The following is a 144,179-nucleotide window of genomic DNA, read 5'->3' on the forward strand; positions in this document are numbered from 1 at the left end:
CATTAACCTCCTTCCCCAGCTTACTTCACCTGTGATTATACGCCCTAACGCTATACATGGGGGGGGGAGGGTTAGGTTAGTTTTTGTTTTTGTGTGTTTTTTTTCAACGTTAGGTTAGGTTAGGTTAGGTTAGGTTAGGCCATCATCAATAGTTTGTGTTTTAATATACCTATTTCTATATTAATTCCATATGGCATACTGGAGAGTTAACATCGGAATATCACCCATGTACTGTACACCGTCCCTCCACTTTAACACGCTCCGGATTTATATGAAAGTGTTGGGTGCTGGGTCCTGGGTGCTGGTCTGTGTGCTGGGTCCCATGTGCTGTGTGCCCTGTGTGCTGGGTCCTGTGCACTGTGGGCCCTGTGTGCTGGGTCCTGTGTGCTGGGTCCTGTGTGCTGTGCTGGGTCCTGTGTGCTGGGTCCCTGTGTGCTGTGTGCTGGGTCCTGTGTGCTGTGCTGGGTCCTGTGTGCTGGGTCCATGTGTGCCAGGTGCTGGGTCCTGGGTCCTGTGTGCTGGGTCCTGTGTGCTGGGTGCTGGGTCCTGTGTCCTGGGTGCTGTGTGCTGGAGTGCACTGGGTCCTGGAGTGCTGGGTACTGGGTCCTGTGTCCTGGGTGCTGGAGTGCTGGGTCTGTGTGCTGGGTACTGGGTCCTGTGTCCTGGGTGCTGTGTGCTGGGTGCTGGAGTCCTGGGTGCTGGTACTGGGTCCTGTCCTGGGTGCTGTGTGTGGTGCTGGGTCCTGGGTGCTGGGTACTGGGTCCTGTGTCCTGGGTGGCTGTGTGCTGGGTGCTGGGTCCTGGGTGCTGGGCTGGGTCCTGTGTCCTGGGTGCTGGGTGCTGCAGCCACCAAGCTATTGTGTTATACGGCCTGGAGTTGTGCCTCCAACATGTGCTTGTAGATTGGGCTCAAGTCTTCAGAGAACTTCATTAAAGATGCATAATCCTGTCCTACGATAAGTTAAGTATGTGAAAGTACTGTCGGAGAAAAGTGATTTAGTAAGACAGGGAGAGGAGAGGGAGAGAGGGGGAGGAGGGGGGGAGGGAGGAGGGGGAGGGGAGGGGAGGGAGGGGAGGGGGATGGGGGGGGAGGGAGGGGGAGGGAGGGGGATGGGGAGGGAGGAATGGGGGAGGGAAGGGGAGGAGGAGGGGGATGGGGAGGGAGGGAGGAGGGGAGGATGAGGTAAGGCTCCAATTTTCAAGTTATCAAAGTATATTATTTGTGTTCGTAAAAAAATTACCACAAGGATGCCAGGATCAACACAGTAAAGTAACGTTGAATTTAGTTAGTACCTGTATGGGGCCACCACTTCTACCCAGATAATGAGGCCAGTTGATGGAACACTAGCCAATCAGGTGAGCCGTACTGAGATTACCTTACCTTACCTTACTTTAACCTAACCTAACCTAACCTAACCTAGCCTAACCTAACCTAAACCTATACTTAACCTCCGTGTGATGTCTACAGTGGTATAAGCACACGATTCACATCTCCATATAGGGTGTTTGTACTGTAAACCCTCCAACATCAATATTTCATTCAGATAAATCACATAATTATTTAAGTGTCCTGATGCACACATACAAACACATATGTGTCTTCACACTGTAACTAACACACATATGCCCCATGTTCCTCTTCTCCACACGACCAACCTAACTACACTGTAAGTGTCTTCAAAAACCAGGTCTTCCAGCATCTTTGTGGTGTAGATTAATATAATCTTTTTCTTTTATATTTTTAATTTATTTTTACTCTTATTTTTTCGCTCCGTTGTGGGTAGATGACCTGTGCCCAGGTGGGCTATTCCCCTTAAAACATGAAGATATAAATACACTTACACATAAACATAAAAATACACACACACACACACACACACACACACACACACACACACGTGCAACACCAAATATTCGACCAAAAATATTTACTTCATTTCCATTTCAAATTCGTGGAGGTGTGTCTTGCGTGCTTCAGGATCTGCTGCTCCTCTATTTTTGCCCAGACCAGGAGGCGGCCTTTACTGCCCCTCGCTACACCCGCCAACACTCACCCACACAAAATGTTACTTTTAGTTTTCTTTTATTTATCAATTTGTTCAATAGTGTTTCTTCGGAAATATTTGGCTGCGTAGAGGAGAGAGAGAGAGAGAGAGACATGCTACAAAGATAGTAGCAGTTCAGTTCTGGTCACCGTACTACAGAATGGATATAGAATCCCGAGAAAGGACTCAGAGGAGAATGACAAGACTAATCCCAGGCATTAGGAACCTTGAGTACAGAGACAGATTAAAGCATCTATTGCACTCCCTCGAGAGACGTAGAGTGAGGGGCGATATGATAGAGGTGTATAAATGGAAGTCAGGATTAAACACAGGTGATATAACAAAGGTACTCAAACTATCCAACCAGGAGCGAACTCATAGCAATGGTTTTAAATTAGACATATTTAGATTTAGGCGCGAGATAGGTAAACATTGGTTTGGAAATAGAGTAGTGGATGAGTGGAACAAGTTACCAAACATCATCATTAACTCGAATACGCTGGATAGCTTCAAACATACTGTAGGTTGGATGGATATGTGAGCGATAGGAGTTGGGTGTAAACGGGACTGCCCAGTGTGGGCCATAGGGTCAATAGGCCCACTGTAGTTTCCTCCATTCTTATGTCCTTATGTTCTCCATATAAGGGATACTGTAAGTGGTAGTCACGCTGAAGGAGCACTTTACAAAATTACACAAATTGGCGTTCGGGAAGGTCAGCCAGGATTTACGAACGCTCTGAGGCGGGTAATACGTAATCATACCACGATAATAGTAGTTGTTATGAGCATGTGACGGAGAGTAAGTACCATGGAAATAAGGTAAGGAATACATCATGCCGACCATGAAACACTATGCCTCCCCTACCAGGTCTACAAACTCAGGTTAACTAATATATAAATACATTTGTCTTTTTTTTTCAAACTCCGCCTCTACCATACTCACACACACACACACATAGAGGGAATTACTGAACCTGTATTTTATATCTAAATCTCTACCGGTGATGATATGTATGAATAAACTTTATGACTTGTGAATATATACGAGGCAACTGCCAGTGGGTAGATGGCAATAATATGTCCCCTGACCACACGATAGCGAGAACAATATTAACACTTTACAGTTCAGTACATTATAACCACATATGTGTTGTATTTTGTTATATTATTTTTATTTTCAAAACACCACAGCCATGTTGATCATTAAAATGGGTACAATACAATATATAAAAAAGTATTGGTGGGTGAAAGTTTTGAATAGCTGCTCGAGGGCTATCTCCGCCCACTTTTTGACGTCCTTAGCAACTGATACCATTTGTGGAAGTTGATTGTTTGCTGATTGCTATGGTGAGTTACGAAGTGAAGCTACAGTGAAGCAATAGTAAAGTTATAGTAAAGCAAGGGTAAAGCAAGATAAAACAAGGGTGAATCAAGAAAAAAAGACAGGATGAAGTAAGAATGAAGCCAGGGTGAAACAATATAAAGCCAGGATGAAGCAAGAATAAAACCAGGGTGAAGAAAGAATAAAACCAGGGTGAAGCAAGAATGAAGCCAGAGTGAAGCTAAGGGGATAAAACCATCTAGAGGTCGAACAGTCAATTTGAGTTGTGGTTAAAATTGGTAATATTCTTAATGGGGCATTTAATGGGGGTAGTTAAGGGTGGGGACGCATTAATGGGGATGGGAGATGGGTGGGCAAATGGGGAGGAAAAGGACGTGATAATGGGGAGAAAAATTGACTGATAAGGAACATAATGAAATGAAAATACTGTTTTCTGATATTGCTCCCCGTATCCACTCCCCCCCCTCCCCATTATACCTCTCCCCCCTCTCCCCTCTCCCTTCACATCACCCCCCTCTCCTTCCTTCTTCTCTCCATCAATCCTTTGTCCTCTTTTCCACCATTTTCCCATCTCTTCCCCATTCTCTCCTCCCCTCCCCTCCCCCCACCACATGTCTATAGTGTATACTTATTAAGGTAGACATAAGTCATGACTCACTTAGCAAACATCTTGACAAGTTTCCTGTGCCATCTCGTTTAATTTGCCTTGATGGGGAGAGGGTGATGGGGGAGTGATGGGGAGGGGGATGGGGGTGATGGGGAGGGGTGATGGGTGGGGATGGGGAGAGGGTGATGGGGGAGTGATGGGAGAGGGTGGGGAGGGTGATGGGGAGAGGTGATGGGGAGAGGGTGATGGGGGGTGATGGGAGGGTGGGGATGGGGAGAGGGTGATGGGGGAGGGGGTGATGGGAGAGGGTGATGGGGAGGGGGTGATGGGGAGGGAGTGATGGGGGGTGATGGGGATGGGGATGATGGGGGAGGTGATGGGGAAGGGTGATGATAGTGCCCACCATGACACAGGTGGGTGGACTAGGGACATTGGATGTAAATAGAGGCCGCCACACACACACACACACACACACACACACACACACACACACACACACACACACACACACATTCGAGAAAAAAATAAGTAAACTTTGAATATTCGAAAAGTTTTAAATTTATATTCTTTATCCAAGAAGTAGTTCTTTAAGATTCTTCAAGTCCGCTTCTAGTTGTTTATAGCAAGAAATGTCGACAATAATTGGGTGGAGGGAAGAGTCTCCCGCCGGCTATAGCTCAAGAAGAAGGACAGATCTGGGAGCCACACACTTAACCTCAGCATATTTCAGAGCCGCTGCCGAGTTACGAACACTGTTTCATGTAGTTATGAACAAACCATATCTGAGACGAAAATTTTGAATAGGGTTATGTAAGGCAGACTTTTGAACAGAACTATTCAATTCTGAGTTATGAACAGGGAGTAACTTATGAGATGGATTTTTACACAAAATATCAGAAACCAAAAATTTCCGACAACTAGTTTTAAGGGAAATTATTCAACCCAATCCAGGCCTATTGGGCCACATGTCTTCCTCATAACACCAATCATTTCCTCTGTCATCAGGTTATTTCCCTTATCCGTATACGAGATGTGAACGACCCTAATCATCCATATAAATGCAAATGTGCATTTTACACAACCTCTCGGGCTTGTGTGCTGCGGAGATCGATTTTTTATTACTATTACGTTTATTTTTGTTTATTTCGTCCACAATAATCATTTATATTAACTCATGTCACCATTAACATTAGTATCATATTTACTCTCATAAACCTCTTGCTAGTTATTGCAAAAGATGGTGGAAATATCTCGACGTTGCTATTAATTTTCTCTAAACAGCCGTGTTCTCTGCTGTCTTCCTTTTTCCTCCACAACAACAACACCAACACCCTCTCCGTTTACCATCTGGTTTTCCTCTGATGCATCAAACGCCTCACCCAGCAGCATCCATCATACCGTATCGATACATCACAACCCACACAGCCTTATCCTACCCCGTCATGTAGACACACCACTACCAACCCCAATAATCCCACTCCTCTCCTATCACCTTATTCTCTCATTTCCCTCTCGGTTTTCTCATCCGTCTCCTATCTCCCGTTTCTGAATCACTGTTTATTAATCACTTACTCTCCCCCCGACACAGACACCTGCTTCACTCTCTATATAAACACTAGACCAAGATTCTCAACTCTATAGGGTCGGTAAGCATTTTTCTTGGTGGTCGTGAAGTGATCATAATTTCTTCACTGATGACTAAAAAGATCATTCTAAGCTAAGGGGAATCTAAACCTTTCAATGTTTCAGTTGTTTACTCTACAGCCATTACAATGTTTACCGTGCGTCATATATTCGCACCATATGTGTTCAAGACCTCACATTGCCTGTCAAACACGAGAAGGAGACTTGGAAAATTTCTACAAGCACGAGAATCATGCCTACTCATCCTCCTTGTCTCACTTAGGGAAACTCCAACTTAGCTCAAAGGCTGATCTCACACACACTGCCTGGACAAGCTCTGTACATCCAGTGGAGATGCCTCAGTGGTCGATGTTATTCTACTGTATCGTCAATATGTTGAAGCCAATGGGTGCAAAGACCTTCCAGCACGTTGAGTAGACCGGACTAGGGGTCGGGCAAGTGATGTTTCATGTCCATGTGTACAATCACTTGCCCTACGAAGAAGTTAATATTTTGAGAGTAAAATACTGAGATGGGAACTTATCAGGTGCTGCGTGACCCCACTTGACAACATTTCCAAGGAGCCACTGAGCTGAGAAGTTGTAGACCTGAGGTGACAGGAGTTATGACCTCACATGACAAGTGTTGCCGCCGCTGACACCAGATTATAGAGACTATGGAGAGGAGTGGTAGTGAGGGTAAATGATTATAGACAGATGCCGTCTCCTGAGTTATAACATCACCGTAACTGCCACCATTTAGACGGACACAAGTGACCTGTGAGTTGATACACACAATAAATTGAATGATTATTTTAAAATGTTTCTTAGCTCTTCCAAAAATGTGTTTGGGCAAGCTGTTACTTCTACCACAATCCGATATTTTAGCTTTTACCACAATCCGATAAGTTAGCTTCTACCACAATCCGATATTTTAGATTCTACCACAATCCGATATTTTAGCTTCTACCACCATTCTTTTCCTCTACCTTCTTCCACCATCCCATATCTCTACCACCATTCTATAACACTACCACCATCGATGAAACAGAACAGAAAACAATATTGAAAAATGCAAAAAAATCATTATTGACAAACTCATTCACTTTAAGATTCAAATTTTAAAAACGAAAGTATCATTTTTTTCAGAGTCACACTTAGTATATTAAAAGTTAACCATCCACAATGACAAATGGGATCACCTGAAAAATTTCCACCCCAGCTTAGCTTAGGTTAGGTTAGGTTAGGTTAGGTTAGGTTAGGGTAATTAATCTTTAGGTGACCCCAGAAATGACTATTTGTATTCATTTCATTTCCCGACAGCAAACTGAATAATGTTTCGAAGTGAATTGGTTTAATAAATGGTTTATACTCCAATATATAGTCTCTCCCATGACCTGTGACCCAGCCTGACAGTCTTCCTATGGACTCTAGACCCAGGTCTTGACAGTCTCTCCCATGACCTAGAAACTTAGTGCCCCACAGTCTCTCCTGGCGACCCAGACCTGATGTCCTGACAGTCTCTCCCATGACTCCAGACCCAGTGTCCTGACAGTCTACCCCAGACCTGTGACTGCATTCCTGACAGGCCCCTCCCATGACCTGTGACCTCGTGTCCTGACAGCCTTTTCCCATGACCTGGGTGACCTCGTGTCCTTATTGCCCTCCCACAGACTCTGTGACCTGGTGTCCTGACAGTCTCTCCTATGACCCAGACCTGGTGGTCCTGACAGTCTCTCCCATGACCTGTGACCTCGTGTCCTGACAGTTCACCCCATGACCTGTGGACCTGATGTCCTGACAGTCTCCTCCCCAGACCTAGGACCTGTGCCCCTGACAGTCTCTCCTATGACCCAGACCTGGTGTCCTGACAGTTCCCATGACCTAGACCTGGGTGCCCCGATTAGCCCTCCCATGACCCAGACCTGTGTCCTGGACAGTCTCTCTCCCATGACCCGGTGGCTCTGTGCTTCACAGTCTCTCCTATGACCTGTGACCTGGTGTCCTGACAGTCTCTCCCATGACCTGTGACCTGGTGTCCTGACAGTCTCTCCCATGACCTGTGACCTGGTGCCCCGACAGTCTACCCCATGACCTGTGACCTGGTGCCCCGACAGTCTACCCCATGACCTTTGACCTGGTGCCTCTGTAGGTGTGTCAGGATCACTCCACTAACATGACGGCAGCTGTGCTATGTAAGACTCAGTTCACATCTACGGGAAAATGATCGAAACCAGAGTTGATATCTCCTGACTGACTGACTGACTGACTGACTGACTGACACACTGACACACGTTCACACTGATTTCCATACCCTCACACCTCTTCCCTCTCTCCCTCACTTCTTGGGGAGGTGGTAAAGGGTAACGTCTCCTTGTTAACAAAGTATCAATCAAAGAATCAATGCGAAGTGTAGGAAAAAATAAATTCGCAATGATGCTGTCAGAGGCTGGTGAGTGTATAGTAACAACACTCTAAATTATTATGTACTTTATATGTTAGAAGTACAGTATATGTACATTTGGCCACACATGCCTGTATAGATTTGTTATATCACCTGGCATACACCTGGTGATATTTAATCATGTCATTAGCGTTATTAATCGCAGGTATTTAGTAAATATTGAAAGAAAATGGAAGAGTTGCCAGTAGAGTCGTATCCCCCCCCTACCCCTCCCCCCAACATCACCCTTAGTATTTTTTGGCCCCTTTGCCGCACGATGCGTTCAGGGGTCCTCAACCGTTACTCTGTCTGTCTGTCTGTCTGTTTTCATGGGTCTAGGGTGATTTGTTTTGCTCGTCCGGTGGGATATCTGAGGCACTTGCAAAGGTATAGAAGACTTGAATACATTGACGAAAAATTTTAGTCTTTTCATTGTTGTCACACACACACACACACACACACACACACACACACACACACACACATCTAGACGACACAGTAAGCATCATCAATTTATCGTGAAACAAATATGGAGGTAAAAGGCCACTGGGAAAACCGATGCTAACCCGATTTAATGTTTACGAAGGAGTACTTACCTGAGGGAGGCGCAGACGGTGAGATACGTTCTGGGTCTTGTAACACCACCGCTGTCTGGAATAGAGAACACAGGGTGGTAAAACATGTGTGGATAGATAGATAGATAGATAGATAGATAGATAGATAGATCCATCACTCACACAAGTATTACACACAAGCTCAGAGCATTACACCATAACACATAAAAACGAGAGACTATAACTAATGGTATAACTCAGCCCTGTGTGTTGCTGCTGCCTCACTGTGTGTTGCTGTCAGCCCTGCCTCACTGTGTGTTGCTGTCAGCCCGGCCTCACTGTGTGTTGCTACCAGCCCTGCCTCACTGTGTGTTGCTGTCAGCCCTGCCTCACTGTGTGTTGCTGCCAGCCCTGCCTCACCGTGTGTTGCTGCCAGCCCTGCCTCACCGTGTGTTGCTGCCAGCCCTCACCCACCACCAGACACTGACAAGCTATACTCACGACCTGCTGAGGTGTGTGAGTCACGTAGAGTATTAAAGAGTACCTGTGTGTCTGTACAGGGTGAGGTATTCGGCGGGGTGTAGAGGTGTTATGAGGCTTTACAAGAAAAATAATAATAAAATACTTGTAAAAAAAAAAGACAATCAAGAACAGTTTTAAGTCCACACACACACACACACACACACACACACACACACACACACACACACACACACACACACCAGAGTTGGTATGATTTAAAACAGTGATATAAAGCGTGTTTATACAAGCACTATTTAACACATTAAGAGCGTCAACAATGTCATAAAGGTATATTTTCAGGCAATATACTTTTCAACTGTAACCAACCGAATGATTTAATAAATGACTAGTAATAGGAACTGTATTTAAACATTGGAAGATACTGTAAACTGATAACTGTAGCCTTGTTTTTTTACATTTTTACAATGGTATATGAAGAAAACTAACCTGTTGAAAAATTAAAGAAGAAAATTATTAAGTCTTAAGAAAAATTTGAGAACACAGAACTTTAAATTTAATAAACTAACTTTCTTCTTGTTTTTTTTTAAAGATTATCAGGAACATCAGGTATTTAATTTTATTTTATTATTCTATTCACATTATTTACAAAAAACAAATAAAAAATTAAGACAAACTTGACAGTACATTATATTAAGTAACTTTGTGGTCGTTTCCTCCTATAACGAGTCATCAGGAGTAAACAATATAGGAGTGACCTTTAAAAATTACTGAATCAAGTGACTTGTTCCTGTTAAATATATATATGTTAGTTATATTATATTAAATTCTAGTATAATTTAGTTTTTATTTGTCTTTATCTGACTTATATACAGTATACTTATTATATACTTGTGGTTTTATGTAGTTAGGACATAATTTAAATCAACGTCCTGTCTTTCACACACACACACACACACACACACACACACACACACACACACACACACACACACACACACATTATTACTTATATTCATATCATAAGACAAAGGCAAAATGTCTGTATCTTTTCAATGTCTATCTGTCTGTCTGTTTGTCTGTCTGTCTGTCTGTCTGTCTGTCTGTCTGTCTGTCTGTGTTCAATATATCCGTCTTACAGGGCACAGGAGGAACGAGGCTAAAAGTTAGTGAGTGACAAAAGATATATTAAATAAAATGGATAGACGAAGAAATATGATAAGAGGAAGTGAGGTTGAGAAAGAATCTAACAAAAGAAATTAAAAAAAAAAGGATTGTAGAGAGACCAAGGAAGATTAGAGGATAAACGAGGAGATAGAAGATGATGAGAGAAGACATAATTGGAGGGAAGTGTACAGAAACATTAAACAAACGAAGCAGAGAAATGGGGAGGGTCTATTAAGAGGAAAGACAATAAGAAAAGATGGGCAGAGGAATGTAGAAGAACTATACAATGATAAGAATAAAGTGGAAGTAAGAAAGGAAAAGGAAATAAAGATAAAACTGACAATAATGGAAAAAAAAAAGTTGAGGCAGTTGTGAGCAAAATGATAAATGATAAAGCTTGTGGGTTTGATCAGCTTCCAGCAGAATTTATAAAACAAATGGAGAAGAATAGGATCAAATGTTTGACTAAAATATTCTATACTGCATATTTCAAAGGAGACCTTCCCAGTGATTACCAAAAATATTAGTATTATTACCTAAATAGGAATAAAAGTTAATGGTAAAGGAATATAAAATATACACTATGCAGATGATTCTGCTCTTGTCACAGATAGTGAAGAGGCGTTGCAAAAACTGGAAACAGATTAATGGAAAAAGTTGAAGAATATGGGTTAAAAGTTAATGCTGTAAAGATGAAAGTAATGTTTGTTTCCAAACTGGAAACAAATCCTAAAATAAAAATTATGGTAAACAACAAGGAACTGAAACAAGTGGAAAATATTGTGTATTTGGGAAGAAACATTAGCTGTGATGGTAGAGGTACGGAAGAAATCATAACAGGAAAATAATTTACAAAATAATAAGATTAACAAAAACTTGAAGAGAAATACTTGATAGTTACAGAAAACGGAAAATGAGATACTTTGGTAAGGTAATACAGCATAATTAGAGATGAGAGGATAATAACACACAGTAATGGGCAAAGTTGAGGGCCAGGGGAAGGGAGAGCCTGAGAGGACGAATGAGATTAAAAACTGCTCCCCCAGAGAGACACAGAACCTTAGAGGCTTGCTAACAACAGTCTGAGAACGAGTAGAGAAGAGGACTGTGGTCGCCAACCCTCAGATATGAAGACGGTACTGTGATTGATTAAAAGATTGATTGATTGATTATGGTGATTTTAGTGGGTTATGATTGTCCTGCCAGTGTCTATGTTGGCTTCAAGTTGTGATGTCTTGATCTCGTAAGATTTTCTTCATATCGTTCACTACATGAGCCATTGATGTATATGAACGAGACAATTTATACATATATAAAATGGAATACTCCGCTGAAATAAGAGTAAACAAGAAACTCAGGTAATATAAACCTGCATGTAAACAAAGGAGTCAGCTGAGACAGGTGTATAAACAGAGAAGTGATATGACACAAGCGTAAAGAAACAAATCAGTTGAGACAAACGTAAAAACAGGTGATACACATATAAACAAACTTATACACATAAACAAAACAAACACAGGAATCAGCAGTCACAAGCACAACAAAACAACTGGCCACTATAGCTATACGATTCATGTGTTACCAAAACTATGCAAATTACTAACTATTTTTTTTTTATATGGGCTGTACACGACCTGATGTTTGGTCAGCATAAAAACAGGACTCAGTCGGCTACATGTACACTAGGTAATAGGATAGTATACTGTATGTCTGTAAAAGTGGTCAATACTATAATGGGTTTGAAGAGAAATATACTTTATCCTATTATGTATGTCCAATTGTGGTGAAATAGACAGAAAGAGAGACAGACAGACAGAGAGAAAGAGAGAGAGATCCAAAATTTCAACCCCCCATGTCATTTTCTGTCAGGATTCGTCACCAAGAACAGAAACATCAACATATCATCATCAGTATACACAATCTCTCTCTCTCTCTCTCTCTCTCTCTCTCTCTCTCTCTCATCTCTCCCTATATCCAGTTGACGAACACAATTCCCTCAACACTTGGCAATATCTACCATCTACTTCTGGGTCACATTATTGTTTTATATCTTGATAATGTTGTTGGTCATTACATCAGAGTCACAATATTGGAATAAAATACGCGTTTATATACAGAAAGTCTTGAGAAAATAGGTTTAGATTCTAATTCCCGTTAGCTAAGTGTCCAAGGTATTTTGTCCCAACTACAAACTACACGTTAATAACCATTACTACTCAAACCATCACTACCACAACCACCACAAGAACAATCATCATTACAACAACACTCTCCATCACAAAAACAGTCATTACCACGGCAACAATAAGCATTACTACCATCACAACAACAATTACCATCATCACCAGCAATCATTACCACACCAACAACAACCACAACGCACAACAACAACAACAACCATAACACACAACAACAACCACCACCACCACCACCACCACCACCATCACCACCACCACCACCACCACCACAACCCCATCGTGACATAATAAGAGTTGGTGGGGTAAACTCCAACACTCCCTCCCTTCTGATGACAATAAGAATAAGAATCCTTAGCAGTAACCATCCCACCACGCCCACAACTTTTGTTGTTTAACTTTTCCAAGTGAACTCAGAATTTGGAATATTAATTACCAAAGTTTATTTTTTTTTATTATTAGTTTAAGTTTATGTCGTTATAAAAGGTTTCTTTCACGGGGCAGTGATGACCTGGCAGTTTACATTTTTGGGGATTCCTGTTTTATTTTGTGTGTATGTAAATTTACAGGTGACATGATTGGTGCGCGCCACTTGTGACGTTCTGAATTGCTACACATGTTCTGCAGTCTGCTGTTCTCATTGGTCAGGTAAACGTGACGTCATTGCTCAGCACTCTGCGCGTGACCAATCATATTTGAGGTCGCACCAATCGCGGAACGGGACCTGGCTGGTGCGTTCTCCAGGCACCTGCTAACTTTATATTGAGTGTGTCTTGTTTCATTTAACTTGGTCAACAAAAAAATATATTTTATTCTATCTATGTACAAATTATCACGTTTGGAGTAAGAGAAGATCTTTTGAAAGTAAAATTATAAGTTAGATTACTTGTTATAGAAAAGTGTCTTCAAGCAAACACAAACTTAGGAGAGTTGTCAAGAGGCGGTGAACGAAAGATTCCGGATCTCTCATTGATTTTGGCAGCGCGGGGCGCGTAGGTGAGACTCCGAAGGGAACAGGTGAGTACAACCGTTTATAAGGCAACAGAGAATCCCGGACTAATCATATTTGGTCCAAGGTGTAGTGCGTGGAACACTCCCGCTAAAAACACACTCTTCCCGCTCCCCACCGTCACAGTCTACTGCAAAAAGAAATTCTCCCCGAAACTATCTCCAGCCCTGGTCCCGTCACCCACAACACAACATCAAACAGTGGCCAACGTTACGGGAAAAACAAACAAAAAATCTTGACGTTTCAAAGACCTGCAACAACAGGATCAAACGACGGAGCTTTTAGCGTTGGTCTGAAACTTGGTCCCACCACCGGCCCGCACCACAGCCGTCCTACCCACCGTCGCTCTCCGTCACAGTCGTCCCATCCGCGACTCCTCCAGCAGTCATGTCTCGCGGGATGATCAACGTGTTCCTGGTCGTGCTCGGCGTCGTTGCCCTCTCCTCCCGTTGCCCTCTCCTCCCAGGCCTGGGGTAAGTACCTACCTCTCTAATACTAGTTTTCATCACAGTTGTCTCATGTCCAGCAGTCTGTGTTGCGGGGGTCTTGGGGTAGCGTTAGCGGCCAGTAAATATGGTCACACGTGGCATCATTTTACCCGTCAGGTGGAATTAATTTTTCACGGCTTGTACTTTTACTAATACGCCCTGAATGTAGTTACAAAAAGTGGAAGAAACCAAGCAAAATATTTTCCCTGTTTTAAATGACTTGCTAAATTGAGTCATAAATCACCACACTAAACTTTACATACGATTCTCTTATTCACAAAAAAATTGGTGAATTTATCTAGGCGACCGTGTCCTGCCGAGCTACAAACTGCTTCCACAAAACACAATAACGTGAACAAAATCCCGGCAGTTGATGGTTTAGGGTGGCGGGATTTTTGTTCCCTGACTCGTTAAATGACTACTCGTGTGACGTAATGAGCGTTGCACTACCACAACTACCACAACTAACACACTACCACAACTAACACACTACCACAACTACCACACTACCACAACTACCACACTAACACACTACCACAACTACCACAACTAACACAACTAACACACTACCACAACTAACACAACTACCACACTACCACAACTACCACACTACCAATAAATCCAACACAATCCAACACACCAATTTCACACTAACACAACCAACACAACTAACAATAACTACCACACAACCAACACAACCAATACAACTAACACACTACCACAACTAACACACTACCACACTAACACAACTAATACTGAATAACCAACACACTACCATGACTACCAGCCAACCACTCACATCTACCACAACTAACACAAAACACACCACCACAACTACTACACCACCACAACTAACACACCACCACAACTAACACACTACCACCACTACCACAACTAACACAACTAACACACTACCACAACTAACACACTACCACACTACCACAACTAACACAACTACCACACTACCACAACTACCACACTACCACAACTAACACAACTAACACAACTAACACACTACCACACTACCACAACTAACACAACTACCACACTACCACACTACCACAACTAACACACTACCACAACTAACACACTGCCTGCACAACCAACACAACTACCACACTACCACAACCAACACACTACCACAACCACCACACTACCAACTAACACAACTACCACACTACCACAACTACCACACCACCACAACTAACACTACCACACCACCACAACTAACACAACTACTACACTACTACACTGCCACAACCAACACAACCAACACACTACCACACTACCAATAACTACCACAACTACCACAACTAACACACCACCACAACCAACACAACTAACACACTTACCACACTACCACAACCAACAATAACTTAACATAACTACAACACACTACCACAACTAACACAACTAACACACAACCAACATTACCAACACAACTACCACAACTAACACACTAACACACTACCACAACTAACACAACTAACACACTAACACACTACCACAACCAACACAACCAACACACTACCACACTACCACAAATAACACACTACCACAACTACCACAACTAACACACTACCACACTCACCAATAACCAACACACTACCACAACTACCACAAATAACACACCACCAACTACCACACCACCACACTGCCACAACCAATACACTACCACAACTAACACACTACCACAACTAACACACACTACCAATAACTAACACACACTACCAATAACCAACACACTACCACAACTAACACACACCACCACAACTACCACAAATAACACACACAACTACCACAACCAACACACTACCACACCTACCACAAATAACACACACACAAATAACACACTACCACACTACCACAACTAACAACACAACCAACACACTACCACAACTAACACACTACCACAACCAACACACTACCACAACAACACACTACCACAACCAACACACTACCACAACCACCACACCACCACAACCAACACACTACCACAACCAACACACCAACAATAACCAACACACTACCACAACTAACACACACTACCACAACTAACACACTACCAACTACCACAAATAACACACTACCACAACTACCACAACTAACACACAACAACCACCAAACTACCACAACTAAACACACTACTACAAACTAACACACTACCACAACTACCACAAATAACACACTACCACAACTACCACACTAACACACTACCACAACTACCACAAATAACACACTACCACAACTACCACAAACTACCACAACTACCACAACTAACACACTACCACAACTACCACACCACCACAACCAACCACCACCACAACTACCACACCACACAAATAACACACTACCACAACCACCACAAATAACACAACCAACACAACCACCACACTACCACAACTACCACACACTTACCACAACTACCACAATTAACACACTACCAACAACCAACACACTACCACAACTACCACAACTAACACAATTAACACACTACCACAACCAACACACACTACCACAACCAACACACTAACACACTACCACAACTAACACACTACCACAACTACCACACACCACAACTAACACAATTAACACACCACAACTAACACACTACCACAACTACCACAATTAACACACTACCACAACTAACACACTACCACAACTAACACACTACCACAACTAACACACTACCACAACTACCACAATTAACACACTACCACACTACCACAACTACCACACTACCACAACTAACACACTATAAGACTACGAAAAATACCATACTACCACAACTACCATACTACCACACATTCAGACTATAACACAACCACAACTACCACATTACTATGTTATACCACTATGCCATCTACCACACAATCCACACTATATCAAAACTACCACACCACCAAAACAACACCACCACCACTACAAGCACTTTATCATCACCACACGGCAGATAGAGTTTCAACTAACCCAGAGATTAGACTTACTACCAACTTCTTGATGCTTGACATAATCTTATAGGAAAAACAACATCAGACAATAACATCATTTACACCTGAACTACAAACGTATCCTTTAGCATTAGAGAGACCAACTTAAGGTACAGAATCTTTTGGAAAATATTCTTCACCTAAATCTCCTCTAAAAAGTCGTATATATAAAATCTTATACTTAAAAGTAGTGATATAGTGAAGGTATCTAGTTAATGTAGAGTTCAGGTTAGGTTAGGTTAGTGCTGGGTGAATCATTCCGACTACTGGCAGATTAAAAAAAATATTACGTTTTATTATTTCGTCTTCTCATTTATCTTCTTCTTACAACGATATGTCTTTCTGTTACATAATAAGAAGCGAAAAAATAAAAAATACATACTAACTCCGTCTAATAAAATCCAAATAATAGAGATGCCCATTTTCTATACGCTTACCAGTACAGGAGTAACTCTGCTAACTAACACCAGCTCACGCCAAGAGGAAAACGAGACTAACACGCCTCTGTTCCAATATATACAAGTGGTACGCAATCCTGGGAGTAAGGCAAATCGATACAGGGAAAAATAATGCAGAAAATGACATAAGGTTTTAAGTTAGTCATTATCATACTGTCCTTTCAGAAACAATCCCACCAAAAAACAAGTCCTGTGAATCCATGAACCCTGTGAATCATGTCTCTGTGAATCCGAGACATCATACATTATTGGACCCATAGATAGTGTGATGTTCCGGATTCACAGGGACCATAATAAACAGGGTTCATAGATGAGAGAGACGACTTACTGGATTCGTTTTGGTTGGTGGACATTTTGCTGTTCTAGAAAAAATGTGTCGTCATGACCGGTATGTTTACACTTCTCACGATCACTGTATTACGTCACATCATCTACTTCATAATAGAACGTAGGGGATTACACCACATTATCTTGTATAGAAAAAAGTGAAGGCATATCATTTTATATACAAAAGAAAGGTGTCAAGTTATTATGGCACATTATACACTAAAACTATAGTAAATGTGTTGTTTCATAATCGTTCAGGTCTGGTATAAAATGATGTCACCAACTCGAGAGAGAGAGAGAGAGATAATAAAAAGCTCTCACAACAAAAGATTACGTCTAGCCTTGTTCTTGAGTTCCTGTCAGCACACACGACCGCTTGGAGGGTGGAGAAGCAAGTGGGGAGAGAGGGAGGAAGGGAGGGAAAGAAGGAGGAAGAAAAACAGAGAGATGAAGGGAAGGAAGAAAGGAAGGAGGTTGGAAAGGAAGGAAGGAAGGAGGGAGGGAGGGAGGAACGTCTTCGTATTTCTCGTCACCTCAACATTCGACTGTTTTTTTATCTTCATGACACTACTGTTAGTGAGGCACAAGATCACGGTATGTATGTACAGTATGTACGTATGTATGTCTGTATGTATGTATGTAAGTATGTATGTATGTACGTCCCCCAAATACCTCAATAAACAGTGTACCCAGTGGACCTTAAGACGAACAATATTTATCTAAGTAACTAAAATAGGTTCCAAGTCTCATCTATTTATCATCTCGCCCCCCCACCCCGAAAACTTTCTTAAACCCTAAACAACAAAATAACCAGAGTGTCCAGCTGATGAGGTCAAAACCAGACATTAACACCGAACCTGCCGCCAATAACCAGACATTAACACCGAACCTGCCGCCAATAACCAGACATTAACACCGAACCTGCCGCCAATAACCAGACATTAACACCGAACCTGCCGCCAATAACCAGACATTAACACCGAACCTGCCGCCAATAACCAGACATTAACACCGAACCTGCCGCCAAACCAGACATTAACACCGAACCTGCCGCCAATAACCAGACATTAACACCGAACCCGCCAATAACCAGATACACCGAACCTGCCGCCAATAACCAGACATTAACACCGAACCTGCCGCCAATACCATGTAGATAATGGTTGCTAAATGCTTATACTTAACTCTTCACATCTCTTATCAATGTCACCCACAAGTTTCAAATCTGATGTTGATGCAGCAGAAAACATGAGTGATAAGAGCAGGTATTTGATGATGACTCGCCACTTGACGTCATATAGGAAGGTGTAGTTCTTTTCATTTATCTCTTTGAGCGGACACTTGTATGTTGACAGAGCTGAGAGGTGAAGGAGCACTTTATGGCGTTGTGTTATGGTGTCTTATGGCGTGGTTCCAGTTTTTGTTTTATTAATGTTATTGATATTATGATGGGAAGGGTTGAGAGTGAAATTTGTATTAGATTATTATTATTATTATTATTATTATTATTATTATTATTATTATTATGGCGGCTATTCAGTCTTCTACAACTATGACCATTGGTAATCTTTTAACTATGACTAGGAATTATTATGGATAAGATCATTAAAAATATTTGTAATCAATCTCTCTCTCTGGCTTCTTTTACCATCCTTCCTTTTCACTCTCCCAAACATCGTCTTCCTACCCTTCGGTCCATTATACGGGAAAAAATCGCCCCGTAATATAATATTTAAATTGAGCCGCCAGTGTAATTTTGTGAAGTATATTATAAAAAAAAATACTGAAAATTTCCTCGGTGGTAGAGAGACCTTGTCGACTGATCTGAGACACAGTGCACTCACCAACACCACCACCTTGTATACTCACCAACACCACCACCTTGTATACTCACCAACACCACCAGTCTTGTATACTCACCAACACCAAAGTCTTGTATACTCACCAACACCACCACCTTTGTATACTCACCAACACCACCAGTCTTGTACTCACCAACACCACCAGTCTTGTATACTCACCAACACCACCACCTTGTACTCACCAACACACCACCTTGTATACTACCTACCACCACCATCCTTGTATACTCACCAACACCACCAGTCTTGTACTCACCAACACCACCACCTTGTATACTCACCAACACCACCATCTTGTATACCACCAACACCACCAACCTTGTATACTCACCCAACACCACCAGTCTTGTATACCACCAACACCACCACCTTGTATACTCATTAATACCACCAGTCTTGTATACTCACCAACACCACCAGTCTTATACTCACCAACACCACCAGTCTTGTATACCTCACCAACACCACCACCTTGTATACTCCACCAACACCACCAGTCTTATACTCACCAACACCACCAGTCTTATATACTCCACCAACACCACCAGTCTTGTATACTCACCAACACCACCACCTTGTATACTCACCAACACCACCAGTCTTGTATACTCACCAACACCACCAACTTGTATAATCACCAACACCACCACCTTGTATACTCACCAACACCACCACCTTTGTATACCACCAACACACCAGTCTTGTATACTCACCAACACCAACAATCTTGTATACCACCAACACCACCACCTTGTATACTCACCAACACCACCACCTTGTATACTCACCAACACCACCAGTCTTGTATACTCACCAACACCACCACCTTGTATACTCACCAACACCACCAGTCTTGTATACTCACCAACACCACCAGTCTTGTATACTCACCAACACCACCACCTTGTATACTCACCAACACCACCACCTTGTATACTCACCAACACTACCACCTTGTATACTCACCAACACCACCACCTTGTATACTCACCAACACCACCACCTTGTATACTCACCAACACTACCACAATATTCCACACCTGGACACCTAACATTAGCGTAGGTAAATGATGACACCTGGCGCGTGTTGCCATCAGGTACTGGCTCTCGGGCTTGGAATAATTATTGTAAATATATAAAAAGTTAAATGTAAGTAATTATTATTTTAGCACGAATGTAATTGTCTATTTTAAACATAAAAGTTACTTTGTTCACATTCGGCATTTTTGTGTGAGAGATCGTCTTTATCATCAGAGCTTCACAAAATATAATCTATTGTTAGTTCGATTCAGAGGTGAACTCCCAAGAACACGGACTTCCCTTGCAGTCTTCACATATAACATGGCGGAACACACAGCTGAAGATGGTGAAATATGTTTTGAAAAACTCCGGAGGCGGCAATTTGTTGAGTGGTATGGAGAAGCAGAACGATTTATTGTGCTACATGGAGGCTGCAGCTCTGACAGAAGCTGTAAGATTTTTTGGTCTAATTTCTGAGTTGATGGAGAGATGAAGGTCACCGTCACTACCCTCAGACCTGCCAGTCTTGACCACCTAACAGTTGTTTCATTCTGGTCTGTACCGCTTTGAGACTTTAGCCAGGATCTTATTGGAGTCCGTCAAGAATGACTTATCCATTCCTGGAGAAGATTAACGTTACAGCAGCAGCCTTCTTTGACCCTTGTTTCAAGATGAATTGGCTGCCATGTCAAAAAAAAAGATGATCAGATCTTTCGAAATATCAAGGTGCTGTTTCTTGAACCTGGGATAGAAAAGGAAACAGTGAGGGAAGAGGGCGACTCTCCCTCCATCACCTGAAGTCCATCAAAGACGCCTCCCCCTTCTTCCCCTGCATGTCCCCGGCAGCCAAAATAGGTCAGGGATCAAGCCTAGATGAACCCCAGCAAGTGTTAGTAGTGTACACAGAGGGATCACCTGGCTTATTGGAGGGCCTCTCCTCCCAAGTTGCGCCCTCTGCAGCACCTGGCCAGGGACATGTTGACCTGCACTGCCACTTCCAACAACAAGTTTTTCACCCCAACGTGGCACAACTGGGAGCTACGTCCTTCCAGTGACTTTGCTGATAAAGTGTAACCGAGAAATATAGGATCAGCTCCCAAGCATAAATTGTAGTTTGTAATTAGTGAAACTGGAAATAGAAATTACTTATTGTTTGCCACATTCGCAATTAATAATAAAGTACTGGGTTTGAAGTAAGTTTTTTCTCTTGTTTTTTTCCCTGATCTACTGTACTGTACTGTACTGTACTGTACTGTACTGTACAAATGTTCAGTCTCCTGGTAAGTCTTGGAGTAATTATATCTGAAGCTGAATAACTAATTCCATAATTTTGGGTAATTGTAAGCTATATTTTAAAATAAAAATTAACTGTAATTGAAGTAATGGAAGGGTTAGGTTAGGTTAGGTGAGGAACTATACTTGTAAGCACTGAGACTCACATGACCCGCACCTCCCCGCTACCCAAACTGGGACTAACAACCACTCACACGTCACACACGAGTCTGCCCGCCTGACACACACACACACACACATGACTCTTGGTGGTGTCACGCAGCTGTGTGGCTTGATGTTCCGGGTTGTGTCATATTTCCCCAGGATTAAAAAAGAAAGTGCTCCACCAGTTGCCACAAGACATCATAAAACTTCCCTACCAGCCACAAGACATCGTAAAACTTCCCTACCAGCCACAAGACATCGTAAAACTTCCCTACTATCTACCATACGAAGTTGAAATTTGGATAAAACTTTTTTTTCTATAAATTTCTGACTCACACTGTACATATATTGCTCATGGCCTGGAGGGGCAGGGGGGGGGGGGTTGAACCGAGACTTGTTCACAATAGGATGTCAACATACAGTACAGGACAACATCTTATCTGAAATATAAAATGTGTAACCAAACCCGTATTAACATTATAGTCATATATCACTTCATAGAAAATTACCCTCATAAATAACTCTTTACGTGTGTGTGTATGTGTGTGTACGTGTGTGTGTATGTGTGTGTGTGTGTGTGTGTGTGTGTGTGTGTGTGTGTGTGTGTGTGTGTGTGTGTGTGTGTGTGTGTGTGTGTGTGTGTGTGTGTGTGTGTGTGTGTGTGTGTGTGTGTGTATGTGTGTGTGTGTGTGTGTGTATGTGTGTGTGTGTGTGTGTGTGTGTGTGTGTGTGTGTGTGTGTGTGTATGTGTGTGTGTGTGTGTATGTGTGTGTGTGTGTCCCTTGTCCTCTCCTGAGTTTTGACGTCCAGTCGCTAACCTAACCTAACCAAACACTGGTCCCATTCTATTAATATATTCTTCCATTTAATTTACCCCAGGTTCTCCCGGTCGCTTGGTCTCTCTTGAATATTAACTGATTCTTTATTAAGTGACATCAATGACCTTAAATCTGAATAATTCACTTGGTATTAAATTATTATTGGCCGCCACAGACTACTGCCATCTTGTCGACCTGTTGGACTTAACCTGTGGTCAACGTCTGGTTACATTCCTTCGTCCAGCTCCTGTAGTCGAAGGTATAACATATATTATCTATACTCATATATACCGGTATATTATGAAGGTAATACGCAATATAACGCACGTGGTCTGGTACACATGAGGATATGAAATAAAATGTAGAAAATTGTGTAGGAAGGAAAATTACATTTTTAAAATTTAATAACGAGAGAGAGAGAGAGAGTGGTGGTCAGTCAAGAGGAAAGTGAAGGAACCTGATATGTGTGTGTTCTACCTCCCAGGCACACACACACACACACACACACACACAAAGTGGATGAATTAAAACAAATGAAGCGTACAATATAAGCTGTCTCACCTCCCCGTGTTTGTCCCAGCCACCATAACCAGTCACCAGCCACCATAACCAGTCACCATAACCCCGCCATAACCAGTCACCAGCCACCATAACCAGTCACCATAACCCCGCCATAACCAGTCACCAGCCACCATAACCAGTCACCATAACCCCGCCATATTACCCTCTATATCCAAGTTACCATAGTGGAGAGCGGCGTATGTTAGGTTAGGTTAGGTTAGGTTAGGTCACCTACTAGCGGACTCCATCTGGTGTTAACATCACATACTGTACATTTCCAACAGCTGGTTTTATGTGAGGATAGCGCTTCATTATTCTTTATAGCTTATAACTAAACTTACACCATATAAATTGAAGGGAGTTTTACCATAGGTTTTATTGGAAGGTTTATTATTGTTTTAAACCAAAGTTCCATTAGTATGTTTAACTAACTTGAACAAAGAAACGTGGTTGTTAAAAATTATGAAACAAACAAATGGAATGTAGATATATTTATTGATCGCGTTGTTTTTATTCCATGTTTGTTTTGTATTATCAAGTGTTTGTTTTATTAGTGTGTGTCAATGTTTATTTTACCTATACGGACACTTTCCTGAACATTCTCACTCCAGGTGTGTGTGTGTGTGTGTTTGTGTGTGTATGTGTGTGTGTGTGTGTGTGTGTGTGTGTGAAGGGACGTACACTCTCTCATCTTCAAGTCTCTCGTGACCAGAGGATATTTTTCGTTGTAAGACTCAAAACCTCTTCAGGAGACACAGCTAAACCTTGTTGCATTTGTTGTGTTTCTTGTGCGGGGGCAGATTCAGAAGGGTGGGTCCTGGAGGTCCAGACCCCCCCCCCCTTTTCATCAGAAAATGCCAATACCTGTTTTTTTTAATGCAATATTGTACTCAAGCGTTTTTGTATAGTAAAAAGTAATTACTATTGACCTCAGAATATCTCTTAGTATCAAGCGCACATGGCTTCAAAATGTCCAGGATATTGATCAGATTTCAAATCCCACAACCCCCTCAGCTGGGTAGGCTCTCTGTGCCCGCCATGTTCCCCCATCCACAACTTCTTGGACTCTCCCCCTTTTGATATTCCTGGATCCGCCCCTGCTGTGCCATACCCCTAGAGGCTGGTCGTACACTACCTCCCGTCCCTCCACCAGCGGGAGGGGTATCGTTCCAATAACCCGGGTGTAGACGGGCAACTCCGGGGAGTGTTCTCCTACGCCTACGCGGGAACACTTTAACCTCTGACCGACAACTCTCTGGTTTCCGAGCCGTTACCTGAGTCCCCAGACACTGTTAAATATTACACTAGGTACTGTACAGCAGAAGGAGAGGAGATATCTTATTAATTTGGGGGTCACTGGGTGAAAGGTCAAGGCCATTACTGTTCCGCCAGACTACAAGTCCTCTGGGAATTTCGCAGATATTTCATCAGAGTAATAGTGACGACAACTAAGGCACTCCGTTATAAACACACTCCATTCTTTCCTATCATGTAATATTTTCTCAACGTATGGCAAAGATTACCCAGTAGCTACAAACACCACGGCAATGATGATAACAATGTGGTGGATCAGGATTACGACACAATACAGTACTTTAATGACCACGTTACTACAGTACACGTCTAGGGTCAGTTACAACCAACACACACACACACACACACACACCTAAATGATTAAATATTAATACACAAATACTTAATCACAGGAATAAAGAGACACGCAGGTGCTTACCATCCCAGACACACAGCTCAGCACACCCGCCGTCTCCACACACACAAACACTCGGGTAATTATACAACTTGGGTAACAAACTGAGAACAAAGTAAAAGATATTACAGAGAGAACAGCAGATTTATGAAGGAGTGTGAGGATGGGAAGGGTGGTTAGGTAACAGGTTAATGAGATAATGATGGAGTACACCCAGGAGAAAGTTCCATTGTGCACCAGCGTAATTTATCCTAGCCGGAACTAACAAGGTTAAATAGATCCGTAACCCAGGCCTCTTTTTTTTTTCATTCAACCATTAGATGTAGGAAATATATAAAGCACTGGGTATAGTAAGTGACACACAAACAGCGGCTGTCTCGGGATACGTGCCTAGTAGTAATTTGTCACTACACAATCTGAGATTCATAACGCGCGGTGTAATGGCCGTCTGTCGCCAAAAATATCACACAGTAAATAACATAAACAGAGCTTTAACAATAATAATACATTTTACGAGGGACAAAAGCACAAAGATTAAAACAACATGTTCCCTTGAAGAGGGTCGTCTTTCAACCACAGTTTTAAACTAAATGAGTCCTGAGGGACACCGCAGTACAGTACTTAACGGGGTGGTGTGGCGGTAAAATTAACTAATTCCAATAAAATTAATTTATAATATTGGAATAATAGTTAATTTTACCGTCGCACCACCCCGTTAAGTACTGTTAAGGACTCGTTTAGTTTAAATCTCGGGCTGAAACACTACGACCCTCTTCAAGGGAAGATGTTGTTTAATAATACGGGCGTCACGGGGAGTCTTTTGTCCAGGACGAATAAGACAGCTAGAAATGGTTATGAAATCTGACCTGACTATATTTTCTTTATGGTTAAAGTATTCATTATAAATTAAATCAACCAGTCTCTCAAGTGACCAAACACGTCGTCTTTCTTCAGTAATGATCTACGGTCACAAATACTTTACTTTTTGATGTTATAATGTATTACTACACTATAACAACTAAGGTCTTGTTGATGTTATAATGTATTACTACACTACAACAACTAAGGTCTTGTTGCTGTTATAATGTATTATTACACTATAACAACTAAGGTCTTGTTGATGTTATAATGTGTTATTACACTATAACAACTAAGGTCTTGTTGATGTTATAATGTATTACTACACTACAACAACTAAGGTCTTGTTGATGTTATAATGTATTACTACACTACAACAACTAAGGTCTTGTTGATGTTATAATGTATTATTAAACTATAACAACTAAGGTCTTGTTGATGTTATAATGTATTACTACACTACAACAACTAAGGTCTTGTTGATGTTATAATGTATTACTACACTATAACAACTAAGGTCTTGTTGATGTTATAATGTATTATTACACTATAACAACTAAGGTCTTGTTGATGTTATAATGTATTACTACACTATAACAACTAAGTTCTTGTTGATGTTATAATGTATTACTACACTATAACAACTAAGGTCTTGTTGATGTTATAATGTATTATTACACTATAACAACTATGTTCTTGTTGATGTTATAATGTATTACTACACTACAACAACTAAGGTCTTGTTGATGTTATAATGTATTATTACACTATAACAACTAAGGTCTTGTTGATGTTATAATGTATTATTACGCTATAACAACTAAGGTCTTGTTGATGTTATAATGTATTATTACACTATAACAACTAAGGTCTTGTTGATGTTACCAATACAAACCACTACTACTACAACAACTTCAGGATCTTTATTGATGTTATAATGTATTACTACACTATAACAGCTTCTTAAGGTCTTGTTGATGTTATGATGTATTACTACACTTCAATAACTAAGGTCTTGTTGATGTTATAATGTATTACTACACTTGAACAACTAAGGTCTTGTTAATGTTATAATGTATTACTGCACTTCAACAACTAAGGTCGTGTTGATGTTATAATGTATTACTACACTTGAACAACTAAGGTCTTGTTAATGTTATAATGTATTACTGCACTTCAACAACTAAGGTCTTGTTGATGTTATAATGTATAACTACATTTCAATAACTAAGGTCTTGTTGATGTTATAATGTATTACTACACTTGAACAACTAAGGTCTTGTTGATGTTATAATGTATTACTACACTTGAACAACTAAGGTCTTGTTGATGTTATAATGTAGTACTACACTTAAACAACTAAGGTCTTGTTGATGTTATGATGTATTACTACACTTCAATAACTAAGGTCTTGTTGATGTTATAATGTATTACTACACTTGAACAACTAAGGTCTTGTTAATGTTATAATGTTGTTGATGTTATAATGTATTACTACACTTCATCAACTGAGGTCTGTTGTTGATGTTATAATGTATTACTACACTTCAACAACTAAGGTCTGTTGTTGATGTTATAATGTATTACTACACTACAACAACTAAGGTCTGTTGTTGATGTTATAATGTATTACTACACTTCAACAACTAAGGTCTGTTGTTGATGTTATAATGTATTACTACACTACAACAACTACGGTCTGTTGTTGATGTTATAATGTATTACTATACTTCAACAACTAAGGTCTGTTGTTGATGTTATAATGTATTACTACACTACAACAACTAAGGTCTGTTGTTGATGTTATAATGTATTACTACACTTCAACAACTAAGGTCTGTTGTTGATGTTATAATGTATTACTACACTACAACAACTAAGGTCTGTTGTTGATGTTATAATGTATTACTACACTACAACAACTAAGGTCTGTTGTTGATGTTATAATGTATTACTACACTTCAACAACTAAGGTCTGTTGTTGATGTTATAATGTATTACTACACTTCAACAACTAAGGTCTGTTGTTGATGTTATAATGTATTACTACACTTCAACAACTAAGGTCTGTTGTTGATGTTATAATGTATTACTACACTTCAACAACTAAGGTCTGTTGTTGATGTTATAATGTATTACTACACTACAACAACTATCTTAAGATATATAATGTATTACTACACTACAACAACTAAGGTCTTGTTGATGTTATAATGTATTATTACACTATAACAACTAAGGTCTTAGTTGATGTTATAATGTATTATTACGCTATAACAATCAAGGTCTTGTTGATGTTATTATGTATTATTACACTATAACAACTAAGGTCTTGTTGCTGTTATAATGTATTATTACACTATAACAACCAAGGTCTTGTTGATGTTATAATGTATTATTACACTATAACAACTAAGGTCTTGTTGATGTTATAATGTATTATTACACTATAACAACTAAGGTCTTGTTGCTGTTATAATGTATTATTACACTATAACAACCAAGGTCTTGTTGATGTTATAATGTATTATTACACTATAACAACTAAGGTCTTGTTGATGTCATAATGTATTATTACACTATAACAACTGAGGTCTTGTTGATGTTATAATGTATTATTACACTATAACAACTAAGGTCTTGTTGATGTTATAATGTATTATTACACTATAACAACTAAGGTCTTGTTGATGTTATAATGTATTATTACACTATAACAACTAAGGTCTTGTTGATGTTATAATGTATTACTACACTACGACAACTAAGTTCTTGTTGATGTTATAATGTATTACTACACTACGACAACTTAGTACATAGTCGAGATAAGTACATACGAGTACACTAGTCATCACCAATGAAGCAATATATGGTACAGTATATCACTGTCGCACAAACTACTGTACATGTATACGTTCACTTTTTCCTGGTGTGTGTGTGTGTGACCAAAGACCGTGTACCTCTGTGTTTATCACTCGCGTGCATCAAAGTGCATTTAAGAATACTTAGAGCACACCTGACATATCTCACGCCTCCAGAGTTCTACTTGACTCACGCCTCTAGACGCCCACTTGATTTACGCCTCCAGACGTCCACTTGATTCACGCCTTCAGACGCCCACTTGATTCACGCCTGCAGACGCCCAATTGACTATAGCTTCGACCATACGAGTACGTCATGATTATAACAGTTCGATTGACTTATAGTTACACAAGTTAATGACAATCACCTGGTATCTCCCTCTCCCCCCTCCTTCTTCCTTCTCTGCCTTCCCCCTTCTTCCTTCACTTTCCTCCTCCCTCCTTCACCCCCCCTGGGCCTCTCCCTCTTGAGCGTTGATCTAGTGAATAATACAAGAGGGAACATACATGGAGGGGGTGGGGGGAGGGGGTGGTGTTAACAGGTAGGTAGTGACCAGGTGTTGCTCTCTCTCTCTCTCTCTCTCTCTGAATGGATATTTCTTTTTCAATCTGTTTATATACGTCTGTCTATGTATGTCTGTTTAACTGTCCAAATACCTTTCTCTCTCTTTCACACACACACACACACACACTATTCCACTGGGCCACGACGTTACACAAAGAGCAAAATATTTAACACGAGAGGAAACGTGGCAAAATAAAACAGTGGTAGTGTGTGTGTGTGTGTGTGGAGCAGCACCAGTCCCTTTACCTGTGTGGTGTACCGGTGGTTGGGTGTATTTTGGTACCCCTGTGAGATGGGTTATTGTTTTTTGTGTTTTTTATTATTATTATTATTATTATTATTATTATTATTATTATTATTATTTTATTTATTTTTTATTATTATTACGAGTACCAATGTAACTAATATCACTATTATTATCAACAAAGTCAGTAATCAAACTCATTCCTTATACAAATATTTAATACAAACCTGGACATTATTAATAAATATTTTTTCCTCATAAAAATCATACCACTATATCAAGTATACGCGTGTATATACAGTATGTATATTTTGGGAGGTAAAGTCAAGAGTGGTTGTTGGTCGACAATCAGACCACGTTAGGTCAGCCCGCAGGGAAATTCTTCGGTGCTACACTCTTATTACTGTGGGAAATTTTCTCCTAGTTTCCCTTGACCTCTGGTGTATTTCTTCCCCCAGACTTCCATCTCTTGCTTCCTCTCAGTTTATTTCTCCTAACTTTTGTTTTGAATTCTACTTATGTTGTCTCGTTTATTTTTTCTTCTCTCTTTCTCTTGTTTTATCATTTGTTTATTTATTTTTTTTGTAACGGGGATTAACCCATCGGGCACACGTCACTGACCCACATCGGGGTCTGGGGGCGAATATATAATAATAATAATAATAATAATAAAAGATATACATATATATATATATATATATATATATATATATATATATATATATATATATATATATATATATATATATATATATTGTGTTGTCAAAATAAGAGAAACAATAATTGAGGCCCTGCAATATCTTATTATGGTGAATAATGTCCAAGACGAGAACAGTGTACTGACAGAGTGACAGTGTCCAAGACGAAATTCGTGGACACCTGCTCTCCCGCAGCCCCCCCCAACAGCAGTTATTAACCATCAATTAGGACATATTTTATTCATACCCCCCCCCTCTCTCTCTCTCTCTCTATGTCCATTAGTGCCGGAGTATCTCAACCTGTCATCACCACACACCACCCCCAGCGTAATATAAACAACAGAAACACCATGAATAATGTATCTCCTACCAAACCATAAGGAAGTACAATCATAACAACAACAACAGATAAAAACAATTGTATTCCAGTCATCAACCGCTATTAACCCTCTGGCGGACCGAATTAAAAAAACATAACGACTAAATAAATAATAGCATGTCTATTTAATTTGTTTTGTTTTGTTTTTCATAAATTACAACAATATTTTGTTTTTGTCTTTTTCGTGTAAAGTGGAAATAAAGAAAAAAAGAATTGATTTGGTGGTGGAGGCGTTTTCGTTGTTTTCGTTACTCAGTTAGTGTGTGTCTGTCTGAATTTTCCAGCGCATTATTGGCTTTTTCTTTCTTTCTTTCTTTCTTTCTTATTTTCTTTCTCTGCCTTGGTATTCGTTTATCTCTTTCTATCTCTCTATTAATCGCTACCTTCTTCCTATTATTCTAACTCAATGTTTTAATTATCTATATCTTCCTCTGTTAATATGTATCTACTTCCGTCAGTCTTTTTCTCTCGGTAATTTGCGATAATATATCTATCTCTCTTTTTATTTCTCTTCCTGCCTCTCCTCTCTTGATCATTCGTCATACACAATAGGGAAGGGTCCAGCCACTGATAAACGAACAATGAATCAATCTAAACTTCCCTGCCCTACTTGGTCCGCCTCACAGCTGACTGACAGACACTTCCCACGTTTTCCTGATTTAAATCTCTAATTTCACGGCAATTTTTTCCCGCGCTCGAGCACACTCTGTTTACATTCCAGTGTTCATTAATTTCCACTGCATTTTATCTTTTTTTTCGTTTATTTTATTTCCATGTTGAACGATAACTTGATTTAATTGTACGAATATATTAAAAAATAGGGACAGTTCTGGAGATTCATTTTCTTAAATAAATCAATAATTCTCCAGTACTTCTTAGTTTAAATTAATTACGAGGAAAGTCAGAGTTTAGGAAACACCAGACCCTCACCATAGGTACTAGGATGTGTCTTCCTTCCACTTCAGAGAACTATTCAACAACATAAACCAAACTTCAGCGGTAAACTTCACTATGAGCACACAGTCGGTACAGTATATAACAATGGTAATATGAAAGTGAGTCATTCTCCTGCATATATAACACATATACCGTCTCCTTCCCTCACTTTCTGCTTCACCTTCCTTCTTTTCCCTCCTTCCCTTTCCCGCCTTCTCCGCCCCCTCTCTTCCTCTCTCTTCCCTCTTCCTCCCCTCCCCTCCCCCCACCCTTCAGTACAGCACATATAATACACAGTATACAATAAAGACATATCTAAACAAAGCTAATTCTCTCAGTTACACCAACAAGTGTATTTACCCTGGTGAGAAATATCCTGTAACACGCAACTCCATTACTCAAGATATACGGGCATGATGGGCATGACTCATCAAAATAGTTGGCGTGACGTCATCAGAGAACAGGCGTATTTATTGGAAATGAATTGCAATTTGTAATTCTAAAAGTTCATTTGTTAAAGATAATTATAATCCAGTAACATAAAAAAAATATTGATTATAGTAAAATAATCAAAATTTTTTATTTAGTATTAAAGTTTGGAATAAAATACGTCAGACATCTGCCAGCCTGGGAGTACAAGTGCTGGGTACAGGGTCTGACACGTCACCAATATACCTGAGGTGACCACAATGTTATTTAATGTTACAGAAACCCACAAGTGTTACAATATAATCAACATTGTCTCAGACTAAGAGGTGATCAGTCACAAGGTTATGCTTTAAATATTCTATTGTTCCGTTTGTGTTTTTCAACTTTGATTATAAAAAATATAAACATTAAAACTGAAAAAGTGGAACTGAAGTTGACCTTTACGTGTTATAATTACAATGAGGGCTGTTGACATTATGAAGTTATTATCACTGTGCTCCAACAACCAGAAGGTCGTAAAGATGAGTGATTACACCAGTCATCATTGATCATAAGAGAGTACTAGTGTCTTACTCAGGGTTCCTCAACACCTAAAACACCACAACACAAACAATTAAAACACCTGACCTGCTAAAACCACAACAGGTGACCCCACAAGAAAACACCAACATAACACACCAATAATATTAAACCTAAACGTACAAACATCTATAAACAATAAATAAATAAATAATAAATAATAATAAACAAAAGATGGTGAAGTGATCTTGGCGTCTACTGGAGCATCTGTCTCTGTGCCAGGGAGGAGGACGGCAGACGGTGGAGGGAGGGAGGGAAGGAGGTTTTAAGGAAGGGAGGGAGTGGTGATGGCAGGTAGGGGAGGTGTTTTCTGTGTTATAAAGGTAAGCTTAACGTGACATAACATCCACCTGTAGCCCTCACTTTCCTGCCAATAATAGCCACTCCACCTGCTCCCCTCCTCTCCCCTCCACCTGCTCCCCCCCCCCTCCATGCACTCCTTCAGCACATCACAGAAGGTAATCAGACAATAAGGATTTTAGGAAGACACATTTACATACCAGGAATCCATTACCTGTCCAATTTTCGAGAGCAAGATGGTAGAGTAGGATGGTAGGGTAGGGTGGTAGGTTAGGATGGTAGGGTAGGGTGGTAGGAGGGGTGGTAGTGTAGGATAATAGGGCAAGATATTAGGCACAGGATGGTAGTGTAGTGATGGTAGGGCAGGGTGGTAGATTAGGATGGTAGTGCAGGGTGGTAGGAGGGGTGGTAGTGAAGGATAATAGGGCAAGATATTAGGCACAGGATGGTAGGACAGGTTGGTAGAAGGGGTGGTAGGGCAGGATGGTAGGTCAGGATGGTAGGGTAGGGTGGTAGATCAGGATGGTAGTGCGGGGTGGTAGGAGGGGTGGTAGTGTAGGATAATAGGGCAAGATATTAGTCACAGGATGGTAGGACAGGTTGGTAGAAGGGGTGGTAGTGTAGGATGGTAGTGCAGGATGGTAGTGCAGGATGGTAGTATTATAGCTTCTAAGGTAAGGAATTTTTAACACCCTGGCTTCTGTATGGGGGGTTTACCTTCAAGCTTCACCAAAGAAAACAAAAATGAATGACTTCAACAGAAATTAAAATAAGAGTCACTTTTCGATAATAGCTTCAATATTTTTTTCGATTAGTTTTCTCGTCTCAGTTTGGATCTTCTGAACGAAATACGGGGATCTAATATTTTTGTTTTTATTACACCATATTTTCTTTCGTTTCGTTTGTGTTTCAATTCTTAGTGTTCAGTTAATGTCAACAATAATAAAAAGAGCAACAAATACCAATGTTTGTGTAGATGGGTGTTGGTGGTGTAGTATTGGAGAAAGGTTATGGAATTATGAGATGTAAGCGCTCTCTCTCTCTCTCTCTCCCCTTCATTTCCTCCCCTTCCCACCCCTTCACCCATCTCTCTTTCCCGTCTTTCTCCCTCACCCCCCCCCCCACCATCCCCTGTCTCAGTATAAGATTATCAGGTAAGATCAGGTAAGGAGGGAGGGAGGGAGGGAGGGAGGTGCGTGACACAAGGTCAGTGTTTGCCAGCAGTGATGGACGCTAGGGCCGGGACTGGTGACTGGTAATGACTGTTTGATGCAGTTTTAGTTACCAGTCAGGAGCAGCGTGGTGAGGATGACTGTATGACCTTGGATAGTTTTAATGAGTACTTTGACTGGTGAACTGGCATAAAAATTGGGGGTAAATTTGCTTTGTCACACCGTTCACTTTTAGCAAGTAAAAAATATATTTTTCTAGTGTATTTGTGTGTGTTTAGACCGAATATGACCTTCATTTTTGGCGGAAATTAGCCGGGGTTTTTTTAGCGATTTTTTTTTTCGTTTGACGTTTTCCGAAAAAAAAGTGGCTAAGCGACTAAAAAATACAAAAAAAAAACACTAGAAAAACCAAAACCTAACCTAACCTAACTTAACTGACTCTGACCATATGATGGAATCACCTATTTCTTACCTTATTGGCCTGGTTCTTGTTCGTCGTTGCATTCTGGGATTCTTACACAACGCCACATATGTTGGTCTTTGCGATATTTACATTCAGTCTTGCTCTTAGTACACTTTACTGAGGTTGGAAGAACACCATGAGATCGAAAAAATGCTATAGTTTCTACTTTTTTTTCCCCAAAAACTCGCAATCAGCTCCATATAATTTAAGTGACATCCATAGCAGACTTCCGTGGTCGGAACTTGAATTTCAAAATATGAGAGACCCAAAATAAAACTCGATTTTGATTGGGCCAAATATACCATGAATTAAACCCAAAATCATTTTAATTGGTTCCAAAAACAAAACGCTTTTGATTGGCCGCGTGACGTGTACGGGTACGCATGCGCTTCATGATTTATGAAGGAGAGGCGAGAGACACGCAGTGTTGGGTGAGAGGCAGACGATAATGGCGGGAGGTTAATGGAAGAAAATATAATTTTTTTTGGAAAATCTATCTCCGTTATTATACATTTCCGCCGGTAATGTAATAGATGAAAATTATCTTATAATTAGACGTCTTATTCGAATATGATAATAGATTAGTGGTAGGAATGAACGGTGTGTAAACGCAATAATACCGAATTGGGTGTCTTAACTGGTGAACTGGTATAAATAACTGGGATAAGGGGAGAAAGGGAGAAAGAGGAGTATAGGATAAGGGGAGAGGGAGGGGAGTATAGGATAAGGGGAGAAGGGGAAAGGGAGGGGAGTATAGGATAAGAAGGGGAGAGGGAGGGGAGTATAGGATAAGGGGAGAAGGGAGAGGGAGGGAGTATAGGATAAGGGGAGAGGGAGGGGAGTATAGGATAAGGGGAGAGGGATGAGGGGACTCGCAAGGCTCTAGGTAAATGGAGGTGTTTACATTTTACCTGTTGTTATTGTTGTTGTTGTGGTGGTGGTGGTGGTGGTGGTGGTTGTTGTTGTTGTTGTGGTGGTGGTGGTTGTTGTTATTGTTGTTGTGGTGTGGTTGTTGTTGGTGGTGGTGGTGGTTATTGTTATTGTGTTATTATTATTTTTGTTGTTCTCGAGCGCTGGTGAGGAGATTTTTTTGTAGCTTTTTAATGACAAACAACTTTTAAACAACTAAATAATAAGTGTGTTTGTTTGTGTTTGTTTTACCGCGCTGAGATGTTTCAACGGGTAAGGTCTGTAAGTACACTGAGTTAAGTCTTAATAGTGTTGCCGCTATTATTGTTATTATCACTTCTCTCTCTCTCTCTCTCTCTCTCTCTCTCTCTCTCTCTCTCTCTCTCTCTCTCTCTCTCTCTCTCTCTCTCTCACACACATACACACACAAACACATTCTCTCTCACTTTCTTTTACGGGAAGAATGCCAATTGCCCCACGTGTACTGAGGGCAAGAGGATCAATTGCCCCACGTGTACTGAGGGCAAGGGGATCAATTGCCCCACGTGTACTGAGGGCAAGAGGATCAATTGCCCCACCAGCATAAAAGAAAAAACACCTGGGGCACGTCTGTTGAGGGCAATAAGGACATCAGTAATGGTCACGGAATAGAAATAATGGAGGTGGTGGTGTTGTCTTCCGTGAGGTGAACGACCATTAAGTGAACGCCCTCTAGTACTCTACGTTCTCTTCCTGTCATTACAAGCGTTCTTCTTCTTTGTTGTCTCTATTACTAAATTATCGTTTCTTTTGTATGTGTGTTTTTCATACGTGGGGATTAAGAGGAGGGGAGGGGAGGGGAGGAAGGGGGGAAGGGGAGGGAAGGGAAGGGGGAAGGGGGGAGGAAGGGGAGGGAACGTACGGAAAGGCAACAAGTGATGGTGCCTTTGATAGCCGATACATTATCTATATGTCTAACAAAAAATGATTATCTATCTATCTACACTTTAAACATACTGAAGTCTAGGTGGCCCTATTCCTGGCCATCCACGAACACCAGGGCCAACCAATTATGTATGTACGCAGAGGGCCATTTGAATTCATATACTGGTAGGAATATCACACACACACACACACACACACACACACACACACACACACACACACACACACAACCTGTCACTAGTCAACAGCTGTTCCTGTCGTTTCATCTCCACAATATTAACTATATCTTAATACCCTATTATCCCTCCTCCTCTTCTTCTTCCCTCTCCCCCCTCCTCCTCTTCTTCTTCCCTCTCTTCCTCCTCTTTACCACATCCTCCTGCAGCACTGACAGGTAATAAAAAAAAAACAATGAATAAAGACGAGACTTGGAATAATACGATAAATTCTGAGACATTGTTGATACCTTCTTGATCTATACTATCAATTATCTATGTTTATCTTATAGTTATCTACTTTATCTATATCCTTCCTATCTCCCTACCTCTTCCCTCTACACTCCCCAGTTCTCTGTCTCTTTCTGTCTCCTTCCTTCTCCCTCCCCTCACCTCCCTACCCCCTACCTACCCCCTCCCTCCAGCCATCATGGTGTGTTTGTGAGTTTTTAAGTAATTATTCCTAGAACTCATTATGTTGTTCCGGACAGCGTTGATAGTACATGGGGCAGGGGGTCACGTAAAGAGTGGTGGGGGGTTAGTAATATCCTAGGATACATGTAAATATTACTACATACATACATACATACATACATACATACATACATACATAAGCTAATCACAAGTTTAGACGGAAGTTAGTATCATGGATTGGTAAACTCATTTATATTACGACACAATGAGAGAAACAGTCAGTGGACCACGAGTTACCATGACGGGTGGTTGTCGCTATACCTCAGCCCGTCTGTATAGCCAAGGAAACGACCCACCTCAGCAACACAGACTCGACCCATGGACACACTCCCACAATCCATCTAAAATTCACCTTTAAAACAAGAGTATCATTACGTATACTACTATCATCCCCCCGTCATATAAACCTGACTGTGTCGGGAGAAAAGGTTGAAACGTCAAATCACCTCAGTTGGCACGTCTGGTCAGGTCATTAGCTAGGGAGTTTGGTCTTAGATTCCCTTCGTTACTGTCGGCCGCGTGCACCGATTGATATTTTCAAGACCGTATTATTATATTCACCTTGTGGCTATTCGCGACGGTATATTTGAACGCTATTCCGTTTCTCGGGTAAATGTAAATACTATATAATGTAAAGTTTGGTCTCACGGGAACCAAGGAATATATATAATGAATTAGCTGAAATGAATTTGTATTGCCAGTAATATTTATCTGTTAGAAGCGTATTGCCAAGTCTGTTTTCTTTACATTGACATGATTGTTTGTTTCCGTTTTCATTAGCTGTACTTGACCGAACATCTTTATTCATTAAGACTAGAGTCACAGGTTAGGGCCCCACACACGCTCAGTTCAGTCTCTTAGTGGTTCCGTGAGGGCCCAGAAGAAAAAAAAAACAAGCCTATTTACTCACGGTGTTCTGTTGTGACTGAGCTGAGACTAAACTTATCTTCTGTCGTTGTTTACTATAACGACAGGAACAACAACACTTGACTGACAACAACACCAACATTGTTACCTACTGTTGCTGTAGTGTTTTTTACCTTCACATTTCTCAAACAAAAAATCAGACGCCGTTGATTTTTTGTTTTGTTTCGTCTCTCTCACAGTTTTCTTGACTCTTAACTTTCCATAAGGTTACATTTTTCTTTATAAACTTCAATAGATTCTGTCAACAACTGTCTATCTAATACAGACTCAGCCATTACTCTGTCCCTCCAAGTTTCCCCTGAGTGAAATTAACCAGCGGAATGAGCAAACCCTGTCGAGAACGTCCACGTACACACACACACACACACACACACACACACACACACACACACACATGATTTACAGCCATACACTGATGTGGGAACTTGAACACATGAACCAACACCACACAAACACCGACCAATGACTTCCTGGGAATAAAACAACTTTAATACGACGTGTGAATTAAGCTACTAAAATTTTCAGAACCTACACCTACATAAAAAACCGTGTGTGTGTGTGTGTGTGTGTGAGTATAAAGCGCTCAATAATGATAATTTCTATGTTATGTTATGTTATGTTATGTTATGTTATGTACTTAAATTAACAAAAAATAAATCACCATCAATTAATTCCTATGTAATGTTACAACAACAAAATGTAAACAATTATTACTATTTGGCAAAAAACGTCAGCTGTGTTTAAGGTTTAATTGAAAAAATATATATTCCTATTAACACACACACACACACACACACACACACACACACCACAACCGAGATTCTCATTCGTATTGTCATCAAAAACACCAATCAGCATTATAATTAATCCCCATAATCACCTGTAAAACTGGACAGGTGAGTAATGCTCGGAGAGTTATTACGGCCACAGGATAACAGGTGGGTGTGAGGGTGGTGTGAGGGTGGTGTGAGGGTGGTGTGAGGGAGGTGTGAGGGTGGTGTGAGGGAGGTGTGAGGGTGGTGTGAGGGTGGTGTGAGGGTGGTGTGAGGGAGGTGTGAGGGTGGTGTGAGTGGTGTGAGGGAGGGTGTGGGGTGGTGTGGGTGGGTGTGAGGGGGGTGTGAGGGGGTGTGGGGGTGTGGGGAGGTGTGGGGGGAGGGTGTGGGGAGGTGTGTGGTGTGGGTGGTGTGGGGTGGTGTGAGGGGGTGTGAGGGAGGGTGTGTGGGAGGTGTGAGGAGGTGTGGGGAGGTGTGGGGAGGTGTGAGGGGTGGTGTGGGGTGGTGGTGTTAGGGTGGTGTGAGGGTGTGGGGGTGGTGTGAGGTGGTGTGGGTGGTGTGAGGGTGGTGTGAGGGAGGTGTGAGGGGAGGTGTGAGGGAGGTTTGAGGGTGGTGGTGTGAGGGAGGTGTGGTGTGAGGGGTGAGGTGTGGGGTGAGTGTGAGGGTGGTGTGAGGAGGTTTGAGGTGGTGTGAGGGGAGGTGTGAGGGAGGGGTGAGGGGGTGGTGTGGGGTGGTGTGAGGGGTGTGTGTGAAGGTGGTGCAGCAGTCAGCACAATCTATGTAATTATCCTATTGGTTAACTATTTAATTACCGTTCTAATTATGCTGAGGAGAAGTGGGGGGGTGGGGAGTGAGAGAGGAGAGGGAGTGAGGGGAAAGGGGTGAGAGTGTGATCAACCAGAAGAGACAGACAGACAGACAGAGAGACAGACAAATACCTAAAAAAACTATAACCCCACATTAACATCTAACCTAACCTAACCACAAACACAAAATACCATCAAGGGACATTTTCTTTTGTTTTTGTTTATAAAATTAAACAATAAAAAGGAGTAACAGAATGGACGGAGGAGGGAGGGAGAGGGAGGAGGGAGGAGGGAGGGAGAGAGGGAGGGGAGGGAGAGGGAGGGAGGGAGGGAGGGAGGGGAGGGAGGGGGAGGAGGGAGGAGGGAGGAGGGAGGGAGAGGAAGGGAGAGGAGGGAGGGGAGAGGGAGGAGGGAGGGAGGGAGGGAGGGAGGGAGGGAGGAGGGAGGAGAGGGAGGGGGAGGGAGGGAGGGAGGGAGGAGGAGGGAGGGAGGGAGGGAGAGGAGGGAGGGAGGGAGGGAGAGGGAGGGAGAGGGAGGGAGGGAGGAGAGGGAGGGAGAGGAGGAGGGAGGGATAGAGAGGAGTGGTACAGCTTGGTTTCAATGCATAGATACATCCACCTCCCCCACACCCCACACCCTCCCACACCACCTCCCATTTCTGTCTCCCCATAAAGTTTCTCCTATTTCATCCCTATTGACAACCAGACAAAGAGACTCTCTCTCTCTCTCTCTCTCTCTCTCTCTCTCTCTCTCTCTCTCTCGCTCTCTCTCTCAGTGATCAAGTTTCTGGAAGGTGAATAAGGAGGTAAGAAGGAGGATAAGGAGGAGGATAAGGAGAATAAGCCTTACAGATATAAACAAAATTAACAAGTGAATCAATATGCATAGTACCCCCACACACACACTAACGTAAAAAAAGGTCAAAGGTCAAAGGTCGGTGGCTAATTACTTCCATGCATCTTTATATAACAAAACGAGAAAAAAAAACATAACACAAAAAAATAATGAATCTATGAATGTTTTAGAATCTGTGTTACTGTTATAAAGTGAATCATAGTTTGAATATTTCTTTACGCCTTGGGAATAATATTATGACGAGGTGTTTATTTACCATCTGGGGTCTTGGTACACTTTCAACATCGTTTTAGATCACTATGTTCTGTACCGATGTTGAAGTGAACCAATTTACTCACCTCATCGCCTCACCGGTCAGTGGGAGGGGTAGGGAGGGGAGAGGATGGGAGGAGAGGGAGGGGAGAGGGTGGGAGGAGAGGGAGGGGGTAGAGGGGGGAGATCATTTTAATTTCTGAGAGATGGAGTCCCTGCTGAGTCTGTGTTCTCAAAGGCTTAATTGATTCACCCCCATACTGTGTGAGTCTGTGTGTGTGTGTGTGTGTGTGTGTGTGAGTCTCTGTGAGTCTCTGTGTGTGGGAGTGTGTTCAGCTGTGTCCTGTGATCAAAAACACCTTCACAAAAGAGAATCGAAATTACACTGATTCATTATTGTAACTAGAGGTTTAAAGCAAGAGAATTAACATAGGTAGTCTTTGTGAATTCAGAGAGGGAGGGAGGGAGGGGAGTCACCTCTTACCTGCGGCGTCAACAGCTCTATGAACGCCTGTCTTCAATTTGTGACCATAAAAAAAGGTGTTCAGGATTATTAGTGTTCCAATGGCCGTTATTATGATTCTCGAACGTGAGGTAATTTATTTATGTATTTATTTTTTCATTCTTGACCATCCTCGTTCCACCCCCCCCCCCCAACACAACATCACCACTACCACCCTCCTCGCTAACGAAGATTGTGTGGTCGTTTCTTGGTCATGGTGGTGTGAGTTATATAGATCTGTGTTTATCCTGGAATTAAGCATTATTTAACCCTGCATTCTACGTCTTATGCTAGTACAACTTGAGAGCATCACTACAAGAGGGGGAGAGGGGGGGGGGCAGGTAAGAGGAGGAGGAGGAGGAGGAGACGATAACGTGGTTACTGTTGAGGGTAATGAACGTAGAGCACATTGACCACTGAGACGCCTGGCCGAGTTTTCTATGAATGACAATGGCTTAAGTTACACACCTCAGCTGATAGTAAGCAACCCAGCGGGATAATGTGGGAGGATGGGGGAGAGGGAGAGAGAAGAGGGGAGAAGGAAAGAGAGAAAAAGAGATGGGTGAGAAAAGAAAAGAGTAAGGGAGAGGGAGAGATTAGGTTAGGTTAGGTTAGGTTAAATAGTAAATTTCCACCTAATCACTGTCATTACTTAAACACACACACACACACACACACACACACACACACACACCCATCTTACACGACACACTGCATCAATTTCTACTAATACACATACCATTGTAATGATCTAGTCCATAACGTGTGATTAATTATCTGTCCTGATTTAGAAGTGCGGCAAAATCATCAATCTGTGCAGGATGAGGGAGTGTTGCACAGTTTGGTGTGTAGGGGAACTGCCGGGACTTTACGAGAGTTTGATGGTCTCTATGGCTGACGGGGTTGTGAGGGGAAACATACATAAACATACATAATTACCATATGTATGACCCCCCCCCCTCCTCCCCGCCTCGAACAAGGATATGTTATATACTAGTTCATTCATACCAAAGTATATATCAACGGGCATGTATAACCAATGTATAACATGATATGTACACGTGTATTCATTCTGGTAAACGATGTGTGTGTGTGTGTGTGTGTGTGTGTGTGTGTGTCGGTGATAAATAATGATGTATTCCAACGTTAAAGCTTTAGTTAGCAAGTCATGACACGGGCATACAGATGGCGCGATAATTGGCTTATTTGAGTGTGTGTGTGTGTGTGTGTGTGTGTGTGTGTGTGTGTGTGTGTGTGTGTGTGTGTGGTGCAGCATACATTAGCACAACATCATTAACAGCTGAACCAACACTCGTCATGTATACAAATCTTTCACCTGAACGTAACATCCTTCACCTGAACGTAACATCCTTCACCTGAACGTAACATCTTTCACCTGAACGTAACATCCTTCACCTGAACGTAACATCCTTCACCTGAACGTAACATCTTTCACCTGAACGTAACATCTTTCACCTGAACGTAACATCCTTCACCTGAACGTAACATCCTTCACCTGAACGTAACATCCTTCACCTGAACGTAACATCCTTCACCTGAACGTAACATCCTTCACCTGAACGTAACATCCTTCAACTGAACGTAACATCCTTCACCTGAACGTATCTAGTTAATGTACCTCCTTAAGCATAATGTTCCTGTTACCTCTGGGTTTTAACTTAAATCTAACAACCAAGTCTTAAGTTACGACAAAATCCCACCACGAGAAACTTTTATAAATGCTAACTATTAACATTTCTCTAAGTAAAAACATGACGACTAATTTGAAGGAAAATATTAAACAAATTACTGAGAATTTCTTTATAGAGTTAACCAGTAAATCATTATTATTGTAGTTTTGGGACTGAGTGACTTACCTCCCCCAAAAAAAAAGAAAATCCCTGTAATTTGAAGTAAATCGATTTCAATTTCCGCCATTGGGTAAATAACTTTCAATGTAATTATGTGAAATATTATTGTCACTATATATATATATATATAAATGATAAGTTAAGGTACAAAATATATTGGACAAACAAATTTCAATGTCATTACTGATGGAATATTTCCTGTGTAATCAATGATATACATACAAATAATGGCCAAATACTTCCATCATAATTTAATTCCTATCAGATCAAACTATTTCTTTTCGTCATATTGTTAAAGTTTTAAAAAGAATAAAAAAAAACTTTCCCGTCTATAGAAATCTTTTTTGAGTAGTTTCTGGTTAAACAAATGACTTAATACTCTTAATAGCTTTTAGTGAATAACAGAGAGAGCCGAGTAGAGGGGGGGAGGGGGAGGGGGCTGTTTGGGGCTTGTGAACCAGCCCGGCCACCGAGTAGTGAGCGCCGGTTACCACAGACTAATGTACGTATGTGGGTTAAAGCTGTACCATACTTGTAGTCACATATTAACACACAACTTAGGAAACTGAGACGCTATCCAAGGTACAATTGGAGTCCTATAGTTGGTTAGGGCGTCAACCGGATTACAATTGGGGAGAGAGTATACTGGAGCGTTAACCAAGATGTGTAGAATTCTTCCCTAACCCAAAGTTACTACAGTATGGAGGCAGCTTGTGACTGTCACGCGTCATATCAAGAGGGATGACAACTGGCTCAGTAGGGAGGGGGGGGGGGCACATAGTATAAAGGTTTTAGCTCCATTTAGCACCTTTAAACACTATCTAGTCTAATGGTGCTATATGGAGCTAAGACGTTCATGGGTGAAACATGCAAAGCTAAGACGTTCAAGAGTGAAATATTAGTAGCCAAACGTGTAGATGTGACATACCATCCAGGCGACGTATATACTAGTTGTTGTAATTGTGGTAGATGAAGGTAATTGACTGACACAGCGAGCGGTGGCGGGAGTAGGTAGGCGTAACTGCATTACCATACATGAATATAAATGACGACGAAAATCACTTGATTAATTAAGTTGGCTTGTCCTTATTAGCTCAAGCGACACATTATTTTTTCTCCCTCCCCCCACCAAGAGCCGAGAAGAGACGAGAAGACGGCTCGCTACACCACTTAGGTCTTAGTTGGGTTATAAAGGGAGCAATAAAGAGAGACAATTTAATTAGATTTCAATTAATTTAGGTTTAATGTAAGGAGTCATATCAAATAGTCCATTATCTATTTACATCAGATTCGCGAGATCAGATGCCGGGGAAACTCTTATCTTACAGAGTGAGTTATTTCCCGCCGGTTTGGTATAAAAGCGCGATAAAAGAACATCGGAGAGCGCACTGTAACACTACTCAACGAGATGGGTAATATATCATGTTCGAATTTATATCACGGTTAACTTATTTACCCTCGTAGACTTTTTTATTCATTAAGATTTTTTTTCACCTTTACGAGATGATGGTACAAAAAATAGTTGGGGGTCATCACAAAACAAAACCAAGTATAAACGTCAATATTTATCTTTTAAAAGTTAATTCATGGTAGAACTTTTGGGGAAATGAAAGAGTAATTAAGCTTTGTTTACGACCAAATTTGACCTCTTGATTAAACTAGGAGGTTGTGGGAGCTGGGCGGGGCAGGGCAGGGGGGTCGGGGGCGGGGTGGGGGTGAGGAAGGACGGGACGGGGAATGAAGCAATATATTCCCTGGAGACGTTGGTCGACACTCTAATTGACTTGTGGACGTTAATGGACCATATTAACAAGGCAACAACGAGGTTTTGGCTCCCGTACCTGTGATATTGGACTCTTACCTGTCACTAATATTGTGGCTCGTCTCTCTTCCTTTAACATTATACTGTCCCGTGTTACCTGTCTGTCCCGTCCTATACGCTGCGTCATTTAACCTGTCTGTTTCTTAGGTGATTTCTTCGTTATCTCCCTTAATGTTAATTGTTATCTCTGTCTGTGCTGTGAATTGGATTTTGGACATATACAGAAGACCTATTGACGCAGCCATCAGTTGTACAGGGTGTCTCAAAAATATGTATAACCACTGTTTATATAAAGGCTTTCGTTCAGATCGCGTGAATGATGAGCAGTGGAAGGAGGAGTAGGAGAAGTGGAAGGAGGTGAAGGAGGAGGAAGGCTAAGAAAGAGGAGAAGAGAGAGGAGTGGGAGAAGTGGGAGGAGGAGGAGAAAGATGAAGAGGGAATATACAAGGAAGACGAGGAGTAGGAGGAACAAGACCACAACTTCTAAGAGCCTGTGAAAGGGTCGGTCGGCAAGACTTACCATCCTTCTTCATGTCCAAGAAAGAAAGAAAGAAAAGAAAGAAAGAAAGAAAGAAAGAAAGAAAGAAAGAAAGAAAGAAAAGGAGACAAACAGACAGAGAGACAGAAACAAGAAAGGAGGAGGGGGGTGGGTAGTTGGGGGGGAGGGGGGGGGGGAAGGGTCTAAATACGTGAGAGCTGTAATGACCCCCAACAGCCCCCTAGGTGACGGAGGGCCTCAAGCGGTAAGACAATACACAAACTTCTCCTCCTCCGAGATTCTTTTGTTTTCTTTTTTGCTTTTCCAGATTTGTTTTATTTATTTATTTTTTATTTACAAATTGTCAAAAGCCTAAGTTGTTGGAGACTTGTTGATAACCTCCAGCAGGTCAAGGGAAGTTTAGAACATGTTGTTAACTTGTGCTGAATAACTTAAATAGTTGGATGTTGTTCTTCATGGTTTAAAGTGGCTTGTTCTTCAAAGTCTTGCTCAGGAGAGGAACATAAATTATTAGTTTGAAAAATGTTCTTCACGTTATTGGAGAGTAAACACGAACATTATTTTGAACTTGACCTTAACATTGTTCTTCACGTGTTAAAACGACGAAACAAAAACCATTAACTGATTTTGTTGTTTTCTCTGTAGATATGAGAACACTTCAGATAAAACTGTAATGTGTGACGGCTATATGGTGTTGCTCTCTCTTAAAAGAACAGGGAATAACTTATCTGATGTTCCTTGTGTCTAATGAACTAGCTGAGTTAGGTTAGGTTAGGTTAGCAAAGCACTGTACTCGACAGCCTTCACTTCCCTAAATGGTAAAGTTAGGGTGAACTGAGAGTGCCCCGGGATAGAATCAGTGACTCTTTGGACAGGTAGAGAACACTGTATCCACTACCTCGCCTCACCCAATGACTCATTACACTTCATTAAAAAATAATAATAAATAATAATAACAATAATAATAATAATAATAATAATAATAATAATAATAATAATAATAATAATAATAATAATAATAATAATAATAATAATAATAGTAATAATAATAGTAATAATAATAATAATAATAATAATAATAATAATAATAATAATAATAATAATAATAATAATAATAATAATAATAATAATAATAATAACAATAATAACAATTAATAAAGTTCTTTTCTATTACAGTAAATTTAACTCACTTTTAATTTCTGGATAAAAAAAAAATGGAGCCCAAACTATGGTTCATATTTACACAGATCACCAACTAAAGGATCAGTTAAGACAAATAAGAGATTTACTATACTGAGACTGTTTAGTGAATATTGAATACTGTGACATGTACTCTCTCTCTCTCTCTCTCTCTCTCTCTCTCTTCACACACACACACAGTTCTGGGACGTATGAGTGATAGATTTTTGATTAAGTGTGGTGAATGTGTCTCTATGTTGTCTCTTATGATGTATGAGTTTGATACGTGTGTGTGTGTGTGTGTGTGTGTGTGTGTGTGTGTGTGTGTGTTAGATCTAGAGTCATTGTACTCAAAGGTCAAGGTCATAGTACTCAAAGGATAAGATCATCGTACTCAAGGGGTTAAGCTACAGTACATAGTTGGAGCCTCAGAAGTTTGTCCATTAAGTTCTGTCTCTTCCGACCCTTACTAAGAGCTGTGAGAGGGTGGCGCTGTTGACATGGTAACAGTGATTTACTATACCTGTACAGTACATAGCCAGTGTTCGGATACAGTACATAGCCAGTGTTCGGATACAGTACATAGCCAGTGTTCGGATACAGTACATAGCCAGTGTTCGGATACAGTACATAGCCAGTGTTCGGATACAGTACATAGCCAGTGTTCGGATACAGTACATAGCCAGTGTTCGGATACAGTACATAGCCAGTGTTCGGATACAGTACATAGCCAGTGTTCGGATACAGTACAAACCCAGTGTTCGGATACAGCACAAACCCAGTGTTCGAATACAATGCAGATAGACAGTGCAGGTATAAAATAGTATATAGCTCAAGTATACAAACAGAGTAGGTAATATATAAACAATAAATACAAACAGTGCGGATATACAATGGTAAACACTAAGTTAATTCTACCCAACAAGTTACTGACTCATTCGGCCAACCACAACACAGCGTTCGTGACAGGATGACAATGTTAACTTTAGACCAGTGTCATGTAACCTGGTGATGACTAATGTTAAATTTATACCAGTGTCGTTATTTGGTGTTGATTAATGTTAAATTTATACCAGTGTCGTTATTTGGTGTTGATTAATGTTAAATTTATACCAGTGTCACGTATCTGGTGTTGACATAGTATTAATTTTTCTCCACCTGTTGTCTGGTTGTCGGTTTTATTACGTATATATGAAGGGGAAAAAACATATAGACTGTATCGTGTTGTTATATATTTTCTGTTTGATTTACCTGTTGTTGAAGGGGAATAAATGATGGTAGGGATGTAGTTGTTAATCTATGTGTTATACAGTATGCTCTCTCTCTCTCTCTCTAAATAAATAAATAAATAAATAAATAAATAAATACGGTACAAACAAACAAACAAACAAACTACGCCTACCAAACACCCACAATGCAACATAAAAAACAAAAACAAAGTCGATGTAATAAATCACAGCCAAAAAAAACCCTGACTGAAAAAAATGCCCTAATAAATAAACAACAACAACAACAACAACAACAACAATTGCCTATACATAAGTCAGCCACGAGTCAATGACAAACTCACTCCAACAGTTAGATAGATTTAGGGGGTGGGGGGGGGAGTGATAGGGTGGGGTGAGATGGGGGGATAGGGTGGGGGAGATGGGGTGGGGTGGGGGGTAGGATGGGGTCATAAATTACACCGTAAAATTAATGTAGTATAGGTCATATATATATATTTCGTGGAGGTGATAGAAGTGTGAGGGTTTCTCTCTCTCTGCTGATCCTCTTCTACACCATTACTCACGGATCACCTGAAGATTAGCCACCCTAGTGTTGTATCCACCCAACTATCGACCGCCCCCTTCATTCTCACACATTTACCATATATTATTTTGACGTCAGCACTTGGCACGGTGGCGGGCAAGTCACGGGTCGGCCCAGTGTGTGTGTGTGTGTCTGCCTGTCTGTTTGTCTTTGTGGTGTGTTTGCCTGTCTGTCTGTTTATTGTGCACCCCATACTCATCCTGTGAGCGGTAGTGTAAAAGGATTATAGAGTAGAGGTCACAAAGGGTTTGTTTAACAGACTCCAGTGGTGAGAATATTATGGCACTGAATGTTAGAGTATTTCAAATACTGGACATTGTTTGTTTAGTTCTGTACATAGAGGGTAACTTATTCACAACTGCGTGAGTACAGCAGTGTGAGGCAATGTGTCTGGCCGCACACTTTGTCATTCACATTTGCGTGAGAGGTATTCAAGCACATGGAAACTGATTTAGCTTCTGCGTGTAAAAAAAAGTGGATACATTCTTAGTATGCCAGCTATCTTGTCACTAGAGATAAAGTGTTGTGCCATTTCACACACAGTCGAGGACGTAGTGTTCAAGTGTGTGGCCATATGTCTGGCCACAACTTTACATTTAGTCTTGTTCACATCTGCTCTAGGAACATACTGCCAGAGGTACTTATTTCCTAACCTTAGTCTGGCAGTTTCAACATCTTGTAATCAAGTGATCTTGTTACTTGCTCAATATATATGTTTTACTTGATACATCTTATCATGGTAAACAATGAATCGACTAGTGCCTGCTTGCACTTGTCTGCTTGCGTCAAATTCATCCAAAAAAAATTCCTGATTACAGTTTTAAGGGTTCTTTTTGACAGATCCAGATTGTATTCAACAGTGTCTTTATTAGACTTTAGCGAGGACATCATCTCTGCCACGTTCTCTGAGGCCTATGTGAGAGGGGATTCACCCAGTCAACAGTTTATTGTAAGCATATTTGTATCTGGCTTCAGATACAAGCGCACGACAACTTAAGTTGAGGATATCAAAGACAAGTAGTGACGATAAAGTCAGTGATAGTAACAGTGGTCTCAACAAGTTTAATGGCTGTGAGTATGACAATTTATTCAGTTTGTAGAGTTGATACTCAGTTGTTTATTCCAACTCATTTCTCCATTGTATTACCGTTAGGTTGAGTCACGCTTGACACCGACAGTAAGGAACCACAGTGCGAGGCGAAGAAGAGAAGGGGGGGGGGGAGATGTGTTCACGTCTCCACCCCACCATCAATCAGGATTAAGATTCAGCCTATGCCAGTAATCCTGAGGGATAATCTGAATATTTGATTGGTCGAGCCTCTCTGCCAATCACAGACGAATCTAATGCCAGGAGAACTAATTGAGAAACCCGGGAGCTTATAACAGCCTCCGGAGCTTACTTTAAGAGCGCTTGGTGTGTGTGTGTGTGTGTGTGTGTGTGTGTGTGTGTGTGTGTGTGTGTGTGTGTGTGTGTGTGTGTTCCTAAAAGTGTGAGAATCTTTGATGCTAGGTTAGGTTAGGTTAGGTTAGGTTAGGTTAGGTTAGGTTAGGTTAGGATCATCCAGTCCTCGGATCCATCACTACTAGAATCATCTAGTCCTAGGACCCCTGAAGATGGAGGTAGGCTTACAGGCTGGGCTCCTCAACACAGATACGGACATTAACAAATACCGTAGATTCTTTTAATGACACCTACAGTAGGACTATGGGGGGGGAGGGTGGAGCGTCTGACGGAGGCGTGTGTGGTGCTGGAGGATAATTGCATTACCAGAACGGCCGGACGACACGTGAGGAACGGAGGAAGGAAGAGACGTCGTTGTGGGGGAGAGGGGAAGTGAGGTTGTGGGGAGAGGGGGGTGTTTAGTGGTGATGGAGAGGGGTGGTGTTGTAGTGGTGATGGAGAGGGGTAGGTTATAGTGGTGATGGAGAGGGGTGGTGTTGTAGTGGTGATGGAGAGGGTGGTGTTGTAGTGGTGATGGAGAGGTGGTGTTATAGTGGTGATGGAGAGGGGTGGTGTTGTAGTGGTGATGGGGAGGGGTGGTGTTATAGTGGTGATGGAGAGGGGTGGTGTTATAGTGGTGATGGAGAGGGGGTGGTGTTGTAGTGGTAATGGAGAGGGGTGGTGCTAGGTGGTAATGGAGAGGGGTGGTGTTGTAGTGGTGATGGAGAGGGTGTAGGGTTGTAGTGGTGATGGAGAGGGGGGGTGGTGTTGTAGGTGGTGATGGAGAGGGGTGGTGTTGTAGTGGTGATGGAGAGGGGTGGTGTTAGGTGGTAATGGAGAGGGTGGTGTTGTAGTGGTGATGGAGAGGGTGGTGTTGTAGTGGTGATGGAGAGGGGTGGTGTTGGTAGTGGTGATGGGAGAGGGGTGGAAGTGGTAGTGGTGATGGAGAGGGGTGTGTTGTAGGTGTAATGGAGAGGGGTGGTATTGTAGTGGTGATGGAGAGGGTGGTGTTATAGTGGTGATGGAGAGGGGGTGGTGTTGTAGTGGAGATGGAGAGGAGTGGTGTTGTAGTGGTGATGGAGAGGGGGTGGTGTTGTAGTGGTGATGGAGAGGTACTGTTAGGGGTACCGTCTTGGTGATGAGTGAGGAGGAGGGGGAAGAGGGGGGGGAGGGCATCACACGAGAGCCTTGGTTGGTGGCGCTGTGGTGCTTGGTTCAGTAGACAACATTATCAAGTGTCAGGTTGGTGATCGAGTTTAAATACCAACATTAACTGATCTTATGGGGGATACCGGGTAGTCAATCAAGGGCTGAGTAGAAACGTGTCCCTAATACTGTTGGAGGAGGTTAATTAATGGCTCATCAAGATAAACTTTTACTTATTCACATATACTATAGTGAGACCCGACGGTATCTCACACACACACACATACACATACACACACACACACACACACACACACACACATTGACACACACACACACTTTCACACACAGCACACGGGTACAATATGTGAGGGAGTGGTTTTACAAGTGTCACACAACCCCTATATATCCTTTATAATTGCATCAGTTTATAATTGTATAACTTTATAACATGAGAGAGAGGAGGTGTTGTGTGTGTGTGTGTGTGTGTGTGTGTGTGTGTGTGTGTGTGTGTGTGTGTGTGTGTGTGTGTGTGTGTGTGTGTGTGTGTGTGTGTTTGTGTGTGTGTGTGTGTATGTTTGTGTGTGTGTGTATGTTTGTGTGTGTGTGTGTGTGTGTGTGTGTATGTGTGTGTGTGTGTGTGTGTGTGTGTGTGTGTGTGTGTGTGTGTGTGTGTGTGTCTGTGTGTGTCTGTGTGTGGGTGTGTCTGTGTGTGAGTGTGACTTAATCGAGTGGATTCTGGTTGATAAGCAGTGAGAATAAGATCCTCAGTGTAGGTTGAGAGAGAGAGAGAGAGAGAGAGAGAGAGAGAGAGAGAGAGAGAGAGAGAGAGAGATTATTAACAGCCAGTGGAGAAAATAAGTAAATAAAGGAAGAAGAATACTGATCAAAATATAATGAAGATATATAAAAAGACTGTGACATCTTCTCACCTTCCTCCTCTTCCTCCTTCCCTCCTCCCTCCTCTACCCCCCTCCCTCCTTTAGTTCAATACGACTCCTGCATTCGAGTGGTTTTTGCACCCCCTCTACTCTCCCCCCACTCCCCAGTATCTGGGGGTAAGTCAGACGAATTCCTGCAGTCACCTCAGAAGCCTCACCCGGAGTCTCATTTACTTCCTATTATTATGAGAGAAAGATTTTTGATTAGCCTCCTGCTGATTATACCTGCTGCTGGCGTAAGAGGAGGAGGAGTGGGAAGAAGAGGAGGAGAGGAGGAGGAGGAGGAAGCAGAATGAAAGTAAGAAGAAGAAGAAGATGTGTATTTCGCCCTAAACCAAAAAATATAACAAAAAAATAACACGAAATACAACCCTCCCCCCACACTACAACACCAATCATTCATTAAATTTGATTCTTTTGGCTACAATCGGTATCTCAATCATATACCCCCCCCACCCCCGTCTCCCTCCTCTCTAGCGACCTACAGCAAAAGTCACTCACGTCACCACCTGTACCTCAAATACTACAGGTAACTTAGCGAGAGTTAAGACCTCAGGAATGGTTTAATGGTATTTAAACGATGTGTTAACCCTCCCCCCCTGCCTCTAGTGTCCTGGTGAGTGGCTGAACCTGTAACACCTTTCACTGAGGCGGGGGCGGAGGAAGGGGGGATACTTGACAATACATACATACATACATACAGATACATACAGATACATACATACATACATACATACATACATACATACATAAATACATACATACATACATACACGTTCGCACCTCTTTTATCATCTCTGCTTGTCCTGAGTCTACCACGTGGAAGAAGAAGAAGAAGAAGAAGAAAGTTGGATTCCTTCCTACTATTTAACATAAGTATAACCAGATGTCCAGCTCTCCATTCATGTGGTTTCAAGTCGACCAGCCCTGATATAGCTACTACCGCACATGTCAAAAATTTCAAGAGACTTCACAGAAAAGAATATATTATTAGTTATTACAGAGAGATGATTCTTTGCATTATTAATCAGATAAACCTCTACTCAAATAATGGTTCTGTCCAAGTAGCTAGCCTAATTTCTATCACGCTTCTTGCTGAACATAGTTTTACGTGATGGAATAGATAAACATGAATTTTAAAGAATGAAAATAAAAATAATCCAAATGAATAAACAAATAAATAAAATATTGTAATATGTGGAGGCCCCCAGATTGTGGAGGCCCCTGGGCAGCTGCCCACTTTGTCCACTCCTGAATCCGGCCCTGACACACACAGTCTTTATTACGTCACAACAATAACACACTCTCATTATGCTTCACCACCAGTAACACACCCTCTCTACACCACACCACACCCTCACCCTGTACACCCCGACACTGTCACCGTATACAGTAGCTATAACAGAGCACAAGAGAGAATATTTGCAACAGTTTGGTATTTCAGCGTCGGTGTGCAGCGATGACTCTGTTGTGCTGTGAGAGAAAAAAGAAATAAATGGGTTTGTATGTGTGTGTGTGTGTGTGTGTGTGTGTGTGTGTGAACTGTGCCGGTAGCTAGAGTGTGTCTGGGAATGGTGAGGGGGAAGGTAAGCTGTCCGGGCACTAGGGATGAGGGCGGTGATCTCTAGACACACCTGACGCTTGGCCATCATTATGGAGCTACAACACCTTGATATAAACAGATGGTGGACCTATACAGGGACCCTTATAACCACGTGTTCAGCTTTCATTCTCTGCAACTCGTTCGTACAACCAATGCCACCCCCTCCCCAGGCACTCCTCGCCCATTCAGGTAAGTCTGAGATGGTAAACGAGAACTTTCAGATTCCCTGTTATTGTTACGCCTGCGCTTCGTCTTGCACAGGAACCAAGGTGATGTCCACAAACTAGCCCCCGCGCCTCTGGGGGTGGCTGATCTGCAAAAATCCCATCCTATAATTCCTCCCTTTGTGTATGAGTCCACAGCGCCTTGTTTGCCTTGCGTCACAAGTGGGTTACGCTTCCCAGCCACTCTGCCTGTCCTGGGTGCTGGGAGGAAGGGGCCACATGTGGATTTGGACAGTATGTTTCGGTGTGGTGAGGCAGCCGCTGGTACGAGGTGATAAGTGTCATTTCTGTGCTGGTGGAGTGACAACTGACAGTAGTGATTATCTTGTGTGTAAAGTAATGAGGGAGATTGACTCTAACTTGACCTCTGATGTGACCTCACCTCGCACAGCTGCCGCGTTACTCCACCAGCAGGACACATCCGCCCCCTCACTCCATCAGTGGCAGTACAGGTCCCTGTATAAGGAGGAACAATGACTGATACAGATCATCTCACAGACACCTGTGGCCAGGAGGGTATTAAAGCAGTCCTGATAGGAGGGACACCTGCAGACCTGCAGTAGGTGTTGTAGCAGCAGCAACAACAACAGTAGCAACAAAATAACATCAATAACAGCAACAACAACAACAACAGCAGCAGCAACAACAAAAACAACAACAACAATTGTTATACAATAAAATCAAACCATCAAAAAACTAATTATTTTCTTAAAAAAATCCAAGTGGTTGAGAATAATGGTGACCAACAGCTGGTCCCACGATGATAATAAGAAGAATAAAGGAAAGACGAGAAGAGGTAGATAAAAATGGTCACAGAGGGAGAGGGGGTGATGGGTGAGAGGTGAGGAGGGGGGAGGAGGTGAGAGGTAAGGTGGGAGGGAGGAGGTGAGAGGTGAGGTGGGGGGAGGAGGTGAGGTGGGGAGGGAGGAAGAGGAGGTGAGGTGGAGGGGAGGAGGTGGAGAGGAGGTGGGAGGGAGGAGGTGAGAGGAGGTGGGAGGAGGAGGTGAGAGGTGAGGTGGGAGGGAGGAGGTGAGGGGAGGGGAGAAGGAGGAGTTAATGGGTGAGAGAGGAGAGAGAAGAGAAATCTACATGTTCATTATGATTAGTCCCAGTCTGTATCTCCCTGGCAAGAGAAGAGTGTGGTGTAGTGTGGTGTGGTGTGATAGTCTGATGTGGTGATGATGGTGGTGATAGTCTAGTATAGTAGTGGTGGTGATGATATTGATGGTGGTGATGCTTCAAGAGGTACCCAGCAGTTACAAATACGTGTAAATCAAAACAAAACAAAAATATCCAGAAGTAAACAGAGAGAGAGGCGGTAATAAGAGAAAAAGTGTTCCTCTCATGTAGCAACAACAACAATAGTAAAATGAACGAGACCCGCGACCAACAGTGTGCAGGTAAGTGAAGGAGGAGGGGGGGGGGGCAGTGTTTATTTACCTGTGCGTCTGGAATCTCTTGTTTATCTTGGCTGGGGCATCAGCTGTGTCTGTGTTGCTCCTTGTGTCACGCTTCTGTAACTTGTGAGCATTTTTGGTTTGTTAGTCTCAGAGCTATAATTGCACAACGCTTTGATGATCCTGTTGACGAGTTATTAGGGAAGGACGTGTGACCCTTAGTGCTCCCTCTCTCTCTCCCCCTTGAGCATGTTTTAGGGTCGAGGTTGATTAAATATGTCAAGGTGAGAGGGACGAGTAGTGAAGGGGTGTACTGTATTGCAGGGGCCTCTTGACTCATGAGCCATGAGTGTGTTAGAGGCAACTTCTCCCTTTGAGCGACTCGTACTGATACTGACAGAGACGTTAAGTGTGTGTGTGTGTGTGTGTGTGTACTCTATTCAGGGTGGAGAGGACCAGTGCTCTCCTCCCCACCCTGGGAGTCGATTACTCCATACCCTAACGCTTGGAGGAGCACCACACAAGAAGGTGTCAATACTTTCGAATTAGCCCGACTGCAAACCGAGGCAGACAAGCGCCAACGCCGGAAAGACGCTGCCACCGCTCCTCCTGCACTAGATGTAGCCCTCCACACGTGCAACATCTGTGAACGACCCTGCCGGTCCCGTATCGGCCTCTCGACTCACCTCAGAGCTCACCAACGAAGGTGACATACTTAATAACTCATATGATTTTATCATAGCTGGATGATCGTCATACTCGATTCCGAGTGACAGCAAAGTGTCGTAGTAGTAGTAGTACTCTATTCAGATATACTATGTTTATAATGTTTCACAACAACATTATCATCATCAGAAGCCTAACACACCTTGACACACTTCCCCTACACCAACACCTGTGAGTCTAATTTGCATTTCCTTCTCTTTCCAGGTAAGGATAAACAAGGGGTAAACCTAACCTAGCGGCGGAGCCTCTACCAGAAGCTAAGTGACTCGTTTTTCAGTAGTAGTGATGTGTTTTACAGCGGGTAGAGCCAAGGGAGCCAGATTCATAGACAACCTTGACTACGGTGTTGTAAAAATAGATAGACACCTGAAGATTAGACACCCGAGTGTTCCCGGGTTATGGTAGGTTAGGTTAGGTTAGCATTAGGGTGGTTAATCTTCAGGTGAAATAAGCTAGGGTGTCTTATGTTCTGGTGATCTCAAGACAATCTTGAGGATACAATAGAGTTTGTTTATAAATGGTCAACAATCCATAGATCATGAAATAGCAGAACATTTGTTGTGTAACTTTCGTCCACTGAATTAGTTTAAGTTCAAGTAATTTCTGTATATGGAAACCTGTTGTATTAAATTGCACTTTTACAACTTTCACTTAATTAGTTTTCGACATTGGAATTGTATGTTTTAGAGGTTTATGGCAACTACCGAGCTGACCTGACCCTGGCGGTGAGGATATAATGTTATTATTGATCTACAACAACTGAAGTTTTTAACAAATTAATATGGTTAGAGGTTACACTACTCCATCAACAAATACAAATTATGAGAGATTGAGTTGTAGAACTTCTCTTACTGGACCAGGACAGATGATGTCTATGAGCCGGGTACACGGGGGTCACGCCGCGCCGCCTCCAATAAAAACAAAAATTACACTCATATATTTGTACAGAAACAGTACTTGTTATATTTGTCTATAATTCAGGAAGGATAACAGTATATTGTATAATATACAGCAAATGTTTTATCTTACTTTAACCCATTGAGTAGCAGAGGTTTCTCTCAGCTGAATAAAACCGCCTGGTGTTATCTTCAATAAAACACCTAAGTGAGACACTACTGAACTAAAGGTTAACATTTGACCAAACTTGTCACGCCGCCACACTACATGACATAAAGAAGCAGTAAGTAATACATAAACTGTTTGAAGGTGTTTTACTGACCTTGTTTACCGCTCTTCTACGTAAGATTAAATTCGTAAACTACTGGAATATCAGATTAACACAAACTCAAGATTGTTTATGAACCAAACCCAGACTATAGCATGTGGGAGCCTTCAGCCACCGCTAAATGATACGTTATTAAAAACATTTTAATTGTACAGTAATGTTTAACAATGAATAGACCCATGTTAGCGTGCGTGCCTGACTCGTTTTAAAGAGATTACTTTAATCAATTAAGATAATTTAATCCTTCCTGTATATACCTTACCGCACAGTATAGTAGACTGCATCACCTGGGTACTATCATTAGGATTACTTCTGTGTCTGGCCAGCGATTGTCCAGTTAACAACAGAGCCAGAATGGGCGAGGCGTGAGTAATGACCTGAGACCTGTAGTGAACTCGAGGTATATAGCGATTGTCTATGGAATTTGTACCTTCCTTCTCCTCCCTCGCTCTCTCTCTTACACCCCCCCCCCCTCTCCTCTCTTTCCCTCTCTCCTCACCCCTCTATCCTCCCCCACCCATCTCCCCTCCCCTCTCCCACCACCACATAATCACATACCATAAAGTATTGGGAGTAAAATCATTTATTACAGGTGTGAATGTTCTGTTTCATTTTCTTCTCCCTCACCTCCTTATCTCCCCCTTATTCCTCCCTATCCTTACCTCCCTCACCTGCCCCCCAATAACCATTAGGGCTAACAAGAATTAATTGATGTGATTTAAGGTGTGACCATATGTGTGTGTGTGTGTGTGTGTGTGTGTGTGTGTGTGTGTGTGTGTGTGTGTGTAATAACAGTAAGGGCTGAGAAGATGGCAAGCTATTGGAGGATATGGAAAGACCAGAGGATGGGGGAGAGGGAAGGGAGAATGGGTAAAAGATGATAGGGTGATAGGAAGATGATGATATATATATATATATATATATATATATATATATATATATATATATATATATATATATATATATATATATATATATATATATAGAGAGAGAGAGGCAGAGAGAGAGAGAGAGAGAGAGAGAGAGAGAGAGAGAGAGAGAGAGAGAGAGAGAGAGAGAGAGAGAGAGAGAGAGAGAGAGAGAGAGAGAGACGTTAGGCTTCGAATTAGTCTCTCTCTCTCTCTCTCTCTCCTTCTCACCCAGGCAGCTTCCTCAACCTACACATTTACCTGTGGTCATCCATCACGATAACTGGCCGTTTCCCCTCACCTCCCCCCCTCCTCCTCTTCCTCATATATCACCTTCCACCTCCATGTTATACTTTAAACCTTCACTGTCAATAAAGTTGTCCACAGTGACATATTGTTTTCTTCTTCTTCTTCTTCTTATTATTATTATTAAGTGTTTCAGCTGATTGAGAAGTGAGTGAGAGAGAGAGAGAGAGAGAGAGAGTCATCACCTTGTCTACTGGTACACACAGTTCGGGACTAAGGTAGAGATAAGTGCTCATGTTGATGTGACCATTACCCCCCCTCCTCCTCCACACACACTAGTTGACCTTTTTTACCTCTGATTAAACCGACCTTGAACTACACTCCACTTTCACATTTGCCCTGGTGGATATTTTTGGGTAAAACGTAAACCTTGTCGACGGCCAGTGTGTGTGTGTGTGTATAAACTGCTCACTGCTAAAGGTAGTGGACACAAATGGTCACCGTCGCTGGTAAGGTCTACTACAACACGGACGGTACTGTAAGTATTAACAATGTAAAGGTAACGTTGGTTCCTACTCAACACACAACAACCTAACCTAACCTAACCTAACCTACCCTAACCTACCCTAACCTAACCTAACCTACCCTAACCTTCCCTAACCTAACCTAACCTAACCTACCCATTCATTTATACTACAATTTGCTCCTCCAAGATTCTTAAAAGCTACGGTATAGTATGGTGGTGGTGGTGAGGGGAAAGCAAGATGAAGATGAGGGGTGTGTTCTTGCTCTCTCTCTCTCTAACCCATCCCTCCCCCTCCCTCTCATCCCCCCTTCCCTCTTCTCACCTTCACCTTCCCCCATCACCACCCTCTCTCACTCTCTCCCTTACCCTTATTCACCCATTTACTCTCCTCACTTCTCTCCCCTACCCTTTATCTCCCCCCCCTCACCCTACACCCTCCTTTGGTCTCCTCTACTCTCATCTCTCTCCATATCTCCCCTCCCCTTGCCTCCTCCCCTTGCCTCCTCCCCTCCCCTCACTCTTCTTTCCTCCCACCTCCTTTTAGCTCCCCCACCAATCACAGCCTCCCCCCACTCCTTGCCTCCTCCTCCCTCCCTCGCCTGACCAGTAATCATCACCTTAGGGCCATTAGATACAGTGCAACGACCTAACTACCAATTGCTCCTACCCCTCCAGAGATCTCTCCCTACCAATTCCCAATCAATCCATTCTCTCAGCACCCCTCCTATCCTCTCCTAGCACTTCACCACCTAGCCTCTCCTCGCCCATCTTACTCCAAAACCCACCACCAATCTTTCATCCCTGGAATCCTAAAGTAATTTTTCCCCTAACCTTCATGATCTAGCACTTCGCTAACTTTTATCGTCTTGCAGTAACATAACACATTCTATCTCTATCAAGCACCCACAGAAATTCAGCACTTTTTCCTACATAATCTAGTAGCATTTTTCATTAACCTCGTCCCAGTAGACTAGCACTTCTGCCCTGCCGCTAATCTTGTTGTCTTACACTTTCCAGCTTTCAAACTTTCTGTCCCAGACTAGCATTTCCGCTAACTTTGGTAATCCAGCACTTTTTTTTTTCCGCCAACTATCGCGATCTGGAATTTTTTTTGTCCTTTGCCCTCGTAACCCAACGATTCATTTCTCCTGTCGATAGCCTCCAACATTTTCGCTTCAATCTCCAACATAGCACCATCTCCCCACACAGCACCATCTCCCACACAGCACCGTCTCCAACACAACACCATCCAAACACAGCACCATCTCCACCACAGCACCATCTCCAACACAGCACCATCTCCAACAAAGCACCATCTCCAACACAGCACCATCTCCAACACAGCACCATCTCCAACACAGCACCATCTCCAACACAGCACCATCTCCAACACAGCACCATCTCCAACACAACACTACCCCCCCTCTCAACCCACAATCATCTCACTAACCTCCACCATCAAGCAATTTTCCGCTAATATGCAGCAATTTTGTCATCACAAGTTTGTTTACAAAATGACGCGGTAATGGTAGGGATGGTGGGGAAAATAACACTCTTTAACATACTCTTACACCTGAAGGCTTATATCTTACTGGGTATGCTAAATATACTACTAAGAAGATCACAAGATATACTCAACGGGACAAATGAAGTATACTGAATGGGATGTATGAGGTATATTTATCGAGATATGTTAGTATGATAGTGAAGGAAAGATAACTAATAGATGGGGCTTTATTCCTTCCCTCCCTCCCTCCCTCTTTCTCTCTCTCTCTCTCTCTCTTCCCCTCCTTCCCTCCCTCCCTCTCTCCCTCCTCCCTCACATCCTCTCCCTCTCTCCCTCCCCCAGGTTTCCTCCCACACACCACCACTAGACGATGGGTAAGAAGGGGGGTCGCCTAAATTAACACGCAAACTCTTAATCAATTGACTTACCCCGGCGATAAAACTGTGGACACGGGGGCAATGGTTTCCTCACCAGTCACTTTCACCAGTCACTTTCACCAGTCGTCTTCACCCGTCATTTTCACCAGTCACTTTTATCAGTTACCTTCACCAGTCATCTTCATCAGTCATCTTCACCAGTCACTTTCACCAGTCATCTTCACCAGTCACTTTCTCCACTCACTTTCACCAGTCATCTTCACCAGTCACCTTTATCAGTCACATTCAGCAGTCACACCCACATATTCCCCCTCACACCCACACACTCCCTCCCTCTGCATCCCCCACCCTCAGCCCTCCCTCACCCCCCTCACACCCACACCTCCCTCTGCACCCCCACCCCCACACCCACACTCTCCCTCCCTGCACCCCCCACCTTCAGCCCCTCCTCACCCTCCCCCCACACCCACACACCTCTGCACCCTCCTCAGCCCCTCCCCACCCCCCCTCACACCCACACCTCCCTGCACCTCACCCCTGCCAACGGCTACACTCCCTGCACCCCCCCCCCACCCTCAGCCCCCCTCCCCACCCCCCCCCCCACACCCACACACACACCCTCCCTCTGCACCCCCACCCCCACACCCATACACTCCCTCCCTCTGCACCCCACCCCCACACCCACACTCCCTCCCTCTGCACTCCCCCACTCTTCTCAGCCCCCTCCTCACCCCCCCCTGCCACACCCATACACTCCCTCCCTCTGCACCCCCTACCCCCACCCCCTCCTCACCCCCCCTCACACCCACATATTCCCCCTCACACCCACACAACTTATATCTATTTTAAGTACATCGTGACGTCATCATTATCACCTTCGTCGACGGCATCATCTTTAATATTTTAATGAAGAGAAGTTAATTTTTTTTTACTCCCCGATACTAACAAATCTGAGTTACTGCTTCGATTTATTCACCATCTCTGAGGCTGTTAGTTGGAGGCGTCGTTCATACTGTGAGTTAAGTTTGTCTACAGGAAGAAATGTGCGTTTATATATTTAACCTAACCTGACCTGACCTGACCTGACCTGACCTGATCTATCCTAAACTAACCTAATGTAACCTAATCTATCCTAACCCGACCTGACCTATCCTAACCCGACCTAACCTATCCTAACGTAAACCAACTAACCTAACCTCACCTGACCTATCCTGACCTAACCTAACCTTTGATAGAGAGTCACGTATAAACATAACAGAGAGAGAGAGAGAGAGAGAGAGAGAGAGAGAGAGAGTATAAATCACCAACGGGTAAGACTTAACACGACTGACTGGCTGCTGTAGGATTGGTTATATTGGTCATTGATTATTCTGGCCGCTTACCCATGAGATAACATCAAAGAGAGTTTGCTCATTAGTGGTTGGCACACCTGTTTTTTTCTGTTTTTTATTACTGATCTTTTTTTTTTTTACCGCCGACTGACGTGTATGTATTTTACAACTGTCTTCTTTACTGACCAGGATTACCGAGTGTGTTTTAATTAGGTACGGTACCATGTGTGTGTGTGTGTATGTGTGTGTGTGTGTGTGTGTGTGTGTGTGTGTGTGTGACAGCAGTACAAAGCAAATTAACCTAAGTTAACTTGACATGATCTAATGTTACCGAATCTAACTTAAGGTAAAATATGGCTAAACTAAAAAGAGACATTTTAAACAACAGTCATATTATTTATCAATAGCAAACTTATAATTTCCATTAAGTTATTTCCATAAAAAAAAAGTTACGCTATGTCGTAAGAGTTTCTTGCATTTTAAAGGCTTAAAACACACACACACACACACACACACACACACACACACACACACACTACACTACACTACACTACACTACACACAATACACACTACACTACAACACTTCCTCCCTCTTTTCCGTGTCACCGTGACAACATAACAGCCAGTAAGAAAGACACAATAACACTCCGAGGTTCCACTAATGCTCTGGCCGTGTCGTGTAAAGGGGCCAGTTCTCGTCTCCCTCAGCCTGGTCCACCCTTTACCTTAACTCAAACCTCATTCTCTGTTTTCTTTCTCAAGTGAAGGAGTTAAGGGAAAAAAACGCGATTAATTCCTTTTTCTACGTTTTTTTGGGTTTAAGTCTATTTTTTTTTATCTAGGAGTAGTAGTAGTAGTAGTAGTGCCGACAACAGCTGCAGATATTGACTATGAGGCTACAGTCACTGAATGCCGCATAGGTCTGCGGCTCAATTATTCAACACAGATAGGATAGCTACTTATGTATTAGGATATTTAATATCAAGGTAATAAAATGGCGGCGAAGGTGTGGTTATTGGGGGAGGCTGGAGGCCACGTTTAAAAAAAAAAGTAGTAGTAGTAGTGAAATCCAAGCTCTGTCTGAGATTGCTAACACAGAGCCACATGCGGCCTTTGCAGCATTCACTCATGGAGTCAAGCATCGCTGGAACTACCTGATGCGTACTATCCCTGAGATCGGACCCCTCCTCCACCCTCTGGAAGAAGCTATCAGTGTCAAGTTCATTCCCAAACTAGTGAAACACCCTGACTTAACCCCAGCAGAAAGAGCACTTCTTGCACTTCCACCAAGATTGAGAGGGATGGGACGAACTAATCCAGAGGAGATTGCTGCCACTGAACATCAAAATTCACTTAAGCTCACGGCAGCCCTCACGGACCACATAATAGCCCAGAATGCAACAGGGGAAGTGGATACCAGCGAAGTAAATAAGATTCGTAGGTCCATTACGACACATAAACAGCACGCCCAAAATGATAAGTTGCAGCAACTATTGCTGCAGGTTCCAGAAAATTTGAAAAAAAAGTAGCTATAGCGCAGGAGGTGGGCGCCTCGAACTGGTTAACTACGTTACCGATAAGGGCAAATGGTTTCAGTCTTAATAAACAAGAATTTACAGATGCCATTGCTCTAAGGTATGGTCGGCCAGTAGAAGGTTTGCCCTCCCAATGCGTGTGTGGCTCTTCCTATGATGGCGATCACGCCATGGTGTGCAAGAAGGGGGGCTTCATATACATGAGGCATGACGAGGTAAGGGATCTCACAGCAAATATGTTGAAGGAAATCTGCCGGGACTTCATGGTAGAACCGACCCTCCTTCCATTGGATGGCGAGATCTTCCAACACAGGACTTCAAACACATCTAACAAAGCCCGTGTGGACGTCAGTGCTCGAGGATTCTGGACGCGGGGACAGCGAGCTTTCTTCGATATCAGGATTTTTGATCCCATGGCCGCATGTCACCGTAACCTAGCTCTCGATGCTGCACATAGGAGGAACGAGAACGACAAGAGAAGGGCATATGGGGAGAGAATTCAAAATGTTGATCAAGGCAGCTTCACTCCTCTAGTGTTCACAACCTCTGGTGGGATGGGTCCAAGTGCAAGATGTTTCTACGCCAGACTCGCGGAGTTGATCTCCGAACAGAAGCAGCAGCCCAGAAGTTATGTGACAGCCTGGATGAGATGTCGACTGTCTTTCTCTCTCCTTCGGTCGTCTTTGCTCTGCCTCAGGGGAACGAGAGCTTCTGCCCCAACTCCGACAACTGCTGCAGATATTGACTATGAGGCTACAGTCACTGAATGCCGCATAGATCTGCGGCTCAACTAATTTAACACAGATAGGATAGCTTCTTATGTATTAGGATATTTAATATTAAGGTAATTAAATGGTGGCGAAGGTGTGGCTATTGGGGGAGGCTGGAGGCCACGCTTCAAAAAAAAACAAAAAAAAATGTAGTAGTAGTAGTAGTAGTGGTAGTAATAGTAGTAGTAAAAAAAATCTGATTAACTAACGATATTCAGCGGATTCATGCACGGCAATAGTGGTGTATGTGTGTGTGTGTGATTAAAAGCAAAGGGTGGTTGTGGTGATGTTATGTGATAGAAGATAAAGGTGGGGGGGGGATGGGTCAGTTCTAGAGTACTAAGGTTCAAATTAAAAACACCGTACTCAAAGGGTTAAAAGTCGAGAGACTGCTTACAGTGAGTTATTACGAACCAGTGAATGAGAAGAATGAAAAAGACAAAGAACAGACTAGGTGGCAAGTGTAAGAGATGAGGGGAAGAAGAAGGAGAAGAAGAAGAAGAAGCGAGGAGGAGAAGAAGAAGAAGAGAGGAGGAGAAGAAGAAGAGGAGAAGGGATTTAAAGTAAATAGATAGTGAATAGAGAGGTTTGTGAGGTGATGAAATACGGAATGATGAGAATAAACAAAGAGATGAAGGAAGGCTGACAGTACAGTGTGTTTATCGGAGAGAGGCGGATGAATGATGGCAAATATCTCCAGTACATCACGAGCGAGTACAGGGAAGGCTATACTGTACCAAGCTGCTGTAAGATTAGGAACCTTTATTATTTTCTGCTACTCTATCTATCTGTGTTAAAATCAAAAAGAAAAAAAGAAAAGATGTAAGTTGTCTTGGGTCACAGTCGACATAGCCTCATCAGCTGTACCTTCCAACCATCAAAGGATCTAATTAATATTTCCCTGCAGGTACCGGTCACTCTCTCTCTCTCTCTCTCTCTCTCTCTCTCTCTCTCTCTCTCTCACACACACACACACACACATACATACATACATATGTCATGGGTTGCGTTAGGCTTACCCACGCAACCAATTCCAAAGTTTGTTTTACTAGAGATAAGGCACCCGGCGAGGCATAACTGGGACATATATTTTCCATTAGTGGTATGTTAGCCAGCCTTTAGGGGGGGGGGGGCAGTGAGACAGTGTTGTACTGTTCATCGCTTCACACCCAAAAACCTCATGTTAAGTAGTATCCCCTTGGCCATGGGTTAGCCAAGACGTCCCCATCCTCTCCCTCCTAAAGGGAGCGGGACACCACACAGAGTCCTCCACCGCCACTCCGTCCTGTGGACCGTCGTCGACACAAGATTAAGTGTATTAACCTAGGTTTGCTTTCCCCGTTGCTTTCCCCGTGGAAATATCACGTGTGGATGCCTGGTTGCAACAAGAGCAATCCAGGCTGGCCTATCAAACCTACAATAAATGGTTAATCTATTCACGCTTAGAGTTCTCCTGCACGACACCCGTCTACAGTGACCGTGATCGACACGAGACTAAGTGTGTTAACCTAGGTTTGTTATCCCCGTGGAAATATCACGTGTGGAAGCCTGGTTGCGACAAAAGCAATCCAGGCTGGCCTATTGCTCCTAAGTGGTTAATTCAAGTCACGCTTACCAGTTCTCCTGGCTGCGATAACCGTCTACAGTGACTGTCAGTGACGCGAGACCATGTGTGGTAACCCAAGAGTACTTTTTTTTTAATTGCCCGTGGAAAGAAGTTCTTGTGCGGAAGCCTGGTTGCAACAAGAGGAATCCAGGCTGGCAGTAAATGTATCACTTAAATAATTAAAGCTCTGTGAAATCATACCCATAGTAGAGTAATCACATGTGTTCCCAAGTTGAAAATTCCCTCTTTTAGAAGATTAATTTTATTACAGCGTGAACGTGAGTGACTCACATATCCATGCAAATTGTAAATCATTGTATGGAAGCTTGACAAATAAATGTAAGTGCAATTATCTGCCCGTATCTGTGATCAATTCAATTCAATTTCAATTGTTTATTCCTTGATAGAGGAAGCGGGATCCTAGTGCTGTCACTAGGTACCCCTGTACAATGACACCAGAATCATCTGGCAAGTGTGAAAAGTATATACAGTATAAATATTATAAAGGGGCTTACTAAAGCCTAAGGAAGGAAGGATGTTCCTTTAACACATAATTAATATTATTTACAAAATATCTGGCCAGTATTGGGAGGATCATCGTGTCTCCGTCAGGGGGTCGTGGAGTGGTGGTCCAGCAGGCGTCACGGAAGCGTTGTGTGTGGGGACATCTTAGGAGGTAGTGAATAAGGGTGCGGCTGTCGGGTCTTCTGCATAACGCACAAGAGCGTTGCTCAGGGGATGTGGGGATACCAATCTCCCAAGCAAAGTCATACCCAATGATGATACGGGCAGCAATCACGTCCCCCTTCCGCGACCCTTTCCCGTAGACGTACGAGAAGTCAGGAAGTTTACGGAGGACATCGTACCATGTGGGCGGGGAGTCCAGGGGGATGGCTGCTTCCCGAGCTTCTCTCTGTTTGTGGCGGATTTGGGTCCTAATCTGTAAGAGTGTTCGAGGAACAACGTAGTCAGGTGTGGCCTTGTTGCAGCCAGTCTTGGCAAGGTCATCTGCTGCCTCATTCCCCAAGATACCGACATGACTAGGTATCCATAGGAAATCTGTGATCCTATCTTATTATTACTAAAGGTAATGACTGATTGGTTATGACAAAGTATAACCAATAACTTAGATGGATGTTGGGAATTAATGGAATTCATTAAATCATCATTTATCAAGTATAAATCATGGAATGTCGAGTGGTGGAGTGAACTTCTACGTAGATACGCCATAATCTCCTGTAAGTAACCAGTGTGAAGGTATCGAACTCTATGGTAAGAAATACAACACATTATAGTCTTTATATAATATAATCCACTCTTACTTACCACCGATCCACCCAAAACCATGACAACATATAATAATGGCTGTCCCTGTTCTTCGAGGATGACCAGCTCTAGGCGTGAACTTATTTAAGGTGTTAGAAGCTGCTGTCACCAAAAACGGACGACACCATAACTGCACTGGTTAACCATTCCCCCGGAACACGATCTGCAAAGCAATTCATATCCAGGTCCCCAATTACTGCTGGGTAGACAGAGGCAAATGACGTACAGAAACTTACCCATCGTTTCACCCTGCGATCACGCCGACTACACATACATACATACATATCACCCTCGCGTCATCCTCGGTGCTCCCAGGAACTGCCAGGGGTTGCCTATAACCTCCCTTAACCCCCTCCCCACACAGAACCAGTACAAGGACTGTTGATCACCTCACCACAAGTGTGACAATTTCAACTCGAAAAAACAATGGAAACACCAGTGAGACACCAGACTCATGGAGACTCGACCTGAACTTATTAACACCCAAGTGCCCAGCAAACCCTGGACCCTTGTGGTGGGGCCTACGATACTACGTGGACTGGGACCAGACAGCTGTACAACACCACAGCTGCATCAGGCCTCAGACCACCCCCTCTCAACCCACAGTTAAAACTATCATACCCTCGTTAACCGTGATGTTTCCTCCTCTTTGTATTGAAACCCTCATGTTCAATGACACACTGACCTCGATCTCCTAATGTAATTTCTATTCATTGTGTACGTTCAGCCCCAGGCGGCAATTTTCACTCCATAAACCGTAATTATTATTATTATTAATATTTATTACTATTGCACACTTTCTCTCCCTCTCTCTCTCAATATTTATTTTATCTCGCTTTTTTTAATCCATATTCTCATTCTCTTTCGCGTAATTGTTTCATTATTGTTGTTTTTTCTATGTGTGTGTGTGTGTGTGTGTGTGTGTGTGTGTGTGTGGTGTGTGTGTGTGTGTGTGTGTGTGTGTGTGTGCGTGTGTGGTGTGTGTGTGTGTGTGTGTGTGTGTGTGTGTGTGTGTGTGTGTCCCTACCAATCAACTCCAGTACACGTAATCTCCCGTAAACCCATCAACAGCCCATAGAAAAATCCGTCATGTCATACTGTGCTGGAATCTCCCTCCTCTCCCTTCCCTCCGTCCTCTATTCTATCTCTCTCTCCCTAAGTCTTCTCTTCTCTACATTCCTCTCCCTCCCTTTCCCTAGTCATCTCTCTCTCATCTGTCTTTACCTCGCCTTAGATTCCTGCTCCACTTCCATTTCTTTTGCACTCCCTCTTTCCCTCCTCTCCCATTCCCTTCCCATCCCTCCTCTTACCCTCTCACTCTTCCCACCCTCCCTTCCCCTCCCTCTCTTCCCTTTCCACTCTTCCCTCCTCTCCCCTTTCTCTTCTTCCTTTTTCCCTCCCGTCCCATCCACTCCTCCATCACCCACATAATCACTTGTCACCCCCAGATACAAGGTCAACTATTATTGACCTAGCTGAGAGTATCCGGACACAAACAAGGTCACTAAGTACGTCACAGTGACCTACCTTGACCTACTGGTACTAAGCCCCTGACCCCTGACCTACCACTTCATTGGTCCTCTCCAATGAAACCAAAAGAGTATAATAATAATAATAACAATAATAATAATAATAATAATAATAATAATAATTATAATAATAATAATAATAATAATAACAATAATAATAATAATAATAATAATAATAACAATAATAATAATAATAATTATAATAATAATAATAATAATAATAATAATAATAATAATAATAATAATAATAACAATAACAATAATAATAATAATAATAATAATAATAATAATAATAATAATAATAATAATAATAATAATAATAATAATAATAATAATAATAATAATAATAACAATAATAATAATAATAATAATAATAATCAACAGGTATTTGACACTACAGCTCGGTAAAGTGTGGTAAGCCTGGGTCGACATAGGACATAAGACACTGATAGTTGTTGTTTGTTGTCCCATCACTTACTGCCCAGTGTAAGCAAAATAATAGACCTACTAATATATGTGTTGCGTAATACTATACAAACAATGAGTGATTTACTAATGGCGTGACAGATATGAGTTTGATAGCTGCTATGTTGCGATCACTTCACATTTACTGCCTTAAATAAGTAGGAATTTAAAGGCCTTTTGTTCTCAGCACATAACACACATCCCCTGCGCATCTCTAACAATAATATTCTTCACTCTTAACAGATAATAAAGCAGAGTAAGATAAATAAATGACAAATACAGCCCAGGTTGTGAAGAATAATGCTGCTGGGAGAACTGTTCGCTTGGTAGTGTTAGACGCCGAGAACTATTCGCTAGGTAGTGACAGACGCCCAAAACTGTTCGCTAGGTAGTGATAGACGCCCAGAAATGTTCGCTAGAGAGTGTTAGACGCCCAAAACTGTTCGCTAGGTAATGTTAACGCAACTTGACCAGTCATGGAGTGCACAAAATGGTTCAGAATAAAAAAAAAGTCTCGGAATTACTTTTAAGCTAAGGATTTGAACTCGGCACAGCACAGATTGCCGGACGTATATGGGAAAAGCTGCTTGGTAAAGGCTCCGAGTCAAGCCTACCCCTTCACCCCCTAGGCTAGTGTAGTCCATAGTCTCTTTACAAGGGATGACAGCTATGTATACCCCCCCCCCCAAGACATCTGTAAATACACGTGTTTATACCCAACCTATACCAGGAGGATATAGTGTTTTAACCCCTTAATTGAAGCATCTCTTAAGTGTAACCCTACTAATTGAAACCCTCTCTCCCATAATTGAAACCCTCTCTCCCATAACTGAAACCTGCCCTCCCCTCATAGCTCTCTTGTGGACACGGACTCTGATTATGTTATATATGTTTACCCGGTTATCAGGCACCTGGTATCACCTGGGAAAAAACAAGAGGCGAGAGGGGATAAAAAGCACAAAAACCACCCTGGAAATAAGACCGAAAATCGTATTCCACAACAATGTACTATTCTCTCCAAAGGACCAGAGGCCTCGAGTAGAATATTGTCCTTCCATTTGACAGGGGCTGAAGAAATCTCCTCTCAATCCCCACCATAACCTCATCAGCCCGGCCATGTTTAAAAGGAGTTATTTAGTGGTTTAATGAGGTGGGTGATTAAGTGGTCTAACAAGTTGAGTCATTAATATCTTGAGAGTTTTAAAAAGAACAACAACAACAAAAATATAGTATATTAGCTGTCTGGGCCAACGAGTTAATCTTTGTCGTTTGATAAATGGGGCTAATATTGGTAGTAAAATGTGGTGGTGATTCTTCAATATTTTACACAAGGTTGTAATAATTGGTCCTCTTGATGACGACCAGTACAGCTTAATTACACCACAACAACAATGTCCGCGATACATCACTGAGCCTGTACTTTATACGGTGTTTATTTGGGGGGGAAGGGGAGGGTTTAGGGGAGGGGGGAGGAGGGGGGGAAGGAAGAGGAGGGGAAGGGAGGGGCGGAGGATATTTAATTCATCCAAGTTAGAGTTATTACAGACCAATGGCCAAGTTAAATTATCTCATCGCTAGTGCAATGTATAACACACACACACACACACACACACACACACACACACACACACACACACACACACACACACACACACTGCATGGGCAAGTAATGATGAGATCATTCTAATGTGGTGATATAAATATAAATAGAGAGAAATAGATACAGTCGAAACAGTTTAATACACAATTTTTGTTCAATGTGCGTGTGTGCGTGTGTGTGTGTGTGTGTGTGTGTGTGTGTGTGTGTGTGTGTGTGTTACGATCACTCACTTGAGTAATGGTCCTTCTTCCTCTTCCTCTCCTCCTCACCTCACCCCTCCCCCCTCACCTTTCTCACTTCCTTCTGCCTGAAAACTCCTGCACCCTGCGCCACTCACACACACCACCCCTAAAAACGACCTGTATTTCACGACCTGTATTTCACGACCTGCTTTTCACGACCTGTATTTCACCACCTGTATATCTTGACCATTACTAAATCCCCGAATCACTGCTAATTACCCATCATTAATGTCACATAATCACTCCAATTATCTAATTACCATCTTATCGGGGCCTTGACTTATATAATTACCGATGACTGGAGATGCGTAATTAGGAGTAATTAGGTTTATTATGCTACACTGGACAACATTAGGTGACGATGGCCGCCGCTGAATTAAGCATGCTAATGAGTAAATGGTTCGAGTATTATTAAATTTCACGCCATGACGTACGAGTCGAGTTCATGTCAAAAGTAAAGATTTTGTTGACGTTTTTGTCAACAACAGTTTACACAGTGTTGGAGGCTGTAAATACTTGCAGGTTATAAACGCCATTTAAACGATTTCATTGAGGAGGGAGGGGGTTAAGCCTAGCGGCTTCATAGCCTAGGTTTAAATTAACATGGATTTCATAGTCGTTTTTTTTTTATTTTTTTTTTTATACCCAAATTGTTTCATAGGCTTGGGAGTCTAACCAAGGTGGCTTCACAGTTTAGTGGGTGGTTTCAAAGTAGCCGTGGCGTCGTAATCTTAAGCAGTGGTTCCCAAACTTTTACACATGAAGCGCCCCCCACCCCCCTCTGTTTGGGAACCTCTGGTCTAGTCTAAGATGTTTCACAGGCTGGGGAGTTTCAACGTAGAAGTTTTCAGTCTAAGGGTTGAAGCCAATGTTGTTTTAACTTACGATTTTTAAGTCAATGGTGTTTTAGTTTACGATATGTTGGCCTAAAATGCTTGAGCCTCGGATGTTTTACCCTACGATAGAGCAGCCTACAATGCCTCAGCCTAGGAAATTTTAGTCAGTCTAGGATGTTTCAGCCTAGGGTGTTTAAGCATAAGTCTAACATATCTAAGTCTAGGATGTATGAACCTATTAAGTTTTAGCATAGGAGCTTGTAGATAAGGATGTCATTGAATGTGATGTTTTCCGAGCAATAAGGCCAAACTTGACCCAAGGCCCAGCTATACAATACTACAACACCACCATATTCGCAAAATATAACATAATAATACATAAATTATAATGGCTAATTCCGGTTATATTTCCTACACAGGCAGCTGTTCGCAGTTCGGACACTCGTGTTTTGGCGCGCACGGCAAAAGAGACGGTGACCAATATGCGCGCCAGGAACCCTCACCTCTTTACCCTGAGGCCAACCAGCTACCAGAATTCGAACAGAGGCAAGAGGATCGCCTCTCAGTGGACGAGGCAGTCACCGACCGAGAAATCGTCGCCAACGCCCGAAACTGGGTATGTAATTTGCACTCAGCGACCAGCAGGGATGAGGGATGTTGTGTGTAAATCTGTTCAGCTGTCTGACTTCTACTAAACTCAGATAAATTACTCAGAAAACCATTGACTGTTACTTTTGAACGTAATATCAGTATGGAGTCCACCCTAATTTACATAATCTATATACTTTGCTACGTCTGTTGTCTGCAAAATTCCTCCCAAGCCGAGACCTATAAATTTAGTAAACCATAGTACATATATTATCCCGTATGTGTTTGTACAGTAGCAGACAAATTCCCTGGACACGTGGTAGTATCTGGCATGTAAATACTTGAGGATCATTAGTTTCCATCTTTAAACACTTATTAACTGGTTCTTCTATCCACTTGACTCATCCTAAACTAATAGAGGTGTCTACCATGTTGTTTACCTTATAGTTATCCACATGTCTGATCCTTCTCACTTGTTTATCTTATCTCTCATTAACTTTGTATTCTTAGTGAGCTTTTACTTACTGTTTTTCTTTATATTCACATCATTATCCTTCCCATTGATCCTCTCCTCTCTATACCTCATCTTTCTCTCCTTGGTTTACCCTTCACATAACTCCTTCATCTATCCCCTTCACTTATAATTTACCTTGCTACTTCTTTCCCATATCTTCTTCGCTTCTATTTCACACACGTTTTATTTTTTCCTCATTTTTTTTTTTATTTTACGTAAATTCCCACCACTTACCATCGTTACCTCGCCTTCACCTTCCCTTCTTCCCCTCTCTCTCTCTCTCTTTTTCCCTCTCTCTCTTCTTTTTATCATCCTTCTCACTCTCCCAAACATCGTCTCCACAGTCGGTCTCAAAGGCTTTCAATACGTACAAAGAAAAGCATTTTATTCTGGCCTAATTAGCTCCTAAACAAATACCAATTAGAATAGCCACATAAGAGAGGCTTCGGTCAGGGAAAGGCTAACTTCTCCTAAGCTAACGGTGAGAAGCTAAAAAAAAAAAGCCGAGTTTTACGCTTGGATAGAAATGGGACTAGGTTAACAGATGTGCTCAGTTAAGAATTTGGGTTAAAATACTAGCTTGGAGAATGCTAAGGTTAAGGATTATTCAAGTGGTGTTGAGCTAAAGATTAATGCTGGGTTAAAAATGAGGCTAGGTTAATGAATGTTCTAACAGTAGTTCTAGGTTACCAGCAGTGTTAGGATAAGAAGACGCTCACAATGACGATAGGATAATGAGGGCGGTTATGATGAGGTTAAGCTATAAATAGTGTTATGCAAAAGCCGGTGCTCGAGTAGTAATAGCGCCTCATGGGTAACACTCAACAGTAATGCTAGAATAACTAATGCTAGGTCGTAACTGGTGACAGGATAACATATAACAGGTTAATGGCGGTAAAAGAGATACGTTAACAATGGCGCTTAGTTAAACAGGCTAACAATCATGTTTTGCAATCAGCGGTGCTAGGATAACATTATCATTAAGCTAACAGCACAGGAAGGCTAACAGTAGTGTCAAGCTAACAGTAGTGTCAAGCTAACAGCAGTGCTAGGCTAACAGCAGTGCATGGTTTATGGAGGAAATCATTATGTATAATCCCACGAAATAACCTTAAATTGTAAATAAAATCTCTTAACAACTTGCACCGCTGGTCCCTGAAGCACCTACGGACACTCGGGCAGTGGTTTTGAGTCAATTTAACAGTAATGCTAGGCCAATAATGGTCACAGGCTGTCATTGGTGCTATGTTGTATCACATGACTATTAATAGTAACAGGCAAACATTAGTACTAGCAGTGTTACGATAAAATTTATGCTAGTTAAATAATGATATTAACAAAATGCTGAATTAACAATAGTACCTGACAAATACGGATACGAGGCCAACTTTGGCATTAAGCTAATTGCATCACTATAATATGTTAACTGATGCTCGGATAACAACAAATTCCTGAAAGACTCGCGTAACATTATTGCTAGTTGAGCGATGGTATTGAATTAATGGTAAATCTCTTATCATCAGACATGCTGAACAAAGTAAAAGTACCATGTAAACCTCCCATAACCCCCACCCACCTTATACTCATCTACGGGACACTTCAATATATCTAACTCTACCTAATCGAGCCTTGCTGACCTTACCCACCAGTAAATCTAACATATTCTAGTTATTACTCACCCCTCACCTCACTTCTAAATCTACCCTAAACTAGCGTATCACAACCCAACCTAACCTAACCTGACCTGACCTACATTACTTTAAACTAACCTACTGTACACCTCGAACTTGACCTTTGAGCATACCTTTCCACTTGCTCCATTCCTTGACCAGCTTTATTAACCACTAAACCGCCGGAAAGGAGCAATAAAAAAAATAATTGGATGTAATTACTTCATAAATAGTAATAACCAAGACAAGAGGTAGCGAAATGAGGACAATATGACGAGAATTAAAAAGAACGAAATTGTTGGAACTTGCGGATTACTCGTCTACTTTCTCGGGTGTTCTTCCTATGCGGTATTATTCGTACAACACAAAGAGTAGAATACAGAGACGTAACTAAAGTATATGGTTTTACTTACCAAGTACCGTGAACACGTATGTATAAAATCAATATGAAATTATACACTACTACATAATATCAAGAACTCAACATCCATTAAGTTCTGGGTGCTCGGGTAAAACATCCAAAACTCCTACGTTGTATAAGCTGTTAAGCATGAGAACTTAAAACATTAATCCGGCGCCAGAAGTAGAGCACAGACCTACACTAACTAGAACACTTTCATATTATCATACCTTACTGACCGTGGTTTGTTGTACGTGAGTGTTGCGTCTGATGTCTTGGCTACGAACACTTAAACCATTTTATGTACAGTACGTCATATATCTTCATTTCCCTCGAACCACCCCTTAAACAAATCTATTTAAAAAGGTAAAGCTCTGTTCCTCTTCACTTACCGCTAATGAAAAGTATCCAAATATATTTTGTGCTGGTCCAATTCGCGTCGCCTTGATAGTGTTCCTTGTTGTCAGCCAAACTTGCCGTCTCTATTTGCACAAGGACAGTTTCTCTTGCCTATTCGCCCTAATTACCGCCAATCACTAACACTATTATGAAGTTAATATGGTTCTCCAGCACCTATCGTATCTGAGCAGCCATAAAAGCATAAAATTTCACTTTGTTTCGTTAACGTAAATTGTTTTTAACGTTACCAGGTTTCACTAGCTCAGCACACGCGTTCACTTGTGTATGTTACACCCATAAGTCATGCTATGTTAGAAAATCACCACGAAGAGGGCTGTTAAAACTACTACTGTACAGTATTTTTCCGGTGAGATGAACCAACCGAACCATACCTTACTTAAACTAATTTTCTTATGTTATTGTTTGTTAATTTATTTGCTTTTTGTTGCCCACATTTTGTGGATGAATATTAAGTAGAGATATATAAAGGATTCGTGATACTTCTGCAACATTCATTATTTTCCTGCCCAGCAGGTGAAAGGGGTAGGGTAAGCAGCAACTGATCATCCACTATTAAATAATTAACTTGAATCCCTTTACGGTCTATGATCATGACAGATTTTACAGTTTTCTTAAATGACCTTTAAATACAACTAAAAGTGCTAAAATCAAAGTTGTTTTGATGTACGTTGAGCGTGAGTAAAATTTAATTAAAAGGTAAGATATTTATTGGTATTGACGTGGACGAGCAATCTTGGGATAGGCCTCATGCTGAAGCCCACCCCACACATTGTCCTCGCTATATATTACCTTAATGAAACTCTGGGGGTGTATGTGGGCATGTATACGAGCGAACCTTTGTACTGTACATAACTTTGTGTGTGTGCTTGTTTGTGCTGTAAGTGCAATTCTACAAGTGTACAACAAATTTAGATCAGTCGAAATTTTCAACTAGGCTAACTAATATGACTGGGGGATATTGTAGAGCTGATGAGGCCGAAATTAAAAAAAAAATGCCAATATCTATTCACAGGATAGCTTAACTTGCTACAGAAATTACAGGATAGTCTTTTTTTTTTATTGGGCACTCCCCTACATCCTTGTGTAAGGTGAAGCGCAGAAACGTTTACAGCGCCCAACATGCATGCTAAGTTCATGCTTGCCTTTATGTCTCACGAGTTAAGGGTGTAGAAGCCTGAAGAGTCAATGGTTTATGTCATCAAGTTATTGGAAGCTCCAACAACTTTCCCTGAATACGAATTCGCAACTTTCGACTTACCCTGAATACGAATTCGCAACTTTCGACTTACAACAGGTACCTACTTTACTGCTAGGTGAACAGGGACTAATGGGGGCTAGGAAGTAAGTCCAAACAACTTCCACCGGCCCGGGAATCGAACTCGTGACATCTAGCTTGCGAGGAAAGAACGGTACCGCATCTACCACCGATCCCCCAGTACTGTAAAACACGATAGTTTGACCTACCATGACAGTTTACGGGATAGTTCAGCTTACCATAGAAATTCAGAGTCTAGCTAGCCAACCATAGATATAGGGTACACATAATCCTGCCATATAAATTCATAGGGCATCCACTTACCGACATCTTCGGTTTTAATAATAGTTTATATTCAGTGAATATCTGTTTACAATCACAACGACTCGGCGGTGACCTCCGTGATGTTAACTTTGGATTGGTGGACCGCTTGGGCAAGGATATCAAGGGATTTGGGGCAGCTATGTCAATTCATCCAATACTTGTCTCCAAATTCATCGCTAAATCATCTGCATCATCTATTGTTGCCTAATGTGTATAGATTATTTATTTTGAAAGCTCTACTGTAATTTACTCCAGCGCATTTACTTGTACCGTTGCTTCCCTTAACTTTATCTTTCTTTATTGAATTGTATTTTTCTGAATGAGTCAACTTACCGAATGTTCCTCCCTCAGCTGGCTGTCCTCAGTCACCGTCTCCGCCAGAGGACGTCACCACAGTCATCCCCCTCCGCGCAGTCCCTCGGCTACTTCCAGTAAACACTACGTCTTCGTCGTCGATGTCGTACCAGCTGCCTTCTCCAAATATACACGTCCCATCAGCTACCCTCGACGACAGAAGAAACGACTTCTAGTTCCAGTAACATCATGGGATTGTGACGTCTTGTTTTCACATCAGAGGGAAAAACAGACATAAAAATGTTGACATTGTTGCGTTGAACCCTGAACCAGGCGTCTCAGTTCCTCTATTTATAAAAGATTTTTCTAAAAACTGATGATTAAAGTCTACAAACTGGGACAGTAACACTAAAACCAGAGGAGGTTTATCTTAGTTAAATTTTAAGGGAAACTCGCGACATTGCAGCCGACGATCATATGGATAAATATTGTAGCATTCTCCATGAGTAGACTCTGGTATGCCCTCACAACTCGCCTCACAGTTATCACCGCTCAAGTTTTGAAATCAGATTTCATTTCCCCCTTTATTCTGTTTTTTCTCCTCTTGTTTATCTTAGTCGATTTTTTGTGTGTGTTATTCCCAGGCCTGCTACCTTCACCTGAGCCTTCTATTATCTTTTGTCTCATGCTATTGACCTTTTCTAATTGAGGCTGAACCAGAATGATCCCTCTTCCATCTTCAGCACTAATGTCCCTTTCTCCCCCCCCCTTCTCTCCCTCCTCCCATTGTTTCATCAGCAGCCATGCAAATAATTTGTTGAAAATCTTTTATAAATACTGCTAAATTAAGTGCATTTGGAAACAATAGATAATGTACAGTATATTAGAATACTAAAAAAATTATCAATATTGAAGACAACCAGCATTATTAAAGGTGTGAAGTTAACAATCTCGTCCAAGGATCAGGAGTGAAACATGCCGCTGACATTGATAGCTTGAGAGAAAAGATGTACGTCACTCCTCGTCAGCAGAGCGTATTGTGTGTATTGTGTGGATGGGTGTAGGTGGTAAGATATCGACGTTTGATTGTTTAGATTGGTAGTGTTGGCTGGCAAGTTGAAGTATCAAACAATGGGTGTCTATATAAGTCAACATCTGTGTTTGATGTCTATCCCTTAGTGATCGTCATAACGTTCCTGCCCCAGAGACCGTTTCAACGTTCCTATCCCGTTGTCTATGTTCCAACGTTCTTACCCCCAGTGTCTCTGTTTCAACGTCCGTGTGAATGACCTTGTCTTAACATGACTATTTCAATGTTCCTGTCCGTAAACAATAACCTGAACGTCTCATCGTTTGTACCCGCCAAATAACGTGTTACTCCTTACCGGCTGTTTCCTCAACTTTCAACTAATTTACTCACTTAGCATAATCTTTTAACATATTCTACGTACTCCACCATAGCCCAATTATTATTATTATTCGTTCAATCATTTCTCAGCTCTATAGATTCCTTTCCTTCTCCCTCCTTATAATATAATCCCTCGCATTCAAAATAATCGAGGCTGGAGGTTTGACAATTGTTCGACACACGGACAGCCCTACGATTGCACATATCATCTCCCCCTCACACACTCCCCTTAACACCCCTTTTCCTCTTTCTCCTTCTATTTATCCCACAACATTCCCTTCTCCTTCTCTCCCTCACCACCACCGAGAAGCCGACTTACAACCACCACAACAACACAACCATTCCACTTATCCTAGGTCGTCTGTTATTGTTTAGAAGTGTCCTTATACTAAACTCTTATTACAGTTTATCATCCATCGCTCTCTATATATTGATTCTACTATATTTATGACGATTATTGTCTTTCTCTGCATTGTATTGTGGTTTTAAATCTCCATCAATTGTAATGGAGGTTTTTCTTCAGTTACCTCAATAAAATTATGTAATTTCATCTTGCCCTGAAGATAATTTGCACCTCAATATTATTACTTTATGTATTTATATAAATTATTTGGTATATCTAAAGAGGTTATTTAAGGTATTTCTATGAATAATTGTTTAAATAATTATGAGATGAAATGTTAAAAGTCGACGTTTTATTTGTTCAATCAATTACGTTAAATTGTTAACAGTGGAATTTGACTTTTGAATTATATGAGGGCTTTTAGGTATTTATTAATTAAAATGTAGTGTTTAGAGTGTGACTGAAGATGGGAGAGGGAGTTATAGTGAAATTATTTCATTTGTTTATATAGTGATTGATATACCAAAAAGCTAACTTCTCTGGGAAATATCAATGAAGCTTCTCAAAGGTAATTAATTATTTTTCTTAATTGTACTTTTAGTTTATTGTTATCTCTCACGCATAATTATTTTTCTAAATGTATTTTTTGGTTATATCATTGTTACTGTACTCGTCATTCCTAAAAATACCCCCCCCCCCCATCCATTATAAGGGAATACGCTGCGTTATACTAGGCTACAATAATACTATAATGATCGAGGCTATAATTATACAGTATTGTAAACATATCATAGGGGCTGGACAATACCTACTGTATTTCACTATGGCTGTAATTTCAATGTAAACCTGATGCTGTATTAATAAATCCATCGGAAATTTGTGGTCATTAAGATAGTCTGATTTGTCCTGATTTTTACCTTGTATGTTAAGGGATGGTGACGTGTGTTCGCTACTGTAAACAAAATCCCGCCAGTTTCGTAACACAAAATTCCACCACAAAAACTCGAACTACGATAATGTGAACAAAATCCTATCACAACATCCAACAATAATGACTATTCTAAAAAATCTTCAACATTCAACATTAATTATTAATCTAAATGTCGTTAAAATTCAACATCAGATCCTAATTTAAACTACGCTAATTCACCAATTAGTTGCCTATTCATATGTGGCCAACATTCACCTTTAATGGCTTGTCTAAACATTACAAACAATGAAAATTGACAAGCTAGTCTACACATCTCTAAATTATTCTCAACAAGTTGGTCGAAACATTGCACATCAACAACTTGGTCTAAATATCGTATTCAATATTGTGGAGTCAATAAATAGTACACGTTTAACATCAAGAAACTCGTCAGAACATAGTAAACAAAAGAACCAGTGGATGGAACAGAAGATCCAGTGGAATGGATCATCTACAAATCATAAGACACAAAGAAATACAACAAAATAGTAATAAACAGCAACAATTAAATAATGTCAGGTTCTTACGAAATCACCACCACCACCACCACTACAGTGAATCAACTCACCACCACCACCACCACTACAGTGAATCAACTCACCACCACCACCACCACTACAGTGAATCAACTCACCACCACCACCACCACTACAGTGAATCAACTCACCACCACCACCACCACTACAGTGAATCAACTCACCACCACCACCACCACTACAGTGAATCAACTCACCACCACCACCACCACTACAGTGAATCAAATCACCACCACCACCACCACTACAGTGAATCAACTCACCACCACCACCCCGACATATCTCACCACTTAGCTCGTGACCGCAATTAAAGCTGAACCTTTCCATTAATTAATTAGCTTCATTCTCATCCAGTATATCTCTTCTTATAGTGACATGCTCTTCTGAATACATCCTCCACTTCTGAACACATCCTCCACTTCTGAACACACCCTCCTCTTCTGAACACACCCTTCTCTTCTGAACACATCCTCCACTTCTGAACACATCCTCCACTTCTGAACACATCCTCCACTTCTGAACACACCCTCCTCTTCTGAACACACCCTTCTCTTCTGAACACATCCTCCACTTCTGAACTCATTTTCCTCTTCTGAACACACCCGTCTCTTCTGAACACATCCTCCACTTCTGAACTCATCTTCCTCTTCTGAACACACCCTCCTCTTCTGAACACACCCTCTTCTGAACACACCCTTCTCTTGTGATAGTGTCAGCTGAACACACTGTACTTAACAAGTACAGTCCACGCCCTCCCCCAAGCAATACTACAACTTAAACATTACATTTTAAGAATTCAATACAAATGTATACAATGGAACAATATTGAAACTGCACAATATTGAAACTGCACATGTAGCAAACACACCCGAAAAATAAGTGAAACAATCAAATCAAGGCATTACTACATAGTAAAAAGTACCCCCACTAAAAAATATTCGGCACCCGTGTCATATTGTATCACGCCGTAAGGGTGCCGAATAATTTTTAGTGGGTGTACACTGATAATTTACACTGAAACATAGGCCTAAGAACAAAAATCCTTACAAACTAATTCTCACTATCAAACATCCCAAGGCAAGTAACACATGGTTAATAATAAATCTTTATATATTTATTACTATTAGACATCTACAAAAAAAAAAAGAATAATATCTTAGGATGGTCATTACAGACATCATAATAATTTGTCTACCTATGAAATAGTTTCCCTCTTAACTAACTCTGTTTTTAGTTGGTCGGATCTTGAAACTCGTACACCAATATTGATTTATATTGACTGCGTCATTAAGTAAATCTACACATCATTAGTTGTACTATTTCGTCTTACAGTACAGTACAGTACAGTACAGTATATCCTATGTTAAGATCAATACATATTCGTCTCGCCATAAAGTATATTAATATAACTTTATACAGTAGTTCATACAACCAAATAGCATTGTATGTATTGTTCATCCATTTGCCAAACTATAAATTATATAATAATTCTTATATACAACTCCAACCAGTATAAGTCGTCAGAGGATCAAGACAGTTGACCAGCACCTCCTCCCTCACCACTCATATACGAACGTTATTATTGTTTACATCTACAATGTTCACACATGAGAGGCTGACTGGCTGGCAGACGGCACACGAGAAAATAAATGAATTTACTTCTACAAAACGGTTTCTACAAAGGAATAACTTAGTCAGAAAGATTGCACGACGAGAATGTCTAGATTTATAAGGAATTCTAATAATCTTAAAATATCTTTAACATCACTCACCGACATTTCTTCTGCTTCGCCAACCAGAGGAAGCTGTGACGTCATCAGTAAACGTACAGTTGGCTGCACTTATGCCTAGTACAGTGGCTGGGGCGTTTTGTGAGAGTCGGCAAGTCTAGATGCTTATCTAGCAGCCTTAGTCTGACTACCAATGCGAGGTTCCTTAGGGTCATTCCGTGAGTTTCAATACGATGCAAACAAAAACAGAGGTGCCACATCTCACAAAACGCGCCAGCCACTGTACCAGCTGTAAGTACGGGCGAATAATGTACATACAGAATAATTAACTTCTCCGCCCGATGTCTCAAGACGACTCACTATATTCACAAGCTTAAATATGACTTGACCAACACTGGAGCAGGTTCAGATATATTCAGGAGCCAGTGCATGCCCAGTACTTGACACAGTACCTATAACAGAGACATGACCGACCGCTCAAGTGACTAACGAGCCGATCAGTGGTGAAGAGGATAAAGGTAAAGTAAAAAGTACGAGTTTACAAGTACCCACAATAGCTAGGTGTAATAAATAAATCTAGAATCATCTACCTGTCTCTCATCTGGGTCACTTATGCATTTCCCCGTAAATAGAACAGACATTCCACAAGTAAGTTATGTCTCTCAGTACATTTCATTAATCCATTTATTCATGCATAATTATTAAAGGGTTTATTCGACTGTAATAATTCACTCATCTATCCACACTTTATTCAAATATTCACAAAGCCGTGTCGTTCAAATTCAGAAATACACCGACTAGTTATCTGCGCCATTCACTGTGACTTATTGACCCATGCTAGACACCCACGAACCCATGATCCCATAACCCATACCCCGTAACTCCTACCTAAGCCCATGGCCCATATCCCTAAAATCTTTAGCCAACACATACACAACCACATAACCTTAAATAACATACACCTACTTATACCAACCACACTCCGTAATCTACCCACCTACACCCTTCAACACACACCCACACCCCTTAATCAACACCTACCACTAACCCTATCTACACTCTTTAACCCACAACCACCCGCACCACTAACCTACCACCACCCGCACCACTAACCCACAACCACCCGCACCACTAACCCACAACCACCCGCACCACTAACCACAATACCTATTCCCCGCCTCAACCAGTTGTTGTTCCTTCCTCTGTTTCCGCTTCCTGACGTGGAGGAACTTGACGGAGGCGATGAAGGCCACTATAATGATGATAATGGCCGCCAGTACCACCAGCACCACTAAACCACTAATGGCGTCCATCTTCTGCTCCTCCTGAGGGGGTATAAGGTGACAGGTATAAGTAATAAATCATGAGGAATAAGGAATAAGGTGTGAGGTATAAGGTGTTTCGTATGAGGCTGAAATTTAGGGTAATATTAGGTAAGATTAGGTTAGGTCAGTGTACTCAAAGGTTGAAGTCATTGTAGTAAAGGGGTTGAAGAAGGCCCCCCGGTGTTTAACATACATACATACATCCCACAATGACCTCCACCACCAAGCACTGGAAAGGTTTGGCAGTGGACTACTGCACCACCCTTGTCATCGCCACCTCCTGCCACCTGCAGCCCCAACTCGCGCAGTCCGCCACTCCAACAAAATTCAGCCCATAAGAGCCCGCACCGATAGATATAAGAACAACACCATCCCATCTATTGGTAAAATAATAAACAACTCCTGATTTATGTACTGTACAGCCCTGTAAATGTATTCAATGCATATTATATCATTATGTCTAAATCAAATGTAAGTCTGTATATTTTCAGCCACCGGCTGCAGCTCTATTAATAAACCGTTTATTATTATTATTATTATTATTATTACATACATACATACATACATATTCTTTTAGAGCCCAGAGAGAGAGACAGACAGACACGCATGGAACATTACAGATAGAAACGACAGTTGTTTTAAAGAGGCACTGTCACGTCTCAGGTAGTACTAAGTAAACAGAGAGAGAGAGAGAGAGAGAGAGAGAGAGAGAGAGAGAGAGAGAGAGAGATAATAAAAACACCCATTAATTATATTATATCACCTGCTGAATCATATAATGTTGATGAGGACTGTTTTTTTTTTCTTTACCACTAAAATTATTCCGAAAAAGTCCTAATGACGTACGTTTACGGACAGATGCATCTATTCCTGTATTCCCAACGTCCTGTTCAAATAACCCAGCATGACAAAAAAAGAATAACAGTTCAGAAAAAGTGGTGACCAGCTGTAGACGCGAGCAGGAAAGATGTAAACTTTTTAAATACTTCCCTGAGCGGCCACGACAATATAGCAAGATACACCGCCTACCAGCTGGTTAATATTAGTCTTCACTGCCCATCACCTGTCCACTACATCGTGTCTTCAGTGTTCTTCCTCTGCCACAAGCTAACTTAACAAGGTCGTATATGTCCCAGCACGGAGATACTGGTACAGGTATTATTATTTATTTATTATTATTATTATTATTATTATTATTATTATTCCCATCTCAAATGTGGAAGTGGCAGGCATGTAGTTTTATCCTTGTCCACGTCTACTGTATTATCCATGCTTATCTACGAACGTACGACCTGACTTTTCGAGAAGGCTGTTTGGCCACACAATATTCTGAAACATCATAAGACACGAGGATCTAAGTGAACATTTCGGCGCTATATTAAAAGTGGTTCACCGACATCTATGTATGTGCACTTTTTGACTTGAGTCTAATGTTTGGTTAAAGTTTTAATAAAAAAATTATTTTAGCTCGTTCCATTTGGTTATTATAATTATTATGTCACACGCGCTGACATCTTGTTGAGTAGCTACTGCAGCGTTCTGGAAGAAGCAGAGAACTAGTATTACTTATTAATAAATCCTTTACAGGCTTCCTTCGAAAAGTCCTCGACAACTATACACTCCACACAACTACGAACAACAACAACAATAACACCGCACCAACAACAACAAACTCAATGAAAAGCCATCGTCTAATGAATGTGTCAAGCCATACTAATACCAACTTATTAATACCACTTTTAAAACTCCAAAGCTCAAAAAAATATTAAAAAAGGGAATATTTATTGAGTTGGTCTGACGTGTGTGGCAGTGTTCGCTTTGAGGAAGGTGCAGGAATTCTCTAAAACTTTAAGGCGCTGTTAAACGTCTGCTTCATTAAAATCTAACTAACTCACTTTTATATTTCTAGTGTATTTCTTGTAGGGGAAGTAAGCGGTGGCGATATTGGATAAGTCACCAGAGTTTCCCGATTCGTCTCTTGCTCTCAGGGCGAAGAATATTGCTCGGCCCTCTAGATTCTCCGCTGTCTCTCCCGGGATCTGTGGGGGAGAGGACACGAACTGATGATAAAGGAGAGTTTTACATCTTACTAACTTTAGAAGAATAAAAAGAGGCTTCATCCTCATGTTGATAATAATATAGTTCAAAATGAATAAAGAAAAACACTAACAAAATGTAATAATAATAAGTCTACACACGCTCATATCTGTCTGTAAGCAAGTTAGGTGATTGGTTACTTGCAAAGCTGTAAAATTCTTGCAAAATATGACAAAAATGCTACAAAACTAAAGATTTTCTCTTTTTGGAATTCGTGATAAGTTTTCTACAGCGACAAAGATGATTTATTGCATATAAGATAAACCAACCCAACATACGTAACCTGACCTAATTCACCTATGCTAGGAAGGAAAATGCAGTATTTTAGGTTATGTTAGATTAAGTTAGGTTAAGTTAGGTTAGGTTAGGTTAGGTTGATCACGCTTTTCATTGTTTTCTCGACGGAGTTTGTGTACACTGAGGCTGGTGTCAGGATAAAGCAATAAACATAAATATTTTCCCGTGTGGTAACTTTAAAATTTTACACTGAAATATTGTTAATTCCAATAATCCGTACAAAAATAAACTTGGGTTTAGTAAATAAATGTTAAAGTAGAGTAAAATATAGCTAAATAAATACAGTATATTAAAGAAGGTCAGAGTGGCCGACTGACCGTGAGAATGATGGTGTGAAGGTCACCAGCTGGTTTAGGGGTCAGGTCACCGTAGGTCAGGAGGCTGGAGTTGACCGGGTAGCCCAGCTTGAAGTTGTGGTGGATCTTCATGGTCTTGTGGTACCGAAGCTCCAGTGACGAGGCTGTGGGGAGAGGGAGAGGTGTGAGAAGAGAGAGGTAAGGGGGGACATGGGGAGAGGGGATAGAGAGAGAGATGAAACATAAAGGAAGAGAGAGAGAATTATCAGGGGATAGAGGAGAAAGAGAGAGAGAGAATGAGGGAGCCGGAAGAGGGATTAGAAAAAGAAAAAGTGTGAAAGGAGAGATAAGTGCGGGGAGAGGTGTGTGTGTTACATTAGCTACAGTATATACAGAGTATTATTTTCTACATGTATACATACACAGATATTTTGTTTATAGCACTCGATGGTACAGGAGGTGGGAGGAGGAGTAGGTTACCTGTGCCGGTGTAGAGGTCATCACCAGGGCTGGTCCAGGCTAGGGTGACGGAGGCGTCGTAGAGGTATACTGACGACACAACCAGGTCAGTGACGCGACCTGGGGGCTGCTGATCACCTGGATGGAAGTTGTTCACCTGGGGAGGGAGAAGTGTTAGACGAGGAAGTCATTCTTCAACACGTTTTCGGTTTATTTACCATTCGTATGAATTAGGGCATATATATATATATATATATATATATATATATATATATATATATATATATATATATATATATATATATATATATATATATAACTCGTACCTTAAATATTCCCCCTGACGTGAACCTGGTGAAAGGCTCCACCTTCTGCAGGCGGTTGACGGTCCGATCCAGGTCATCAGCACCGTCCTTAGAACGGCCGCCGTCTTCGGAGGGCACCAGTTCATCAGGAGGGAACTTGGATCTTGGATCCGACAGCATCTTCTCTTCCTCAGGAAAGGAGAGGCGACGGATGGCTGAGCTTCCGGGGACTCGAAGGTGGTCTTCCCCCCTGTCAGTTGAATACCCTGGGGGTAGAGTTAAACTAGTTCATCCGCGGCTGCTGTCTTGCACTCATTACTTCAAATAATGTCACTATTGACATTTAGACGAGTGTTTGTTTGATGTTCCATAGTGGTGAGGAAGAAAACGCCAAACACTCGTGCTGGTACAGTTGCAGAAATGTGTTCCTACACTCCTTGTGGTAATCCGTCTCTCCACACGGCACCGTCGCAGTATCACTATTTATGAATGAATGGGTGTTGGTCGTGTAATGACGGACGTGATTGGTGGATAGGTTTGCTGTAGGTCATATAGGTTGGCCGTTTAGAGACACGGGTTACCACAGGGGGTGTGGAAACACATTCCGCAACTGTACTGTGTTTATGATACAGGCACTCGTGAGGGGTAAACCTATTAACTCTTTTCAAATTGGTTTTATTTCCTACAGTTTATTGTTTGAGCTTGTTATTGGCTACCGTACTAGCGACAACGACGTAGCGGATATGAAACTAATTTATAGCAAGTTGCTCTCTTTATAGAATGGTGGCTGAGTGATAACGATGTAACTTGGTGGTGTGGTTGTGTACTGACCTTGTAACTTGGTGGTGTGGTTGTGTACTGACCTTGTAACTTGGTGGTGTGGTTGTGTACTGCCCTTGTAACTTGGTGGTGTGGTTGTGTACTGTCCTTGTAACTTGGTGGTGTGGTTGTGTACTGACCTTGTAACTTGGTGGTGTGGTTGTGTACTGACCTTGTAACTTGACGGTGTGGTTGTGTACTGACCTTGTAACTTGGTGGTGTGGTTGTGTACTGACCTGTAACTTGGTGGTGTGGTTGTGTACTGACCTTGTAACTTGGTGGTGTGGTTGTGTACTGACCTTGTAACTTGGTGGTGTGGTTGTGTACTGACCTTGTAACTTGGTGGTGTGGTTGTGTACTGACCTTGTAACTTGGTGGTGTGGTTGTGTACTGACCTTGTAACTTGGTGGTGAGGTTGTGTACTGACCTTGTAACTTGGTGGTGTGGTTGTGTACTGACCTTGTAACTTGGTGGTGAGGTTGTGTACTGACCTTGTAACTCGGTGGTGAGGTTGTGTACTGACCATGTAACTTGGTGGTGTGGTTGTGTACTGACCTTGTAACTTGGTGGTGTGGTTGTGTACTGACCTTGTAACTTGGTGGTGAGGTTGTACTGACCTTGTAACTTGGTGGTGAGGTTGTACTGACCTTGTAACTTGGTGGTGTGGTTGTGTACTGACCTTGTAACTTGGTGGTGTGGTTGTGTACTGACCTTGTAACTTGGTGGTGAGGTTGTGTACTGACCTTGTAACTTGGTGGTGTGGTTGTGTACTGACCTTGTAACTCGGTGGTGTGGTTGTGTACTGACCTTGTAACTTGGTGGTGTGGTTGTGTACTGACCTTGTAACTTGGTGGTGAGGTTGTGTACTGACCTTGTAACTTGGTGGTGTGGTTGTGTACTGACCTTGTAACTTGACGGTGCGGTTGCTGGTAGAGACGGTAGCTGACAGGCTGTAGCGGCCATTGGCGGAGAACTGGGTGAAGTAGGCGGAGTAGATACCGTCCTTAGCCCGGGTATCTGCACCTGGAGGAGGAGGAGTTAGAGGTATGAGAAGACCACTAGAGCTTGTTACTGGAATATATTGAACGGTATCTGGACGAGGAGTCAGGGGCGGGAATCCTCGGATCACCTGAGAATTAAATCTCCTACCTTATGTTACTTGAAAATTAGCCATCCTAGTGACATCCTTTTCAGCCTTAGGTGATACTAGTGTGACTAATGTGCTCTTGCCAGTGAAGCGTTATCATTACAGGACCACCACAGTGCTCTTATTGTTGTGTCTCTTATGACATTTTACTCCAATATTTTTTTGTGCATTTAACTATACCTGGCGTAGGACTGTTGTCTTGTCATGACCCACACTATCTAGTTGATGTAATTTGTTTATAAGATTAATACTGAGCAATTAACTGTTGATGCATGTTTAACTACCCTCCCCCTATCTGATATCTGACAATTATTGACTATTACTTACCTGATACTCACTGGGAACGCACTACGTTATTCATGAGAGGAATTTCTAGTTAACACCATACATGGATATTTCACTAACTTTTCCTTGGATGTTCTTGGATAAACCTGAAACTGTTGACTAGAAGTTTCTAATATGCCACAACTACCATTCATTAAGCACCATTATTCATTACCAATATTATCCACCATTGTCCGCTATCATAATCTACTACCATCACCCTGTATCACTGTCTGCTACCACCGCCATCAACAACTATCTCTTACCATTACCATACAACCTCCCTAGTACCACCGTAAGTGCCAATGTTTGTTCCACCCTCTACCAACAACCATTAAGACCCTCCCTTCCTCTCCCCATCCCCCAATTACCCACCTACACCATTATCCAGCAGGGAGAAGGTGATGGGTCCATCTTCTGTGGGCGGTACGATAACTGCGGTCACGGTGGCATCGAGCACGGTGCTGTAGCCCTGGCTGATGTAGGCGTAGACTAGTGCAGGCTCCGGGTAGGTAATGTTGCTGGCTGGCATCCACGCCTTCACCCTGGGGAACAGCAGAGGGTGGGTTACTGGGGTGGATGAGAGGTGGGTTACTGGGGTGGATGTGAGGTGGGTTACTGGGGTGGATGGGAGGTGGGTTACTGATGGGTTGGACGTGAGGTGGGTTACTGATGGGTTGGATGTGAGGTGGGTTACTGGGATGGATGTGAGGTGGGTTACTGGGGTGGATGTGAGGTGGGTTACTGGGGTGGATGAGAGGTGGGTTACTGGGATGGATGGGAAGTGGGTTACTGGGTTGGATGAGAGGTGGGTTACTGGTCTGGATGGAAGGTAGGTCACTGGGGTGGATGGGAGGTGAGTTACTGGGTTGGATGTGAGGTGGGTTACTGGGGTGGATGTGAGGTGGGTTAATGGGGTGGAAACATACAGTTTTAAGATCCTCCACGAAGTTACTAGCAAGAAGCACTCTGACTGCAGGTTAATACAGAAGGTGGGAATAGCTGTGGTATATTGGTAAGGCAAATTTTCCCATGATATATTAATAGGAGCCGTAATTCAAGGATTATTACTAGGAGTTGAAGTGTTAATAGATATTGGAGGGAGGTGCAGTACTTGGAGGATGTACAGTATCAGGAGCTATTTATAGAAGTTATTAATAAAAACCACTATTAGGATGGATGTTGCTAGGAAGTGCTACTAATGTTTGCCTAGGTAGTAAATTTAGCTAGAATGTGCCAGTGGGGTATAACTAGGGGAGGTATAAGAACTATTACTATTTCTAGGTCTCGCTAAGTGTTTTACCGTATAAGTATTCCTGGCATGGAATTTGCTTGCTAAGGAAACGACAGGAGAGGATCTTCCTGGTGGGGATCTGGTAAGTCTTCCTGCGGGGTGCCCTCCTCCTCCTCCTCCTACGGTAGAGGATCATTTTGGCAGAGGCTTATTAGGTCTTCCATTTAAAGTACAAGTAAGGACTTACCTGATCGGGACCTGGCGAGTCTTCCTGCTGGGGTGGGAGGTGACCGCCACCTGGACCTCATTTGGCGTGCTGAAGCGGAAACGGATGTTGTACTCCCAGCGCCCCGGCTGTGTGGGTCAGGGACGAGAAGTTGATTTAGAACTCAAGTGAAGGCGAAAATATTAAAATAGTTCGTTCCTTCATGCCCCAACTACACTTCGCTTTACCAATTCTATATTACTTAAAAAAGCTATATTATCTAGATAAGCGGCAGCCAGAATATATTAGCATATTTGTTTATTTCATTACTGTTTGTGAAGTTAATATTTCGGTGAATTTACTTAACTGCAGTTAATCACTCAGAGTACCGTCCTCATATTTAAGGGCTGTTTTTACCAATACTCCAAGGTTTAGAATCTCTCTGGGAACCTTTTTTTTTATTTCATTCCTCCATCCCAGTCTCTACCTTCCCCCGGCCCTCCTGCCCCCAACTTTACCCATTAATGTTTCTGTTTTCATCCCTTCAACCCTAATTATATGACTAAAGTTTCTCATTTTTCTTTTTTCTGTACATTTCACATATAAATACTTCTATCATCCCGTTACGTATATAAATAAGTATTGTATGAGTATCTTGATTTTATTTCATAATGATTAAGGTAAAGAATGATTCTACGTCCACACGATATCTTTACAGTTACTGGCAAATTATCAACTCAGACGCCTTTGTTCGGGGAATACACACCTGTTTTCTCTGTACTGTATGTGAGAACAAGGGAACCAGTTTTAACTGACAACATTCGCAGTGCATGTAATTGTTGTAAATTGGTTGATATTATCCTCCAAGTAAATAGTAATTACTAATGATCTGATAAAGTAAGCGTATTTATTTAGTATTTATCTTAATGCCATCTGGTAACTATCTAACAACTGCCATGTCCAAGAAAACCGTTATATCATACCAAGAATGTTTAAACTTAATGAAAGTGTACAGTACATGTTTCTCTGTATAATTACTACTTATCGTGCACAGGATGTAATACGTAGCTATCTTATTTTCTCCCTCTTTATTGTTTACTGTACACTCCCACAAACGTCCTGTCACCTCTCATCCTAATCCACGAACTCAGAGATTCAAATTCGTGAATCCGTGAACAGGATAATGGAAGTGTCCACTGCTTCGGTTAAAGAAAGATTAACCATATCTTTAATGTAAGAATATGTCATTTATTTGAAACATAATACTGACAGAAAATTGTAAATCTATATGTTGAAAAACGAAGAAACCTTTTATTTTGTCTGGTAATTTGAAGGCATGCCTGATAAGTTTGTATATTATGAATAAATAATGCTCGATTTGGATGAACCGGGTGATGGAGGTTTCATCGAAAATTTTTGTTCTTGGAACCAGTAATTATTCTAAACAGGAGGAACGGGGGAAGAGGAGCTTCCATCGAAAAGCTTCATGAATTTCAGTCGAGATGCCCAATTTGTTAGCAGAGGTAGTAAGCTCAGTAAAAAAAGGGCGGTCTGGGTCATTTTCGCCACTACTGCTCAGATTGTTCTCTCCATTTGGTCTGCATTACTTTTGCAAGCTTTCTTTTGGGATGATAGACAGTAGGGCGCTCCCGAACAAGTTCCAATTATTAAGTCTCCCAGTTGTTTGCTGATCTCAACACGAATGACTCTCAGTGACTGATGAAGAAATAGAACCTATTTATTCCTATAATTTTTTGTGCATTTAACTATACCTGGCGTAGGACTGTTGTCTTGTCATGACCCACACTATCTAGTTGATGTAATTTGTTTATAAGATTAATACTGAGCAATTAACTGTTGATGCATGTTTAACTACCCTCCCCCTATCTGATATCTGACAATTATTGACTATTGTTTTTTCCAATACTTTAATGTCACTGGGAACACACTACTATGTTCAAGAGAAGATTTTCTAGTTAACTTTTTACTTACATATTCTACCAAGTATTCTTTAGAAGTTCTGAGTAAACCTTAAACTGTTGCCTAGAAGTTTCTAATAAGTGACAGGTGTTCACTTTAGGTGTTATCAGTGTTTCGTATAATACTCATTAGTACTTCACACATGATGCTGGTCAAACTCACTGGCAATAATTTATTCATTCGTACAGTGACTGACATATGCAAATTTTCCTGTCACCGGGAACCTTTTCTTCATTTATGCATCAGAACAGGATTTTGGGGGCCCTGCGAGCTCACTGCACAACTCTCTTAACACTGGGGTGCACTTATCAGATTCCGGGATCTTATGAACCTTTAGCTTTGACAAATTGGTTGTAATCCACTCTTCTGAGAACCAAATGTGTGTTAGTGCTTTATCAAACTGTTTTTTCTTTTTTTCTTTTTCTTGTAGGCCCTAATATGACAGGGTAAAATTCATAATTTCACTTCCTCATTGTTCTAAAATTTCAATCTAGAAATTAATGTTCCCATTTAGTAGCAAAAGAACTGAAAATAAAAAACAGTTGCCAGAGCAAAAAACAAACGTAGTATTTTCTTATATATGAAGTAAACGATGTACTGTCTAGCGGTGTGAGAATAATGAAACATGAAGGTGATTTACCATAGCTTCTAGGATATTGAAGGTGATGGTGCGGGTGGTATTGTCGGCATGATAAATCCTTGAGTTACTGCCAGCATCGTACTCTTGTCCATCTGGCGCCCTAAGTGTCACGCTGATAGAAAACCTGGAAGAGGAAGTAGGGATAATTAGTGCAAATTGTGATTAATTGGAGAAAAATGGGAGCTTAATCCTAAAATGCCCTCTTCTGACATTTCAGAGGATTACTCTGTCTGAGTCAGGGTGCTCAGGGGCGGAACCAGGGGGATATCCTAGCCCCCCCCCCCTCCCTTTTCATCAGAAAATTCCAATACTTTTTCTTTAATGCAGTATATTGTACTCCGGTGTCTTTGTATAGTAAAATGTTATTACTATTGGCCTCAGTATATTTCCCAATATCAAGTGCACATGGCTTCAAAATGACCTCAAAATGCCCCCCAGCTGGGTGGGCTCGCTGTGCTCGCCAGTTTCCCCCACCCCTCTTCGATATTCCTGGATCCACCCTTGGTGCTGGAAGTGGTTACCATTATCCCCGGTGTACAGTACGTGAGTGCCTGTGGGACAGTAAGGGGACACATGTCTAATAATTTAGTAGGTAGTCTGATCACAGTAACATGTTCTCTAGGACGGATGACCCATCGTTACGTAATGCAACCGAGGTTGGGTACAGCGTATCAGGTATACACTCTCACCTAGATTGTGAAAAAGAGGGTCCCAACGCCTGATGACCCGTTAGGGACTTCGTGTATACAGCACACTATATCCTAGACTGCCACACTGCCTACTTATATCATACAAATAGGCAACGTGGTCAGCACTTCACTAGACTGCATTCACTTTCCAAAGTATAAAATTACACCTCCTGTGGTAACCCGTGTCTCCACACAGCACCGTCGCAGTAGTAGTATCACTGTTTATGAATGAATGGGTATTGGTCATACAACGACGAACGTGATTGGTGGATGGGTTTGCTGTAGGTCATATAGGTTGGCCGTTTAGAGACACGGGTTACCATAATAGATGCGGTGGTGATCCGCCGCTGCCTGGACACAAGCTGGTACTCACGGGATGTGGGGAAAAAACGTTTCGGTGAAGGTGAAGCGTGTCTCGTGTCCCAGGCTGGAGTCCAGCACCACCTCCCCCACCTGGAAGTGGTTTCGTCCGGCGGTGATATTGTGCGTCATGCGGTACACCTGTAAACAAATCATAAACTTGTCATTGTAACGTTAACGAGAACAAGATATAAACAACATGAGAGTCATTTTGACAAAAGCAAACAATAGTGTGGATAAAACACAAAAAAAATGTGTAATTACTGTCACCAAAATATACAGACAATATCACCTGAGGGAGGGAACTGGTCACTGCTGGTTGTCTCCCCATGTGACACTCAACGAGGTAATCGTCGACATCAGTACAAAGACCTCGTGCCGTCACTCACCTGAAGGAGCTGGTCTATCTGTCGGTCGTCGTCCTTGGTGATAGCATCAAAGAGAAGAGCGTCGAGGCTGGAGAGTGAGCCTGAGGACCCCGTGCTGTGGTAGTAGGAGCGACCCCCAGTTTCCTTTGCCTGTTGGAGAGAGGGAAGATCACGGTGATGAGGTTACCAACTCCTCTTAGGTGACCCAGCACCTGTTGTGAGTGAACCCGAGGCTGGGTCGTCATGAGGCCGTAAACGTCCGTGCAGGCCTCACACGTGGAAGAGTAATGTTGCAAAAAGGCTTCGTAATGAAGGTAAGGCATACACCTGTCGTAGGACCAAAAAGTCACTACCAGCAAACTACTGTAGGCAGACCTCCCATGTGCCGATGGGTGTTTCACGAAAGTTACCCTTTTTTTCTCTCTGCGGTGATCTTTGAAATCAGAACGGGACTTTATGGACACCCTGCATATACGTGTAAGCCTAATCAATATCAGTATAAGCCTAACCTTAAACTATGTAAAATATAAGATGAGAGGCGTCACGTACCCAGAATTCGAGACAGTCGGTGGCGTTGGGGCCGAAGGAAACGGTGTTGATGATGATGCCCTTCCTCTTGACAGCCGGAAGCTTCGTCTCCACCTTGGGATGGATCGTCTCCTCCCCATCTGTGATGAGCACCACCATCAACCCCTTGCCCTCTATCCCTGTCTCCTCCACCAGCTGAGAGGAGGGAAACAGTGGTAACGGTGATGGTAGTGAAAGGGAGAGAGAGAGAGAGAGAGGGAAGAAAGATGGAGAGAAAGTCAAACCACAACCCGGCCACAACCTGCAGCATAAATAACCCGGCCACAACCTGCAGTATAATAAACCTCCCTCCTACGGGATAAACCCCAGGAAGACCATTAACATACAAGACAAACCACTCACCTGAAGAACAAACTCGAGGGCGCCGCCGATAGCAGTGTAGCCCCCGACGGTGTAGGTCTTGGGGAGGCTGGCCACAATATCGTCTCTATCTTCGGGCACGACCGTGAAGTTTAGGTCCAGCCGCGACGTGTTGGCGAATGACACCACAGACATCAGGCTCCCCGTGGGCGCCAAGTTGCGTACAAACCTGACGGAGGCCACGAAGGCGGTGAGAAACCACGAGGAAAGACGGAGGGACGGGAGGGATGGAGGAAGAGGGAGAAAAGAAACAAGAATGTGAGGTGATAGATGTGGGGAGAGAGGGAGTGGAGGAACAGGAAGGAGGTGACAGAGAGAGAGAGAGATAGAGAGAGAGAGAGAGAGAGAGAGAGAGAGAGAGAGAGTATCTAAAATCTGCAGTGTCAATGTTTACCTACCAACAACAGACCCAAGAAAAAGAATAACACTACACTAATCGTTCAAGTTTTATTTATCCACTACAGGTTGACTTAGTTTCATACCATAACTATATAAAAGGATATTATGTTAGTTGGTGATAATTTCAATGTAATTTCGTTCTCATATCAGCTGAGGAATAATTTAACCAGGGACACCTACCTGACGACGGCCTGGTAGAACTGGTTCATGTACTGGTCCATAGACCCTGATAAGTCCAGAAGCAGAACAAATCTCGGCTTCTCCAGGGCCGCTTCCTGTATCACCTGGAACCTGGGCGTCAACACTTGAGGATGAGGCTGCTTCTCTTGTGGTGGGTTCCTGTAAGATGAAGAGGTCCAGGGCTTAAGAGTACCATTTAACCTGGAAGAGTAAATTTGTCCTTTTAAACACTCAACCACTTTATTATCTTCCTACACGGCTGAAGAACATCGTAGTGTGAGGCACAGTACATCAGGTGACTCAACAATTATTAATATAACTCCTGCAGTAATGTTTTAATTTAGATATAAAGAAGCCTTTTTTTGTTAATCTGGTGACAGGTGAGAGTTAGATGATACGTAGGTCAGGTGATATAGAACAAGGGAGTACCTTTATACCTTCAGTTTACTGGATTATTCAATGACAGTAAATTATTTCTTCAAGCTAATATTAAAAATTAATTGAGAAAATATTGATCATTGTTAACGCTTCTCAAGATGGCGAATATAAATACGAATTAATACATATTACATCTGAAACAAACTATAGCTTTAGATAACAACTGTAACTGTTACTGTCTACATGTGAGGTGCGGGACAGAGGCAATATTTAGATGTTTTCCCAAAGAAATCTTCCAGAGATGCTGCCCCAAGGAACACCGTCTGAAAGAAACTCACAGGAGAACCTAAAGAACTAAGGTTCCCCGAGAAGATTCCTGCTAAAAGAAACCCACAGGAACACTGAAGCAGACTCACATGTTATCCTTGAAGTCTTGGTGCTGGCTGATGACATCCCAGACGGAGCGACCATCACACTGCAGGTTGTGAGTGTTGGGGGCGAAGGAGTTGTGGGTGTTGTTGTCACAGAACATTGTCACCTGTGGCGTGTATATATAAGGACATTAAACACCATCAAAACAAATCAAAAGAGATTGAAGACTATAACGTATTAACCTTTTCTACTCAGGTGTTGAAGGTTACAAATTAACGTCTGAAGATAAGAAGTATGGCGTTGAAGTATTCGTCTGATCCAATATCAAAAAAATTATTAATCCAGCACAACCCTTAGCCTTATACATTGTGTGTATGGAGGTGGACCTACTCACTGTAAGGTCAAGATAGTGAGGCTACACTGTATACATGATCTAGGTACAAGCTCTTGAATGCAGAACTATACTTACAGAGTCTAAAAAGTGCTAGTACATGTACTCAGGACTACTTACAGAGTCTAGGAAGTAAAGGTTCATAAAGGAAGCAGTGGCGTTGTTCCGGGGGGCGGGGAAGAAATGACACTGTCTGTTTGGCATTCCCGAATGATCTGCGTGACACTCAGATCCGTTTTTCGTCATCAGCCAACCCTTGATGTCTGCCGAGCATCCCGTTACGTGCACCTGAGGCAATATACTAGAGTGTAAAGTAAAAATAAAAATGTTACATGCCAGACACCGCTATACAGTATAAAAGAGTACCTCTTCCCCTGCTCCTAAATCACATACCTGGCGGTCCTCGCCAATGTAAAAGGGCGGGGTGTGTGTGTCATGTTCCCCATACTCGTCGAACACTCCCCATCGCAGGTGTGACCACTCGTGGACCAGCACTTTACCTGCCGGGGAAGATCGGGAAGGAGTTTGAAGGATGAACTATAAAAGTGATGGGTAAAAGAGGTATGGACAACCAGGATACAGCGTGAAGGAGAGGCGATACAACCAGGTAAAGTGAGAACACTGAATGAATAGAATCTTAAGTTATATATCTCTGCTGGATGAACAACACAACACATCCGCAGGAAGATGAATAAGAAACCGCACATTTTGTCGGGGATTCACGAACCTGAAGGCCATTTAATTAATGTAGGGGCCGTAGAACTAATTACTGACTCCCGTGTCTCTCGTGTGGCACACAGGACTAGCTTATGACTTATCTAGAGTTCATGGAATTATCTAACCACTCACATTGGGTTCTCGGGACTGACACAGGACTCACCTGGCGGGCCATAGACAGACTGGAGGTGGTGGTACATCGCGGTGGCGTAACCCGGAGAGAGGTGAATGTAGGCCCCGGGGTCGCCACAACCACCAAGCTGAAGGGTGTAGGGGGCGTCTCCGTGTACAGGATGAGGCTCGTCCACCCTCACGTCCGCGTGCTTCATCCACCCCGACCCAGACGTATTCTGGTGATGCAGGATATGACAACAATATCAGGGATGTGAGGTGGAGGGAAGGTCCAGGGTGGATAAAACAATCAAGGTGAACAGGAGAACAGTGCCAGCCCTTTGTTTAGGGAGAACAGTACAGGTGTAATGAGTGATGACAGAATAGTAATAAACACTACAATAAACAAGAGAAAAACCAAGTAACACAAGTCAAATGGTATTCCCAGTACACCTAAATATTGCCACACTTCGTCAAAATTATTATGACCGTACGTAGACAAACGATTAACACTCATAGGCGGGGTTATCATCTTGGAAAAATGTCAAGGTGGCTTCAAGCTCATTACTACGACATACATACATACAGAGTGCATTTCATAATTTTCTAACTAAGGAAGTCTCGGTGACGCATAGAGTGGCCATGGGTATATTCACTCACTCTCAGCTACAAAGAACGATTGCTGTAAGAGGTGGCTGTCCGTTTCCTGTACTTATCTCACTAGGTTATCTTATTTTCAATTCCGGTGACCCAATATAACGACGCTACTGATGACCGCTATGTCGTAATGGTGGGAAATAACTTGTGGCGAGGGTGAGAGGTCATGTTGTTGTGAGTCGTGTTGTTATAATCTGCATTGATAGATGAAACTATACTAGATCTAGAAAGAGATTTGGTTTGAGAATTAGGGGGAAGGAAACATGAGATGAGTGAAGAGTAGAAACATGAGCGTAAGAATGGATAGATAAAAAGAAGGAAGAGAGTAGGTGAAAAAACAGAACCCTGTGGGACACTACTATTGGTAGAGAAAGAGCGAGAGATCGATCCCTCGACAACACCTGAGATAGATCGGTTCTCAAGGAAGCTAGAAATTAGAGAACAAAGTGGGGGAGAGAAACCATAAGAGGGAAGTTTGGAAAGCGACGACTTGTGCCATACCCTGTCAAAGGCTTTGGAGATGTCGAGGGCCACGACGAAAGTTTCCCCATAATCCCGAAGAGAGGATGACCAAAGATGGGTGCAGTAGGAGAGCAGATCACCAGTACACTAGGTCTCACCTGGCGAAAGCCTTACTAGTGATCCGACAAAAGAGAATGGCATTCAAGGTAACGGAGAAAATGAGAGTTTAATATATACTGTATATATATATATATAACCCCAAGACGCAACTTGTACATCAACAACCACTGTTGTTCTGTACCCTGACGCTGTCTGGGAGTAGTGACGTCATTATCCCTTTTACAGTATGTATAATGACCTCATCTCCTGTGATAGTTGGGCGTTACATCATCATTTCCATAACTTTGATTCATATTATTTTATTAAATGAACGTTTAAAATAAGTAGTGTTAAATTTGAGTACAGTATAGAACTAATGACTAGATTTATTTTTTTCTTCATTTGGTATAGCTTGGAACTATATAAAATTAATTTGAAATATAAGACAATAAGAACGGGACGTTTTTTATATTATTTAAGTAAAACAAAGTAACCGTTGAATTATGAATTTAATCTGCTGACACTGTGACCAGCGAATTATTTATCATCACAGTTGTATAACATACGTAATTCTTAACTCACGTATTGTGCTATATGGATAACAATTCTTTTAATTTATTTATCATTACAGCATTTACCATCCTGTTCGGCAGGTTACTCCGATCTTCGTTTTGAATTTTATTTGACCAGTGTTAGTACAGTACAGAAGGCAACGGAATTACCCCAAATAAACTTGTTATGGTCAGTACCCAGGCCATGTAGGACTCGAACCCATGACATTGTTGTGAGAAATACGCGCATTACTGCTGCACCACTAACACTTAGGGCTCGTTTACACGATCAGTCTCGGAGCATGTTTTCTAAGCATGGTAACGAAGCCGTGCTCGGGCAGTGATCGTGTCTCTGAACCACCAACCCTTCCCTGGCAGTTACGTGTGGGAGCCTAATAGTTGAGTGGCCACCTACCTGGGTCCCTGCCATAGAGTCCCTCGTATTTTATCCGTCCTGAAAATATGTGGACGTACTTTATCTAAGAGTGTGTTGTACATTTCAGGGGTCATGCGAATGTATCGTTGCCCGTCCTGTGTCTTCACGCTGCATTTCAGCAAATATTTGGTTATAAGTACAGTCACCCAAAAAGGTCCTGTCGCGAACCACGAACCCCAAGATTCAGACTCTTGAATCCGAAGCATTTATGGACAGAATAATGTACCAGTGTCTACTGCTTCGGGTTCACGAGTCTGAATCTCGGGGTTCGTGGTTCGCAACAGGACTTTTTTGGGTGACTGTACCACTCGATTTGTACCTTAACCAATTTTTCACCCACACAGTCCGCTTTCTTGTTTTGTTCTTCAGTATCATGCCAGCGGCCAAAACACAACAGTGCGGCCGACTCGTTTGTCTGGGAGCCATGAACCTCTTGTCCAGCAGTCTACCACACACTGACAGGTAACGACGGTGTAGCAGTTCCGTGTAAACACGCCGTCCACTAAACAGTGGTCAGTACCCTGCTCCGACCCCCATGCTTCGCCACCGATCCGAAGCGTGCTCGACCATCATACGTGGTAACCGATCGTGTAAACGAGCCCTTAAAGATATTAATTTAATAATTATCCTATTATGTTATGCATTACAGCTGATAATTACCAATTGCCTAAGTGCTGTTTGTGGAATAAATAGAAACAAACTAAGACGACGAATTGTTCCATAATTATTCCTTAGTCAATATATGTCACCTCTCGCCATGGATGGGAAAAATATTGCCAACACTGGCCGCCAGTCACTCAAGATCCTCCCGCACAGTCGGTTATAGCAGCGTGGGAACGGCGGTCCTTACTATTTCAAATAAATCCGAGCTTACATCTCTCTAACGTCAAGGAATTTTAATTCCCATCGCTAGAAGAAATATGAGAAATAATTAGGAACAGTTTCTTTTCTTTTAGCTTCAACTGAGTCAATACCAGCCAATAAACTTTGGGACAGTGAGATTTTGTGACATTGTCGCATCATTTAATTGTAAAAAAAAATATGAAAAAAGCCGACCATTACATGACCTTCCATAACATCATGACCTACCATAACATCATGACCTACCATAACATCATGACTTACCATAACATCATGACCTACCATAACATCATGACCTACCATAACATCATGACTTACCATAACATCATGACCTACCATAACATCATGACCTACCATAACATCATGACTTACCATAACATCATGACCTACCATAACATCATGACCTACCATAAACATCATGACCTACCATATACTCCTCTTTGTGGGTCCAAGTTGAAGGGACAACTATGGTGACCTCCCTGAAGTGTGCTCGATGGTGGGTGGCCTCGTCCAGCACCCGTGACCCGTCCTCGAACATCAGCTGCCGGTCAAAAGTCAGAGGATAAAGGTCAAGTAAGTTGGTAATGTTGATATGAATAATGAGAATGTTATTGGCTGGTAGAATTACAGTACTGTATATAATATAGCTTTAAAACACATGTAGTGCCTCAATAGGGGTGTTAGAGGGTAAATCCTTTGAGGGTTTTTTTTATAGTTTATCGTATAGCTTTTTCTGGCACAATTACTGCGCTTGGTTACTTCAGTGTTCGTAGCTTCACGTGGCTCAACCAATGCCGCACTTATCCTAAATAAATTACTGTGTGTAAACTGTGCCACATCTTTTTGATCATCCGAGAAACGGCAAACATTTTCTTGGTATTTTTCCTGTAACTTCATCTGAACCTTTCTGCAACAGTGTCCAGAAGATGTATGTTCTCTTTCTGGGTAAATGCTGCGCTTTATCAGGTCTTCCTAACCACTACACAGCCAAAGGTCGCACCATTTGGTACTTCAGTAGGGATGACTGAAATGGACTGAGACCTGCACCTCTCTCTGCTCCCAAGGTATACCACGTGGACATGACGCTGCAGTTGGACCAAGTGAAGGTGGTTCGGCTGTACCCGGCCGAGCACATCTCCCCCAAGAAACTCAACCTCCTTGTCCTGAGGAAGTTTTTCGACTCCTCAGGGATCAAGGGGATTACGAAGGTCGTCCGCAGACCGGTGAGTGGTGGCCTTATGGTCACCTTCTCCGAATGGGGACAGGCCAGGCAAGTGTGGGACGTCGATGTCGTCAACGACGTCCCAATCAAGATAGAAACTCACGAAGAGGACCACTTGGTGATGGGAGTGATCTCCCACACCGAAATTCAACACCTTGAACAAGACGAACTGGCCGAACTGATCGGTGATCAACTCCACGTTGTAAAGAAGCTGACCAGTCAAGCGGCCCTGGTCGGCTACCCAGAGACACTACCACAAGTAGCACGACTAGGATGGGAGACCATCCCAGTTAAGACCTACGTTGCCAGACCCACACGATGTTACAAGTGTCAGCGATACGGACATCCTGCGAAGAAGTGCCGGCTCGGGAGATATGCACCAAGTACAGGACCACAGACCACCAGTACACCACGTGTACGAAACAGAAGAAATGTGTAGCTTGCGGCGACCCACATTCCTCCTCCGACCGGGAGTGTGGAGGGAGAAGTGCAGGGTGGTTAAGCTGCAAACCCAGAAACAACTTAGGTACAAGGAGGTTCCCCTGTAGTTAAGGAACAAGAAAAGAGGAAACAAGAACCAGAACAACAAGAACCAGACGAACAAAATCAAGAAGAACAAGAACAAGAACATCAAGAAATGTGGGAAGTACCAAGAGAGAAGAAAACTAAAGGAAGTGGTCTAACTCACAAGCCTCCGGATGTAATAACCACAGCAGTTGACGGCCAGGAAATCAAACAAATCACTGAATCAATAGACCCAATGAGGTTCTACTTATCGGGTTACTGAAGTCTACAAGTGAAGCTGTCAGTCGTACCATAAACATTAGTGGAACAATTGGTCTTGGGGTGGTACTATTCATCCTCCTTTACCCTCAACAAAAACTGATTTTCTTCCTTGTTTCAACTTACCATGCTAGTATGTCACACATTGTAAATAAGTAATACGCTTACTAGTGACAGATCGGATATATGAATTCTGTTTTATTGGATATTTATAGTAAACACGATTAATGAACAAAGTAAAACGTACTGGTAAATTCATAACCTTTTTTGTTACATTAATGTATTTCAAGAGATTCGTGTTTTGTTTTATTGCCTAGTGCAAGCTCGTTCAAGAGAACTGGACTTAGTATTTCACCATTCATAACTTCACTGTAAAAGCGGATCCTGTAAGCCTGGATGTCAGTTAGGATCAGTGCGGATAAAGCAGACTGTAAACTATCCCTCTCTTCGGTAAGTAAGGAGGCCGACACTCCACCCGATCGCCTTCACTACTAGAGACCCATTTAAAGCTTAGTGAACTGAGAGTACCTTAAAAACTTGTCACTTTATAGTTCAGTTCTAAGATGGACGCTTTTCTTACCCCTTTAACTATAGACTTATCTCAATCACACAACTTCCTTATCATCTTGACAACTAAAGTCGGTCTTCTCTCACTATTTTAGTTTTTTCTGTTGATTGGTGAATAATTCTTTCATGGCCCAATACGACAAATTCCTTCGCATCAGGATGGTATTAAGGTTTATTACCCTCTAACGTCTAGGTCCTTCTCCCGGATCTCTTTTACTCCACTCAACTGCATCAAGACTGACTACGCCTCCATCCATGTTTGTTTACTTGTACGCTATATCACCATTTTTCTACCTGCGTGTATCTCCGTGTACAAATCGGACGTGTAAATGAGACCAACATTTATAACAATCACAGTTAGCGATTTACTCGTCATTCCTATACACCTGACCCCTTTGGTAGTGTGAACACCTGACTGAGCGCATGTTCCCTGCGTTCCAGTCTTTTTAGTGTTTATTATTTAGCTTAAATGAATACAGGTGTTACGATATTCTAAGAAGTAGTACTCCATGTGTGTGTGTGTTAGTATATGTGTTTGAGTGTGTGTAAAAGAACAGACAAGGTACAGACGATCCCAGCCCAGAGAATTTAGTTACAGAAACCTAACACCATGACGAGCCAGTGACGTCACCAACACCACCCTACCATGCTGGGTCTCATTTACATTCGGCGAAGCTCATCCGGATTTCCCACTGTACTATAATAAGTCACTCACTCATCATAAACACGATCACCATACTGTATAAGACATTAAATCACCATTAAAATAAAAGAGTTAAAATTGAATAAAAAGGAGGAAGAGCAAGATGATAAATGGGATAACTAAGGAGAGGTAAAGTGAGGTTGATGGAGCACGTGTCTTGCCAGCTGCTTGGCCGAGGTTAGGACCAGGGTAATGTGTTCCCTCATTGTTTACACGTTACACGCCCTCCCCACCCACACCTCCTGTCCACCCACACTTTTTTAACATCCAACCGCCCATGATATAGCCCACGCCTATACCATCTACATCCACCATCCATGCCATTTCCCAAGCTTACCATCTACACCCACCACCCACAGGGCCGGATTCAGGAGTGGACAAAGTGGGCAGCTGCCCAGGGGCCTCCACAATCTGGGGGCCTCCACATATTATAAAATTTTATTTATTTGTTTATTCATTTGGATTATTTTTATTTTCATTCTTTAAAATTCATGTTTATCTATTCCATCATGTAAAACTATGTTCAGCAAGAAGCGTGATAGAAATTAGGCTAGCTACTCCTTGAAATTCATGAATACCTGGTTTTCCTATGAACAGTATATTTTTAATGACTGCTATTGTTTGTGTTGCTAATAATATATTTAGAATTCCACAAACATATAATGATTAAAAATGAACTACATGGAATAACGAAATTGAGATTAAAAAAAAATAAATATTTTTTTCATTATCACTTCCATTAAGAATGCCATCAGGGCGCTGTGTTCTAATTTCCTCAATATAACTGCAAATGGCTTCAACATTCTCCAAAGAAGTGTTAAAATTTCAAAATTTTCCCGGGGGGCTTACAGCGCCCCCCGGAACTCCCAGATGTTTAGGCTCGCTTCACTCGCCAAACCCAGGGGGCCGGTGGTAAAAGAGGTATCGCTCTTGCCTCGCAAGCAAGATGTCACGGGTTCGATTCCTGGGCCGGTGGAAGTTGTTTGGACATACTTCCTAGCCCCCATTAGTCCCTGTTCACCTAGCAGTAAAGTAGGTACCTGTTGTAAGTCGAAAGTTGCAAATTCGTATTCATGGAAAGTTGTTGGAGCTTCCAATAACTTGATGACATAAACCATTGACTCTTCAGGCGTCTACGCCCTTAACTCGTGAGACATAAAGGCAAGCATGAACTTAGCATGCTTCCCTGTTGGGCGCTGTAAACGCTTCTGCACTTCACCTTACACAAGGATGTAAGGGGGTGCCCAATAAATAATAATAATAAAAAAAAAACTCGCCACCCCACCCTCTTGGGTAGTTATAATGAGGGGGCCTCCACAAAGAGGCTGCCCATGGGCCTCCACAGGTCTAAATCCGGCACTGATCACCCATGCCTCCTACCCCCATACCAGCCATACATACCCATTACTCATTATCATCACACACACACACATACACATCATTCACTGTCACCACCCACGCCTCCCACACCTACACACCATCATCACCTGCGTCATATCTTACACCACTACCCACGCTTAACATCTCTCGTCATCACCCACGCCCACCACCTGTCTGGAAACATCATCACCCCACGCTTATCACCCACATCTGCCACCTACGCTACCACCTATCTCACTAACTACTCCCCACACTCTTATATGCATGCTCACCTGCACCCACGGCCATCACCTCCTACGTTCACCTGCAACACTAGTTCACTACACCCCACCACTTACCGTACAGTACCTTCACCTTTGTAATATAATTCTTGTAACTCTAAAACCACAGTATCTTTAGAAGGTAGCGATGATGACTACCAGTTTCTATTCGATTCCTCGTAAAGTGTAAGAGTAAGTCGGTTGACAGGTATACACGGTGTGGCTGACAACAACACCATGCATGCAGGTAAAGACAGGCCAAGGGGTCAAAACGATAAAGGGATGTATAAGGAGGCAATAATCACTTTCGCTGGTTCAGTTTGTCACCATAACTAGTCTCATGAATGACACTGAGGTGCTATTTTTTCTTTTGTTTTTTTAGATTTAGATATTTTCTGACACAAAGCTAAGACAGAAATTAACAGACTTGGGTAAGGTTTTATACTAGGTTTGCTACCACAGGGGCGGGATGAATAAAATAACTAATCCTAACTTGTTAAACTGTAGTTGTTTATCTCTCCTTTTTTTTTTGTCCAACGAAAATATTTGTTTGCACTTACCTTCAGATTTTCAATGATGTTTGGGTCCTCAGGAACCTTTTCTCCGATGACAACGACGACGCCTTCGTACCCATTTTCATGAAGGACGATGTTTGCCCTGACTAAGCCGAGGACGAAGCCAGTACTTAGAATAAAAAAAAGCATGGCCACCATTCTTCCCATTCACAAGATTGTTAAAGTTATCACGATGCCATTTCTTCAACGATATCTGTCATAGTTTTGCACCACAAATGATTCAGCTTCATTAAAAACTGTACTGCTGTTTTCTATTAATTCAAATAAACTTGTAAAATAGTTGGCTTATCATTAGGGTGCTCACGGGTAAACATAGTTCAGTACCGCATTATATTTCATAATACGCAATCCACTCACAGTCGACTGAGAATAATTTTCTTGTTGTTAAGCTCTATCTTCTTTTATGTCACTCACTTGTTTACTAACACGCCAACACGATTAGCCACGACCCTCCCCCGGCCAGCCACAATCTCGTACTAACCCTTAACTTCACACAACTGGTCAAAAAAAGCCAAAAGAAAACAGAGTGAACTTACGTCAGTGAGTCCGGAAACGACTGAAGACATTGTGACACAGTGCAGGACCCCCGTGCATGATTGCTCTAACAGATGTGATGCTCTAAGGGTGACTTTACCTCCTACTTAAGCTCACTCTTTAACCTTAGCGTTCGTAAATTGTAGCCTTTTAATACTCTTGTGTTTTTGGAACTATGTTGCATCTTTATGGGATTTTATAATTTTTATTGTGCGTAAATATTGGATATAAATTATGTTTTTTTTAAGTTACGGTTTTATTGATGTCTTATCACCAATTTTACGTTCACCTGATGAAACAGAATGGGGGTCTGTGTCACACCTACTGTACCTCAGAATACCCTCCATCACCGGTCCGGATGTTATGAGAGTATAATATCTTTTATTTCTCTCTCTCTCTCTCTCTCTCTCTCTCTCTCTCTCTCTCTCTCTCTCTCTCTCTCTCTCACACACACACACATTTGCAATATTTCATGCAGATCCTTTTCATAAAATAACACGAACTAAAAGCAGAGAATCTCCTCGACACTTGACCCTGAAAAAGTGTCTTACGTAATAATATAAATAGAACTACAGTGTGTGACCCAGTTTCTATACCAAATCCTTAAAAGTAATTGTTTTTAGATGAATAAGTGGTCACGTGCATCATTTCTATATTATGTGTACTTCCCATATCAGTCAATAAGAGTTGCTAGTATTTATTTAATAGTGTTGTGGTTAGAGTAAATGGATTGCCTGATAAAGTAGGTGTTACTGAACTCTTATGTAAAAGATGACTGTTAAGTTAGCTTTATATGATCATATCAATGGCTACGATTCAGTTATAGTCTCGAAGCAACATGTAAAGCTGGTGGACATACAGTAGTTATTTTGCTCTACAAAGGTCCTTAATAGCCAGTCAGGTGAGAGTGTAAGAGGAAGATGTTTTTGAAGATGCATTTACAGATTAGTGGACATTTATTTATTGAACCATGGGAATACGAGATATTTAACTTTTTTAGGACAAACTAGATTTTAGCCCTTTGATGACGGTGTTTTAACACTTTGATGATTATGATTTAATTCTTTGAGGATGGATGATGGTTATACATCTTGAGGACGATAGTTTAGACGACCATGGTTTAACCCTTTGAGAATATTGGATTAACCCTTTGTGGACGAACTACAGTGTAACCCTTTTATGAAAATTATTTGAACAAATGCTCGTCCTCAAGGAGTTAAATCCTTATTCGTCCTTAAAGGGCAAACCATAGTTCTCAACGGTTTAATCTATCGCCCTCAGTAGGTTAAACCATCGTCCTCAAACAGTTAAACCATTGTCCCCAAAGGGGACCCTTGTCCGTCCTCACTTGGTTAAACCATCGTCCATTCTATTGTCCTAATTTTGTAAATTCTCGTCATCAAAGGGTTAAACTTTCGTTTTCAGAGGGTTAAACCATCCTCCTCAAGGGGCTAACCATAGTCTGTCCTAAAAAATTGTCTTCTAAGGGTAAATCCTTTAAGGATTATGGTTTAACACGTTGTTGAGGATGGTTTAGAAAAATATTCCTTTGAGGACGAAATATTGTTTAGCCCTTTAAGGACGGTTATTTGACTCTTCGTGGATGATGGCTTAATCTTTTGATGACGATGGTTTAACCCTTTGATGACGATGATTTAATTCTTCGAGGACGATACTGTAATTCGTTTATCCCCCAAAAGGTTGATAAACAAAAGTAAATGACACTGAAGTCTAACCACCTCCTGGTAATGGGCGACTGTATCAATGACTCTACACAAAACAACCTTGATAAGATGACCCTCCAACCATTTATAAAAACTCTAAGAGACAATGTTCTAGTCGTGCAGGTTGAAGACTCGACCACCAAGACCAATGGATCTCTTCACAGTCCAAGAAGAGGGAGTGGTAACCAAACACTAAACCCTATTTCTACTAATCACGAGATATTGTCCTTCAGAGTTAATTGTTATTTGATGCATGATGAGACCACTTCAAGATTCATATGTGACGATAGTAACTACAAAAGGATAAATTTGCATTATTAACTGATTTTACCTGTTGATCAATAAGGAAGTAATTTTTTTTCTTGGAAAGTCATATAAAGGAAAAAAAATAAGCGATGGAGAAATATATTTATATATATACCTAGATCACGCGGACCTACAGTGATTTACTTGCATATATATATATATATATATATATATATATATATATATATATATATATATATATATATATATATATATATATATATATATATATATATATATATATATATATAAACTCAAGATCAAGTCTGTAAGTTGAAGGGCAACTTCTAAACTTTTGTAAATGAATCACTTGCCAGGATTAAGAGATGTATATTTACTAGGGTCAGAAATGAAACCAAGTAGCTGTGTAGAAAGGCAGCAAGTGAGACTCAGAGGCGAATTGCAACTAAGGTTCTCTGTCCTTTCACTAAATCAAAATTAAGGACACGTGTGGGTGTATCAAGTCTGGCACGTGGAGATGGTAATTGTGCAAATTCAGACTAGGACAAGGAGGAGGCGTTTAGTGGGTATCTTTCATCATGGTTTACAAGAGAGGATGCAAGTAACCTACCTATTTCGATACAGCACTGAGGCATATAGGGTTCCTAAAAGAATGCATCAATAACAAATTAACATAAAATCAAGGCTCATACGAGTTCCGGCCCAGACAGTGAGCTGTCTCAGAGTATTCTGAGAGTTGTGTAATGAACTCTCAAACCTCCTGCAGAAGTATTTACCTTCAGTAGTGTTTCAAACTCCGCTCTTCTTATCAAGGATAGGGTTGCCATACGTCCGTATTTTCCCGGACATCGAAATCTTCATCCGGAAGTAATTTTTAAAAATCTTCAAAAGTCCGGAATTTCAGCTTCCATCATTTTCTCCACGGAAAAAAAACATGAAACTATAATGACGAGAGAGAGAGAGATTGTGAGAGAGGGGAGCTAGAAACAGTAATCAAGGAACGTGCCAGTATCAGTGTACACGACTTTCAAGACGGAATTTGTTCTCTGTAATGTGTCTGGTCTTGATATTGACTCCGGCCCCCTCCATTCTCTGCAGTTGCCTCGTTTACTGTATCCCTTGTGTTTTGTGGGGGTGTGGTCAGAGATGACATTGTTTACATGGTGTTCGCCTCCTCCTGGATGTGAGGTAGAGCGAGTGGAGGTGTCCCGCTTTCTTTTACTTATTTTTACCTTGACTCTGTGCTGGCGCTCTTGCCTCCACTACCTTCCCTTGTATATAACCCACGCACGTTCATCCCTGTTCCTCTTCGACTTCTCCCTCCTCTGCTTCAAGCCCTGGGGGAGTTTTTTTGTGCTGTTCCCTCTGCATTACTGTGTGATCTGGGTGTATGAATATATTCCGAAATGCATCACTCCTTGCTAAGTTTTTTTGCCTGCCGAATAACTTCCCATTTCTTATCCTCACTCATTAGTGTGATCCTGAAGAGGCGAAGCTTGTTCTCTGGCTTTTGTCCTAGCCTCCTCGCATCCTGAGGGGGGTAGGTGACATATTTAGAGCCTCTGTGCAAATATTCTGAAACTTCATCTTATCGGCTTATGAAAACTAGTACTATGGGTTTACATAAATTCTTGAGGCTAATCCTCATAATCTAATCAGTATTTAAACTTGAAATGCATAAATTGAATTGGTCGCAAATACTGTACTCAGTTTGGCATTCCCAGTGGCCTACTAAGGGGGGGGGGGGCGGTCCGCCCCGGGTAACAGCCAGAGGGGGGTGCCATGAAGCAGGGCTAAAGCTCAAAAGAACTGTTGATCATGGTAATCAAGTGCAATGGACAGAGATAGGCAGAAATGGAGAGACATACTTCATCGTCTTTTGGATGTGACTATGTTTCTAGCTCCACAGAACCTTCCTTTTCGTGGTCATAGGGAGGATATGTTATCAATAAGCAAAGGCAATTTCCTGGAACTGGTGGAGTTACTATCAAACTATGATCCTGTTTTGAAAGAACATCTTTTGGAAGTTAAGCATGCTATTCCATCTCAGACATCTGGAAGGAGAGTGAGCTCTTATTTGTCACCAAATATCCAGAATGAATTCATCTGTCTTCTAGGAAATAATGTTAAGGGAAAAATTTTGGCTGACATCAAGAAGGCCAAGTATTTTGGAATTATTTTTGACAGTACACCTGATATTTCTCATACAGATCAGATGTCCGAAGTGATTAGATATGTTCATATTGAAGGTGATTCTGTTGAGGTAAGGGAATCTTTCTTGGGTTTCTTTCCTATTGCTGGAAAAACTGCAAATGAGCTCACAAAGGATATCCTGAGTAATGTGGAGAGTGATGGACTGGACATTAACTTTTGCCCCAGTCAAGGATATGATAATGCTGCAACTATGGCTGGTATTCATGGAGGTGTTCAGAAGAAAATCAAAGAAATATATCCAAAGGTTTTGTTTGTGCCTTGTGCCAATCATTCCTTGAACCTTTGTGGGGTACACTCTTTTGGAACCGATCCTTTATGTGTAACATTCTTTGGAACTGTAGAGAAACTTTATTGATTTTTTTCACTTTCAACTCACCGATGGGAAGTACTGAAAGAAAATATGAACCTAACAGTCAAAAGATTTTCTCAGACTAGATGGAGTGCACATCATGATGCCGTAAAGCCTCTCAAGAAACAATTTGAGAAGCTGATCATAGCCCTGGAAACATTGACGGATCAAAGAGAAAATGTTGACACAAGAGGATCAGCTGAAGTTTTGCTTAAAGCTGTATGTGATTTTTATTTTTTGGGTTATCTTTCTTTTTGGTGTGATGTACTGGAAAAAGTGAATCTCACACAGAAGTATTTGCAAACAGAAGGAATAAGTCTTAAAAAGTGCACTGTAAAGCTCAATGGTTTGAAATTGTTTCTTCGAGGTCAGAGGAATGAAATTGTGGAGAGAGCGATTCAATATGCAACTACACAATGTGAAGAAATGGGCATCTCCATGGTAACAAGAGGGAGGATAAGACGAAAGAAAATGATGCCAGGAGAGATGGCTAGGAATGCTGGACTGACAATGCAAGAGGAAATGAAGAGATCAATGTTTGAATGCTTAGATCGATTGAGTCTAGAATTGGATGCTCGTTCAGAGGCCGTGGATAACATCTTGTCAATATTTGCAGCTATTCAGCCAAGCTACTTGCTTTCTGCAAAAGAAGAACAACTTCAGGGGAGTATTACAAATTCAAGCATGACCAAGATTTTCAATGAAATTTCTGATGAGGATGTCATGGTAGAAATTATGCGACTTCGCAGACACGTGGAGGCTGCCAAAATCACACCTGAAGAAGCAAATAAATGGACAGTCTTGCAGTTCCTGAAGTTTATTGTCAAATGGGACTTTTGTGAAACCTTGCCAAACTTGTTATTATGCCTGAGATTCTTTTTAACAATATGTGTGTCTGTTGCATCATGTGAAATAAGTTTCTCTAAACTGAAACGCATCAAGAATTATCTTCGTTCTAGCATGACTCAGGCAAGATTGAACAGCCTAGCTATGATTTCTATCGAAAATGAATGTGCTAAGACAGTTAATTGTGAAGGAGAGAGGTCTTTCTCTACTCTATCTAGGGTGAAAAATCACCTGAGGTCTACCATGGGACAAACCAGATTAAACTCACTTTCATTATTATGCATTGAATCTGGCCTCCTACATTCCCTTGACACAAATAGTATCATTGACAAATTTTCCATGAAAAAAGTAGGAAGAAGTTATTTTGAAATTCACACAGTTTGCTGTACTTCATGTGCTTGCAAAATTGATAATGCTTCAAGTTAATTGTATTTTTTTCATTATTCCCATATATAAGATGTACATGATATAGAACTAATTTGATTAAAAGTAATGATGTGTCACATTGTGTTGAAATTCTTATTTCTTACATTATAATATTTTGATATTATGTAATATTTGATGACATTTGGCAATTGCAAAATAATTACAGTAAAATTTATATATATATATATATATATATATATATATATATATATATATATATATATATATATATATATATATATATATTATTGAAACATGCAAACATTTCTATAAATTTGGGGGCCCACTGATGAGTTTGGTCTGGGGCCCACAATTAGGTAAATCCGGCCCTGCGTAGAAGAGAGCTACGGCAGGAAAACACTACTGTAATTAGGTTACCTAAATCGTCAATCCAAAGTATTTTGGTGCTATAGATTTAAGTTTCACATTGTTAGTTCCTATATGCCAGTACAATTTGTAAAGTTCCTCCTTCCAACTGCTCAATGCCTCAGAATGTTAGGTCATTTATTTTCTTTATTCCCAGTATCTTGGGGACCATGATAGTGTAGTGGATTTCTACCCTACAAACGCTGTTTGTCGCTGCGTAGCCGACCCCACGAATTCCCTCGTGGTCTAGGTCAACCAGCGCCGCCCACGGAGCGGGGTCAACTATCTACCCACGCCTACCTCCGCTATAAAAGACCTGACCTCGTGTTGACCTGTCTCTTTCTACCTACACCAACCAGCCAGCAACACCTCCTCCTCCTCCTCCTGCCTGGCGGTCCTCGCTCCCGCCGGCGAGCATGGCGACCCACAAGCTGTCCTCCTCTGAGCACCCTCACCAACCAGCTCTCTCTACATCACGCTTGTAACCATGCTGCCTTCCCAGCACCAAGCTGCATTGTACATCCAATACAACATGTATACAGAGAGCACATTTTGAGTTTCCTTTCTCCATCCCATCCTGAGTGTGAACACAAACAATCCCATACCACACAATAGATTTAAGTGGGGGCAGATGTGGTATGAGAAACTCCGGAGACATTTGTTTGGTGATTTAGAGTATTTTTTAATATGGATATGTATTTTTGTAAGTCCCGTGGAGAAAAAATATATATATATATTTTGTGGATTAGAAATGGGTTAGAAAGCGAGCTAGCTGGGTGTGTACCAAGTATTTTTAGCTCTATTAGGGTGTGTTTGATATGTTGAGCATAATGAGTGTTATATGAAGAATGTGGTGAACACGTGGAGGTAATTTGTAAGCCAGAATAAGGCTAATAAAGGCATTGCTCTACAGACACTCATCCCCGCCACCCCTGAATGAGTCGGCGCCAAGCGTCCACCCGCTTGTTATGCTGGTGGGTTGGGTTTATTGTTATGTACTGTTTATTTCCTACTAATGTGTTGTGTCAATATGTGATTATGTCAACAGTTGATGCTGGTTTTGTAAGAACAATGTATAATGACTAGCTATGCTTCCTCGGGTGATTTCTAGAGTAAATAAGGAGAGAAAATGACAAGTGTGTGTGTGTCATACCCCTGCTATGGGAACCCGCTCCTCTGTTCTTGCTATATATAAACAAGGGGTGTGGCTTATGGGTGAGGTTAGCGTGGAAATACTATAGTATGGGTATGTGTTGTAGTATCAAATTGTTAACATTTTTTTCGTTTCATTATATAAAAATGAGTACTTAAATATCACCTTGTGGGGCCCACTGCATCATCTTGTGGGGCCCACTGTATCACCTTCCGAGGCCCACTGTATCAACTTGTGGGGCCCATTGTATCAACTTTTAGGGCTCACTGTATCAACTTGTGGGGCCCACTGCATCACCTTGTGAGGCCTACTGCATCACCTTGTGGGACCCATTGTATCACCTTGTGAGGCCCACTGCATCATCTTGTCATCTTGTAGGGCCCACTACATCACCTTGTGGGGCCCACTGTATCACCTTCCGAGGCCCACTGTATCAACTTGTGGGACCCACTGCATCACCTTGTGAGACTCACTGTATCAACTTGTGGGGCCCACTGCATCACCTTGTGGGGCCCACTGCATCACCTTGTGAGGCCAACTGCATCACCTTGTGGGGCCCACTGTATCGCCTTCCGAGGCCCACTACTCACCTTGTGAGACTCACTGCATCACCTTGTGAGGCCCACTGCATCATTCTGTGAGGGCCCACTGCATCATGTGGGGCCCACTGTATCTCCGAGGCCCACTGCATCACTTGTGGGACCCAGTGAGACTCACTGCACCACGCATCACCTGTGAGACTCCATCTCACTGCATCAGACTCACTGCATCACCTTGTGAGACTGAGTGCCCACTGCATCACCTTGTGGGACCCACTGCATCTTGGATGGCATCACCCCCCACTGCATCACCTTGTGGGACCCACTCACTGCATCACCTTGTGAGACTCTCACACCTTGTGGGACCCACTGCATCACCTGTGAGACTCACTGCATCAGGCCCACTGCATCACCTAGTGGGGCCCACCTTGTGGGACCCACTGCATCACCTTGTGGGACCCACTGCATCACCTTGTGGGACTCACTGCATCAACTTGTGAGACTCACTGCATCAACTTGTGAGACTCACTGCATCACCTTGTGAGACTCGCTGCATCACCTTGTGGGGCCCACTGCATCACCTTGTGAAACTCACTGCATCACCTTGTGGGACCCACTGCATCACCTTGTGGGACCCACTGGCATCACCTTGTGGGGCCCACTGCATCACCTCAGGGGCCCACTAGAATACCTTGTGAGACTCACTGCATCACCTTGTGAGACCTACATTGCATCACCTTGTGGGGCCCACCACCACCTTGTGAGACTCACTGCATCACTCAGGAGGCCCACTGCACACCAGGGGGCCCACTGTATCACCTTGTGGGGCCCACTGCATCACCTTGTGAGACTCACTGCATCACCTTGTGAGACTCACTGCATCACCTTGTGGGGCCCACTGCATCAACTTGTGAGACTCACTGCATCACCTTGTGAGACTCGCTGCATCACCTTGTGGGACCCACTGCATCACCTTGTGGGGCCCACTGCATCACCTTGTGGGACCCACTGCATCACCTTGTGGGACCCACTGCATCACCTTGTGAGACTCACTGCATCACCTTGTGGGACCCACTGCATCACCTTGTGGGGCCCACTGCATCACCTTGTGGGGCCCACTGCATCACCTTGTGAGACCCACTGCATCACCTTGTGGGACCCACTGCATCACCTTGTGGGGCCCATCATCACCTTGTGGGCCCACTGCATCACCTTGTGACTCTCACTGCACCTTGTGGGGACCCACTGCATCACCTTGTGAGGCCTACTGCATCACCTTGTGGGGCCAATCCATCACCTCCTTGTGAGGCCCTCTGCATCACCTTGTGAGACTCACTATCTTTAGGGGCCCACTGCATCACCTTGTAAACCCACTGCATCACCTTGTGGGGCCCACTGCATCACCTTGTGAGGCCTACTGCATCACCTTGTGGGGCCAACTACATCACCTTGTGAGGCCCTCTGCATCACCTTGTGGGGCCCACTGCATCACCTTGTGGGGCCCACTGCATCACCTTGTGAGACTCACTGCATCACCTTGTGGGGCCCACTGCATCACCTTGTGAGGCCTACTGCATCACCTTGTGGGGCCAACTACATCACCTTGTGAGGCCCTCTGCATCACCTTGTGAGACTCACTGCATCACCTTGTGAGACTCACTGCATCACCTTGTGGGGCCCACTGCATCACCTTGTGGGGCCCACTGGATCACCTTGTGAGGCCCACTGCAATGCCTTCATGGAGTGGCCGAGTCATGTCATACGGTTAGGACACTGGTAGCAGGGCCAGACCGGGGTGGGGGGGGGGGCACATAAACTTTATAGTAAAAATACTGTACAGTAATTAAAAAAACAATTAATAGGATAAGATAATACTTTAATAATACATTATACAGAAAACCATGTGGTTGTCTTTTACTATTAATTAAGCAAATATACTGTACAGTATACAAGACTTCATTACAATATTTTCAAAGAAAAATTTACCAATACTGTACAGTACAGTATAGTTTGCATTTACGCGGTCAATTGAACCCATGGAGGTCCGCGTAAAACGAGAAACGCGTAAACGAAATAACAGAACATATGGGATTAATTGAAGTAGAGACTGGGCCGACTCCCAAACTCCACTTTTTTTGACACAATACGTACCTTGTAGTAAAAATAACATCATAATTTTATGATGGTATTGATACACACATAATATCTAAATAAAAAACTACAAATCTAAAGGTGTTTAACACTTACGTTAGTAGAAGAGATGGGTCGGCACACGTGGATGGCGGCTGGTTCCGAGGCAGAGGGCAGATTAGTGGCCCTCCGGTGAATCACTTTCACTACTCGCAGAGGTTTGCAGGGCCTCCCTGACAAACCCCTCAAAGTCCATATCCTCACTGTCACTATCACTGACTTGGGCTGGCTGTGGTTGTGGTGGGTTGCGGGCGAAGAAGTCCTTAATACAACGTTGACGACTAGCACTGATGTTGTCGTGATGGATCTGGACATACGACTCCATAATTTTCGACAGAAGGTTATTAGACACTTCATACCGATGATTGACTGGGTCTTTGACAAGGACGAGCTTGATTTTCTTCCCCAACTCGATGATTTCCTTCACATAATCATGGCTTGGTCCAGGTAATTCAAGGTTTTTCTCGGGTGGTGGGGGTCCAGCGGAAGCCATTGTAAGGGGAATAGCGGGCACAAGAGAGAACTGTATACGAGGATTGAGAACAATGAGACTGGCCCGGCTAGGTCAGCGACTTCTGGTGGCAGGGCACGTCATGTTACATTCGACCAATCACAGCTAGCGGCGGAGGGAATGCATGGGTGGTAAGGATGCGTGGCCCAATCACAGTCCGATACGTCATATGACGTCAGCGATAACGTAAGAGCGACCTAATGCGCACAATGCCCGCGCCGCTTCCCGCGTAAATGATGCAATGACCCGCGTAATTGAAAATTTTCATTCTGGCAAGGCACCGCATAAATGACCAAACGCGTAAACAAAATCCGTGTAAATCCAGACTATACTGTACTGTATATTTTGCACACTCGTCATTACAATGCTCCAGACCATAAAAGTTATCACAATAAATGAAAGTACAGTAACTAAAACTTTAGGCACTAAATCAATGTAACCACAAAATTGTACACATTAAATCAAGGTTAGTTACCACAAAATCAAAGAAATGCAAAAATCTTTATTCAGGAGTAGTTTACATGGCTAATATGACATAATCATATACTGACTGACACTGTTTTATCATCAAAAATATCTACTAATTCCATCCACCTCGGAAGAGCTCAAGCAAAGCTAGTGATCACTTTATTTTTGTCTGCATGTTTCTATAAACATTCAACAAGGCGAGACCATTTAATCTGTCTTATTGCATTGTAGAGTGCAAGGAACTTTTGAGATTCCTCAGTTGACAGAAGGAATGCTTACACTCGCATGATGTGACTGTTAAGGCTACACTGACTTGGAGCATGATATATTTGTTTGGATAAAATAAAAAGGAGGTTTGCCTGTGTAGCTGTCGGGGAATTGGGCAGGTCAGACTCCTAAGCATTCCATTTCTACTGCCAGCACTTTAGTTCTGTTTCAAGACATTCTGGTGATGGAAGATCACTGACTCAGCACTTCAGAACCCATTTCCTCCATTCTGAGTCATTCATCAATAAAGATGGAGTAAAAGAGTGCCCCAGAAGAGCACCGTGTTGAGCTGACGAGAAACGAGTTTAGAGTTCATAAAGCAAATGGTCAGCGAAAGGAATTGTGATGGTGTGACGGAAATATTCTTTTTTTTTTTTTTTGCTGCCATGTTAGATCTATTAATTTGCCATCTGTTTGTTGAGGTAGTGATGGCCTAGGGAGGGACACCCCCCTACCCCTGGGACTGGGACTGGATACATTCACATAACACCAGTTAGGAGACAAAATTATGTAATACTGTGGGTAATTACCATAATTTCACAACAAAGTGTCTGTGATCTCTTTGTCTGGGTATGCAATCTTTTTTATTCCCGTGAGTAATACAGTAAGCTATATCACAGCAACTATTAGGGCACATTGTAGTACAGTACTACTACAGTATACAATGGGTTTACTGCTACTTGTGTTCTCCAAATATCTGTGGCGTATAACCTGTGTCACACTTACCACACTACAGTCTTTCTAACATGATATATAAGTACAGTACAGTATTGTATTGGGTTTACAGGCAGTTACTGCTCTTTTATGATCATGATAATCAAGTTTGTACACCTGATTATTTTAACTCTTGTCCCAACCAGCTAAAATCCTCAACCAAACCTTTAAGTTACAGGATACTGTATCTTTTAATCACTTTTGTGCTAAGGTGCCTAAAGTGTTTTGCCACATACAGTACTGTACATACAGGATCAAAGGACTTTACCAGTAAGCAAACTGTCACAATATCTTTAAAAAAACATGAACATTTCTGCATCAAAAGAAAGTACAGTAAATATCTGACAATAGAAAAACGATGTATATAATATTTTACAATACACATCCAACAATTTTACTTGCACTAACATTGTATCAAACTTGCATCCCTCAACTTTAAGGCCACAGACAGGATTAGTGACAAGAATCATCACAGGGGTTAAGCACAAATAATGCTCCCTTTATCCACTGGTAAGTACAGTACAGCACACATACTGTATTCATATATCTTTAAAATTCACCATTTCAATGAAATTAATCCTTACATGAATGTACTGGTCTTATAAATACACACCAAAAAATATTCTTATGAGACATTTCTTTTACAAACAGCTTTGAAGACAAAGATATTTTTTTACCTATATTGATTAATTAATATATTGAAGTACTGTACTGCACTCATAGACACAGAGCATTGCAAAAACTAATCCTAATTATTTAGAAGATTTTGAGGCTAAAGATTACTGCTATCTGTACAAGGATCTTGTCAATACACTGTACAGATTACTGAAGATACATTTATAAATTTCCTTAAGTATTTCAATAATCATACTGAAAAAGCTTTAAATTAAAATCCTATTTGGGAATCTCAAACTTTTGTACTCTTCAGTGCAGTTACATTCTCTACAAACTGAATCAATCGTAATAATAACAGAGTACAGTACTGGCACCTGTATCTAACTCTTCAACACACATTCTCTACAAAATCATGTCAATAATGAAGAGAGATGAATTATCAATTACCTGTATTCATTTAACCATATAATGTTGATCATTCTGCCATGAAACTTTTTATAGTGGCCACTATTTTTACCCACAAGCAATGAACTTATTTTTTGATGGAGCCAAGAGATATGGCAAGCTTCTAATTTGCCTTCCATGGCTCTGGACCCAAGCCAAAGTAATTATAAAAAACAATTTTAATGTCTAAGTACAATAAAATTACCAGAGTGCACCAACTCTTGGAACAATCTACCAGAAAGTGTTGTGCTGGCACCAAGTGTGAGCTCTTTCAAGACCAGACTTGACCAACACTGGAGCAGGTTCAGGTACATTCAGGAGCCGGTGCATGCCCAGTACTTGCCAACAGTGTGTAACAGAGACGTGACCGATCGTCCAAGCGGCTAACGAGCCGATCTTTTGGTGAAGAGGATAAAAGAAAAGGAAAAGTCAGAGACGTGACCGATCGCCCAAGCGGCTAACGAGCCGATCAGTGGTGAAGAGGATAAAAGTAAAAAATTATGTAACTCTTGATCTCCATTACATCACTAGAGTGCACTATTCTGAGTTTTATTCTATACTAACTGACTGTTCAAGTCTGTGGATATAGGTTTTAGAAATTAGATATTGTATCCTTAAAATTGGCCTTAACTGTTCAGTAAATTTTGGTTAATCTGTGGATTTTAAATTTTTTATTAAAAAATCACTGACCCACTAACATGTAATGTACCACACAATGTATATTATCTACAGAAAATTCTCTCTTTCAGGAGTACAAACCTAAAAATATATAGGTACAGGTACAGGAAAATACCCAATATACTGTACTGTACTCTCTAAAAGAAGGTTGTTTACCCAGTAAACATAAAATAACAATAGGTAGAGATATATCCAAGCTTTAGTTTAAGTACATGTTGTGTAAGAGTACAGTACAGTATATTGCATAAAATATACAGTACAGTATTTATAATAAATGCTGTTTACATGCAACAAGAGTAAATTTGTTTGTTTAACAATAAATTATACTGTAGTTATACATGTTTTCTAAATCATCATTGCCAAATTAAAATAATGAGTTGAGATATAGCAATAATGAAGAACAGTGCAATGAAGAATGAAATACAAATTTGGCTTGCAGTAACCAAAAACATTGTTCTAAAGCAGTGAAGACGATGAATGTGTATTACAGTACAGTGACCCCTCCGTTAACGAACTCAATCCGTTCCAGAAGGTCGTTCGTTAACCGAAAAGTTCGTTAACCGAAACCATTGTTTCAATGGGTTTTTGGGTAATTGGTTCCAGCTCACTGAAAATTTCCTAAATTCAACAAAAATGGTAGAAAAGTTCACTTACTTTGAGGTGTGTATGTAGAAGGCTCCTGGATGATGATGATGATGATGATGGGATTTAGAATGGAGGTGGAGGAGAAGGAAGAAGAGAAGGCATTGGGGTGGAAGAGAAGTCACCCCATGGCGCCATTTCACCCATAAAATTTTAGCTCTCTGGTGTAATTCAAGATTATTTTCTATAAATCAACACTGCACTGCATTATATATTGTCAATATGTAAAATATATTTCAAAATGATCAATAATTTGCTTGGAAACACAGAAAAAAGCATTTAGTTGAAGAGAGTCTCAAGCAAGATGTTACCTCCAGTGAAAACAGAGAGAGACTAACTCCTGTTTGCTGTGTTAAGAGGCTGGATGCCACGCATTAAACTAGTCACTTTACCTTCAATTATGTTCAATAATTAATTGTTAAAATGACTAAAAAATTGAATATTAAACTTTTAAAATTATTGAATAGTATAAACTTCTTGATATTTACTAAAATAGTAAGGAATTTAAGCCCTAGAACCGATTAATGTATTGGCGGACTGATACTAAAGCTGGTTGCCCGGTCAGTGCAAGCGAAAACATGTTGAGGTCGGTTTGTAAGAACTTCGTTAACCGAATTTTTTTCGTTAACCGAATTGAAGATCCTTATGGAAGGCAGTTCGTTAATCGAAATTAAGTTAACCGAGGTATTCGTTAAACGAGGGGTCACTGTACTGTACTTTAAAAAAATTTCATGTTCTTTTTTACTTTACTTAAAATGCAGACTGAACTATACTCCAGAAATCCAGTAAAACCAGAAAACTGAATAAGATATTTCCTCCTCTACTAGTACACGAAAGCTCTATGATACGAGCAGGCTATAGAAGGCATTCCCAGGCTCAACATCTCAGTTCCTAGCAACATAATATTCCCAAGTAAGGAGAGCGGAACTTAACCAATATTTATAAAAATGATTTTCAGGATCAGTCTCTCATTTATAACCAAAAACTGGATTGGTCACTTAATGTACACCCACTAAAATATTATTCGGCTCCTTTACGGCATGATATAAAGGTAGTCCCTGACTTACGACTGCTTGGACTTACGACCGCCGCAGTTGTGACCATTTTTTATTTTTTCAAATTTTTTTTTATTTTATTTTTATTTTATTTTTTTCAAATGACGCACGCATTTTCTATACCGAAACGTTTCCAGTTAATGTAGTCCCCATGTATAATTAGAAAATTATGGGGGCCCCATGTGCATTCAGCTGACTACATTAAAGGTAAGTGCTCAGTCACACTGTATCCATTCCTCATTATTTATTACTTTTACTGTACTGTATTTCATTGTAGATTTTTTATTTAAAAAAAAAATTGATTTTTTTTTTTTATCTATGTCGGACTTACGACCTGGATTTGGGTCCCTAACCCCGTCGTAAGTCGGGGAGCACCTGTACTGTAATGTGACACGGGTGCCGAATAATTTTTTAGTGGGTGTACATTTAAACCAGCTGGGATTGAGATGACAAGGGCTTTTACTCTAAACAACAGTGCAACTCACACCTTTATCCCAGAAACCCAGATAAAGAGCACCAAAGGCTCTCAGGTGCTATGCAGATCAACTATATGAAGAGATTGTTCAAATATTATGAGGTGAACATCCTCTCTAATGTCCATACTTCTTTCCAAAGGACTGACTCCAGAGACAAGACTCTTAGGAAGGCACAAGGGATTGCAACCCAGCTGACTAAAGGCGACGGCACAATGGGCACTTTCCTCCAAACAAGTTACCCGTTTTGCTAGCTGTTGGCCAGATGGCCCAGCAAGCAGCAGGATTTCTGCTGTTGCAAGAAATGGACAACAGTTTGGCGGGGATCTTTGCTGGCCGGATTAGTGCTCAAATGAGCTTCATATATTTTCAAGTAAAAATTTAAATAAATCATGAAACAATAATAATTTAAAATATAACGCGTAAACGGTTATTAAATCACTATTCAGGGTCTTCTTTGACCAGCCAGCCGCCGCCAAATTTAAAGAAACTTCATGAGTCACCCATTTGTCTTTTCTTTAGCTTTTGCAGATGCCTCACTTGCTTCAGCAATTGAAAAACTATAGCACAATCCTGCAAGGCCTCAACTGAGGTAACAGGATCCCTGGTGAACCTCATCTAGACGCTTTGTTGTTGATTTTGTTGCTTTGGGCAGATGCGTCAACAAAAAATCCCAGTGATGCAAAAGTCTCTTTGCTTTGCTGGCCAGACCATGTTTGGAGGAAAGGGCCCAGTGGACCACCATCTTAAGACTAAGGGCTTTCAGTGAACTATGATATACTGTAAAGCCCTAGACCAAGGAAAGTGTTGATTAAACCAGTTTACTAACAAATGTAACTGAGCTGCCTTTCTCATATCAGAGAATGAAAGGATTTCTATAAGTTCCGACCCTGAGAAATAATCTCTTGGGTCCAACACTAGGAGTCCGGTTGGTTGACAACCCTAATACAGGGTCTGAGCCAAAGCCAATAGGAATGCCTTTTAAAGACCTGCCTGCCTCTCCCTGAAGCTCTGACACACTTTATAAATATGAGAGAGAGATAGAGAAAAAATATTTAGAAGTGAGCATATCAACAATGTCTGCTCAAGAGAAACCATGGGATGGGGCATGGATTCACTGCTGTGCAGGTGGACCTCACATTCACATACCTGATGTAAACAGTTTCAACTTCAGTGACCTAAAATTTTAACATCCCTGGTGAGAATTTCAATGATTTTTGGTCTGCAGTTGAAGTATAGTGTGGTAGTCACTAGTCAGGCCCATTATTATCTGCAGTACATAAACCACAAAACCATAAATAATTTACTTTAAGATAAATATGACTTAAGAAACAAAACACCATTGAAAATATTTCATAAACCAACTTCAAGAAAATGGAGCAGCTCCATGCACACACAAAACTCCACTCTCATCCAAATTTATTCTGGTCTCACCTGGAGAGCCATTCTCACCCTAGGATCCACTGTCACCTATGTTGATGATCCACTAGCCATTACAGGTTTTCCATCCTGTGCTATCTTTGTGGGGATCTCTTCATCCCAGGATGATGGGGAGAACCCTGCAACCTTGTAACCTACCCATCCCTCACATCAACTTATTCACCACAACCACCATAATTCTCACAACATATCATCACTGGTATGTTAAAAAAAATTTTGGTGACATACTGTAAACAGTATAGTAAACACTTTTACATTGTTTTAAATTATTTTTATATATACTGTAGTACTATACTATACAGTACAGAAATATCTTTAGTCTTTTATTTTGGTTTAACAGATAGCATAATTTGTGCAACATTAAGATGTGCAGCTAAGTTAATGATAGAAGTATTTAAGTGGGTGAAAGGAATCAATAAAGGAGATACTGTCTAGATAAAGTTCTTATAATATCCGAGCAGGATAGGACTCGTAGCAACGGATTTAAGTTGGATAAGTTAAGGTTTAGGAGGGAGATAGGAAGGAACTGGTTCACAAATAGGGTGGTAGATGAGTGGAACAAGCTTAGCAACTTTGTAGTAAGTGCTGGAACGCTGAAAAGTTTTAAAAGGAGGCTAGATAGATTCATGGATGATAGAGAGTGGTTGTAACTCTTGGCAGGCCAACTGGCCTATTGCAGACTCCTTATTTTCTTATGTAATATCATAAAATCATGAATTTTTCATTAAATATATACAGTATTTAAAAAGATTTATTACATTCTTATGGGTGATTTACATGTTGTGTTAACATTTTTATTTTAGGATACATATCTGCAAATATAATGTAAGTAAATAGGAAAAGTAGGTTTGTATTATAGAACCTCACATTAAGGCCAACTTTACAAGATCATATCCCTATCATGATGCTGGGGAGAACTGTAAACCCAAAGTATATATCAATATATAGGACGGTGTCACAACCAGTCAATTCCTCTAATAAATCCTGAAAATAAACAAATTGAACACTTAATTACCAACACACGAGAAAGGTCCAGTCAGCTAAGGAGTGCCAGGTGAAAAAATGTTGAGTTTAGGGCACCTATTATAGACTGCTCAGGTCATGGTTAACATTTACAATGGTGATGTGGCACATACTCAGTTCTCACCAATGGGTAGCTGCTTCATTGGTGCTACAGCTAGACCAGAAGAGATCCTATGTCTAGTTTTACTGGATTTCCAAAGTAGAGCCCAGTTACATATACAGAGGGCTCCTGAATACCCTCAAGGTAAAGTGCAGAAGAATTTTCCACACTACATGAATCAACTGATCCACTGTGACATTCATAAAATGCTCTAATAGGAGCTTTAAAATAATTTCTTTGGTCACACATCATACACACGTCTTTCCCAAGACTTGCATCCTACCCATGCCCCATGTAATATTTGGGACTCGGGAACCTAATACCATTTACAACATAAGGCCAAATGATTTAAAAATATGTGATATTTACAATCCTTGAGGTCTGTATGACCATAACCCCACAGAATGGGCAGGATTTACTGTGCTACACTCTGCAACATCTTACATACAAAACCAGACATTTGAATGCATCAGTCATTAAGTTAACATATTCTTACAAGATCAACTCATATTTGGGCCCAGGAGACATTACTACCCTCAGTTTAAAGTTTCTTGTTACAATTGATATCTATACAGTAGCCTCTTTGAATATCTACCCGTGTGTATGTTTCTTATCTCAAGCATATACTCCCACTTTCCTAAAATAATTTTATCTTATAAGAGAAAATTATAAGAAATAAATTATAAATGATCAACAGAAAATAAGTGACCTTCTCCATCTCATCAAAACACAATGGCTTACTTCTCTTTCTTTTACTATACTCACAACACACAAGTAAACACAGTCTTTAATTTGAGCATGTACAGTACAGTGGTGACCCTCAGCCAAGGGGTGTACTGTATTCTCACTATAGGTCCGAGTTATTTTTCACACACACACACGCACACAAAAAAGTTAAATTTTCTCTCCTCTCCTCTATTTATGTCATTCGAATTCTATGGCTTCAGTTAAGAATACTATAATCTATTCAATCTATTCAACACTTACAAACATTTTAATCAATCAAAATTACTTTTCAGAGATTCAATTTAAGTTTAACATTATAGTCTCAATAATTAAGATTGTCATTTTTGTCTTTTCTATTAACTATGACATAAAAACCCAGTGGTAACTTTACACCGAGAAGAAGTAAGCTAACAAGTCAATAGAGAAGATAAATTAATAATAGCAACTCGTATATTTTCTTATTTACCCCCAAGTGGTTTGGGGCGTAGATTAACATTCGCTAAGTTAAAGGACACCCAGGTCGAGGGCATATATCAGTCCTTGAAAATTAAAAAATTCCCGCTAATCTCTATAGGCCCTAGAGCTATATATAACATCTTGAGTTGTCTGGCATACACCCCAGCAGGCAATCATGTGACCAGGCCTCATGTACTTAGCAACACGCCAGTACCTTCGCCTGTCCTACTCTGTGAGGATGTTGTCACTTCATGCTATCAGTGACGCTGAAATAAACTCTATTCCCTTTAATGAGGATGTTCCTTGTGATGCTGAGGAGCCATTAGGAACAGACAATGATTTGAGTGATTCTGATGATGTTAATGATCCAGATTACCCACATAATGACAAGGATTGTGAGAGTGAGAGAGATGTCGAAGACCCTGTCACTATACGCCTGACTCCATCACCCACAACATCGACTGTTTGGTTCTCAGATATACCAACACATTCAACATCCCACCACTTGATAAATTTAATGTTGCCCAAAAATAAAATTAAAAGTGCATTTACCACAAATTTGTATTTTCTGCTCATTTATTTGATTTCTGATCACATTTGGAGTACAATAATTTAATACAAAATGATGGATGTTAAAACTATTGTGCTACAACTATATCCTGTCCACAAGAACTTTGCAGCAAGGACTTAGTGCCAGAATGAGGTGTATTGGGTTATCTAGAACTCTTCATTATGTAATTTGTTTTCTTTTTATTCTGCAATTTCAAGTAATACTAACAATTAAGAGGTAATCTAGAAAAATATCTGAAGCTGGGGAAGTAAAAATTAGTACAGTATATATGAAACACACTGATAATATAGATATCTTAAAAATAAAATAGACAGTTAAAAACGATCAGCCACACCCAGCTATAGTCTATTGTATTTGGACAGGGAAGCCACGCCAACATTTCCACAAACGGCCTGGATTGGTTGAGCCAAGTTACCCATGGCAGCCCTGAGTTATGAGTCTCTTTAACATCATTTGTCAGTCATCTGTGCAGCTGACAGTAAGGATAGATCTACTCAGGGACTGATGAGAAGTATTCTAAAATAACTAAACCTTGACAATGAGAATTCAAATGCAATTTCAGAAATATGTACAAGAACCAATGCACCTATAGTATCAGTATTTAAGTTGAAATAATCGTGTTCTTATGATATACTGTACAGCATAAGTACACAAATTAGGAATACCCTGTAATATATTGCAGGTAACACATGCTAGGCTATTGTCAAATAAGCTAAGCCCTTAGGGATCGAAGTGGAGCTAAAAAGACATAGATAGATCATATAGGAAGGATGGAATGAATAACAGAGTGAACATAATTTTGGGTATGTGATTAGGCTCAATCTCTCTTGGCCGAATCACTGGATAAAAACAAAGTTCAATTCACCACTTAGTTGACATAAGATTTGACACCAACATTTTTGCAAGCCACCGGTGAAGCACAAGCTGCCCGTCCTACCCACAGACTAATAATGGCCCGACCTACCTCTATGTCCATTTCTGATGATATTTAGTCATTAATCGCAGAGTTTTATTGGTCTTGAAGTGGTAATAAACAAATATAATTTGATTCTACAAGAAAATACAATTACAGTGTACCTACACATTATGTACAGGTAAGTAATTTTTAGTAGTGAAATTTTCATAATAAAAAATAAAGAAATTGAAATGCTTTTCTTCTGGCAGCATTTGGCAACCATATTCTTAGACACATGATCACCAGAACAGCTCCAACCACAAGCCGTAAAAACATAGATCTGCGAGTGGCTTCCCTGTAATTTCCAAACAGAATACTTTATTTTTATATACAGGGTGTTCATAAAGTCTCGTTCTGATTCCAAACATTTATTATATGCAAACAGCATAAGATATTGAAATGCAGTTTGCTTATGGGTAGGTGAAAAACAAAAACTTGAAGTTACTCTTTGAAATACAAAAACTGCATTTCAATATTTTATGCTGTTTGCACATAATAAATGCTGAGAATCAAAACGGGACTTATGAACACCTTGTACGTATACAGTATACTCTTGATTTAACGGAATCCAATAAAATGAACTCTTGATTTAGCAGAAGGAATTTTTTCAGTTATTTTTTGCTTGATTTAGTCTCCTTTCTGAGACTTCTGAGAGACTTTCAGCATGACGAAAAAGCACAGTACAATACAGTCGACCCTCGTTAATTCGGACTAATACGGGGGGAAGGGTGTCCGTTTTAGCCGATTGTCCGAATTAACCGATTTAGGGGTTAATACTGCATTATATTTCAAAGTAAATGCAGTGAGTTTGTCCTTAGCCTTGCATACCGTATATACTCGTCTATAACCCCCCTCGTTTATAGGTCGACCCTGATTTTTTGACCAAGAAATCGTAAATTTATGATATTCCTCGTTTATAGGTCGACCCACGTTTTTGAGGGTAATGGAACAACAAAACCTTCAGTAAAAACACTCTACGTCCTATAAACTGAGGCTCGCCGTGCCTGAAACACCGAGTGCCGAAGGCAAATTGTTTACCATTTATTATTACGACACTTTACACTGAAACGCAGGTAGTTTCAACAAAAATATTGTATATTTCCATTCAAGTATTTATTCAAGTCAATTAGGAGGGAATATTATTATAATACAACAGTTTTTTAACTAAACCATTCGAAAAGCGATTACGGTAACATCTTTTGAACGAAAGAAAGCGAAAGTCATTGTTTTCGTCACGATTTTATCCCACTTTCCACTGTAATACGTACGTCATTTCAGCAAAAATATTACATTTCCGTGAATGCATTATATCAAGCACAGTATGAATAGAATACCATTGTAATATAACAGTATTTTAACCAAAAACTATTAAAAAAACGAGTAACTTCTCTTGAACATCGGAAGGTTAGGTAAAATCTTTTGTTTTCGTCATGTATTTTATCCTATTTTACATTAAAATACATCACGTTTCAGCAAAACTACTATTTATTTCCGAGAATATATTCATACAGGCGCAGTTTAGGTAAAATATACGTGTGATGTAACAGTTTTTTAACTGAAAACGATTCGAAAAACACGTGTACCGTCTAGCTGATACTCAACAGCTGGTGGTGCGTCATGCGTCATTGTAAACAATAGGAGGTTGAAGTAGATTACCGGGTATTATATTAAGTGTGAAATATCGAAAAGGTTTTTATTACCTGTATTTTTTGTAGATCAATGAGAACTGTGATACCGTATATAATATGATAAGTTAGCCTGTGCTAAGAACTTCAACATAGACTACTGAAAACACGTTGTAAGGTAATTTAGCCTATTGTAAGTTGGTGAGCTTCATTTGCTGAAGGAACTGCACAACTTTTCATTACTAATTGGTACATATTTTACGTTTCCATTGTTTACTGGCAGTAAATGGTAAATATTTTTCATGTCTGAAGCTAAAAGTTGCATCCCCCCCCCCCACACTAGTGGTGGAGATGTTACATTTAACCAAAAAGACGCTGGTGTTTTATCCCAGCAGTGGGTGGACCAGCATTTTAGCTTAAGGTCCGCATAGGTAATATTCCTACAAATCTAAAAAAATAAAAAAATTAAATAAAAAGTTCAGATTTTGTCCGAATTATCCGAAATCCGGATTAAAGGGGTCCGAATTAACGAGGGTCGACTGTATTAGTTGACTGAGAGGTCGCAGTAAAAAACACACGCGGTAGCTGCAGAACACAAACTGAGTGGATGTAAACAAACCCCATGCGCCAAGTGGTGCATTTGCCACGGAATTTAAAAAATCACGCTCGATTTATTAAACTAGTTCGCTAAATCGAGAGAAAATAACAGAAAGCTCGATTTAGCGGAAATTTCACTTTAACGGGAAGAGATGGCACGAATTAGTTTGTTAAATCGAAAAAATACTGTATATATAAAAGAAATATCCCCATTAGCCGGAACAATTGGTACAGAGGGTTTCCAGGTTTGTGAGATTTCCGGGTATTGAGACAAATTCCCTTATCCCCTGAAAAAATTGCACATCTCAGAATTTTTCTGGGCCCTGGTGAATGTTTCTGCATCTAAACTATGCACCATTGCTACAGAGGGTTAACTATGGAAAGATTTTTCTCAGGAATGATAAAATTTTATTTTCCAGATAATGGAAAATTCCAGGGATCGAAGATTCCAGCTAACAGGGATATCAATGTATTCATTTAGTGTGATTCGACTAATCACGAGCTTCCTTTGATTTGGCCCAGTTGTACGTGAACAAAGATCAGAGTTTAAGAAAAAAAAGATTTCTTTTCATTGGTAGAATATGAAGGAGACACAAGACAAAGGCTAAAGAAATTTTATGTTCTATTCAAGCATGCAAGTTCAGATGACTTCAGAACTCTCTAGCTCATTAAAAAAAGACCACCAAAAGATAAAAACTATACTGTACCAAGGATAATATACTAGTAAGGATAGTTCACCAAATACTTGTTTTACCCACAATGCACAGTTCTGTGACTTCACTGTCGTAAACACGCGTCATCTGGTGATCTGCTCCCAGGACCAGTGTATCAACAATTATGGTTATTTGTGTAATATACGGGTGTACCAGCAATGCTCAAATCCCAAGCAGAGAGCACATCAAGTATTAAAGATTTTCCAGATCTAAAAAAAATTGTGATAAATGGAAAATGTCTGCAAGCGCTCTGATAAAATAATCACCACATTAAGCTAGCTGAGAACTTATTTGAAGAGAGTTCATATTTCTTTTGTATGTCCTTAATTCTGGAATGTCTGTCAATATCCAGGTATCTATAGGAAGGCAGGACATTCCTCTTGCTATATGTGGCCAAAAAGAATTCTAAACATATATAATAATCTTGAAAAAATTAAAGCCAAGTACATTGGTATAAGTTTCAGGTGTTAACACTGCGCTTGTTTCAAGATGAGAGGGAAACTTGTAGTCTCTTAATTCTACAATATTAGTCAATATGTATCAGGTCATCCAAAACACAGTGAAACATTGTTCTTGCTAGTTTTTTCTTTTGCTATGTCACTTATTTTTTGGAGGACTATGAGAACATAAGGCATTCGTTTTGCTATACCTGGCTACAGAAAAGCCTTAGTCTTACAAGTATTCTAAAAAATGATGAAATGAAGGAAAAGTCACCACCATCCATGACTGCCCGCGAAGTCACCAGATGACGTATGTCACAAGCGTGATGTCATTGAACGGGGCAGAGCCAAAGTTTATGACATTACAGTGATTTGTCTTTACTATTTATAGTCCTTGTACTGTATTGCACATGCTTTTAGTTTATAAAATACTGTATAATTAAAAATAACTTCCCGCCCTTCTGTGCTGCTATTGAAAAATAAATTATATGAGAAACAAACTATTATTTTTACATGGCCTTAGCAATTGCACACTACAGTATATGCTTTTCATCTAGAAAACAACGTATAAAGAGTAGAAAAATATCTATAAAACTAATCCATTAATTCTATTTTATCAGGAATTCTTCTATCTTCATCAACTTCTGATAAAAATTCATCATTTGTGAAATCTGTTACATCAGTGTCCTTTGGTATGACTGTATCACTTGTGCAATGTGAAGATAAGTTGTCTTCATCACTATCACAGTCTAGACTAGATATGTCTGCATCACAAGAGGGTGATGGTGAAGTTTCCCTGTCCATCACCATCAGTGGAAGAATCTCATTTGAATTTACAGTTGATAATTGTGTTTCTACTGTATCCTGAGAAAGGTTTCCAGCTTCCATAATTCCATATCGACGATCTAAGTTTGTGGACCTCCGAGCCGAGGCATTTCTTTGATGCATGGCCCGTCCAGCAGACAGATCCTGGAGTTTCTTGTAGAATTTTTCTTTCTCACCATTATAGCAAAAGATATATTCAAAAGAGTTGAATATGGCCATAAACATTAGAAAGAATCCAGAGATGACCAGAACCTGAAAATTATCAAATATTTAGACTAATTCAGAACTTTATTCATTATAAGAGCAGATTCCTATTAATCAACATTTATTCATTACAAATTTTAATTAAATACTGTACAGACAATGACCATTATACGACGGGGTTAGGGACCTCAAAAAGTCAGTAATAAATGATCGATCGTATATCAATATTAATAACTTATGGGGGAATATAAGTTCTGTTCCTGAGCCCCTCAAGAGCCCAAACAAGTTTTATATCCTGCTGCTATAATGATAAATTGTGTCAATTATTCAAAGAATTTAGACATAGATTAAAAAAAAAATTTTAAATAGACATGAAAGCAATAAATTTAGACAAAATAAAGCTTTATTTTCATTTACCAAACATGATATACAGGTGTACAGTAGTAAGTTGTGATCCCCAGTTATCATGACAAGTAATCTCGGGTAACACATAATTTTCTTAATTTTTTTTTAATTTGTTACATTCACACAGTCTTTTGGACAGAATAAGAAAGAATTCTTATAAGGTCAAAACATAAAGGTAATAAACATTTCTTATGTACGTGAGACATCACAGAGCACAGGGGCGGATCTAGGAATATCAAAAAGGGGGAGGGTCCAAGAAGTTGTAGGTAGGGAAACATGGCGAGCACAGTGAGCCCACCCAACTGGTGTTTTTTTTGGGGGCAGTATGGCCCCGGCATATAATTTTCTGACCAACATAATATTATAGGCATTTTGAAGCCATGTGTGTGTGTGTGTTTGAGTGTAAGGTGATGCGGGCCAGCTGCCATCCACCAGTCCCTCCTCTCACCACTGTTTGGCCTTAAGATCTAAGGATTGAAGCATGTGCTGCTTCCCTTTATCTCTCACTTATTTATGAGCTACTGTACCACTACATAAAAAAAAGTGTTCTTTGTTTCATACACTGTAAACAAAAAAACAACTCTGAATTTACTTCAGTACTTAAGAGAACATTTGGGTGGAGCCATGATGATGAAAGCAGGCGAAAAAATTGAAGTTAATCCGAACAAAGTTTTCGTTTGTGGCCGGACCGAGCACTAGTAGGTAGCAGACAGCTATCAAACAGGGAGGTATGTACTACCATCTGGGAAGATATTGGAAGCATAATGTGTTATCTAGGGTAGACCCTGCTGCTATATGGCATCAAAAAATTGTGACCAAGTCCCAGGTTGCTGATCTGACTTTCTGCCTCATTTACACACAATTGCAGGGTCTCAATTGTTTCTCTTACTTTGACAACACAACATATACTGTACATCGTTTCTCACTCTTGATCTGTTTTATTTTTTCCCATTTCTATATATATTTATGGTGCAATTTGTTTTTTGTTTTTTGCTCCCCCCACAGGCTAATCCCCAATAAAAAAATACAAAATAAAATAAAATTAAATTAAAAAATTATAAAAAAATTAAAACAGGAGCTAAACTTTGAGCCCATGTGGCATGGGGACGCTACCCGTGGACTGTAATAGACTCGACCGCTGGTCCACGCAGAATATTATCTATCTGACCATGTTTGGTCACATTTTCCTGTGTTACCCTGGCTAAACCTGCATTCGAGTGAGTCTTAGCCCCATGTTAAGCGATACCAGGTAGTGATAAAAAATGCATTCGAGCGAATCTTCATTGAACAAACCCGCATTAAGTGAGGGGGCAGTGTATTGTATACTGTACATGTAAAGTCCTGTTTAGAATAGTACACAACCTTCCAAACACAGAAGCTCACAAGCCAGTTCTCAAATGATGCCCTTGTCTGTTTTGAAGTAGTTGGCACCAATCAAACTGGTGTACAAGCTGTCGTCTGCCTCGCCATTCGATTATACAGTATCTTTGAAAATTGGATCATTCACTTTACAACGACCAATAAAAACATTAGCATAAGTTAAACAAGTATCTCAATAGACACCAAGATGAGCGTGGAAGGTGCTTAGTACTGTACTGAACAAAAAGTAGTCTTCATACAAGAAACTCATCACAAATGCAGTCATTAATTGTAAAGAGAATATTGATGTGATAAATAAACAAACACAGTATGGAGGTAAAGCACTGAAATACAATACTATATTTAACTTCTATAAACACTGGGACCTTTTTAGCAATAACAGACACTCAAAGGCACACAGACATACCTGTACAAGCAGTAATCTCACGTTAATGTTATACTATTAGCAATAAGGTCATCTGGTGGTGTGTAATGGTCATGTGGTGGCTACCTGTTTAGCGGCCACAAAGAAATAAGTTGGGTCTTCATTTATGCGGTCAATTAAACCTGCGGAGTACCGCGTAAAACGAGAAACGGGTAAATGAAATAACGGAACATGGGATTAATTGAAATAGAGACTGGGCCGACCCCCAAACTCCACTTTTTCCGACACAATACGTACCTTGTAGTCAAACTAACATCTTAAATTTATGATGGTATGCACCCACAATTAATAATTAAAAAGATGGCTGGGCACACGGGGATGGGGGTTGGTTCCGAGGCAGAGGGCAGATTATTGGCCCTCACCTGTATCACTTGTATCACTATCCACCACAGAGGCTTGCAGGGCCTCTTTGTCAAACCCCTCAAAGTCCATATCCTCACTATCACTGACTTGGGCCGGCTGTGGTGGGTGGCGGGTGAAGAACTCGGGAATGTTTTGATGACTGGGCAACTTTGTGCACACCCTGCCCGCGTAAATGACCAAATTTGCCGCGTAAATCAAGCATTTCAATTATGGCAAGGCACCGCGTAAATGACAAAACGCGTAAACCAAAACTGCGTAAATCCAGACTCAACTGTACTGTACAAACACAGTTTTACCTCAAATAGGTCCTGCTTATGCATCTCCCTGGTGACCTTACACTAAAATTACATCACCATCAGAGCTAGAGGTGACACCCTCAGACTTCCCGGGTAGTGTAACTGCAGCACACACACACACACAGATGAAACTGCCATGTAAGTTAATGATTTGCCTGGATTTCAATTGTGGTGACAGATACACACTCACTTAGACTTGCTTCTTCCTCATTATCATTCTTCCACACTTCACTTCCCCCTCTGATTACATTTCAGGTGTCTCACTGTCTCCAGTCATTTACCTCACCTGAACAAACAATGAAGAATTTAAAACAAAATTCATACCTTAACAACACTTACCTTAAGCCATCGTTCAGGCAAAGGATGGAAAGGCTCAAATCGTAGCTCTGGTGGATGGCACAATGTACTTCGATTCACATGGACCACTTCCCCTCGTACCGCTCTCTCTACCAATCTATTACAAATTTAACATTTAATTAAAATTTATCCATCAGTCCAGATTCAATTAAACTTAATCTGAATGTTATACATAAAACTGTAATGGAACCTTTATTTTGCAATTTGCACTAGCTTAAAATCCCAATTTAATCCTTTTGCTGCAATTCCCTCACTTGGCATTTAATTCTGGCCACCACCAAACGATTTTATTTAGCTTAGGGTAACCTCCCGCAGCCAAAGGGTTAAGAGGGTCGAAGTGAAGTGTGAAACACAATATTGTGGTTGACAGCCATAGTAAGTACATTAATGTGAAATTCCAACACACTGAACACTTCTAGTCAGGGCCCATCAGGTGTTGTGGGATATGATCATTCAGCAGCAAGATGTATCATAATGCTGCTGGTGCAAACTGCTCTTCACTCAGTCACATCAATAGTCATAAAACACCCACCAAATTTTCAATTGAAAATTTAAGTTTTAGGATATACCTCCATATACGACTTTTATACAATATGAACTTCAGTCATACGGTGTAGGTTGTCATCATGGGTGACCTAGAAGAAAATACTCGTACAGGGTATCTATAAGTACAGAAGAAAACGTCTTTCTCAATTATACAGTACCACCCAATTTGTTTTAACAAATTGGTGATATAACAACATTTTCCTATACAGGGGTAAGAGTTTTTTCTAAGGATGTAAAGACGCCACACTTTGTGTCAGCACCAGGATGTGTGTAGTCTGAACACTTCATAGACAATAACAACACAATACTGGACTAAAGCCAAGACACATTGGTTCCTCCACAATGAAATACTACCCTGTATACAGTATTATATGATCATAAATCATTAAACAAAGAAAACAACTAAAATACAGTGGTTTAAGGTTCACATCTTAAACTTGATAAATAAAAAGACCCCCAGTTTTACGGGAAATTTTTAAGCTTGAGGTCGTCTTATATGCCACTACTGTATATAAGGTATTACAGGTTGTACCTCTCTAGTCCGGCATTCTGTGGTCCGGAAACTCCCGTGGTCCAGAACGACTTTAGTTTGTCCAACAGATAGATAGGCAGCTTTTTTTTTTTTTTACTTATCTGAATTATTATTATTATTACAGGAGTATTAAATTTTTGCCCCTCAGGCCCCAATGTGGGTCAGTGACCTATGCCCGGGTGGACTAATCCCCTTAAAAATAAAAAAAGCCGGGGGAAATTAAGGTTTGTTTACATCCGGCAGTTCGGCTGCTCTCTCTCTCTCTCTCTCTCTCTCTCTGCTTGTCTATACAGAGTACAACATTTAACCCTTCAATATATATGAGCAGCAAATAAGTGTTGCTTTCATATTCTTATGTTGAGTAATGACGATATGTTTTCACATGTGTGCACTTACATCACGCAGTCTCACTTTTTTTTTACCATTAATGGTTAGCTACTTATAATGTTCCATTTATTTACATTAAATAACATTACAGGTACTTCAAACAACCATATTAATTTTTTTACATTAATTTTACTACAGCTAAAATCAGGGTCTTATTTTCTTCAGTTTTATATGTAGAACCAATCAGTCACTGGTTTTGTAAGCTTTAACATAAACAATGCCGGCAGCCGTCTCGTCTCCTCTAATATTCCACGTATTATTAATAAATTGTATTGTTAATTTTGCACACACAAACATTAATTCAATAAAAACAAATTCAGAAACATTAATTAAAATATATATGAACAGTAAATAAGTGCTGCTTTCATATTCTTATGTAAAGTAATGACGATATGTTTTCACGTGTGCGCACTTACATACACGATCTCTCTTTTTCTTTACCATTATCGTTAGCTACTTCTATTGTTCCATTTATTAACATATATAACATTACTTAAAACAACCATATTAATTTTACTACAGCTACAGCCAGGGTCTTATTTTCTTCAGTTTTATATATAGAACCAATCAGTCACTGGTTTTGTAATCAACGAAAACAATGCTGTGTCATTTCCTCGTGTGTTTTAATATCCTACGTATTATTAATGAATTGTATTGCTCATTTTGCACACAAACATTAATTCAATAAAAAAGACATTCAGTAATAAACAATAATGAATCTTTTGTACATAAGAGAAATGACGCTGTTTACACGATTATGCACGTCGTCTGCACGTTGGCGGGCTGTTCAAACCCGTCGAAATTCAAGTTTCCGCAGTCAAAATTTTTATTTATTTATTTTTTTGTGTTCCAATAAAATACGTTAAGAATTAAAAACTCGCGAAATTTGAGAAGCTACTATACGACATTTAACCCTTCAATATGTCTTCAAAGAGACCACGATGCAGAGAAAGTGGTGCTAGTGCTTCCAAGCATAAGCACAAGTCACTATCTATCCAGGAAAAGGGTGAATTTCCATGGTCCGGCACCGGTCAGGTCCCGAGGTTGCTGGACTAGAGAGGTACAATCTGTAGTAGGTTGGAGAGTACTTAAAGTACTCTCATAGTCATAAAACAAATGATGAAAAGTAAGATCCCATTTTATGGCTCAGGGAAAGAAAGAAGTGACCTATGACATTACCCAATCAGGGCACCCCCTCCCTCACACACACACACGAACTGACCTACACCTGTGCACTGACCACAGTAGTAACGGTATAAATGACATGAAGGAAAGGTAATGAGGAAGAAAGAACCTAGTCACTGAAGAGGACTGTGGTACATTACTCAACACATGAGAGTAGCATTCCATGTGGGGTGTAAAAGGTTACTGGAATGATTAAGAAGTTGCATGGAAGTAAAGCAAAGATAACTTTAAAAAAAGAAAACTTAAGTTTTTTGGATGCATGCCTTGCAATGTTAGAAACGTGGTGATTACAAGAAAGGTTACTAGCTTCAGTAAGACCAAGGACAGTGACATTAGTGTTGCTGGTATGCTTGGGGTGTTGCTATATGTAAGTGAAGGCTGAGAATGATCTTGCTTGTAAGACACAGAGAGAGTTTTTGTCCTGGTGGTAGTGACTATAACTACGTTATTTGTGTCCCACTGAACTATGGAATCATGATGTGTGTTTACCACAACTGTAGTGTTTAAATGATTTACTGATAAACCTGACTGAGTGTTAGAATTAGAATAGTAAGAGAGGCTTGTGTAGATAGTGGCACCAGCAGAAAAAAATTGTGTACTGCTGGAAGTTGGAAAGGAGTATATGTAGGAGCACGAATGGAGTCTTGCCACACTCAAGCATTAATGGGAAAGTAATATGAGTCTGAACTGTATGGGTGAGGCAGCTGGTCCCATAGCTTTTGGATAAGAGGTTGTACTGAATGACAAGATAACAACTGACCTCCTTCTTTCCTGTAGTTCTGTTGGTGTCATAGAGGTGCCATGAAGGATTAACTGCCAAGACATCAACTGCCCATTCAGGTGCTGGTGTCGTGTCTGCATTACTGTTACCTGGTAGATGCCAACTGGATCCTCTCCCCAACAACGCACGGTACCCAGTGGCCAGTCCACTAGGCCCTTGGTAGAACTAAAGAAGAAAAAGTGAAGTTCAAGTCTGTGATAGCATTAATCTGTAACAACAGGCCTCAGCTGGCCGAGGCCATTTTGTTCGCTAATGATGTACAGTAAGACCTCTCTAAGTCAGACTTCTGTAAGACAGAAGGCCCAATCAGTCAGACAAGTTCTGACTTAGGTGGTTCTGTGGGGTGGCAGTTGGGAGAGGAGTCAGTTTCTGCATGTTTGTTGTCATGACCACTGCTCCACTGTGCACTGTGGATTTTTTTTGTATTTAGTGCTTCCCTGGTGTATTATTATGGCTTCTAAAGCAAGTATGTACTGTGATGGCAAAAACAACACCACTGAGGATCACTGGGAAAAAGGAATGGTGCTCAGAACTCTACCAATTGAAGAGAAAATGAAGATATGAGACACATTTGATGCTGAGGTCTCCATGAATGATGTCTGTGAGGAGTTTGGGTTGAAGTGGAGTACTTTTTATGACAGCAGCCAGATTTAAGCGCTTACTTGATATAAATGTAATAGTATACGTATTGTAACTGTAAGCTGATTTGACTTTCTGCCTTATTTACACACAATTGCAGGGTCTCAATTGTTGCTCTTACTTTAACAACAAACATACATAACTTTAGTCACTCTTGATCTGTTTTATTCTTTCCATTCTTTTATTCTCCTATGATATCAGTTGACAATAATATTAAAGCGGGGCCTTCTCGGATGGGTCCCACTGGTCGGGAAGGTTGTGAACCCCAGGGCCGATCTGACCTGGGGCCACAACTGAAATCACCACGGTTGCTGGAGGATCGGCTTTTTTTACACTTCATTTTTCCAACATTTACGGCCTGAGATCCTATTTCTATATCCCACAGATATCCTCTTAACACTTTTATGATCATTTCATTATGTGAAGTGAGGTGTAGGTTACACTTTTTTGTGTTTGAGGGAAACATTATTGGGGCACTCGATGCCTGGGTTGTGGTAAAAATGGGCCATCCAACCGATTTGGAAATGTTGGTAGCCCTGCCCAGTTGGCCGGGATCCTGACCCATTGGAGTGCCCAAAGCACGTTCTTGAATGATCTCTCCCTACATGAGCGTCAGGCTCCCAATGGTCAGGCTCACTGTCAGGCATGACGACTGTGAATGTGGCCCTTAGTCTGATTTTCAACTCAGAGAATTCTATCTCTCATATTTCTTAATGTTGATGTAATAGTGTTTTACTAACCTTGTTATCACTTAAAGACCTGACATTAGTAGTTGAAGCTTAGTAATAACATTATAAAAACAACTAATTTAAAACAGTTCAGATAAGCAGAATTTTCTCCAGCAACCCCCAGTCTAGGGACACGCATTTTACAGACTGGAATCTGCCCCAATTAGTCTGGTGTATTATAGTACTTCTGTAATGCCAAATAACTCCAGGTTACTAAACCAACACATTTCAACCTTTAAAAAATACTGTACAGACATAAATACTAATAAGTCCTCACTTGTCAGCATCCCTAGGAGCTGCAAGGGTTGACCTAGTGCCACTGGGACACACCAGGATGATGTTAAGGCTGCCTCGGTACTCATGTTCTATTGTTACTCGCACCTGCAAACACAATGAGAAGGTAAGTTCAAGTGACTATATGAACATTCAATTAGACATCATAAAACATCACTGCTTAATATTTGCATATTTTTGTTTTATTTAATGAGAACACAACTGCCCCAAAACATAGATCTGGAAAGCGAAAATCATTACTCAAAGGTAAGAGCCAAATAGGTTACAGTACTATAGCAGCTAACACAACCCAGCTCTCCCCCTTGGCCATTAACTGAGCATTGACCAGAAGTCTATAGATTTATGCATAAAAATATTCTCCTTTAGCAGTTTTTAATTATAGTACAGTACACCCAGATAATTTGAAGATTTTTATTTCACGGTCTTCTATTATTTGCGGATGACACCCTGGATGTCCGCTGGTAGTTTTGAAGTTACCGGCATTTTTGCGGCCTGGACAGGGAGCCATTCATTCTAGAGACAGTAATTTCCTTTAACTGCAATGTATATACAGTATGCATGTGTGTGTAGACACACACACACAAAACACATACAAATATACTTTATAATAATGGGAAAACCCTCTCACAAATAATCAGGAACAAATTTATTAAAAATGTGAGTCTACCCTGAAGTCTACTCCGTGCTTTGTTACAGTGTTGTTCTATTTTCCCCCCTAAGCCAAGCGCGTAAAGTTGAATGCATGTAAATTAAATGAGCGTAAGATGCGATACGACTGTACTTCGAATAAGGAACTATAATAGAAAGCGATACACTGACTTACTTGCACAAACTCTAGCATGTTGAGAGCATATCCTTCCAACACATGTTTGTTCACAGTGTGTTTGACCATTACTTCACCAAGTCTCTCTGCTGGCATAGGAAGACGTACCACCATCTTCTCTGAGGTGTATGTAGTAGAAAAGGGGACAGATTCCCAGATAGTTGCAGCTGAGACCATTGCTGCTGCATCAACCAGACCAAAGCCATGTTGATGTGAGTGATGGAGGCCAGCACCATTATTTGCCCAATCTGAGTTGGACATGTCAATCTGAATGAGAAGGAAAAACAACTGTAGTCATCAAGGCTTCACTTACATCATGAGAGAAAAGGTTTTCATCAACGGTGACTTATGCAAATTATATTCTCAATAAATTATGGTTACAATCTATCACTAGCTTTCACCTCACAGTTTTATTAAATCTGGTCTTCCTTACAAGAGCAAACAAACTTTTCCAACACAAATTTCCACTTCATTTCACTTTGTCAAACATTTTACATCCTTCAATATTTCTTGTACCATAACAATCAAACATACTTTTCTTGAGGTCAGAGCAATGAGATACTGAACATCCCTCCAGGAGAGACATGGTTGAACCTCCAAAGCCAGAGCAATCACTGCAGCAGCTAAAGGGGCTGCAGCAGATGTTCCTGAGTGGTGTTTGGTACAGCCAGATGAGCTGCTCTCACTCCAGTCTGTAGTTACCTAACACATAAAAAAATGTAGATGTCAAGGATTGATCTTGGAGGGCCAATTTAATAATAGAATCATGAGAAGGAGACCGTGTATGGTATGCCAGAGACAGACTGACAGATAAATATTAAGTAAAACCGTCATACACATTCTCATTGGTTCAGCAGGTATTTAGTAAAGGTATGTAGTACAATATACAATTGCCTGCAGGAGAAATGTTCCACCTCTTGGTGGCGATTCCATACATATGGCAACATCGCAGTGACGGATGAGACGAGTTTCCAATAACAATTCTAATAAAGATTTACAGTACAGTGGTCCCTCGGTTAACGAGCACAATTCGTTCCAGAAGGTTGCTCGTTAACCGAAAAACTCGTTAACCGAAACCATTGTTTCAATGGGTTTTGGGTAATTGGCTCCAGCTTATCAAAAATTGCCTAAAATCAACAAAAAAGGTAGTAAAGTACACTTACTTTGAGGTGTGTATGTAGAAGGCTCCTCAATGATGATGATGGGAATTAGAATGGGGATGGAGGAGAAGGGAGAAGAGAAGGCATTGGGGTAGATTGGGGTAAAAGAGAAGTCACCCCATGGTGCCATTTCACCCATAAAATTTTAGTTCTCTTGGTGTAATTCAAGATTATTTTCTTTAAATCAACACTGCACTGCATTATATATTGTCAATATGTAAAATAAATTTCAAATTGACCAATAATTTGCTTGGAAACACAGAAAAAAGAGTTTAGTTGAAGAGAGTCTCAAGCAAGATGTTACCTCCACTGAAAAGACACAGAGACTGACGCCTGTATGGTGTGTTGACAGGCTGTTTGGCGCACAAAAAACTAGCTTCCTATACTTCAATTATGTTCAATAATTGTTAAAATGACTAAAACTTTTAATATTAAACTTTTAAAATTATTGAATAGTACAAACTTCTTGATATTTACTAAAATAGTAAGGAATTTAAGCCCTAGAACCGATTACTGTATTGGCGGACTAATACTACAGCTGGTGGACCGCCAAATGCAAGCGAAAACATGTGGAGGGGCGCTCGTTAAAAACTCGTTAATCGAGGGATTGCTCGTTAACCGAAGTTAAGAATCTTATGGAAGGTAATTCGTTCACCGAAATCTCGTTAACCGAGGGATCACTGTATTTATAATGACGCTATTGAATGTAAACCCATGTATGGAAGTAAATATGGA

General features: G+C 41.2%; 4 protein-coding genes and 1 long non-coding RNA gene across 6 annotated transcripts; 2 read left to right on the plus strand and 3 right to left on the minus strand.

Annotated features, from left to right (window-relative positions):
- Window positions 1–267: 267 nt before the first annotated feature.
- On the minus strand, window positions 268–4,055 carry LOC121871954 (extensin-like). Its single transcript, XM_042374577.1, has 2 exons — window positions 4,045–4,055; window positions 268–853 (listed from the first exon to the last, which is right to left on the minus strand). Exons 1-2 carry the CDS (start codon window positions 4,053–4,055, stop codon window positions 268–270), a joined length of 597 nt encoding a protein of 198 aa, XP_042230511.1.
- A 9,435-nt stretch (window positions 4,056–13,490) lies between these two features.
- Window positions 13,491–80,047, plus strand: LOC121871935. Its single transcript, XR_006090001.1, has 3 exons — window positions 13,491–13,936; window positions 72,365–72,561; window positions 77,468–80,047. It is a non-coding gene; the product is annotated as an uncharacterized LOC121871935 (long non-coding RNA).
- Window positions 80,048–81,766: 1,719 nt separating this feature from the next.
- LOC121871936 (calcium-activated chloride channel regulator 1-like) lies at window positions 81,767–107,542 on the minus strand. Of its 2 annotated transcripts, none has more exons than XM_042374536.1 (20): window positions 106,980–107,542; window positions 101,932–102,045; window positions 98,491–98,677; window positions 98,004–98,110; window positions 97,731–97,898; window positions 97,264–97,385; window positions 96,470–96,670; window positions 95,873–96,059; window positions 95,492–95,665; window positions 94,964–95,092; window positions 94,588–94,715; window positions 93,526–93,649; window positions 90,948–91,054; window positions 89,842–90,011; window positions 88,899–89,018; window positions 87,198–87,442; window positions 86,893–87,028; window positions 86,434–86,576; window positions 85,618–85,761; window positions 81,767–83,722 (listed from the first exon to the last, which is right to left on the minus strand). In XM_042374536.1, the coding sequence occupies exons 1-20, from the start codon at window positions 107,139–107,141 to the stop codon at window positions 83,552–83,554; spliced, it is 3,039 nt and encodes a 1,012-aa protein (XP_042230470.1). In that variant the 5' UTR covers window positions 107,142–107,542; the 3' UTR covers window positions 81,767–83,551. The 2 variants fall into 2 exon arrangements, with proteins under 2 accessions (XP_042230470.1, XP_042230471.1); XM_042374537.1 differs by having other exon boundaries at window positions 96,470–96,628; window positions 106,980–107,541.
- Window positions 107,543–111,353: 3,811 nt separating this feature from the next.
- LOC121871955 (zinc finger MYM-type protein 1-like) lies at window positions 111,354–112,088 on the plus strand. Its single transcript, XM_042374578.1, has one exon. It carries the CDS (start codon window positions 111,354–111,356, stop codon window positions 112,086–112,088), a length of 735 nt encoding a protein of 244 aa, XP_042230512.1.
- Window positions 112,089–131,571: 19,483 nt separating this feature from the next.
- Window positions 131,572–143,003, minus strand: LOC121871937 (proprotein convertase subtilisin/kexin type 7-like). Its single transcript, XM_042374539.1, has 6 exons — window positions 142,819–143,003; window positions 142,285–142,551; window positions 141,445–141,548; window positions 139,780–139,965; window positions 136,352–136,466; window positions 131,572–133,192 (listed from the first exon to the last, which is right to left on the minus strand). Exons 2-6 carry the CDS (start codon window positions 142,543–142,545, stop codon window positions 132,710–132,712), a joined length of 1,149 nt encoding a protein of 382 aa, XP_042230473.1. The 5' UTR covers window positions 142,546–142,551; window positions 142,819–143,003; the 3' UTR covers window positions 131,572–132,709.
- Window positions 143,004–144,179: the final 1,176 nt, after the last annotated feature.

Source organism: Homarus americanus, unplaced genomic scaffold, assembly GCF_018991925.1.
Source record: "Homarus americanus isolate GMGI-L3 unplaced genomic scaffold, GMGI_Hamer_2.0 scaffold48416, whole genome shotgun sequence".
NCBI classification, from domain to species: Eukaryota; Metazoa; Arthropoda; class Malacostraca; order Decapoda; family Nephropidae; genus Homarus; species Homarus americanus.

What these genes read in the sequence shown, in the direction of transcription:
- LOC121871937 (XM_042374539.1), bottom strand. Translation starts at nt 142,545, where the DNA reads ATGTCCAACTCAGATTGGGCAAATAATGGTGCTGGCCTCCATCACTCA. An exon ending in GCTCCTAGGGATGCTGACAA is followed by an intron (nt 139,966 to 141,444) that starts GTGAGGACTTAT and finishes TTTCTTCTTTAG; the next exon opens with TTCTACCAAGGGCCTAGTGG. An exon ending in GAACTACAGGAAAGAAGGAG is followed by an intron (nt 136,467 to 139,779) that starts GTCAGTTGTTAT and finishes AATTTGTAATAG; the next exon opens with ATTGGTAGAGAGAGCGGTAC.
- LOC121871936 (XM_042374536.1), bottom strand. Translation starts at nt 107,141, where the DNA reads ATGGGAAGAATGGTGGCCATGCTTTTTTTTATTCTAAGTACTGGCTTC. An exon ending in ACATCATTGAAAATCTGAAG is followed by an intron (nt 102,046 to 106,979) that starts GTAAGTGCAAAC and finishes TTTGACCGGCAG; the next exon opens with CTGATGTTCGAGGACGGGTC. An exon ending in AGATAGACCAGCTCCTTCAG is followed by an intron (nt 94,716 to 94,963) that starts GTGAGTGACGGC and finishes ATTTGTTTACAG; the next exon opens with GTGTACCGCATGACGCACAA.
- LOC121871955 (XM_042374578.1), top strand. Translation starts at nt 111,354, where the DNA reads ATGGACAGAGATAGGCAGAAATGGAGAGACATACTTCATCGTCTTTTG.